This window comes from Elgaria multicarinata, chromosome 8 (genome assembly GCF_023053635.1).
Source record: "Elgaria multicarinata webbii isolate HBS135686 ecotype San Diego chromosome 8, rElgMul1.1.pri, whole genome shotgun sequence".
NCBI lineage: Eukaryota > Metazoa > Chordata > Lepidosauria > Squamata > Anguidae > Elgaria > Elgaria multicarinata.
The window spans coordinates 7290815-7434993 of NC_086178.1; the positions used below are offsets into that span (position 1 = coordinate 7290815).

General features: G+C 46.7%; 3 protein-coding genes across 3 annotated transcripts in view; all 3 read right to left on the reverse strand.

Annotated features, from left to right (window-relative positions):
- Window positions 1–38740: 38740 nt before the first annotated feature.
- LOC134402381 (cytochrome P450 2K1-like) lies at window positions 38741–62528 on the reverse strand. The gene is made up of 9 exons (XM_063131799.1): window positions 62307–62528; window positions 56993–57158; window positions 54040–54189; window positions 49833–49993; window positions 48321–48524; window positions 45480–45621; window positions 43563–43750; window positions 41112–41253; window positions 38741–38985 (listed from the first exon to the last, which is right to left on the reverse strand). Exons 1-9 carry the CDS (start codon window positions 62475–62477, stop codon window positions 38807–38809), a joined length of 1503 nt encoding a protein of 500 aa, XP_062987869.1. The 5' UTR covers window positions 62478–62528; the 3' UTR covers window positions 38741–38806.
- Window positions 62529–82956: 20428 nt separating this feature from the next.
- On the reverse strand, window positions 82957–116459 carry LOC134402388 (cytochrome P450 2J4-like). Its single transcript, XM_063131815.1, has 9 exons — window positions 116176–116459; window positions 105783–105945; window positions 99764–99913; window positions 97951–98111; window positions 96374–96550; window positions 93229–93370; window positions 87867–88054; window positions 84914–85055; window positions 82957–83153 (listed from the first exon to the last, which is right to left on the reverse strand). The coding sequence occupies exons 1-9, from the start codon at window positions 116344–116346 to the stop codon at window positions 82957–82959; spliced, it is 1491 nt and encodes a 496-aa protein (XP_062987885.1). The 5' UTR covers window positions 116347–116459.
- Window positions 116460–135021: 18562 nt separating this feature from the next.
- Window positions 135022–144179, reverse strand: part of LOC134402378 (cytochrome P450 2J5-like) — a 20366-nt gene continuing 11208 nt past the window's right edge. The window contains exons 5-9 of the mRNA XM_063131796.1: window positions 143997–144173; window positions 139556–139697; window positions 137651–137838; window positions 135792–135933; window positions 135022–135227 (exon numbers count right to left, since the gene is read on the reverse strand). Coding sequence (XP_062987866.1) covers window positions 135022–135227; window positions 135792–135933; window positions 137651–137838; window positions 139556–139697; window positions 143997–144173 — 855 coding nt within the window. The remainder of the gene's footprint in view (window positions 135228–135791; window positions 135934–137650; window positions 137839–139555; window positions 139698–143996; window positions 144174–144179) is intronic.

Here is a 144179-nt window from a genome sequence, read left to right on the forward strand (position 1 = left end):
AAAATACGGTATAAAAAGCACAACAAGGATAAAAACTACGCAGCAAAATTGATATAAGATTAAAATACAGAGTTAGAACAGTAAAATTTAAATTTAAGTTAAATTTAAGTGTTAAAATACTGAGAGAATAAAAAGGTCTTCAGCTGGCGATGAAAGGAGTACAGTGTAGGCGCCAGGCGGACCTCTCTGGACCTCATTCCACAGCTGGGGTGCCTCAGTGGAGAAGGCCCTGCTCCTAGTAGCCACCTGCCTCACTTCCTTTGGCAGGGGCTCACGGAGAAGGGCCCCTGTAGATGATCTTAAGGTCCGGGCAGGTACATATGGGAGGAGGCGTTCCTTCAAATAACCTGGCCCCAAACCATTTAGGGCTTTGAATGTCAATACCAGCACTTTGAATCGGGCCCGGACCTGGACTGGCAGCCAATGAAGTTGTAAAAGGACTGGCGTAATGTGGTCTCGCCAGCCAGTCCCTGTTATTAAACGGGCTGCCCTGTTTTGTACCAGCTGAAGCTTCCGGACAGTTCTGGATCCAAGAGCACCCCCAAACAGGGCAAACATCAACTCGCCGGATAGATGAACCATCCACTAACAGTACCTCCATCTTGTCTGGATTGAGTCTCAGTTTATTAGCCCTCATCCAGTCCATTACCTTGTCCAGGCACTGGTTCAGAACAGCCACTGTGAATGTAAACAGTAAATGTCAAGGGTAATTGAATAGCAGGCTGGTGGAGGAAAAACAAACTGAAGCTGAATGTAGACAAGACGGAGGTGCTTACTGTCAAGGGCCCTAACCTGGGTTTGGAGGTGTGTCAACCAGTTCTGGATGGGGCTACACTCCCCCTGAAAGACTGCATTTGCAGCTTGGGGGGTGCTTCTGGAGCCGTCGCTCCAAATGGCAGCTCAGATAGATATGATGGCCAGGAGTGCCTACTATCAGCTTCAGCTGATATGCTAGCTGCGCCCTTTCCTAGAGTTGGAAGACTGGCCATGGCTAGACCAGGCCTATATCCTGGGATCGTCCTGGGATCATTCCTGTAGGGCTGTGCTCCGCTTCAGTTTGGTTCATACAAGCAATAGCGGAGTGGTCTGATTCGGCTCCAACAAAGGCGGAGACGGGTCAGGTCGGAGGAGCTGCGGATCGAGACGAAGCGGATCAAGACAAAGCGGATCCTTTGCCTCGATCTGGAGCTCCAAAAAAATAGTAAGTGGGGGGGAGGGGGACTTACCTGGCACTGCCATAGTCCGTGCGGCGATGGTTGTGGAGCCAGGTAAGGGGGCAGGGGGGAGGGGGTTTACCTGCCTCCACTGCCGGACTGCAACAGAGGCAGGTAAGTGGAGGGGAGGGGGGCCTTACCTGGCTCTGCGGCCCGCCACCACTGTGGTCCGTGTGGTGGAGGATGGTGGTGCCAGGTAAGGGGGAAGGGGGACTTATTCACCCCCCATTTTGTCCCCCCTTCCCCACTTACCTGCCGTCTGCTGTGGAGGCAAGTAAGTGGGAAAGGGGGAGGCAAAATGGCCGGCGAATCACAATCCAACCCTTCGGATCTCGCTCCGGGATCCGATCTGGAGCGGGTCGGGGGAAAGTTGGATCGGCGTGAACCGGTTTGGGCCCGATCCAAAAGTTCCAGAACAGGCCTTGAAGCAGTTTGGGGGGGGGGGGCTGGTGCACAGCCCTACATCCCTGTGCATCCAAATGACACACAGGGGATCCCGGGAGCAGGCAGGACGACTCCTCCATTTGCCTGGGATAATCCTTAGATCTAGCTAAGGCCCTAAAGACAGTAATGCACGCACTGGTAACTTCGAGCCTCAACTTCTGCAATGCGCTGTACATAGGGACATCTTTGTACCTAGTTTGGAAATTTCAACTAGTTCAAAATATGGCAGCCAGGTTGATCACCGGTACACCTTGGGGTGAGCCTATTACACCAACTTTAAAATCTCTTCATTGGCTGCCAATTAGTTTCTGGGTGAAGTATAAAGTGCTGGCTATTACCTTTAAGCCCTACATGGTTTGGGTCCAGGTTACCTATGGGTACACTCAGGTCCTCTGGGAAGAATTTACTCCAGTCAGCCAGAAGTAGGCTGACAACTGTTACCCATACAACCTTTTCTTCTGCCGCCCACAGACTGTGGAATGACCTGCCAGAGGCGATTCGTCAACTTAACTCTCTCTCCAAGTTTAAGAAACCTTTAAAAGACTTACCTCTTCTGGCAGGTCTACCCAGATGAATTTTAAACCTAAAGAATTCTAAGAGGTTCTGATTGTTATTTTAATATTATATTGCTTTTACATGCTCTTTTAATCAGTTTCATGCATTTGATTTATATTGTATTATTATTTTAATATTGTATTGGTTTTATATTTATTTATTTATTTATTTATTACATTTCTATACAGCCCCATAGCTGAAGCTCTCTGGGCGGTTTACAACATGCTCTTTATATGCTCTTTTGATCAGTTTTATGCATTTGATTTATATTGTATTATTATATTTAATGTTGTTTCCCGCCTCAATCCAGAAGGAGAGGTGGGTAAGAAATAAATAAATTATTATTATTATTATTATTATTATTATTATTATTATTATTATTATTATTGTTATGTGATGGACTGGAATTCAGGAGATCCGAGTTCTAGTCCCCACTCAGCCATGAAGTTCACTGGGTGACTTTGGGCCAGTCACTGACCCTCAACCTAACCAACTTCACAAAGTTGTTGTGAGGATAACACGGAGAGGAGGAGGAGGATCAGCTATACTGCCTTAGGCTCCTTGGAGAAAAGCCGGGATATATTTGTAACAAAGAAATTAATTAAACCATTTTAGCCCCCACCCCAAAATCCAATTGTCTCTCTTTCAAATGAGGTGACAAAAGGGGACAGGGTGGTATTTCAGGTCAGCCCTAAGCGACAATGACCTAGGCCTCAACTAGACCTACCTGTAATTGCACAACGGAGGGGTGAAGATCTCACGAAGTTTTTATCACGAGATCCCCCCTTCTGTCTACATGCGACAGCTTCGGAAGGAGAGGACATCGCGCCCGCCATTTTGGTTTTTTAAAAAAGAAACAGAAGATGCGCATGAGCGCTGGTGCACAAAAGGTAAGTTTTTTTAAAAAAAAATAAATTTCCCCACTTTTCCCACCCCACATCTGCACACACATTCCACGGTCTCAGCCTCAGCCCAAGACCGTGGAAAAAGCATGCCTAAAGTTAGGGCGAGAGCGCCGGGGCAAGGGAGGGATGATCTCTCCCTGATCCCGGGATCCCCTGTGCGTCATGTGTACAATCCCGGGGTTTGCCTCAGGATTTCGCCCCATCTAGCTACGGCCCTAGTTTCATGATAGCTCAGCCTGAAGGACTGATAGCCAGGAGGCATTCTAGGGCAGAGGGAGTCTAAGCAATGAACAAGTTGAGGCAGAATCTCAGACGAAACGGAGGAGTAATGACAGCGAAAGTTTCAGTAATAAAAAAGGCATTGTAATTATTTTTATGTGCTTTACATGGTTTACGACGAATCGTAGTGGGGAATAGCACAGAGTTTAAAAGGGTGGGGATGGAATGCCAGCCCCATGACCGGTTCTTTATTGATTTCTTTTTCGGTCACTCCTTCTGGCAGCTGGAGCCTGAATGTCCTCAGCAGTTTGGTGAAGAAAAAGAAGAGTTCCATCTTCGCCATCTGCTCCCCGAGGCAAACCCGATGTCCTGTAGAAGGATTGAGGGGAAAGTGAGTGTGGCATTACCCCACAGTTCTGTTCCCTTCGGTATGTCTGGATTTGTATGTCTAGTGAGTGCAGAATGTTGGACTGAGTTGGTGTGGGCTGATGATGCTGTGAAAGTGGGAGGAGTATAAATGGGAGGAGTCTAGAGCTTGGGTTGGTTGTTGGTTGGGAGTTGGGAGTGTCAGTTAGGATTGTCAGTGGTGTGGAGAGTGAAAGGAGATAAGATTTTAAGAGACTTAAGATTACCGTTTTTATTAAAACTACCGTATTTATCCTGGTTGTGCTTTTTATACTGTATTTTGTAATTGTGCTTTTAACATGTTGGTTGTATCATAATATTTACAATTAGACGCATTTTACAAGTATCTGTACTAGATATTATAAATTTTTAAGGTACAGATACTTGTAAAATGCCTCTAACTGTAAATATTATTATACAAAGGACTTCTTTGTTTTTTAGAGAAAGCCCTGAGGAAGAACACAACCACGTTCGAAATGCGTAGGCACCTGTCACTTTAATAAAACTTTTACTAATATTATTGTTGAAGATTACTCAGTTTCACCCTTGCCTTTGGCTATTTTTTATTCACACAGTGGCCAACCAGCCATCGGCCAGGGACCAACAAAGCAGGACATGGTGCAACAGCACCCTCCCACCCATGTTCCCCAGCACCTGGTGCACACAGGCTTCTTCCAAAGCCTCCGTAATTACAAGAGTCCACCAGGAAGTGGAGGCATCTTTTATTTGTAAGCCTTTCCCTCTAGTTACAGGACTGAGGACAAGCAAGCATATAGACTTACAACTCAGGGTAAGGAATTACATCGCCTCGCCCCCTGCTCCAATTCCTGGCTTTAAATCACAGAAGTATCCTAGGGAAGCAGCTCTCCAGGCCAAGCGGCAGGTGGGGCTCTACAGGTGCAACAAGGAAAGATGCTGAGCCCAGGCTTTGATGTGCTTGAGGATTTCCTGTGACTGCCAACTGGGAATTTCAAGGTCTCCCAGCAAAGGCAGCCCTGGGTGGTGGTCACAGATGAGGCACACTTCCAGCATCTACCTTGGCATAGAGAGTCTGGCCCCACTCACACATGAGAGGAGGAATGGTGGTTAGGGCAACTACGGGCCCGTTCAGACAACGTGCTAAGCCATGGTTAGGCCACTAACCGTTTTGCTGCAAGTGGTTAGTGAGCATGTTTCAACTATGGTAATGTAGCCACTATGGAAAGAACTGGGCATGTTTAGCCTGGAGAAGAGAAGATTGAGGGGAGACATGATAGCACTCTTCAAATACTTGAAAGGTTGTCACACAGAGGAGGGCCAGGATCTCTTCTCGATCATCCCAGAGTGCAGGACATGGAATAATGGGCTCAAGTTACAGGAAGCCAGATTCCAGCTGGACATCAGGAAAAACTTCCTGACTGTTAGAGCAGTAAGACAATGGAACCAGTTGCCTAGGGAGGTTGTGGGCTCTCCCACACTAGAGTCATTCAAGAGGCAGCTGGACAACCATCTGTCAGGGATGCTTTAGGGTGGATTCCTGCATTGAGCAGGGGGTTGGACTCGATGGCCTTGTAGGCCCCTTCCAACTCTGCTATTCTATGATTCTATGACCTTGGGAGGGGACTCTGAAACCAGATCACTCCTTCCACCCGAGCACAGCCACTGTGGAAAGAACTATGATGCCTACAAAGTGACCTTGGACGGCTTCTGGAAGGTAAAAAGAGGGCATGACAGTGGGTGGGGAGAGACCAGAATCTGAAGTATCCCGTGGCTGCTCCATCATAAGGCACTGCCTCATCACTGGCAAATTATTATTATTATTATTATTATTATTATTATTATTATTATTATTATTATTATTATTATATTACCTAGGCATGTTTTGGGCTCTCCCACACTAGAGGCATTCAAGAGGCAGCTGGACAGCCACCTGTCAGGGATGCTTTAGGGTGGATTCCTGCATTGAGCAGGGGGTTGGACTCGATGGCCTTGTAGGCCCCTTCCAACTCTACTATTCTATGATTCTATGAATTTCACATGACACACCACAATGTTTACCTCAAAACGCTTAACCATCATGGTTTAGCATGTTGTCTGAACAGGGCCTTTGAGTTCCAAATTCTCATCCCAGATCACTACACAAGTTGGCCATTTCTTGACTTTTAGCTTTTGATTTTGGAGATGGGGGAGGGGACTTCTTGCTCTTTGGATCTCGCACTACACACAAGCCGTTCCCATGTAGACGTCTCTTAAATTGCCAGCCTTGGATGCTCTTAGCATACAGGAGTGCAGCTGCAACACTTTTCTATACCTTGGGAATGATGAACCCATGCATGTTCACATCTTTTACACATCGTCTGGGGATCCCAATTGGTAAGGCATATTTTACACGCAGGACCTCATGGATTATAGCATTGGTGTAGGGCAGCCTCTTCCGGCCTTCATAGCAGATTGAATGAGAGGGACCCAAAACGTCTTCCATCTCTTTGTAGACTTTATCTGAAGGAAATGATGGTAAAGGATGCTTTACTATTACTACTGGGGTGTGTTTGTGTGTGTGTGTGTGTGTGTGTGTGTGTTCTGATATCTCAGAAAATCAGGCAATCATTGAAGGACATTTATTCCAACATGAAATTATTCCATGGAGTTACAAAAAAGAAACCCAAATAACCACTGAGCTTTGAATGTAATCACATTAAAATAGTAGCACAAAATGCAAAATGGTGCCCCAAATAAAAATGGTGTGGGGGGTGGCAGGAATGTGGAGAGATTCCACAAAGGAACTGAGCCAAAGGAGTCCAGTGATATGGGACATTGATCACGGTAGATGGCACCGCCTGAAAATGAAGGGTCATAAAGGCCTGCCTAAGCGTAGGGAAAGTTAGATTAACCAAACGAAAGGTTCTATAAGGGTGTAATCCTATAGCCCCAAGACATTCTCTATAGGATACAGTGGGTTTTGCCTTCTGGGAGTGCAGACAGAGCTACTACCTCAAGAGGTGAAAATCCTCGCTCAGATTTTCAATCCCAGCCACCCCTCCCAAAGACCATGGAAAGGTCCACAGCAGTTCCTCTTCTGAGGTTGGTATCATGATCTCAGATGAGGAGGAGGGAAGGGGAGGCCAGGGTACCATGTTTACCCCCACCAGCACAACTCCACTATAGAATCATAGAATAGTAGAGTTGGAAGGGGCCTCTAAGGCCATTAAGTCCAAACCCCTGCTCAATGCAGGAATCCACTTTAAAGCATCCCTGACAGGTGGCTGTCCTGCTGCCTCTTGAAGGCCTCTAGGGTGGGAGAGCCCACCACCTCATTGGTTCTATTGCCGTGCTGCTCTAACAGTCAGGAAGTTTTTCCTGATGTCCAGCTGGAATCAGTCCTCTCTAGTGGGAAAAAAATTAAAAGGGGGATGGAAATGCAAAAATCACCTCCATCACTCCTCCTGCTCTGCTGGCAGCAAGGTGCCAGGACACAGATACAGGATTGTGCCCTACTTATAAGAACATAAGAAGAGCTACGCTGGATCAAACCAAGGGTCCATCTACTTCAGCACTCTGTTCCCACAGTGGCCAACCAGCTGTTGACCAGGGACCAACCAAGCAGGAGACGGGTGCAACAGCACCCTCCCACCCATGTTCCCCAGCAACTGGTATATATAGGCTTACTGCCTCTAATACTGGAGGTAGCACATAGCCATCAGGACTAGTAGCCATTGAGCCACTGCCTCTGATGCTGGAGGTAAAAATAGCCATCAGGAGTAGTATTTATTTATTTATTTATTTATTTATTACATTTCTATACTGCCCAATAGCCGGAGCTCTCTGGGCGGTTCACAAAAATTTAAACCATTCAAAGTATAAAACAACAGTATAAAACCATAATATAAAATACAATATAAAAGCTCAACCACATAAAAACAGCAGCAATGCAAAATTACAAATTTAAAACACCAAGTTAAAATTTATTTATAGACCGTTAAAATGCTGGGAGAATAAAAAAGGTCTTCAACTGGTGTCTAAAAGCATATAATGTAGGTGCCAAGCGAACCTCCTTAGGGAGCTCATTCCACAGCCGGGGTGCCACAGCAGAGAAGGCCCTTCTCCTGGTAGCCACCTGCCTCACTTCCTTTGGCAGGGGCTCACGGAGAAGGACCCCTGAGGATGATCTTAGGGTCTGGGCAGGTACATATGGGAGGAGGCGTTCCTCCAGATAGCCTGGCCCCAAGCCGTTTAGGGCTTTAAATGTTAATACCAGCACTTTGAATCGGGCCCGGACCAAGACTGGCAGCCAATGAAGCTGGAAATGGACTGGCGTGATGTGGTCTCGTCGGCCAGTCCCTGTTAGTAACCGTGCTGCCCTGTTTTGTACCAGTTGAAGCTTCCGGACCGTTTTCAAAGGCAGCCCCACGTAGAACGCATTGCAGTAATCCAAATGAGAGGTTATCAGAGCATGGATAACTGTAGCTAGGCTATCTCCGTCCAGATAAGGGCGCAGTTGGTATATCAGCCTAAGGCAATTATCCTTTCTATACTATCAAAAAACACCTGGAAAATATTGAGCTGCTGAATTTTTTTTAAATGTTATTTAATTGTCGGATTATGGACTCAAGCTTGAAGGAAATCCAACTGCAACACAAATCAGAACCAATGAAGACACAGCGGGCAGATCTAGAATTCGAAACAACAATACTATTCTGGAAAGATTCAACTTTCTGACTGAAAGAGATGTAATAGTAACTTCCAAAATTTTAAACCAACAGAACAAAAGAAGCATGAGAAGCAAGTTTTTACACGTGCAGGAACTAGAGGGCATAATTTCCTGTTTGATCAAGGAGCCTCATGGCCACTGGCCAGCAAGAATGAGCCAGAATCAAAGAACTGGGTTACAGACAGTGAATGTACTAGCCGCAGTGCATTTTCCAGTGAATTTTTTGGATGAGCTTCATGAAAGTAATTATGGAAAAGACCAAACCGCAAATGGGCAAACCATGAAAGTTCAAGGCACAGGGAGTGGAGCATTGCAATGCCAATAACCAGATAAAAATTTTGCAACTATATACCAATATGTCTTGTTCATTCCTGACTTCAAATGCAACAGGTTTGGTGCGTCTGCCTGCAATAGTCAAAAGAGTTTTTGCAATACCCTTTGAAGACAAGAAGTGCTCAGCAACCAAAACCCGTGTTTTATATGCACAAGCATTTGAAATTGGAGAAGTCTGTGAGTCTATGAGTTCGGTTCAGGTCAGCAAGCCAACGTGGCCCAACTGCATGGAGATGAAAGCAGCCGCTGCCGCCTCTGGCACAGAAGACTCGGGCACCATGATACAATGGCAATCTTGGAGCTACGGAACAGAAACCTTGAAACGGGTAACAACGAAACGCAAAGTAATAAAGATAATCCATCCAGGTGCCACTACTGTGTAAAGGCAAAGGGAACTCGAACGGAACACAGACGCACCAAAAGGCTAGGTCTTGTACATGGTCATCACTGCGGTCCAATCATAGAATCACAGAATCATAGAAGTTGGAAGGGGCCTATAAGGCCATCACGTCCAACCCCCTGCTCAATGCAGGAATCCATCTTAAAGCGCACCTGACAGATGGTTGTCCAGCTGCCTCTTGAGTGCCTCCAGTGTGGGAGAGCCCACAACCTCCCTAGATAACTGGTTTATTTATTTATTATTTATTTATCATATTTATACCCCGCTCCTCAGCCAAAAAAGGCTCTCGGAGCAGCTTACACTTAGCAAAAGAGACAGCCCCTGCCCTCAGGCTTACAGTCTAATAAAGACATGACACACAAGGAAAAGGAGTTCAGGAGGGAAGAGGTAAAGAGAGAGAGAAATTAAGTGGACTGGGGAAAGGGCTGATGGGATTGTCCTGCTCTCGAAGGAGGGGAGTCCAACTGGAGCAGGCCCCGATGTTTCCTCAGCCTGCTCCTGTCCCCTCGGTCCTTCTTCTTCCCCACAGGGCCAAGATGGCAGTTTGCCCTGTGGGGGTGGGGGAAGAGTCCTGCAGGAGCAGGCCCCGATGTTACTTCTGCCTGCTCCTGTCCCCTCGGTCTTTCTTCTTCCCCACAGGGCCAAGATGGCAGTTTGTCCTGTGGGGGGGGAAGAGTCCTGCAGGAGCAGGCCCCGATGTTACTTCTGCCTGCTCCTGTCCCCTCGGTCTTTCTTCTTCCCCACAGGGCCAAGATGGCAGTTTGTCCTGTGGCGGGGGGAAGAGTCCAGCAGGAGAAGGCCCCGATGTTACTTCTGCATGCTCCTGTCCCCTCGGTCTTTCTTCTTCCCCACAGGGCCAAGATGGCAGTTTGTCCTGTGGGGGGGGGAAGAGTCCTGCAGGAGCAGGCCCCGATGTTACTTCTGCCTGCTCCTGTCCCCTCGGTCTTTCTTCTTCCCCACAGGGCCAAGATGGCAGTTTGCCATGTGGGGGGGGAAGAGTCCAGCAGGAGCAGGCCCCGATGTTACTTCTGCCTGCTCCTGTCCCCTCGGTCCTTCTTCTTCCCCACAGGGCCAAGATGGCAGTTTGTCCTGTGGGGGGGGGAAGAGTCCTGCAGGAGCAGGCCCCGATGTTACTTCTGCCTGCTCCTGTCCCCTCGGTCTTTCTTCTTCCCCACAGGGCCAAGATGGCAGTTTGCCCTGTGGGGGTGGGGGAAGAGTCCAACAAGAGTCCATTGTCGTACTGCCATTTCCGATGCCTCCGGAAGTTGTGCGCCTCCCCTGCCCCCCCCCCGCTGCGTTAATGGCAGCTGCCATTAATGCCAGGGGGACACGGAAGCCAGGGAGGGCAGTTGTCAAGGGTCTGTGAGCCTCATGAGTGCTCAGCAGAGGCTCATGTGTTCCAGCTCACGGGGATTTGGGGGGGTGGGAGCAGCAGTATGGAGAGCACTCACTTGTTTTGTCCTGCCTCCCCCTGAGTCCTCATCGTCAGAAGACGGGGAAGAGCAAGCATGGTATGGAAAATGTGGATAAGGAGACATTTTTATCCCTCTCCAATAATACTAGAACCCAGGGTTGTCCCATGAAGCTGATTGGTGGGAGATCCAGGACAAACAAAAGGAAGGACTTCTTCACACAGCGCAGAGTTAAATTATGGAACTCACTACCACAAGATGCCGTGATGGCCACCCATTAGGATGGCTTTAAAAGGGGGTTGGATGAATTCCTGGAGGCGAAGGCTATCAAGGGCTACACGTCCTGATGGTTGGGTGCTCTCTCCAGTATTCGAGGCAGTAAGCCTGGCTGCATCAGTTGCTGGGGAACATGGGTGGGAGGGTGCTGTTGCACCATGTCCTGCTTGTTCATCCCTAGCCGATGGCTGGCTGGCCCCTGTGTGAACAGAGTGCTGGGCTAGATGGACCCTTGGTCTGATCCAGCATCAGGGCACTTCTGATGTTCTTAAGCTCCAACAGAACCTGGGGAGGGGGCTAGCGTAGGCTGACCCTATGAAAAGGAGGACAGGGCTCCTGTATCTTTGACAGTTGTGTTGAAAAGGAAATTTCAGCAGGTGTCCTTTGTATATATGGAGAACCTGGTGAAATTTCCTCTTCATCACAACAGTTAAAGCTGCAGGAGCTATACTAGAGTGACCAGATTTAAAAGAGGGCAGGGCAACGGCAGCTTTAAGCGTTGTGATGAAGAGGGAATTTCACCAGGTTCCCCGTATATACAAATGACACCTGCCGAAATTTCCTTTTTAATACAACTGTTAAAGATACAGGAGCCCGGTCCTCCTTTTCATATGGTCACCCTATATTATGTGTATATATCAAACGCCTCCATTTTAGTTCACTATCAAATCCATTTACTTTGAAGTAAGTCCATTCATTCAATGAAACTTCTGTGATGGATGATTAAGGCTAAGGAGTGTTTGTGATATTACTGGATGTTCCCATTTTAATTGCTTTTTTGATGTGAATCAAACTACTATGAAACCTTGGAAGAATTACAAAACGAATAATTAAAGGAACACCCACATTCTTCCTCAGGGAAACAAGGGCAGGTCTTGCTTCCATTGCTGAAGTCTTTCTTACCTTGAATATCTGGATTAGCCACCATGAGGAGCAGTGCCCATTGCAGAGTAATAGCGGTTGTCTCTGTGCCTGCCACAAAGAGGTCAAAAATGCATTCAGACAGGTTCTCTTCGTTATAGGTAGAAGTGGGGTCACCATTGCTCTGTTTTTGAGGGTAGAAAAGATGAAATGTCGTTACAATTGCAGGCCACACTTCAACATTTCCTGGGCTTTGTGGGGTGGGGACTCCTATCACAGTATCATATTGTTTGTTTCACAGGTGACCGTGCAGAGAGATCTTTGGAAACATCCATAGCCTGGCGTAGGAATCTAAAATAGCCATTAAAGGCTTTAGGGTGACCCTATGAAAAGGAGGACAGGGCTCCTGTATCTTTAACAGTTGCATAGAAAAGGGAATTTCAGCAGGCGAAAGCAAGGAAAACCCCGTAGGGGAGTAAAAAATAGCCAAAGGCAAGGGTGGAACCGAGTAATCTTCAACAATAATATTAGTAAAAGTTTTATTAAAGTGCCAGGTGCCTACGCGTTTTGAACGCGGTTGCGTTCTTCCTCAGGGCTTTCTCTAAAAAACAAAGAAGTCCTTTGTATCATAATATTTACAATTAGACGCATTTTACAAGTATCTGTACTAGATATTATAAATTTTTAAGGTACAGATACTTGTAAAATAGGGGTGTGATCCGCTCCGATTAGGAGCGTAGAAGCAGTAGCGGATTGGCCTGCTCCGCCTTACCCAGAGGCGGAGTAGGAGCGGACCGCGGACCCCTAGAAGCAAGGCGAAGAGAAGCGGCCATTTTCGGAGCACTTCTCTTTCCACGGAGCGCTCCGATCGCCATCTTGAAAACATTTCGCCATAGGATTGCATTGCGGCAAATAATCGCGGATAACTACGTTCTTTTTGAAGCTATCGTTCTGGAAATTCTTGTGCTCAGAGAGTCATGGATGGGGGTCATTTTGAGACCACTCTCACCTCTCTGCGTCGTGCGGGTCGCGTGCTATATTTTTTTGAAAATCGGGTCAACCGCGCGGCTCAAACGGCGTTTTCGGCTTTTCGCCCATAGGATTGCATTGCGGGAAAGACTCGGGCATAACTGGGTTGGTTTTTAAGCTATCGTTTTGAAAATTCTTGTGCACAGAGAGTCATGGATGGGGGTCATTTTGAGACTACTCTCACCTCTCTGCGTCGTGCGGGTCGCGCGCTAGAATTTTTGGAAAAATTGGCGGGAAAAATACCTTTTTCAAAGGGCCGAGGGGCAGAGTCAGCTCCAGGTCATGATCACATGATCCCAAAGTTAGAGGAGGGCATAGGCAAAACGGGTAACTTGGGATTCTGGGAAACTTCTCTTTCTTCATCTGAACGGACTTTTCCCAGTGTTTTTTAACACAGTAGCCCCACCAAATGCACAAACACAACCTGAAATCATATACTAAGCCAAGAATAAGAGATAGAAACACAGCACTGCTACCCACCCTAACTTTGGGGAACAACTGAAAAGATGTGGTGCAAGGGGATGAGCTCCCCTAGGGCATCTCATCGTGGACGTGCCCCCACTCTCTCCTGCACTGGAAGGCCATTAGAGCCTTCCAAAGAGAGTAAAACGGTGGAGCAATGCCTATCATGAGTCGAAGTGAGCGTTTACTTCTTAGTGGTGGAGCGATGCCTATTATGAGTTGAAGTGAGCGTTTACTTCTTAGTCTCAGAGCTGTTGGTGAAGCAATGGCTGTCTTGAGTTGAACTGGCAGCTGCTTCCCCCTCCCCCGGGCACGTCCCCCTATTGCTGGTAAAAGACAGATATAGCCTTTTTAAAAAAATTCTTCTTGCTGTTTATTGAGCAACACTGCTGCTTTTAATTCCACCCCTCCTTTGTTTATTTATTGATTTATTCCATTTTATATGCATTACTGGCTTATCCTTGGCTCACTTCCTTATGCCCCCAGAAATGCCAGCTGCATGCCTGCCTGCCTTCCCTCCCTCCTCCCCTGCCCACCTCGCAGGGATGTTGTGTGTGTGTAGAGAAGTCCTTCCTGCGCTCACTTGGAGTTTTGGAAGTTCCAAATTTTGCAGGTTTAAGCCCCGCCAAAAAACAGGGGATGATGGGACTGCCTTGAGTCTCGGCATGCGTATGTATCCCTGGATAAGCTGTCATGGTGGTGAGTTTGAGGTTTTTTTTTAACGTGCAAAATTGACGGAGCTATGGAAAGGGGTGTTGGATTTTCATAAATTCCCCAAAAATCAGGGGATGATGGGACTGCCTTGAGTCTTGGCGTGCGTATGTATCCCTGGATAAGCTTTCATGGTGGCGTGTTTGAGGTTTCTAACGTGCAAATTGACGGAGCTATGGAAAGGGGTGTGAATGGGGTGCCCGATTTTCAAAAATTCCCCAAAAATCAGGGGATGATGGGATTGCTTTGAAACTTGGCATGCGTGTGTATACCCCCATGAGGTGTCATGGTGCCAAACGTGAGGTTTCCAACTTGAACAGAAAAAAAGTTGTATAATTTTTTAGCTTTCAATGCAAGCCTATGGGGGGGGGAAACGGAGCTCCGGATCCGGATCCGGAGCTCCGAGCGGAGCGGAGCGGAAGTGGGCGGAGCGGGGGCGGGGCGGGGCGGCCCGATCCGAAAAATGGCGGATCTGCAAGTGAAGCGGAGCGGGGGGTCCGTGCACACCCCTAGTATTTAGCCCCTATGTTTTGAGCGTATCTTCCGAGCCGCCGCTGGGGCGCAGGAGCAGGATTTTAAAGAAATGCTTACATCTGCGTGAGCTTTAAAGATAAAGACACCAAAATTGGCACAGTAATAGATATTAGGGAGAGCTTTAAGCATACCAAATTTGAATTGAATTGGGTCATCCGTTGATTTTTTAATGATTTTTTACATTTCCCCCCTTAAACTCACTTTCTGGTATGTAAAGGATCGCTGTAGCCTGGTAGCAAAAACAACAACAATCGCAAAAGCTAAACGCTACAGGGATAATCCAAGGAAAGCAGGTAAAGCTAAGAGGTGTTGTACAACAACCTTGCTGTGCTGCCCAGTGGTATTATACCCTTATTACAGTTTGAGAGTCAGCTGAGACTGAGAGTGAAGGGGGTCGCAGCGTTAGGGTTTTCACAAGAGCTTGGAGCCCTGGTATTTCTTTCATCAGTTGTTGTGTTCACTAGGACAGGATCAGAGGAAAAAAGGAAATCTCTACAGACATTTTTATAAGTGTGTAAGAAATATTTTAATCGTTTTATAGAGTTTAAATGTATGCATACGCCTTGATTGCAGTGTGCCCTAGTAACTCCTTTATCCAAGGTTGTGTATGAGTATTGTAACTGATTTACACTTTTTAAAGGTATGCACAGGCCATGCTTCCAATGTGCTCTTCTATTATTATTATTATTATTATTATTATTATTATTATTATTATTATTTATAATTTTTTTAAAAAAATTATTTATCATCAACTCATTACCCTACAATAATAATGATAAAAACAAAGAAAAAACCTACTTAATACAATAATCTAATAATAACAACAACAACAACAACAATAATAACCATAATAAAAATGATAATAATAAAAAGTGCAACCCACCCCCTGGGACCATTATTCTCCACTCCAAAATTGTAACACATCTTGTGACGGTTTACCCCCTTTCCCTTTTCCTAATACAAATTTAACAAATGGTTTCCAAATCTCCTCAAAATCATTTCGCTTTAATATTCCTTTCTTAACTTTCATACACCCCATCAGCCTATCATTAATAGCAATATCCCAGACTTCTTTATACCATTCGTCTATTTTATATTCTCTTTGTTCTTTCCAATTCCTAGCAATTATCAGTCTAGCTGCTGTTAGCAAATGAATGATTAATTCTTTACTATTTTGCATACATTGGACCCCTTCATATATTGATAATAATGCTGTCTTTGGGCCTATTTCTACCTTTCATCCCATTTTCATTTATTTCTTTAACTACCATTTGCCAAAACTTCTGAATATTTTTATAATCCCACTACATATGAAAATACGTACCTATTTCCTGACACCCTCTCCAACAATTTACTGAATATTTCTTATCTATCTGGTGTAATCTTACCGGTGTTAAATACTAGGGGTGTGATCCGCTCCGATTAGGAGCGTAGAAGCAGTAGCGGATTGGCCTGCTCCGCCTTACCCAGAGGCGGAGTAGGAGCGGACCGCGGACCCCTAGAAGCAAGGCGAAGAGAAGCGACCATTTTTCGGAGCTCCTAGTTCAGGCGGAGCGCTCCGGTCGCCATCTTGAAAACATTTCGCCATAGGATTGCATTGCGGCAAATAATCGCGCATAACTAGGTTGTTTTTGAAGCTATCGTTCTGGAAATTCTTGTGCTCAGAGAGTCGTGGATGGGGGTCATTTTGAGACCACTCTCACCTCTCTGCGTTGTGTGGGTCGCGTGCTATATTTTTTTGAAAATCGGGTCAACCGCGCGGCTCAAACGGCGTTTTCGGCTTTTCGCCCATAGGATTGCATTGAGGGAAAGAATCGGGCATAACTGGGGGGGGGTTTAAGCTATCGTTCTGAAAATTCTTGTGCACAGAGAGTCGTGGATGGGGGTCATTTTGAGACTACTCTCAACTTTCTGCGTCGTACGGGTCGCGCACTAGAAGTTTTTTAAAAATCGGCGGGAAAAATACCTTTTTCAAAGGGCTGAGGGGCAGAGTCAGCTCCCGGTCATGATGATCCCAAAGTTAGAGGAGGGCATAGGCAAAACAGGTAACTTGGGATTCTGGGAAACTTCTCTTTCTTCATCTGAACGGGCTTTTCCCCATGTTTTTTAACACAGTAGCCCCACCAAATGCACAAACACAACCTGAAATCATATACTAAGCCAAGAATAAGAGATAGAAACACAGCACTGCTACCCACCCTAACTTTGGGGAACAACTGAAAAGATGTGGTGCAAGGGGATGAGCTCCCCTAGGGCATCTCATTGTGGACGTGCCCCCACTCTCTCCTGCACTGGAAGGCCATTAGAGCCTTCCAAAGAGAGTAAAACGGTGGAGCAATGCCTATCATGAGTTGAAGTGAATGCTCACTTTTTAGTGGTGGAGCGATGCCTGTTATGAGTTGAAGTGAGCGTTTACTTCTTAATCTCAGAGCTGTTGGTGGCTGTCTTGAGTTGAACTGGCAGCTGCTTCCCCCTCCCCCGGGCACGTCCCCCTATTGCTGGTAAAAGACAGATATAGCCTTTTTTTAAAAAAATCTTCTTGCTGTTTATTGAGCAACACTGCTGCTTTTAATTCCACCCCTCCTTTGTTTATTTATTGATTTAGTCCATTTTATATGCATTACTGGCTTATCCTTGGCTCACTTCCTTATGCCCCCAGAAATGCCAGCTACCTGCCTGCCTGCCTTCCCTCCCTCCTCCCCTGCCCACCTCGCAGGGATGTTGTGTGTGTGTGGCTTTGACTCAGGGGAGAAGTCCTTCCTGTGCTCACTTGGAGTTTTGGAAGTTCCAAATTTTGCAGGTTTAAGCCCCGCCAAAAAACAGGGGATGATGGGACTGCCTTGAGTCTCGGCGTGCGGCGTATGTATCCCTGGATAAGCTGTCATGGTGGTGAGTTTGAGGGGTTTTTTTAACGTGCAAAATTGACGGAGCTATGGAAAGGGGTGTTGAATTTTCATAAATTCCCCAAAAATCAGGGGATGATGGGACTGCCTTGAGTCTCGGCGTGCGTATGTATCCCTGGATAAGCTTTCATGGTGGCGAATTTGAGGTTTCTAACGTGCAAATTGACGGAGCTATGGAAAGGGGTGTGAATGGGGTGCCCGATTTTCAAAAATTCCCCAAAAATCAGGGGATGATGGGATTGCTTTGAAACTTGGCGTGCGTGTGTATACCCCCATGAGGTGTCATGGTGCCAAACGTGAGGTTTCTAACTTGAACAGAAAAAAAGTTGTATAATTTTTTAGCTTTCAATGCAAGCCTATGAGGGGGGGGAAACGGAGCTCCGGATCCGGATCCGGAGCTCCGAGCGGAGCGGAGCGGAAGTGGGCGGAGCGGGGGCGGGGCGGAGCGGCCCGATCCGGGAAATGGCAGATCTGCAAGTGAAGCGGAGCGGGGGGTCCGTGCACACCCCTATTAAATACCACCTCCATACTAATTTGTAGTAATTTTCTTTTATTCTTGTCGACATACTCTTTAATATACGTTGACTCCGTATCTTCTCCCACTCTTGACCACTTAACTGTCCTGCCATATCTTGGTCCCATATCATTTTAATATGTTCTTGTTGTTTTTCCATGCTCATTAGTATCTTATACATTGCACTCATTATACCCCTACCAACTAACTTTCCATTTTTATTTTCTCTTTGTAAAATCAACCTTTCCGTTTCTGTACACTCGCTACACTCTATATTTTCCTCTTTCCACTTTTTTGTCCATCATTCTAATAGTCTCCATCCAAGCATTTCGCCTCTCTCTTACTAACTCTTTTATTTTGTCTTTATCCATTTCCTTCATCGAATCTTTTAATTTATTTATTCCCTTTTCCCTTAAATCTTTCTCCAATTCTTTCTTCAAATTCTCTGGGAAATTCCCCATCACCACTGGCGTTAGGGGTGATATCTTTGGCATTAATTTTTCTTTATATTTGGCCCAAATCTCTATTATATTTTTCATCAGGGGGTTCTCTATTCCCCCCATTTCTTTTTTTTTTAAACTATAAAAAAAATGTTCTCCAACCTATACTTCTTGTCTTGCGTCTCCCATTCTAACCATTCCAAATCTTTATTTCCTATCATCCCCTCTATCACATATCTTAATTAATTTGCAATGTAATACCACTTTATATTAGGGAGACCCAGTCCTCCCACTTTTGGAGATTCATACCATATCTTCTTATTGATCCTTGCTTTCTTATCCCCATTACTAGGGGTGTGTTCCGCTCCGATTAGGAGCGTAGAAGCAGTAGCGGATTGGCCTGCTCCGCCTTACCCAGAGGCGGAGTAGGAGCGGACCGCGGACCCCTAGAAGCAAGGCGAAGAGAAGCGGCCATTTTTCGGAGCTCCGAGTTCAGGCGGAGCGCTCCGATCGCCATCTTGAAAACATTTCGCCATAGGATTGCATTGCGGCAAATAATCGCGCATAACTACATTGTTTTTGAAGCTATCGTTCTGGAAATTCTTGTGCTCAGAGAGTCGTGGATGGGGGTCATTTTGAGACCACTCTCACCTCTCTGCGTTGTCCGGGTCGCATGCTATATTTTTTTGAAAATCAGGTCAACCGCGCGGCTCAAACGGCGTTTTCGGCTTTTCGCCCATAGGATTGCATTGCGGAAAAGAATCGGGGATAACTGGGGGGGTTTAAGCTATCGTTCTGAAAATTCTTGTGCACAGAGAGTCGTGGATGGGGGTCATTTTGAGACTACTCTCAACTTTCTGCGTGCTGTGGTTCACGTGCAATATTTTGTTAAAAATCGGGGTTTGGGTTTTTTTTTATTTTTTATTTTATTTTTTTGGAAGCGATGACAGGCACATTCAACTCCCAATCCTGATGAGAATTGATCTCCTGAGAAAGCATCCTCCTCCAATCCCAGCGTTGGAGGGGGGACTAAGGCAGACCCACCCTCAGAACTTTCTGTTTTGTGTCTCTTTGTGGGTTAGCGTTCGTGGAGGGAACACTTAGTTAGTTAGTGCTCCTGCTTTGGACTTTGGAGATAGATTAGGATAGGTTTAGTTTGGCGTGTGTGTGTGTTTGTTTGCTTCTTTCTGACTTATAGCTTAGTTTGCCCTGTGTTTCCCCCTTACTTTGATTTAATATAAACTTTATTTTTAAATTTTGGAGTGTGTGTTTGGGTTGGTTGGGTTGGTTGGGTTGGTTGCCCCCCCCTTCCCTGTATTAAAGCCTGACTGTTCTGCTTTTGTGAAAGCTTTCTTTTGAAAGCATACACACACTTCTTGTCCCATTTGGCTACATTTATATTCTTAAACATATTTTATTATATTCTTTTACATAGTCTATTAGTATATATTCTCATACATATTATTAGTAGTATTCATATTTTGTTCTTCTTATAGTAGTGGTTGGTTCTTTTCCCCCCTCCCCTCTCTTAAATCCTGATTGTGTTTCCTTCTATCTTCTATATACCAAAATATACCAAAAAAATTTGATTCTCTTTTTCTTCTCTGTGTAACTTGGACGGAGTGTGCTGCTTTTGTGAAGTTCAACAGGCAGCCACAGATTGAGCATTTTGGGGAAAGCATACACACACTTCTTGTCCCATTTCCCTATTCTTAAACATATTATTATATTCTTTTACATAGTCTTAGTAGTATATTAGTATATATTCTCATACATATTATTAGTAGTATTCATATTTTGTTCTTCTTATAGTAGTGGTTGGTTCTTTTCCCCCCTCCCCTCTCTTAAATCCTGATTGTGTTTCCTTCTATCTTCTATACCAAAAAATACCAAAATATACCAAAAAAATTTTATTCTCTTTTTCTTCTCTGTGTAACTTGGAGGGAGTGTGCTGCTTTTGTGAAGGTCAACAGGCAGCCACAGATTGAGCATTTTGGGGAAAGCATACACACACTTCTTGTCCCATTTCCCTACATTTATTAGTAATATTCTTAAACATATTATTATATTCTTTTAGATATTCTTAGTAGTATATATATATATTAGTATATTCTCATACATATTAGTAGTAGTATAATATTTTATTCTTCTTGTCCCATTTCCCTACATTTAAACATATTATATTCTTCTTATACATATTCTTAGTAGTACCTTATACATAGTATTAGTAGTATTAATATTTTATTAGTCATCATGAAAAGAGGAAGCAGGCGTGCTGAAAGCAGCAAGGCTCAGGCTGGCAGCAGTAAGCAGGCTGCCTCTCCTCCTGTGAAAATCAAACGGGCAACTCCTTGGCTGACTGCTCCAAAACAGAAGCAGGACAAGCAGCAGGCAGAGCCACTCTCTTCTGCAACTTGTGCCCGGCGTTCTCTTTTTGAAGGTAGGAATGGGAAAAGTGCCCGTTTGCAAGAGGCACGTGGCAGCAGTGCCATTAGAGGAGGAGGAGTATCCCCAACTCCTTCATTCTCCTTTCAGCCCACGAGCCCGCTGATGGACCTAGACGAGGTCCTCAGCACAGTGGAGGGGGGGAGGAGGCGGAGGCGGTGGGCCTCCAGGATGTGGGGGCTGAGGAGGAGCAGCAGCAGGCCGAGGCTCTCTCCCCAGTCTCATCCCACCCCTCTTCCGCTGCCACCCCTGTTTCTGTGGCAACACCAGAGAGCTCAGGCGGGCAATTGGTGGTGTCACCACGGAAACGAAAGACAAGCATCGTGTGGGACCACTTTGAGTTGGGAGCGGATCCCCGCTTTGCTGTCTGTCGCCACTGCAAACTCAGCCTAAGCAGGGGTTCATCGACAGGGCATTATGGAACCAGCAGCATGAAGATGCATCTTCACAGGCAGCACCAGTCAGTCTTGATGGGGAAAGAGGCGGGCAAGGCGACTGGTTCCAGGGGAAAGCCGAAGGCGGCTGCTGCTGCTGCTGCTGGCACTTCCAGTCTCAGCTCTCCATCTCCCATCCCCACAAGGGTTAGGCAGGCAACCCTGCCAGAAATGGGGTGGGGGAAGTATGGAACCACAAGATGGCGTTTTCCAACGCCCTCCCAGATCACCACGTCAATCGGTGAGATGGTGGCGTTGGACGACCAGCCATTCAGCCTCGTCGACAACGCAGGCTTCAAGAGGCTGATGGCGCTTGTGGTGCCATACTATAAGCTGCCGTGTCGCACCACCCTGAGCAGGCGGGTGGTGCCTTCCCTGTACCGTTCCTGCAGGGAGTTAGTGCTGGGTCGTCTGTGCCAGGCAGAGGCACGGATGGTGCACTTCACCTCGGACATTTGGTCCAGCGAGGGCAGAGTGCACGCTTACCTGTCCCTGACGGCACACTGGTGGGCAGCCGTGGGGCAGGAAGGATCCAGCACTACAGGGACTGGCAAGGAGGGCTACTGCTGGGCCCTCCTCCACACGCAAGTGATGGACCAGTCCCACACGGCAGCGGAGATTACGGAGGCCATGAACCGCATGGTGGATGGGTGGCTAGCTGGGCAGAAGGTCACCCGCGGTTACATGGTCACGGACGGGGGAGCCAACATGGTGAAGGCGGTGCGCGACGGCGGATTCGAGGGCGTCCGCTGCATCGCACACGTCTTGAACCTGGTGGTGAGGGATGGCCTTGGGATGGGCAGCAGCAAGCCCAACCTCGGTCCCCTGTCCGGGATCCGTAACCTCCTGGAGAGCTGCAGAAAGGTGGCAGGCCATTTCCACCACAGCGTCAAGGGCAGTCGCTTGCTGCGGGAGAAGCAGGAGGAGTTGAATCTCCCGCAGCACAGGCTAGTGCAGGATGTGGTGACACGCTGGAACTCCACCTACCTGATGCTGGAGAGGATGGTGGAGCAACAGCGTGCCATCCACGACTTGTTCAGGGTCAGGGACATGGGCGTCCACCACATGGGCAAGCAGCAGTGGGACGCCATGTCCCAGCTGGTGGTGGTCCTCAAGCCGTTCCTGAACGCCACCGAGACCCTGAGCAAAAGCTCTGCCCTCCTCAGCCAGGTGATCCCTGTATGCAGGCATCTCCAGAAACAGATGGGCGACTTTCTGGAGTACAGGGATCCCGTCACCGGCAGGCGCTTCGAGCCCGAGGTCCGCGAAGCGGTGACTAGGCTGAGGGACGGCCTGACGCGGAGGCTGGAGCCCATCCAAACCGACAGGGTCCACATGTTGGCAGCCATGTGTGACCCTCGTGTGAAGGATGGGCTTTGTGGGCCAAATAGCAGGCAGCACTGGGTGGAAACGCTGGTGGGCGAAGTGCGGGCGGCATGGGCCAAGAGGGTGGGGCAGAGTGAGGCAGAGGAGCAGGCCACCCCTCCCCGCAGCAGCACCAGAAGCACCAGCAGCAGCCTCACGTGCATCCCTCCCAGCAGCAGCACAAGCGAGGGGTATTGGGAAGAGGCTCTGCACACCGTGTTTGGGCAGAGACCCTCCCCAGCCACCCAGGATGACGCTGCAACCACCGTGCAGCGTTACCTGTCAGAGCCCATCGAGGACTCCTCCATGGACCCCCTGGCCTACTGGTCATCCCGTTTTCAGATTTGGCCGGACCTGGCGCGGGTGGCCATGGATCGACTCAGCTGCCCACCCACCAGTGTTCCAAGCGAGAGGGTGTTCTCTATGGTGGGCGACATAGTGACCCCTCACCGCTCTCGCTTGGAGCCGGACTTGGTGGAGCAGCTGGTCTTTCTGAAGGGCAATCTCCCCCTGCTGGGATACCCCACCCTCAAGCCCTCGTGGGAGTGACAGGCAGGCTCCCTTTAATTCCACCCCTCCTTGGGTTGGCAGGCACACTACAGTTCAGGCAGGCTGGTTTTTTCTTTTTATTATTATTTTTATTATATTTTTCTTCTTCTTCTTCTTCTTCTTCTTCTTCTTCTTCTTCTTATTATTATTATTATTATTATTATTATTATTATTATTATTTAGTGGCTGTGTTACAGTTCACAACATCAACTCTGAATCATTCGATTCGTCTCTGTAGGCACTAGGCAGAGTTTGTCACCGTGCGTGTGTGTGACTGACTGTGAGGGCAAAGCACCGCACTTGAGTTCATTTCATTTCTGTGGCATCCGGTACAGCTTAGTCAACTCATCCGGATAGTTTTCCACCCAGTTCCAAAAGACTCCATGATTGACTGCACGTGTTTAGGTGAGGTGCAAGCAGGGGGCAAGGCAATGCCTGGCACCACCACCACTAGCCAGGCTGCCTCTCTCCAGCAGTCCACGGGTCGCCCTTTGGAGTGCCCTTGGCTGGGAGTGGAAGACGTACTCCCTGATCCAGAAGTATGGTTTTGAGAAGTAAGCTGTCACTTGAACTCATGAGCCTCTGTGCAAAAGCTGTCCTTGTGTGTGTGGTTGTGAGTGTTACTGCAGCTGCCTGTCTCGCTGCGAAAATGAAACAGGCGAGTCCTCGCCTTTGAGAAGCAACCTTTCACTTGAACTCATGGAAGTCATTGACTTCAGCACAGCCACTACATAGAGGCTGTGGTCCTCCAGGATCTGGGTGACTCGATCAGTGTGCTGATTTTGAGAAGCAACCTTTCACTTAAACTCATTCAGTTCCCCAATTGAGGGTGAGGGAGGTTACACTCCAGCAGTCCACGGGTCGCCCTTTGGAAAGCTCAGGGATCAGATGCACTATTCGTGATCCAGTCTGGTGATTTTTGGAGAAGCAAGCTGTCACTTCAACTCATGGACTTCCCCAATTGCGGCTGGTACTCCAACAGTCCACCGAACTCCCATAGCACAGCCACTTAGTGCATAGGGACAGTTTAAGTTTCCTGAGAAGTGAGCTCTCACTTCGACTCATGACAGCCAATGACTTCCCCAATTGAGGGAGGTACTCCAGTAGTCCACCGATCTCCCATAGCACAGCCACTTAGTGCGTACGGACAGTTTAAGTTTCCTGAGAAGTGAGCTCTCACTTCGACTCATGACAGCCATTGACTTCACCACAGCCACTACTGTGGATGCTGTGGTCCTCCAGGATGTGGGTGAGGATTAGTAGCAGAAGCTGGTCCAGCTTCTCTCCCCGGTCTCGTCCCACCCCTCTTCCGCTGTAACGCCCTCTTTGAGAAGCAAGCTGTCACTGAAACTCATGAAAGCCATAGACTTCCGAAGCAACCTTTCACTTCAACTCATTGACTTCCCCTTTGAGAAAAAGCTAAGCTCCAGTAATGCACCGTTTGTCCGTGGGACAGCTCTCTTACGAGAAGCTGCACTGCATATGCAGCAGTGCCATGGCTTTGAGAAGCCGAGACCCATCCCAGCCACCGGGAACCGGAGGAAAACTCCAGCAGTCCACGGGTCGCCCTTTGGATAGCTCGGGGATCAAATGGAGTCCTTGATCTGTGTGCTGATTTTGAGAAGCAACCTTTCACTGAAACTCATTCACTTCCCCTATGTGCGGGAGGTACTCCAGCAGTCCACCGATCGCCCGTAGCACAGCCACTAGCAAAGCCACTACAGTGGATGCTCTCTTCTCTCTCTCTCTCTCCTCAGACTCATCCAACCCCTCTTCCTCTTCCCCTTCTGCTGTAACCCCTCTTTGAGAAGCAAGCTTTCACTTAAACTCATCATTCACTTCCCCAATTGAGGGAGGCAAAGTCCAGCAGTCCAAGGGTCGCCCTTTGGAGGGCTCAGCAGCAATGTTAATCCTCCAAGCATGCACACAAATCTTCCATACTCAAAGTAACTGCTTCAATAACTAGTAGCTCCTTTAGCCTGCCTGCCTGCCTGCCTGCCTGCCTGCCTGCCTGCCTGCCCGCCCGCCTGCCTGCCTGCCTGCCCATGCCCGCCTGCCCGGGAGCCGTCCTTGTGAGGTAGCTGGATCTGCTGGGACTCATTCCCCCAGAGATCTATGGCATACCTGTGCAAGGTACCAGCTCCTTTGTGCCTGCCTGCCTGCCCACCTGCCTGCCCGCCTGCCTGCCTGCCTGCCCATGCCCGCCTGCCCGGGAGCCGTCCTTGTGAGGTAGCTGGATCTGCTGGGACTCACTCCTCCAGAGATCTATGGCATACCTGTGCAAGGTACCAGCTCCTTTGTGCCTGCCTGCCTGCCCGCCTGCCTGCCTGCCTGCCTGCCTGCCCGCCTGCCCATGCCCGCCTGCCCGGGAGCCGTCCTTGTGAGGTAGCTGGATCTGCTGGGACTCACTCCCCCAGAGATCTATGGCATACCTGTGCAAGGTACCAGCTCCTTTGTGCCTGCCTGCCTGCCCGCCTGCCTGCCTGCCTGCCCATGCCCGCCTGCCCGGGAGCCGTCCTTGTGGGGTAGCTGGATCTGCTGGGACTCACTCCCCCAGAGATCTATGGCATACCTGTGCAAGGTACCAGCTCCTTTGTGCCTGCCTGCCTGCCCGCCTGCCTGCCTGCCTGCCCATGCCCGCCTGCCCGGGAGCCGTCCTTATGAGGTACCTGGATCTGCTGGGACTCACTCCCCCAGAGATCTATGGCATACCTGTGCAAGGTACCAGCTCCTTTGTGCCTGCCTGCCTGCCTGCCTGCCTGCCCATGCCCGCCTGCCCGGGAGCCGTCCTTGTGAGGTAGCTGGATCTGCTGGGACTCACTCCCCCAGAGATCTATGGCATACCTGTGCAAGGTACCAGCTCCTTTGTGCCTGCCTGCCTGCCCGCCTGCCTGCCTGCCTGCCCATGCCCGCCTGCCCGGGAGCCGTCCTTGTGAGGTAGCTGGATCTGCTGGGACTCACTCCTCCAGAGATCTATGGCATACCTGTGCAAGGTACCAGCTCCTTTGTGCCTGCCTGCCTGCCCGCCTGCCTGCCTGCCTGCCTGCTTGCCTGCCCATGCCCGCCTGCCCGGGAGCCGTCCTTGTGAGGTAGCTGGATCTGCTGGGACTCACTCCCCCAGAGATCTATGGCATACCTGTGCAAGGTACCAGCTCCTTTGTGCCTGCCTGCCTGCCCGCCTGCCTGCCTGCCTGCCCATGCCCGCCTGCCCGGGAGCCGTCCTTGTGAGGTAGCTGGATCTGCTGGGACTCACTCCCCCAGAGATCTATGGCATACCTGTGCAAGGTACCAGCTCCTTTGTGCCTGCCTGCCTGCCCGCCTGCCTGCCTGCCTGCCCATGCCCGCCTGCCCGGGAGCCGTCCTTGTGAGGTAGCTGGATCTGCTGGGACTCACTCCCCCAGAGATCTATGGCATACCTGTGCAAGGTACCAGCTCCTTTGTGCCTGCCTGCCTGCCTGCCTGCCTGCCTGCCTGCCCATGCCCGCCTGCCCGGGAGCCGTCCTTGTGAGGTAGCTGGATCTGCTGGGACTCACTCCCCCAGAGATCTATGGCATACCTGTGCAAGGTACCAGCTCCTTTGTGCCTGCCTGCCTGCCCGCCTGCCTGCCTGCCTGCCCATGCCCGCCTGCCCGGGAGCCGTCCTTGTGAGGTAGCTGGATCTGCTGGGACTCACTCCCCCAGAGATCTATGGCATACCTGTGCAAGGTACCAGCTCCTTTGTGCCTGCCTGCCTGCCTGCCTGCCTGCCTGCCTGCCCGCCCGCCCGCCCGCCCGCCTGCCCGCCTGCCTGCCTGCCTGCCTGCCCATGCCCGCCTGCCCGGGAGCCAGCAGTCCACGGGTCGCCCTTTGGAGAGCTCAGGGATCAGATGCACTATTCGTGATCCAGTCTGGTGATTTTAGGAGAAGCAAGCTGTCACTTCAACTCATGGACTTCCCCAATTGCAGCTGGTACTCCAGGTGTCCACCGAACTCCCGTAGCACAGCCACTTAGTGCATAGGGACAATTTAAGTTTCCTGAGAAGTGAGCTCTCACTTCGACTCATGACAGCCATTGACTTCACCACAGCCACTTCTCGGTGGATGCTTTGTTCCACCAGGATGTGGGTGAGGAGGATTAGTTGCAGCAGCTGGTCGAGCGTCTCTCCCCAGTCTCGCAATTAAAGTTATCTGAGAAGTGAGCTTTCACTTCGACTCATGACAGCCATTGACTTCACCACAGCCACTTCTCGTTTTGTAGTGCGCCGAGTTGAGCACAGCCACTCCGGTGGATGCTCTGGTCCTCCAGGATGAGGGTGAGGAGGATTAGTTGCAGCAGCTGGTTGAGCGTCTCTCCCCAGTCTCGCAATTAAAGGTATCTGAGAAGTGAGCTCTCGCTTCAACTTCAAGTTCAGACACTTGAGCACAGCCCCTACGGTCGAGGCGCAGCTGGCCGTGCCTCTCTCCCCAACCACTGTCTGCATAGGGACAGTTTCAGTTTCCTCCTGAGAAGTGAGCTTTCACTTCGACTCATGAGAGCCGTTGACTTTACCAGCCACTTTGTGTGGGATGCTGTGGTCCTCCAGGATGTGGGGATTAGTAGCAGTCGCAGGTCCAGCTTCTCTCCCCGGTCTTGTCCCACCCCTCTTCCGCTGTAACCCTCTCTTTGAGAAGCAAGCTGTCACTTCAACTCATGGACTTCCCCTCAGAGAAAATGCTAAGCTCCAGCAGTCGACCGATCTCCCGTAGCACAGCCACTACGTTTCCACCACAGCGTCAAGGGCAGTCGCTTGCTGCGGGAGAAGCAGGAGGAGTTGAATCTCCCGCAGCACAGGCTAGTGCAGGATGTGGTGACACGCTGGAACTCCACCTACCTGATGCTGGAGAGGATGGTGGAGCAACAGCGTGCCATCCACGACTTGTTCAGGGTCAGGGACATGGGCGTCCACCACATGGGCAAGCAGCAGTGGGACGCCATGTCCCAGCTGGTGGCGGTCCTCAAGCCGTTCCTGAACGCCACCGAGACCCTGAGCAAAAGCTCTGCCCTCCTCAGCCAGGTGATCCCTGTATGCAGGCATCTCCAGAAACAGATGGGCGACTTTCTGGAGTACAGGGATCCCGTCACCGGCAGGCGCTTCGAGCCCGAGGTCCGCGAAGCGGTGACTAGGCTGAGGGATGGCCTGACGCGGAGGCTGGAGCCCATCCAAACCGACAGGGTCCACATGTTGGCAGCCATGTGCGACCCTCGTGTGAAGGATGGGCTTTGTGGGCCAAATAGCAGGCAGCACTGGGTGGAAACGCTGGTGGGCGAAGTGCGGGCGGCATGGGCCAAGAGGGTGGGGCAGAGTGAGGCAGAGGAGCAGGCCACCCCTCCCCGCAGCAGCACCAGCAGCACCAGCAGCAGCCTCACGTGCATCCCTCCCAGCAGCAGCACAGGCGAGGGGTATTGGGAAGAGGCTCTGCACACCGTGTTTGGGCAGAGACCCTCCCCAGCCACCAGCCAGGATGACGCTGCAACCACCGTGCAGCGTTACCTGTCAGAGCCCATCGAGGACTCCTCCATGGACCCCCTGGCCTACTGGTCATCCCGTTTTCAGATTTGGCCGGACCTGGCGCGGGTGGCCATGGATCGACTCAGCTGCCCACCCACCAGTGTTCCAAGCGAGAGGGTGTTCTCTATGGCGGGCGACATAGTGACCCCTCACCGCTCTCGCTTGGAGCCGGACTTGGTGGAGCAGCTGGTCTTTCTGAAGGGCAATCTCCCCCTGCTGGGATACCCCACCCTCAAGCCCTCGTGGGAGTGACAGGCAGGCTCCCTTTAATTCCACCCCTCCTTGGGTTGGCAGGCACACTACAGTTCAGGCAGGCTGGTTTTTTCTTTTTATTATTATTTTTATTATATTTTTCTTATTCTTATTCTTATTCTTATTCTTATTATTTAGTGGCTGTGTTACAGTTCACAACATCAACTCTGAATCATTACATTCGTCTCTGTAGGCACTAGGCAGAGTTTGTCACCGTGCGTGTGTGTGACTGACTGTGAGGGCAAAGCACCGCACTTGAGTTCATTTCATTTCTGTGGCGTCCGGTACAGCTTAGTCAACTCATCCGGATAGTTTTCCACCCAGTTCCAAAAGACTCCATGATTGACTGCACGTGTTTAGGTGAGGTGCAAGCAGGGGGCAAGGCAATGCCTGGCACCACCACCACTAGCCAGGCTGCCTCTCTCCAGCAGTCCACGGGTCGCCCTTTGGAGTGCCCTTGGCTGGGAGTGGAAGACGTACTCCCTGATCCAGAAGTATGGTTTTGAGAAGTAAGCTGTCACTTGAACTCATGAGCCTCTGTGCAAAAGCTGTCCTTGTGTGTGTGGTTGTGAGTGTTACTGCAGCTGCCTGTCTCGCTGCGAAAATGAAACAGGCAAGTCCTCGCCTTTGAGAAGCAACCTTTCACTTGAACTCATGGAAGTCATTGACTTCAGCACAGCCACTACGTAGAGGCTGTGGTCCTCTGGGTGACTCGATCAGTGTGCTGATTTTGAGAAGCAACCTTTCACTGAAACTCATTCAGTTCCCCAATTGAGGGTGAGGGAGGTTAAACTCCAGCAGTCCACGGGTCGCCCTTTAGATAGCTCGGGGATCAAATGGAGTCCTTGATCTGTGTGCTGATTTTGAGAAGCAACCTTTCACTGAAACTCATTCACTTCCCCTATGTGTGGGAGGTACTCCAGCAGTCCACCGATCGCCCGTAGCACAGCCACTAGCAAAGCCACTACAGTGGATGCTCTCTTCTCTCTCTCTCCTCAGTCTCATCCTCTTCCTCTTCCCCTTCTGCTGTAACCCCTCTTTGAGAAGCAAGCTTTCACTTAAACTCATCATTCACTTCCCCAACTGAGGGAGGTAAAGGCCAGCAGTCCAAGGGTCGCCCTTTGGAGGGCTCAGCAGCAACATTAATCCTCCAAGCATGCACACAAATCTTCCATACTCAAAGTAACTGCTTCAATAACTAGTAGCTCCTTTTTGCCCGCCTGCCTGCCTGCCTGCCTGCCCATGCCCGCCTGCCCGTCACTCCCCAATTGAGGGAGGTTAACTCCAGCAGTCCACGGGTCGCCCTTTGGAGAGCTCAGGGATCAGATGCACTATTCGTGATCCAGTCTGGTGATTTTTTGAGAAGCAAGCTGTCACTTCAACTCATGGACTTCCCCAATTGCGGCTGGTACTCCAGCAGTCCACCGAACTCCCATAGCACAGCCACTTAGTGCGTACGGACAGTTTAAGTTTCCTGAGAAGTGAGCTCTCACTTCGACTCATGACAGCCATTGACTTCCCCAATTGAGGGAGGTACTCCAGTAGTCCACCGATCTCCCATAGCACAGCCACTTAGTGCATAGGGACAGTTTAAGTTTCCTGAGAAGTGAGCTCTCACTTCGACTCATGACAGCCATTGACTTCCCCAATTGAGGGAGGTACTCCAGTAGTCCACCGATCTCCCATAGCACAGCCACTTAGTGCGTACGGACAGTTTAAGTTTCCTGAGAAGTGAGCTCTCACTTCGACTCATGACAGCCATTGACTTCACCACAGCCACTTTGTGTGGGATGCTGTGGTCCTCCAGGATGTGGGTGAGGATTAGTAGCAGAAGCTGGTCCAGCTTCTCTCCCCGGTCTCGTCCCACCCATCTTCCCCTGTAACCCTGTCTTTGAGAAGCAAGCTGTCACTTCAACTCATGGACTTCCCCTCAGAGAAAAAGCTAAGCTCCAGCAGTCGACCGATCTCCCGTAGCACAGCCACTACGTTTCCTGAGAAGTGAGCTCTCACTTCAACTCGTCTTGTAGTGCGCCCGCCGAGTTGAGCACAGCCACTACAGTGGAGGCGCCTGCCCGCCTGCCTGGGAGCCGTCCTTGTGAGGTAGCTGGATCTGCTGGGACTGACTCCCCCGCAGATCTATGGCTTACTTGTGCAAGGTACCAGCTTTTCTGGGCCTGCCAACCCATGCCTGCCTGCCTGTCTGCCCGCCTCCCCCGGGGTGCTGCTGTGGTGGGGCATCTGCCAGGACTGACTCCTCGCCTGCTCTGCCCGCCTGGTGCCTGGGAGATGGGCTTTGCGGTTCGTGCCCAGCACCCTCCGGCACGCTTGCTCCCAGTCGTCCTCCTCTGTGCCCCTCAATGCGTAACTGCTGGCTTAGAAAGAAACAACCAGCCATCTTTGCCTCACTTGCTCCTTGCGCCCGCTTACGGGTTGGTTTGCTATGCGTTAGTGCTCAAGCCATCCTTGCGGCACTACAATGCATGCTGCCTGCCTGCCTGCCTGCCTGCTTTCCCTCCCTTCTCCCCTTCCCGCCTTGCAGGGATGGTGGATGTGTCTTGCTTTGACTCAGGGGAGAAGTCCTTCCTGCGCTCACTTAGACTTTATCAAGTTCAATAATCCCTTTTTCAAATGTGCAAGAAGATTTAGGGTTATCTCGTGGCATGTTGGGATTGCCTTGGAACTGGCCCCATTGAGCTGTCTGCAATTGCAACTTTAAATCCCTGACATACTGGAGTGTCCGAATTTCAAAAGTTCCCCTAACATCAGGGGATGATGGGATTGCCTTGAAACTTGGTGTCCATGGGGACACATGGGTAAGCTGTCATGGGACCAAAGGATAGGTTTCTAACGTGCAAATTGACGTAGTTGTAGAATGGGACTTGATTTGGGGTGAGTTAAAAAGTTTAAGCCGCGCCAAAAATCAGGGGATGATGGGATTGCCTTGAGTGTGGGCGTCCCTGTGGACACATGGATAAGCTATCATGGTGGTGAGTTTGAGGTTTCTAACATGCAAATTGACGGAGCTATCCCAAGGGGTGTGAATGGGGTGCCCGATTTTCAAAAATTCGCCAAAAATCAGGGGATGATGGGATTACCTTGAAACTTGGCGTCCATGTGGACAAGTGGATAAGCTATCCTGGTGCCGACTTTGAGGTTTCTAACATGCAAATTGACGTAGTTGTAGAATGGGACAATTTGGGGTGAGTTAAGCCATGCCAAAAATCAGGGGATGATGGGATTTGCTTGCAACTTGGCGTGCATGTGGACACATGGATAAGCTATCATGGTGGTGAGTTTGAGGTTTCTAACATGCAAATTGACGGAGCTATCCCAAGGGGTGTGAATGGGGTGCCCGATTTTCAAAAATTCGCCAAAAATCAGGGGATGATGGGATTGCCTTGAAACTTGGCGTCCATGTGGACACATGGATAAGCTATCATGGTGCTGAGTTTGAGGTTTCTAACGTGCAAATTGACGGAGCTATCTAAAGGGGTGTGAATTAGGGTTATGGGTGGTGCGTTAGAGGGTAGAGCCGCGCCAAAAATCAGGGGATGATGGGACTGCCTTGAGTCTGGGCGTCCATGTGGACACATGGATAAGCTGCCCTGGTGCCGAGTTTGAGGTTTCTAACATGCAAATTGACGGAGCTATGGAAAGGGGTGTGAATGGGGTGCCCGATTTTCAAAAATTCGCCAAAAATCAGGGGATGATGGGATTGCCTTGAAACTTGGCATGTGTGTGTATACGCCCATGAGGTGTCATGGTGCCAAACGTGAGGTTTCGAACTTCAACGGAAAAAAAGTTGTTTACTTTTTTAGCTTTCAATGCAAGCCTATGGGGGGGGGGAAACGGAGCTCCGGATCCGGATCCGGAGCTCCGAGCGGAGCGGAGCAGAAGTGGGCGGAGCGGGGGCGGAGCGGAGCGACCCGCTCCGGAAAATGGCGGATCTGCAAGTGAAGCGGAGCGGGGGGTCCGTGCACACCCCTACCCATTACCATAATTATTAACTACCGTTTGCCAATATTTCACTTCTGCCTCCGACACTTTAATTGGTAACAGTCTAAACAAAAAATTAATCTTTGGTATGATCTTCATGTTTATAATTGCTGTTCTTCCAAACCATGATAATCTTATTTTCCTAAGATCTTCCATCTTTTTCTTGATCTCCTGTTTCAGCCCTTCAAAAATTTTCTCTCCCAAATCCTTTAAATCCTCAGTTATATGTACTCCCAGATATTTAATAAACCTCTTCACTTTAATCTTTACATTTCTACCTATCCCCTCCTGTATCTGTTCCTTATTATAGTTAAATAACATCATTTCTGATTTAGGCCAATTAATCTGTAGCCCTGTCATTCCTCCAAACTCCTTCAGATGTTGTTTAACTCTTTCCATTCCCTCCAAAGGCTCCTCTATAGTTAATAAAGTATCATCCGCAAACAAATTTATTTTGGTTTTCTCTCTACTTCCTATCCCTTTGATACTTTCATCTTTTCTAATTATTATTGCCAATGTTTCTATTACTAATGCAAATAAAATCGGGGAAAGGGGACATCCTTGCCGTGTACCTCGGGTTAGGAAAATTCGTTCTGTCAACCCATCATTTACCTGTACCCATGCACTATTTTTTTGATATAACTTGTTTATCATACCTTTAAATCTCTCACTAAATCCCAACCTTTCTATTATCATTTTTAGCCCTGGCCATTCCACGCAATCAAAGGCTTTAAAAATATCTAAGGCTGTCAATCCCGCTTTAAATTTATTTCTCCCAATTATATCTATTGTATTAAGTACCCTTCCAATTAAATTAGACATCTGTCTTCCTGCTACAAACCCGCACTGGTCCCTTTCGATATAATTAGCTATAAACTTATTCATCCTTTTAGCCATAATTGCTGTCAATATTTTTGCGTCTTGATTCAATAACGAGATGGGCCTATACGACCCGGCATCTGTCTGGTCTTTCTCTGGTTTTGGAATTAACACTATCAATTATTGTTCCCACGATGGTGGGATCGCTTCCCCTTCTTGTACCCTATTATATAACACTAACTTAGGTATCAACATTCTTTTAAATAATTTATAATATTCTGGTCCCAATCCATCTAATCCTGGTGACTTCCCCCCTTTTAGCCCATCAATAACCTCCTCTATTTCCTTGTCCGTCACTATTCGATCCATCTCCTTTCTATCTTCATCCTGTAGCTTTATCTTCCAGTGTTCCTTTATATATTCCTCAATTTTTTCCCGATATTTTTTCCGATGTATACAATTCCTGATAAAAAATTTGAAAAATTTCTAACTTTTCTTTCATCAAATTACAATTCTTCCCCGCTTTATTGTAATTACTCCAATTAAGTTCCTACTCTTCTTTGATTGCATGGATCTGTGCAATGTGCTCTTCTAATTGCCAAAAATACATTTTATTTATGTGTTGTCTCACTGCTGTGTTCTCTCTCTCTCTTTCTCTCTCTTTCTCCAGCCCTTTGAAGAAGGCCTAGCAATAAAGAAAAAGGCCAAAATTTACAGCATCCTAAGACCATTCTCTTCCTTTGTGTTGTGATCCTCAGCCAAAACTCCCCCATGCAAAACACCCCTGAGGTTGCAGGAGTATGACCTGCAAGTACTTTAAGTACAGGTTGCCACACTCAATTACCCCAGAATCTGCAGGACACGGAAAAATGGGCTCAAGTTACAGGAAGCCAGATTCTGGCTGGACATTATTTATTTATTTTATTACATTTTTATACTGCCCAATAGCCGAAGCTCTCTGGGCGGTTCACAAAAATTAAAACCATAATAAAACAACCAACAGGTTAAAAGCACAAATTCAAAATACAGTATAAAAAGCACAACCAGGATAAAACCACGCAGCAAAATTGATATAAGATTAAAATACAGAGTTAGAACAGTAAAATTTAAATTTAAGTTAAAATTAAGTGTTAAAATACTGAGAGAATAAAAAGGTCTTCAGCTGGCGACGAAAGGAGTACAGTGTAGGCGCCAGGCAGACCTCTCTGGGGAGCTCATTCCACAACCGGGGTGCCACAGCGGAGAAGGCCCTTCTCCTAGTAGCCACCTGCCTCACTTCCTTTGGCAGGGGGGCGCTCGAGGTGGTCTTTTCCGAGAAGCGCCTCTCCAGAAGGTCTTAAAACCCATGGACATTTTTATGGGAGAAGGTAGTTTGGTCCCAAGACATATAGGGGAAGGATCCACACATGTATTAATACCGTTTAAGAAGAGTGCTTTTAACGGTGAATTGAAATGTTTCAAAAGCACCAAAACGCTAATGAACAGACATACCCTGCTTGGTGTGCCCCGCCACGCCGGCTGCAAAACAGAGGTGTTTGCTCTCTTTTCCCTCCCTCCCTCCCTCAGCAAGTCTTCAGTGGGTGCTTCCCATTTAAAGGGGCTGTGTGCAGGGGGCACTGGGCTTGAGTTTGTGGAACCAAGGGGGCGGTTACCTGAAAAGGTTTGGGAACCACTGATTTAGCGTGTCGTGTGAACCATACCTAACTATGATGTCTATATAACCACGGTTGAAACACGCTCAATAACCATTTGCTGCAAAAGGGTTAGCGCGGCCTAACCATTAGGGGTGTGCACGGACCCCCCACTCCGCTTCACTTTAAGATCCGCCATTTTCGGATCGGCCCGCTCCGCCCCCACTCCGCCTGTGCCCACTCCGCTCCGCTCGGAGCTCTGGATCCGGATCGGAGTTCCGGTCCCCCCCATAGGGGGGGTTACCGGGCCCTGCCGCCATCGCCGCCCATGCGGCGACGGCAGCAGAGCCCGGTAAGGAGGAGGGGGGCCTTACCTGCCTCTGTCCGTGGTCCGTCGCCGTCTTCAATTGAGCCCGTGGTTCCACCAGGAAGTCTGGGCCACAAGTGCGGCCCAGACTTCCTGCTGGAACCACGGGCTCAATTGGAGACGCTGACGGACCGCGGACGGAGGCAGGTAAGGGAGAGGAGGGCAGGGGGGTTACCGGGCCCTGCCGCCATCGCCGCCCATGCGGCGACGGCGGCAGAGCCCGGTAAGGGACCAAGGGGGAGGGGGGCCTTACCTGCCTCCGTCCGTGGTCCGTCACCGGAGGGCGGGGGGCGTTACCGGGCCCTGCTGCCGTCGCCGCATGGGCGACAGCGACAGCGGCAGGGCCCGGTAAACCCCACTTACCTTTCTGGCGGAGCTCCGGATCGAGGTGAAGGATCCGCCTTCACCTCGATCCTCTTCGCCACGCTCCGCCGGCCCCCCAATCCTCTTCGCCTCCGCCTTAAGGGCAGGTGAAGCCCCCCGCTCCGCTACTGCTTCTCCGGTCCGATTAGAAGCGGAGCACATCCCTACTAACCATGGCTTAGCATGTTGTCTGAACAAGGCCCTATTCTAAGATCAATGGTTTAATGTGAACAAGATTCCAGGACAGAAGGCAATCAATTCTGAACAAGTATTAGATGTACTCAATCATCCTTTATTTACAAAAGCAGTAGCAGGAGAATCTGTAAATGCTTAGAAAACATTGTAAGCAGGAATAATATCAATCAATCACCCTATGTGATGAATTGACAGGATAACCAGGAGTTTGGGTTATTTAATTGATATGCGCCTTTATCAAACAATTGCTGATAGCTTCCCTTCTTGCAGGATGTGGCTGTGTGATATACACCAGCCTTCTCCAATCTTGTGTGCGCCAGACGGATTGGACTACAATTCCCATCATTGGCCATGAAGGGAGTTGTAGTCCAGCAGAGCTGGAGGACACCAGGCTGGGGAAGGCTTACCTAAACTGTAACTGTTATTTTCAATTAATACGCAGAAAGAAAGCCACTTTGTAGCCTTCCTATTCATGGAACTGTGGGTATTATTATTATTATTATTATTATTATTATTATTATCATCAACATCATCATTTCTAACCTGCCCCATAGCCGAACCTCTCTGGGCGGTGGTGGGACGGATAGGCACAGTTGGGTTTCGGGAATTCTCAGCACCTTCAACAAATTACACTTCACGTTATTCTTTTGGGGAAACTGTGACAGTTTGGGCTCCATCACACCTATTTTTTTCCTCTGGTTTGTCTCTGCGTTTTTTTACCTCCATTTCATAAGTGCGTCAAGGGCTCCATCACACATGGTCCCTTTCAAGTGGGTTTTCGCTTGTTTGCTCTTCCACTCCACCTCGCCCCTTCTCCTTCCTCCTGTCATGCCCCTACTTGAGGAGAAGAGGAGAAGCTAGAGGCTCCAGAAGCCTGGGGTGCCCCAGAAGCTGAAGCCCCAGACCCAAGACCACCATCAGACCCACAGGAGCCTGAGCCCTCAGGGGAGGTAGTTGCAGGACCATCCCTGCCAGGAGAAAGGGACTCTGCCTTTGAGGCAGAGGCTGAGCAGCCCCCTGACCCCCCGGGAGCGACGTCGTCTCAAGCGACAGGCGAGTAAGGCTCCTGTGCGATGGAGTACTCGCCTGCAGAAAAGGTCTCCTCAGGGAGAAAGGGTCTCCTCAGGAGTAAGGCTCTGAAAGGAGAGCTTTGATGACTGCAGCTGAGCTCTGGGTGGGGCCCAACAGGCTTTGGGCTTAAAAGCCTGCATTTGGAATCAGCCAGCCTTGGAACAACTTTGGTCCAATGTCCACCCACCTTGTATAGTGGTTCCTGTACCGTGGCTCCACCTGATATCCTGTTTCTCGACCTTTGGACTACCTACCCACTCTGCCTCCAGACTGTGTAACGTACTGACTGTTTACCTGTGTTTTGACCTTTGCCTGTTTTGTGACTATGCCTGTTATTGCCTGACCCTCTGGAATGATTGACTTCATGTGCTCTGATCTCGGCTTGAATTGGTCATCCCTCTGTTTATACCTGATCTGCAACTTCAAGCATCCTACAGGCTAGGCAGGACACCTCCTCCGGTTCATTGGTTGTGCTACTCTGATAGGTGTGGGCTCTTCTCCCCACCCACCCCTGCTCTGGATTTGTTATCTAGCGATTACTTTTAAGGTTTCATTTGGGCTTCGTTTCTGCAGGCAACAGGGGTGGAGGAGCACTAAAAAGTCCATTCAACTGACTAACAAGTCCCTACGACGACCGTGCTGGAGGAGGAGAACCACCACGCCCTCCCCTTTCATCATCAAGACTCAACACACCCCCAACAAAGGAAAAAGTGAGAGGGGGAAATAATCCAGACTTTCCCAGCACCAAAACAAAATGTATTGTTCAGAGGAGGGCAACCAGGATGATCAGGGGTCTGGAAACAAAGCCCTATGAAGAGAGACTGAAAGAACTGGGCCTGTTTAGCCTGGAGAAGAGAAGATGGAGGGGAGACATGATAGCACTCTTCAAATACTGGAAAGGTTGTTACACAGAGGAGGGCCAGGATCTCTTCTCGATCCTCCCAGAGGGCAGGACACGGAATAACGGGCTCAAGTTAAAGGAAGCCACATTCCAGCTGGACATCAGGAAAAACGTCCTGACTGTTAGAGCAGTACGACAATGGAATCAGTTGCCTGGTGTGGTTGTGGGCTCTCCCACACTAGAGGCCTTCAAGAGGCACCTGGACAACCATCTGTCAGGGATGCTTTAGGGTGGATTCCTGCACTGAGCAGGGGGTTGGACTCGATGGCCTTAGAGGCCCCTTCCAACTCTGCTATTCTATGATTCTATGCAACAAGGGGGTGAAGCAGCGAGATGAGTGCAGGACAGGGACGACGCCATGTGAGTCCCGCTCTGCAAATCCACATACCAGGCACGGCGAGTCCGCAATAAATCGCTGGTGTGATGGAGCTCAAAGTATGGTATAAGGATATGAGTCTGTAGTGTGAGTGTGCCGAAAAACAACACAGTGCTAAGTTAAGTAAACAAACGAACAACAACGGAAGAGATGGCCCTGCCTGGGAGGGACATTCATTCCAGATTCTGAAGCTGCTGGGCGTAATGTGTTCTAGCGAGGAATAGCACAGATCTTGAACGGGTGGGGTTGCAGAACGAACCCCAGAATGGGCTCACAACTGATTTCCTTCACCCCTTCTGGCATCTGGAACCTGAATGCACGCAGGAGGCTGGCGAAGAGGATGAAGAGGGTGGTTCTGGCCAACTTCTCCCCTAAACATACCCGGACTCCTGCAAGATGAAGGTGAGGACTAGGATTATGCGACAGCACACATGGGGAAAAGCCAGAGGCAACTCGAGAAAAACTAGTTTGGGAGAGGACGGCTCTTATTTATGTAAAACATTTTTATCCCTCCCTATATCACTAGAATCTCAGGGCAGTGCATTAGGGGCAGCAAAGATTTTACAATAAATGTTAAATATTAATATTGTGTCCCGATACTGATGGGGGACCCAAGTTAACCCCCCTTCCCCCATTCCTTTGTGCATCACCTTCGGTGCCAGCCCCGGGGCCTGGCAAACTCTTCCCCAGCTCAGTTGGCCTATATGTTTTTAAAGACGTCTTTGTCAGGCACTTGAAAGGGAAAGAAAAGGAACCTCTCGTGCAAGCACTGAGTCATTACTGACTCTTGGAGGGACGCCAGCTTTCGCTGACGTTTTCTTAGCAGGCCTTATAGCGGGGTGGTTTGCCGTTGCCTTCCCCGGCCGTGATTCTCTTTCCCCCAGCTAACTGGGTACTCATTTTACCGACCTCAGGAGGATGGAAGGCTGAGCCGACCCAAGCCGGCTGCCTGAAACCAGTTTCCGCTGGGATCGAACTCAGGCCGTGGGGAGAGTTTCAGCTGCAGAAACTGCTGCTTTACCACTCTGCGCCACACAAGGGTCAGATCCAAGTCACACCACTGCTTTAAAGCAGTATTGAAGTGTACTGATAACTGTTGGGATGCAATCCATGTTCCATATACCATTTTGGTAGTGTAATCTCCTGCTTTTTATGCCACATTTGTAATGGTAAATTATGGAACTCACTACCACAAGATGCAGTGATGGCCACCCATTTGGATGGCTTTAAAAGGGGGTTGGATAAATTCCCGGAGGCGAAGGCTATCCATGGCTACTAGCCCTGATGGCTCTGTCCTATCTCCAGTATTCAAGGCAGTAAGCCTGTGTGCACCAGTTGCTGGGGAACATGGGTGAGAGGGTGCTGTTGCACCATGTCCTGCTTTGTTGGTCCTTGAATGACAGCTGGTTGGCCACTATGTGAACAGAGTGCTGAACTAAATGGACCCTCGGTCTGATCCAGCAAGGTACTTCTTGTGTTCTTATTTATTTATTTATTTATTTATTTATTTATTTATTTATTTATTGCACTTATATACCGCTCCCTTAGCCAGGGCTCTCTGGGCAGTTTACAGAAATTCTAAAATTGAGATAAAAACAAGTATACAAAATTTAAAATTCTAAAACACAGAACATACACACATAAAGCATTAAAAACTGTTAAAAAAACTAAACGTGTGGGTGATTAAGATGCGCCGCCATATGCCTGGGCAAAGAGGAAAGTCTTAACCTGGTGCCGGAAAGATAGCAGCGTTGGTGCCAGGCGAGCCTCGTCAGGGAGATCATTCTTATGGTTTCACACAAGGTGTAGATCTGGCCCTAAATTGCTAGCCCAACAGGATGTTCTGCCTTTCTTCTCCACCCTCCGGCACACACACCCGAAAAAACTCTGCTCTGAAGTGTTTCCCAGCACTCCGGAGCAGATTTTGACAGTGTACAGAGACAGAAGCAGTTCCGTGAGTGGAATGACACCGTTGGATTCAAGCCATGACAACAGGAACAAGACTTGATGATGCTAACTGTTCTGAAATTCCTTTGCCTGTCACCATTAACGTCACTGGGCATCACTTTTCTGTGCCCCCCCTCCCCATTTCTGGTTTTGATGACAATGGGGAAGAGCCAAGGACCTAATCCTGGCACTGAAACCTCATCCCCCTCTCCTGGAAATCACAAATAAACGTTTTCACAAATGGGTGTTTTCAACTGCCACGGGTTACAATATTTCAAATGTCTCTTTGTAGCCCTAAGGCAGGGTTGGGCAACTTGTGGCCCTAGCCAGCACAGCCAATGGTGAGGGAAGGATGCTGAGAGTTGTAGGCCAAGACATCTGGAGGGCCACAAGTTGCCCTGAGGACTAGAAGCATACTTTTTCTTTTTCTTTTTTTTAAAAAAAGAACGTTTCTCAGAGAGCTGTATTCTATACTCAATACTGCATTCAGTGCTTTTTCTGTACTCCTGTAGAATCTGAGGCATGGACCTAGTCCTGAATAGGAAAGAAGTATTAAGCACTGTGTTACCTGCTGAGAAGGGCAAAAAGGCTTGTTTGTTGATGAAATTACCATCCTTGTCGAGGAAGTGCCCTGGGTTGAACTTGCGTGGCGTCTCCCACTCCTCAGGGTCATAATGGACAGAGAAGAGGTTTGGGAAAACGATGGTGCCCTACAAAGAAATGATATTATGTGAAGACTGCCAGACTGGGATCTTTATTACATCATCATCATCATCATCATCATTTCTACATCAACCAATCTCCGAAGCTCTCTGGGCGATTTGCAACAATTCATAACACAATAAAATACAGCATAAAAATTTAAATATCCAAAATGTAAAACAATTTAGACAGCTAAAAACAGTTTCAATAAAATACGAGAGCTGTTTAGATGACTGGCATAAACGCCTGGGAGTAAAGGGCACTTAGGAAAAGGAAAGGAACCTCTTGTGTAAGCCCTGAGTCATTACTGACTCTTGGAGGGACGCCAGCTTTCGTTGACGTTTTCTTGGCAGGCCTTATAGCGGGGTGATTTGCCGTTGCCTTCCCCGGCCGTTATTACCTTTTCCCCAACTAACTGGGTACTCATTTTACCGACCTCGGGAGGATGGAAGGCTGAGTCGACCCGAGCCGGCTGCCTGAAACCAGCTTCCGCTGGGATCGAACTCAGGCCTTGGGGAGAGTTTCAGCTGCAGAAACTGCTGCTTTACTGCTCTGTGCCACACGAGGCTCATAAAGGCGCACTTAACCTTGTGCCAAAAGGATGACAATTTTGGCATCAGGCAGGCCTGCGAGGTGAGTTCATTCCACTGCCGGGAGGCCACTGAGAAGGCCCTCTCCCTTTTTGCCACCTTTTGTGCCTCCCTTGAAGGTGGCAGACGGTGGAGGTGGGGAGGTATTGATTGTAGTCCGGATAGGTTTAGGTCCAGAGAGATAAGCAAGTGATGCCAGCGTCCTCCTTGGCTTATCCTACAGCTGTAATAGGATGACTGATAGATGGTTTGGCATGCAGCAGAACCTACAGGCTTCGCATGCACCTTGCTCGTAGAACTTCCTGGTGCAAATGGGGTCTAACAAGAAGGATCGGTAAATAGAGATCACAGGGCCATATTGAGACCCTGAGAGTAATTGTTCTGTTTCCTGCTTAAAAGGTAGTTGAGATGGGGCATAGGAATCTGCCTTATATCATGGCTTAGTGTGTTGTCTGAACGGGCCCACTGACTGGAAGAGGCGCTTCAGGCAGGAGTTTTTCCATCCCTACCTGGAGATGTCAGGGATTGAACCTGGGGCCTTCTACATGCAGAGCAGGTGAGGTGCTCTGCCATCGAGCGACGGCCCTGCATGTGGACGGACCGATAGAAAGGAGTGCTGCCAGGCAAATTTAGGGCCCCAGGCCTATGGGACGCAAATCTGCACAAAATGTGCCTAGGCTAACATATACCCTATTTCTTCGATTCCAAGACGCACCTTTTTTCCCCATATAAACATCTCTAAAAATGGAGTGCATCTTAGAATCGCGGGTGTGTCTTAGGTATTTTTTTTTTGTGTTGGTGGTACTGAAATTAGTGTGCATCTTACAATCGATGGCGTCTTACAATCGAAGAAATACAGTATCTATGGATGCAAATTTAGAAATAATGACTAGCAACGATTTAAATTTCACAGACAGGAAAGCCACCCAATTAATTTCTCATCGAAGCCACCTCAAATAAAACACATTGTTCAATTAATTGCACCCCACCCCAGGTCATCCGAAATCAACAGTTCCTCTTCAATTATAATCAATTTGCCATCTGTTGCAATCCCTCCATGTATCCCTCCCCCCCCCCCAACCCAATTCTCTCGCTTTGCCTTCTGGATGGAAATAGCCCCACCCCATGCAAATAACCTTAGGCGAAAAGCTTCCGTTGGCATCAGCTGACATATATTCTCTGTTGTATAGAGTTGGACAATTTTGTACCACATTTATATAATAAAGTAAAAAAGAAAGAAAGAAAGAAAGAGCCACCAACTTGCAGTCACGTCGGACTTTTAACCCACCCACCCCCGAAACTGTGCTTTTCCGCGGTATCGTTTTAACAGGATTTTTTGGGTTGCACGTTGTCTGTCAGTGGTGGCCTTGATCCGGGCTAAGTCCATGGGCGTTGCTGGGGGTAGATCCAAGCCCAGGGTAAGCGTGGGAACATAGGGCGGGGGGCAGACTTGATGGGCCAAATGACCGCCAGCGCTGCGATTTTCCTGCCTGGATAGCCTTGCGCTTCCTCCTGCCTTGAAAATGTGTCATTCCTGCCCTGCAGCAGCAATGCTGCGGGGTTTTGAGGGAATCAGCTACAAAGCGCCATCGTATAGACACCGCCCCAGTTGCCGGTCATGGCCCAAGGTGACAAAGAGCAGCCCCCCCACCAGAAGTAGATCTCTGCACCCAACTTTCATCACTTGCATGATAATGAACCTGGCTGGAAGCTCTCGTGAAATGCACCTTGGTAATAGGCAAGCCTTGTAAAGTCGTATTCCGGGAGCACTTATGTATAACTCCCAGTGAGTTCAAGCCGCTGTATCTCTGGGTTTCGTGGAGCACCGCACTGGTGAATGGCAGGATTTTCCGGTCCTCGTAGCGGATGATATGGGATGAGCCCAGGACGGTGTCCAGCTCCTCTTGCACTCGCTCTGCCAGAGAAAAGAACCAGAACTTGGACACTCAAGAGATTCTTTAATGCAAAGCTTGTGTGCTACCTCTTTACTGTTGACATCAGGATTAGTGAAGTTGCTGCAATCTATAAATACCTGGTTCAAAATGACATATTTTTCTAGCTAATACACTTTAGGCCCGCTTTTTCCACGGGAAAAAGGAGCCGGGACCCGCGCACGGGGCACAGAGCTCCTCAAGAGCTCTGCGCCCATCGGGGGTGGGGTGAGCGGGGAATTTTTTGACAACAACAACAACACAAACTTTTGCCCATGAGCACTTGTGCGCATCTTTTGTTTCTTTTTAAAAAACAAAATGGCGGGCGCGACATCCTCTCCTTCCGAGGCCGCCGCACGCCGCGTGTAGACAGAGGGGGAATCTCGCGATAAAAACATGGCGAAATCTTCACCCCTCCGTCACGTAATAACAGGTAGGCTTTAGCTAAGGCCACATTGTGTGGGTTAGAATTCTGTGAGGTGGAGAGAAGTAGAAGATTTTAAAACAATGTAGTGGAACCTTGTAATAAAGAAGTGACTGAAACCAATACGCTTCGAACCTTGTAACCATACGCATTTGAACTGAGGAAACCATTAAGCTTATACACTCATTTACTTGAGTTGATAAATTATAATTATAGTTACTAAACAACTGGTGTGGTCTGCGGAGGAGTGTGAGGAGAAAACAACAAATGGTGGCAGCGGAATGGGAAACTGAGGGCTAGGTTGCCGGGCTCTGGAGCCTGAAGAAGAGGCAAGACAGGAGCAGCAGCAGTAGACCTAAACCCTCAAACACGTCATTAGCACAGGAGGGATTGAAGTGGTCCTGGGTGCGAGTGGCGTGGATAGTCCTGTCAGGTAGCTTGTGGGTGTCTCAGGTGAAGTTGAGATGACACAGGGGGGCAGGGCGTCACTGTGCCTGTTTCCTGGGTCTTGTGGAATATCCCATTCTGGCAGTGCGGCCTCCCCCATCTGAGATTGTGCCACGACTTTCACAGTCCATAATCCGCCCACCCCTACTGGGGAGAATGGTGAGTCAGGGAGCTTAGTGAGAACCTGCAGCAGTTCTAGGGATTCGCTTGAGGCCCTTCGAAACTTCCACTGGGCCTCAGTGGCTGCCTGATCCTACGCTGTGCTGGTGTAGGCTACACTTTGACTTACGATGCCCGGATTTATTGCAGCAATTTTATAACATTAATTAGGGTGACCATATGAAAAGGAAGACAGGGCTCCTGAATCTTTAACAGTTGCATAGAAAGGAGAATTTCAGCAGGGCAGGATCTACACTGCTGCTTATAACGATTTACAATGGTTATGACAACTGTTCAGGCCCAGGACAGTTTTCATACCGTTTTAAAAGTGTTATATCCTGCTTGGTGTAGATTGGCCCCAGGTGTCATTTGTATATAGGGGAAACCTGGTGAAATTCCCTCTTCATCACCACAGTTAAAGCTGCAGGAGCTATACCAGAAGGACCAGATTTAAAAGAGGGCAGGGCACCTGCAGCTTTAACTGTTGTGATGAAGAGGAAATTTCACCAGGTTCCCCCTATATACAAATGACCCCTGCTGAAATTCCCTTTTTAATACAACTGTTAAAGTTACAGGAGCCCAGTCCTCCTTTCCATATGGTCACCCTACATTAATGGAAAGCTATTAACCCAGGAGGGTAGAGAAAGAAACCCCCAAATCACATGAGGGTGCAGCCTTCAAACCTTGTATCTCCGGATACACCACCATGTAGAGGAGTGCCCAGCACAAGGCAACGGTGGACGTGTCTGAGCCTGCGATAAAAAGCTCTGCGATCACTTCGACCATGTTGGCTTCTGTAAATCCTGAGATGGGACCCTCTTTGCTCTGCAGTGAGAAAGTAGAGTGAGAAACTGTCTGGGTTTTACATGTGGTGCTTCATTTTCATAAGGAAGAAACATATGAAAAGTGTCACTGCAGAATACACAGGGATATATTGTAGGGGTGTGCACGGACCCCCCGCTCCGCTTCTCTTCCAGATCCGCGATTTGCGGATCGGGCCGCTTCGCTCCGCCCCCGCTCCGCCCATGCCCGCTCCGCTCCGCTGCGGAGCTCCGGATCCGGATTGGAGCTCCGTTTCCCCCCCCATAGGCTTGCATTAAACTAAAAAAGTATACAACTTTTTTTCTGTGAAAGTTAGAAACCTCATGTTTGGCACCATGACACCTCATGGAGGTATACACACGCACGCCAAGACTCAAGGCAATCCCATCATCCCCTGTATTTTGGGGAATTTATGAAAATCGGGCACCCCATGCACACCCCTTTTGATAGCTCCGTCAATTTGCACGTTAGAAATCTCAAACTCGCCACCATGATAGCTCATCCAGGGATGCACACGCACGCCAAGACTCAAGGCAGTCCCATCATCCCCTGATTTTTGGGGAATTTATGAAAATCCAACACCCCATTCACAGCCCTTTCGATAGCTCCGTCAATTTGCACGTTAGAAACCTCAAACTCACCACCATGATAGCTTATCCAGGGATACACACACACGCCCAGACTCAAGGCAGTTCCATCATCCCCTGATTTTTGGCGGGGCTTAAACCTGCAGACATCTCAATGGGGCCATTTCAAAGGAAATCCCAACATGCCATGAATTGGGGAGTAGAGATAAACCTATGAATCTTCTTCCACACTTGAAAAATGGATTTGGAACTTCCAAAACTCCAAGTGAGCGCAGGAAGGACTTCTCCCCTGAGTCAAAGCCAGACACACACAACATCCCTGCAAGGCGGGCAGGGGAGGAGAGAGGGAAGGCAGGCAGGCAGCAGACATTTCTGGGGGCATAAGGAAGTGAGCCAAGGATAAGCCAGTAATGCATATAAAATGGAATAAATAAATAAATAAACAAAGGAGGGGTGGAATTAAAAGCAGCAGTGTTGCTGAATAAACAACAAGAAGAACTTTTTAAAAAAGGCTATATCTGTCTTTTACCAGCAATAGGGGGACGTGCCCAGGGGAGGGGGAAGCAGCTGCCAATTTGACTGGTCCTAATGACCAGTCTTTTAAGAAGCAACGCTGTCAGTTCAACTCATGAAAGCCATTGCTCCACCATGAGAGCTCTGAGGAGTAGAACTCTCACTTCAACTCATGATAGGCATTGCTCCACCGGGTTACTCTCTTTGGAGGGCTCTGATGGCCCTCCAAGTACAGGCGAGAGTGGGGGCACATCCACATGGGATGCCCTAGGGGAGCTCATCCCCTTGCACCACATCTTTTCAGTTGTTCCCCAAAGTTAGGGTGGGTAGCACTGCTGTGTGTTTCCTATCTGTTAGTATGATTTCAGGTTGTGTTAGTGCATTTGGTAGAGCTACTGTTTTAAAAAAACACTGGGAAAACTCCGTTCAGAGTAGAAAGAGAAGTTTCCCAGAATCCCAAGTTACCCTTTTTGCCTATCCCCTCCTCCAACTTTGGGATCATGTGATCATGACCAGGAGTTGACTCTGCCCCTCAGCCCTTCGGAAAAGGTATTTTTCCCGCCGTATTTTAAAAAATTCTAGCGCGCGAACCGCAGCATGCAGAGAGCTGAGAGTAGGCTCAAAATGACCCCCATCCACGACTCTCCAAGCACAAGAATTTTCAGAAAGATAGCTTCAAAAACAACACAGTTATCCCCCTTTGTTTTCCGCAATGCAATCCTATGGGCGAAATGTTTCAAGATGGCGATCGGATCAGACCGCGGAAACCGGAGCGCTCCGAAAATGGCCGCTTCTCTTCGCCTTGCTTCTAGGGGTCCGCGGTCCGCTTCTACTCCGCCTCTGGGCAAGGTGGAGCAGGCCAATTCGCTCCTGCTTCTACGCTTCTAATCGGAGCGGAGCACATGCCTAATATATTGTATACCTCGCCCATCCGCAACTGGAGCACTGCTTCAAAGGGCCTTAGGCAAGCCACTAGGCCTACCTTATAAAGTTGTTGTAAGACAGGCCTGCATAACGTGTGATAGTACCAGACCTCTGTGGACTCCAGATTTGTTTTTTTGCCTTGGATGGTTTAAATTAGGGGGCCAGTCAAGGACTTGGCAGACCATAGGACATCAGGAAAAACTTCCTGACTTTTAGAGTAGTATGGTAATGGACATCAGGAAAAACTTCCTGACAGTTAGAGCAGTACGACAATGGAACCCATGACCTCGGGAGGTCACGGTCTCTCCCACACTAGAGGTATCCAAGAGGCAGCTGAACAGCCTTCTGTCAGTTATGTTTTAAGGCGGATTCCTGCAATGAGCAGGGGGGTAGACTCGATGGCCTTGTAGGCCCCTTCCAACCTTACTATTCTATGATTCTAGGACATAGCTGGTACACTGCATTCTGCTTGGTGAGTCACAAGTTGTTCAGGCCTGGCCTTGATCGTGCTTTTGACTCTCCGCCAACACAATCCCTTGATATGTTCCTCTAGAAGTTGGAGTTGGAATGACATTGATGATAACCCCAACAGTCCCCTTAAAACATCCATGACCCAAAGCGTTGTTGCCTGTGACCAATTCTTGGTTAGCAAAACACACTACTAATTCAAGGCAGTACCATTTCCTTAGTGCTTTGTTTCTTCAGCTCAGCAAGGTAGGAATCAATGAAGTCCCGAGGCGCTTCGGGCGACCCGCTCCTTTTATGGCACTCGATTTCCTCCTTCACAAGGCTTCTTATGTCGTGCATGTGAATGAATGGCTCCAGCGATTTGTTCATAACAGGTTGCAGGAATTTCATCAGCCTAGGAAAGGCTTCATAGACCTGCATAGAAGCACAAAGACCCAAGGATATTAAAATTTATGGAGGATTTTTTTTGGAGGGGGGGAGCCAAATGTTCATGGATTTGGCTCCCCCCATGCTTGAAAGCATGGAGTGCCCTTGGCTGAACCCAAAGATCCCAGACTGTTATCCCATCCTAACACATGGGTGTTCTCAAATGTGATCTCTTTGTTACGCATGCAAACCTACACATGTTCTCACTAGCACAAGATGTAGTGATAGCCACCAATTTGGATGGCTTTAAAAGGGGGTTGGATAAATTCCTGGAGGCAAAGGCTATCCATGGCTACTAGCCCTGATGGTTGGGTGCTATCTCCAGTATTCGAGGCAGTAAGCCTGTGTGCACCAGTTGCTAGGGAACATGGGTGGGAAGGTGCTGTTGCACCATGTCCTGCTTATTCATCCCTGGCCGATGGCTGGTTGGCCCCTGTGTGAACAGAGTGCTGGACTAGATGGACCCTTGGTCTGATCCAGCATCAGGGCTCTTCTTATGTTCTTATTAGCATGATACTCATTATTTATTTATTTATTTTATCACATTTATATCCCGCCCCACAGCCGAAGCTCTCTGGGCGGTTTACAACAATTAAAAATGGTAAACATTAAAAGTATCCAAAATTTAAAAACCAACAATTCTGGGGTCCATTAAAAACAAACTTAACGTTGTTAAATGCTGTTAAAATGCCTGGGAGAAGAGAAAAGTCTTGACCAGGCGCCGAAAAGATAATGTTGGCGCCAGGCGAGCCTCATCGGGGAGATCATTCCACAGTCGGGGGGCCACCACTGAAAAGGCCCTCTCCCTTGTTGCCAGCTCCCTCTCACAATTGAGCTGTACTGGTGTAGTAACACATATGGGGTGCAGGGCTTCAACATTGCTGATTCACAGTCCTATAGTCACACAATTGTGCAACGTTGTATTAGCGCAATTGTCATAATTTGTATGAGATTTTAACGTTTTAATCCGGATTTTATGGTTTTAGTTGTAAACTGACCAGGGAGCTTAGGCTGTTGGGCAGTATAAATATGTAATTAATAAATAAAATAATTGAGATGTATTTATTTATTACAGCTATATCCCGCCTTTTTTCCTGCGAGGAACACAAGGCGGCATAGGTTATCCTCTGCCTCTCCATTTTTATCTTCACAATAACAACCCTGTGAGGTAGGCTGGGCTGAGAGTCTGTGACTGCCCAAAGTCACCCAGTGGACTTTCATGGCTGAGTGGGGACTAGAACCTGGATCTCCTGACTCCCAGTCCAACAATTTAGCTACAAACAAATAAATACTTACTCGTGGCCAAAGGCTGCCAGTAAAGGCTTCTGTGGCCTTGGAGCCCTTGATCAGACGGTGGAAAGCGTCGTCATCCTCAGAAAAACAATGCCCCAAAAGCATTGCAGAAATCACATTGTTAACAGATAGCAGAATGGGACTGTAGGGATCAACAGGCTTTCCTATGAAGCAAACATAGCTCTTTATTACTTATTTCAAACATTTATATTCTTTCCATTAAAAAGGTTCTCAGGATGGCAAACAAAGCAAACACGCAATTTAAAACGCAAGATATTTTTTTTAACTTTTAAAAAACAACGAAGCAGAGCTAGGGTGGCCAGGTGTCCTACTTTGTATAGGTTAGTCCTCTATTTGAAAGTCTGTCAGAAGACAGTCCTCTATTTTAAGGGATGGCCACTCCAATTTTGTATACTTTTTTAAGCTGCGCCCCTTCCTAGAGCCGGAAGACCTAAAGACGTGAGCTGGTAACTTCGAGGCTCGACTTCTGCAATGCGCTCTACCTTTGTGCCTAGTCCGGAAAATTCATCTAGTTCAAAATGTGGCAGCCAGGCTGGTCACCGCTACACTTAGGGGTGACCACATTACACCAGTCTTAAAATTTCTTCATTGGCTGCCAATTAGTTTCCGGGTGAAGTATAAAGTGTTGGTTATCACCTTTAAAGGCCTACATGGTTTGGGTCCAGGCTACCTGCGGGATCGCCTTCTCCCGTACAATCCGCCGTGCACACTCAGGTCCTCTGGGAAGAATCTATTTCAGTCAGCAAAAACTAGATTGACAAGTGTTACCCAGAGGAAGTTTTCCAGTTTATAATCTGCTTTGACATGATGTGGGAAGTAAAGCCACAAGATTGATCAAGGGAGACCTGGCTGAAATTTATAACAGTTTTCCTGTGGGGAAAGCTTTAGATTTTGCCTCATTTAAAACAGCAGTTTATAAAAGATTTCGCTATGGGCCTGAATATTTCTGGAAGACATTTAGAAGCCTTAATGCTGGGTGACCATATGACCGGATTTGCCCGGATTTTGTCTGGGTTTTTGATGGCAAATACGGGTGGGGGAGGGGAAATCCGGATTTTTTTCCAAAAAGCAGCTCTAATGGGAATTAACAAAAATGCATATAACTCTGTCATTTTTTAAGATAGACATGAAACTTGGCACAATGGTAGCTCTTAGGAAGGGCTTTAGTCATACCGAATTTGAAACAGATCCATTCATCCATTGATTTTTTAGGAATTTTTTAAAAATTGAGGTTTTAAAATTATTATTTTTAAAATCATCATTTTTAAAGATAAAGAGATGAAACTTTGCACCATGAAAGGATTTAGGTAGAGCTTTAGCCACACCAAATTTGAAACAGATCCGTTCATCCATTGATTTTTAAAGAATTTTTTAAACATTGAGGTTTTAAAATTATTATTTTTAAAATCGTCATTTTTAAAGTTAAAGAGATGAAACTTTGTACCATGATAGGATTTAGGTATCGCTTTAGCCACACCAAATTTGAAACAGACCTGTTCATCCATTGATTTTTTAGGATTTTTTTAAAAAATGAGGTTTTAACATTATTATTTTTAAGCTGTCATTTTTAAAGATAAAGAGCTGAAAGTTGGCACCATGATAGCTTTTAGGTAGCACTTTAGCCATACCAAATTTGAAACAGATCTGGGGCCAGTAGCAAACCCTGTTAACAACAACACCAGCTTGCAATGAGTGAAGATACAGTCAGAAAAGATATTTGAGGGAAGGGGAGAATGTAACACACAGAGTATAGCAAAAGCTTCAAAGTACAGCAAAACCTACAAAAGTAGGAGTGAGTGAAGTTAATTTCAGATACATTGAATCTCTCACTTGTTCTTTATTTCAGTGATTTTAACATTAAGATGTTATGTAGAACAAATTCATCTTAAATGTGTGCTGTAAAATCAGACATGTGACCAAGGCTATGTTCGGGTGGGCACGCCCCCTTGGTACTGGACACGCCCCCTTGGGAGGCGACCATGTTGTCCTCCTTTTTGGTTTCCAAAATATGGTCACCCTAGTGTCATCCAAATCTTTTGTGGAGTTGCGACACAAGTTAGATCATTTTGAGAAATGGATCACCTGCGCTGAGGTGAAAACCAAACAAGATTTAGTCGATCTGATGATTAAACATCAATTAATTTTTTCAAATCCCTCAGGATGCCATGACACAGTCTCTGAACAACAGGCCCGGCTGCGGACACTCCCTGCTCAAGCCAAGCACCACCGCTTGAGGCAAGGGATAAAAACCACCTTCTTCCAAACTATGTGGAGAAAGGGCTTAAATGGAGAAGGATGTCAATATATAAAATAATACACTGAGTTATATGTGCTGAGGGGAATGATTGTCAGAGTGGGTGCTAAATGTGTAAACTTCAGAGGATAAATGCCAAACAGACACGTGGGATTTTTGTGGTAGTTAAAAACAAAATAATTTAAATTTATTTTTAAAAGTTCACAAGCTTTGTTTCAAATAAAACATTTAAAAACCTTTTTGAAACCTTTCATCCAATCCTTTCACTCATTCACATACACGCTTTCCTTTCTCTCACACAATCACTCTTGAGCTTTCTTTATTATCTGTATTACATCAACTATGTGCACACAACACTCCAAGGACACCACTCTCTACCCTTAACCTCAAATTTCCCAGAACTTAAGTACTCGAAACAGAGAGAGCACTAAAGACTCTAAGAGGACCTCAAAAGTCCCCCTCAATCCCCTCCGTCCTTCCCTTATATATCCCTCCTCCCCCTCCCTAGACATTCTAACTCCGCCCACTCAGGCCCACATTCTAAACTCACCATAGACTTACAAACTGTAGACATACATTTGGGAACTGACTTGTAGGGTGTAACGCCACAGTGACCACATTACACCAGTCTTAAAATTTCTTCATTGGCTGCCAATTAGTTTCCGGGCGAAGTATAAACTGTTAGTTATCACTTTTAAAGCCCTACATGGTTTGGGTCCAGGCTACCTGCGGGATCGCCTTCTCCCGTACAATCCGCCGCACACACTCAGGTCCTCTGGGAAGAATCTACTTCAGTCAGCAAAAACTAGATTGACATTTTGCTTGGTGTGCAATGGAGATTTACAGTTCCTGTTAAAAATGGAGGTGGTTATGCTAACATTCCCCCCCCTTTTAAAGCAATTTAAAAACCAAGCTTGCTAACTTCTTTTAGATCATCTGTGGCTAAGGCTTCACAATACAAATACATTTGCTGGTGGATTACAGACTTTGCAAGACTTTTCACAAAAGACAAAACAGAGGGAAGGCAAAAAGCAAGGATAAACAAAAATCATTACAATGGAACAAAATACAATGCAAGAAATCCCTCTTTTAACTACTCCATATTGGATAACTAGTGAGCCATCTAAATAGATCATCAGTGGGTGGTTCAACTGCTTAATGAGGAAGGCAAATTGATAACAGACAACAAAGAAAAGGCTGAAGTGCTTAATTCCTATTTTGCCTCGGTCTTCTCCTAAAAGCGGGTCTATGACCTTCTCCTGGAAAAAGTGAAGCAGAAGTTGAGGAGGCAGGATTGCAGTTTGAGATTGATAAAGAAATGGTCAAAGAACACCTAATTTCCCTGAATGAGTTTAAAAGGGGGGGAATGTTAGCATAACCACCTCCATTTTAACAGGAACTGTAAATCTCCATTGCACACCAAGCAAAATGTCATAATGCCCTGTATGAGAATGTCTCCTTGTGTGCGTCCTTGCATCCTTGATTACTAATATAAACAAGAGTCCTGGCTCCAGCTGTCTGTGTCGAAGTTAACTCTCTGTAACTTACTGTCAGGCCAAAGGTATTGTTTACAGGACTGTTTAGCATAATTAGCTATGCCTCAGTGTTATGTTCTGATTGGTTAATGCTGCTACTGGGCCCTGCCCCTTGAAAGCTTTAATACTGTACCATATTCCCTAAATCTTTTGTCTGATTGCTCACTTTGAAGAGACCAGGCCTTGATTACTAATCAATAAAGAGCTTTTGAACCCTCTGTCGTTGGAATGGTGGAGTCGTGCTTAAGGGCTGTTTGGATCTCGTCCTTGGGTGAAAAGAACATTGATCTAACATTCCCCACAGGGAATTATTATTATTATTATTATTATTATTATTATTATTGACGTGGATTTAATCCAGCTGGCCAGGCCTTGCCAACTACCCGTGACACACATGTACCTTTCTCTTGCATGAAGGCCTGGACCAGACTGCCGGCCTCTTGCCGAATACGGTCCTCCAGAATGCTCTTGCCCAGGCCCAAGTTCCGAAGCAGCATCAGACTGAACCGCCTCTGCTGCTTCCATTCATAGCCATTGGAAAAAAGGATACCTGGAATGGGAGAAATAATAAGAGGCTGCGATGAGGCTTCTCAAGCAACTGTTTTAAGGACGATCCACGCAATGCGGGGAGAGTGGTGGTGGTGGTCGCAGGGGACTTTCCAGAACTATCCATTTCTTTAATTCCAGGTAGAAGGAAAGGAAAGGAACCTCTCGTGCAAGCACTTGAGTCATTGCTGTCTCCTAGAGGGACGCCTGCTTTTGCTGATGTTTTCTTGGCAGACTCTGTAGCGGGGTGGTTTGCCATTGCCTTCCCCAGTCACAACTACCTTTCCCCCAGCTAACTGGGTGCTCATTTTACCGACCTCAGAAGGATGGAAGGCTGAGTCGACCTGAGCCGGCTGCCCGAGAACTAGCTTCTGCTGGGATGGAACTCAGGCCGTGGGGAGAGTTTCGGCTGCAGTAGTTGCCGCTTACCACTCTGCGCCACACGAGGCTCTTTATTTCCAGGTAGCCTGCAATGAATCATTCCTTCCCATCATGGCAGGCAACGTTTTTGGCCTGGAGAGCCACATGAAGTACTGGGGGTTGCAAACACACACACACACACACACACACACACACACACACACACACACACTTTTCCCTCCACCTCTCAGTGCACAGGAATGGGGAGGTTAAACCTTCACCCCCTACCCACCAAAATCGTCCGTATAGTATTTCCTCATGGCTAACAGCCACCTCTGCATTGGGATCATTGGGACAAGGTTAAATCCTCTGCTCTCCCCAGCGTTGTGGATGCGTCCTCCATCCCTTAGCTAATGGCTGATCAGCTGGGCAGTGGGGCGAAATGGCTGGAGCACCCCAGGGCTCTGCGGGCCACACACAGAGCAGCCCAAGGCTCATTCGGACTGCAGGTTGACCATATGTATTTCTTGTCACAGGGCTTCACGTGGGCATTTTTGTCGTTAGCTTGAGGAAGGTAATTGCCGTAGGACAACTTTGTCCTTTAGAGTGAAAAATATTTCACTTCCAGCTACCAGATATTGCAGTTTGAAGCTGTATCCATGTGGCAGCTTGCAAATCCCCCCAGGAGTCACACAGCCGACATGGAATAATGGGATTGATTATGAGTCAACTGGTCTGGCCGTTTTAATGATTGTACCTCTGTTGTGGAAAACTCTTCTCAGGGAAGAGTTACCTAGGGCGGTTGTGGGCTCTCCCACACTAGAGGCCTTCAAGAGGCAGCTGGACCACCATCTGTCAGGGATGGATTCCTGCATTGAGCAGGGGGTTGGACTCGATGGCCTTGTAGGCCCCTTCCAACTCTGCTATTCTATGATTCTATGATTCTATGAAGAATCACTAGGCTACCACTCTGGTTAATTTCGAACATGCTATATTGCAGGAATGGGGAAACTTCAGCTTGTGGGTCCCTGGTCGGCAGCTGGTTGGCCACTGTGTGAACAAAGTGCTGGACTAGATGGACCCTTGGTCTAATCCAGTATGGCTCTTCTTAAGTTCTTATGACTTTGGACTTCTCTGAATTCAACCTGCATGGATTCCACTGACTTTTGGACCATTTTTTTTCCACTTTCCAAAACTGTACGCCAAATAGTCATACAAAAATATGAAAGTGACTAGAAATTACGGCGATCGTTCTTTTCTTTTTTAAAAAAATATTTTATTCATTTCTGATTCCTCTTCAGCCTCCATTGTGTACCACTCTTCTTTTGTGTGCTCTGCTCCTTGATTGTACGCTGAGCTAAGAAAAATTACACAAAACGTTACATGCCAGGGCAGACTTTCTTGCCTACTTTTCCGATTGGGTGAGAAACAAGAATCAGATTCCGTCGATGAGCAGACGCTGGAACGAAAGACGCCAGAGAATCTGCGAAACTCACATGGAATCAGCCATGAGAGATAGCAGCGGGGATTCAGGGCCGATGCCAGACTATTTTGCGCCCTAGGCAAAGTGAGCTACTTTCACCACCACCACCCCCAAAAAAATGCCAACTTTGATTTTTAAGAACAGATGTTTCCTGGAAAAAATAAGAAGCACAAAACTTGAAACTGCTAAATTTATTTTAACGTGCAAGAAATACGTCATGCCAGTTATAGCAAACAAATGGGAAAGGACCGTCTATGGGTCTAAAATGCATTATTTAATAGGAATATCACCTCCAAACCATCCCCCCCCAACTCACACGCACGCACACACACACACACACACACACACTCAGCATCACTCACTCCAAACAAACACACACATGGACACACACATTCACTCAAAAGCCCCATGCACCCCATTCACCCATACATTCTCTCTCTCTCTCTCTCTTCCGGGCGCGTTCCGGAAGTTTGAACATGGACCCGCCCCACCCCCACCCCAGCATCCCTGGCTTCGCTTCGGCTGGGCGGGCACAGGGCGCCATCTCGCCCGCCCAGGCCCAGCTGAATCCTCGGGCCGGGCCGGCTCACAGCCAATGCGCGTGAGTGCTGCGCTGTGCCCAGCACCCCTCTTAGCTTGGCGCTCTAGGCAGCCGCCTGAGTGGCCTCTATGGTAGCACTGGCCCTGCGGGGATTCCCCCTGGACAATTGAGAGGACGTGTGACACACTAGGTGCGTTATGCTCCTTCTGTCTTCCCCAATGGAGAAAGGTGCAGGGCAAATGAAGCCACCTTGACCAAGCTGCTGGCGGCACAAGGGTTTCTCCCAGCAAGAGACGCAGCCAGGGATTGATGGCCGTACCTCATTCCAAGACTTAAATTCTGCCATTATATTTTCCCCAACTGCATTGATTTAAAAAAAAAGGGGGGGAAGGTTCCCTCTCACACATCAATAACGACAAATACCATGTGCATTTTCCACTATATCATTCAGGAACTGTGGGATAAGCCGGTCTGCAAAGTCTTCAGAGTGGTCGATCAGGACCTCTTTCACGGCCTTGAACCCATTCAGCACAATCACAGGGGTGTGTCCTAGCCAGAGGGTGTAGATGTCCCCATACGTCGTGGCCATCTGGAAAACAAGCATGTCTATCATCAGGTGCCTTCACAAAACTCTGGCGTGTGTGTGAACTTCACTTTAATCATAGAAAAGCCAGATCTGGGCATTGTCCTGCACACGCTGTGCATCCCAGATTAGACTACTACAACCCACTCTAGGTGTGACTGCCTTTGGAAAGGTTCAGAAAATACAGCTGATACAAAACACAGCGCTTCGGGGTGAGTCTGAGGCTTGCTTTCCAATCCATATGAAAACGACCGATATTGATCCACCTGTATAGGTTACTGTGCCATGACACAGACTCTTTACCACAGGCCTGTCCTCGGACACTCCCTGCTCAAGCGAAGCGCCACCGCTTTATGAGCCTGAGGCGAGGGACAAACGCCACCTTTCCACAAACTATGTGGAGAAAGAAGGGGTGAAACAGGAATGATTTCAGGAATAAAATAACGCGCTGTGAATTATATGTGCTGATGGTGAATTAATCTCATAACGGGTTGTTATATGTATACAACTGCTGATGATAAATGCCAAGGAGACACGTGGGATTTTTTTGTGGTAGTAAAACAAACTGAATAAAAAATTATTTCAATGTTCACAAACGTTGTTTCATAATAAAACTTTTCAGACCCTTGTCAAAACCTGTCATCCAATCCTTTCTCTCTTCTCATACACGCTTTCCTTTCTCTCACACCTTCACTCTTGAACTTTCGTTATTATCAGGATTGTTTAATATACCTCAACTGACTATCTGCACGCTACATTCAAAAGACAACCCTCTTTACCCCGATCCTCTAATTCTCCCCTCGAACCAAAGTACTTTAAAAAAAAAACTTATCACCCCAATCATTCCCTTATATATCCTCCTCCCCCACTCCTAAGATATTCAATCTCCCCCCACTCAGGTCCACATTCTAAACACAATAGACATACATTAGGGAACTGACTTGTGGGGTGTAACGCCACAGTTACCAATTCATTTCCAAGTAGAATTCAAAGAATTGATATCCCACCCACCCAAATGGTTGGGAATGAAGAGAGTTGAACGACCTCCTTCTCCCACATCTGCCTGCCCAGCCACTACAAAGCATCATGAGATGCTTTGTCTAGCATCCCTTTGGGGTCAGAGGTCAGATGGGTTGGGCAGGGTGGAAAGAGCCATTTCAGAATGGGAGGCTTAATATCATAGAATCATAGAATAGGAGAGTTGGAAGGGGCCTATAAGGCCATCGAGTCCAACTCCCTGCTCAATGCAGGAATCCACCCTAAAGCATCCCTGACAGATGGTTGTCCAGCTGCCTCTTGAAGGCCTCTAGTGTTTGAGAGCCTGTCTTATATTAGCAGTCTCAGTACGTGCCAACACCTTTGTGCTGTGCAAGGCCGTTCGTTGAGCCTTCTCTTCCCATACATATGCTTCTATGAGTTTAATTTCTGGATTCTAGCTCAGTTTATTGTTTAGTCTGTATTGTTTTACAGAGAGCATATTGTTTTAACTCATTTAAGGTGCAATCCCTATTCGTATTTAAAAAGAAGAAAGTCCAAACTCCCAGCATTCTCCGGAAGGGAGAGATGGGTAACAAATTATTATTATTATTATTATTATTATTATTATTATTATTATTATCATTATTATTATTATTATTATTATTCTGGCTGGGAGGTATAGTACTTCCCCCCATCCCGTCTAAACATGCATAGGGTTATGCCTTTAATGGATTTTGTGAGCCCCTTCATGGGTTTAAAGCTGGGTTATAATACATAGAAAACATCTATCGCAGGGGTGGACAACGTGCCCCTCCAGATGTTTTAGCCTACAACTCCCATGATCCTTCACTATTGGCTATTTTGGTTACAGCTGATAGGAGTTGGAGGTCAAAGCATCTGGAGGCCCACAAGTTGCTTACCCCTGATCTAATGGGAGTGAATAGGCTGATAATACACATCTCACCAACAGTACCATTCCAACAGAGAATTTCCAAAATCCATCCATGAAAAGAACCATCTCCCCATTCGTGACATAGCCCTAGGACAGAAGCTCCAGGAGATGGAGAGTCTTTGGGAGCCCTCTATCCCTTGGAGACCTCCCTCTGTCTGTCATTTAAGGACATAAGAACAGCCATACTAGATCAGACCAAGGGTCCACTAAGTCTAGCATTCTGTTCACCCAGTGGCTGACCCGCTGCTCAGCCCTGCACGGAAACTGGGCAAACCTCCATTAATCAGTCATCTGTGAGAATCGAGATGTGGAAATGGACTTCTGGTTGGGGCAAAGGCAAAGAATCTGTTCAACAGGCTGCTAACCTGGGTATTGACACTGATCCTATTTTGTAAAATGCCCTAGAGTTCATTGAACTTTCCCCAATTGCAAAACAGAAGAAAAACAAATGAGTACTATTGATAATCTCTTAACGACTGTACAGTTCAAGTTCAACACATATTTTTAAAATCCACACAGGCCTAGTTCATACTGAGGCCATCGAAGCATGTTAAGAGTATACTAATTCATACTGAGGTTAGAAAACTACTCAGCAAGATGGTTAAGCTAGCATAGGGTGACCATATGGAAAGGAGGACAGGGCTTTTTAGACAGTAATCTAAAAAAACAGGAATTTCAGCAGGTGTCATTTGTATGCATGCAGCACCTGGTGAGATTCCCACTTCATCACAACACTTAAAGCTGCAGGAGCCCTGCCCACATTTGTATCTGGTCACTCTAGTATAGCTCCTGCAGCTTTAACTGTTGTGATGAAGTGGGAATTTCACCAGGTGCTGCATGCATACAAACAACACCTGCTGAAATTCCCATTTCTATACAACTGTTAAATAGGGTGACCATATGACCGGATTTGCCCGGATTTGCCCGGGTTTTTTATGACAAATCCGGGAGGGGGAGGGGAAATCTGGATTTTCTCCAAAGAGCAGCTCTAATGGGAATTAACAAAAATGCTTATAACTCTATCATTTTTTAAGATAAAGACATGAAACTTGGCATGATGGTAGCTCTTAGAAATCTTGATAGGCTGGAGTGCTGGACTGAAAACAACAGGATGAAATTTAATAGGGATAAATGCCAAGTTCTACATTTAGGAAATAGAAACAAAAGGCACAGTTACAAGATGGGGGATACTTGGCTCAGCAATACTGCAAACGAGAAGGATCTTGGAATTGTAGATTGCAAGCTGAATAGGAGCCAACAGTGCGATATGGCTGCAAGAAAGACCAATGCTATTTTGGGCTGCATTAATAGAAGTATAGCTTCCAAATCATGTGAGGTCCTGGTTCCTCTCTATTCGGCCCTGGTTAGGCCTCATCTAGAGTATTGCGTCAGTTCTGGGCTCCACAATTCAAGAAGGACGCAGACAAGCTGGAGCGTGTTCAGAGGAGGGCAACCAGGATGATCAGGGGTCTGGAAACAAAGCCCTATGAAGAGAGACTGAAAGAACTGGGCATGTTTAGTCTGGAGAAGAGAAGATTGAGGGGAGACATGAGAGCACTCTTCAAATACTTGAAAGGTTGTCATACAGAGGAGGGCCAGGATCTCTTCTCAATCCTCCCAGAGTGCAGGACACAGAATAACGGGCTCAAGTTAAAGGAAGCCAGATTCCAGCTGGACATCAGGAAAAACTTCCTGACTGTTAGAGCAGTGCGACAATGGAATCAGTTACCTAGGGAGGTGGTGGGCTCTCCCACACTAGAAGCCTTCAAGAGGCAGCTGGACAACCATCTGTCAGGGATGCCTTAGGGTGGATTCCTGCATTGAGCAGGGGGTTGGACTAGATGGCCTTGTGGCCCCTTCCAACTCTGCTATTCTGTGAACTGCGAAAAACATTTTTTTTCCCCTGGCAGCTTTGCGCAACTTTGTAAGTCTGTTGCAGCGCAACTACGCTGCTGCAGTTCATTGAATTTATGCGATATTCAACATAATTCCCTAGACTTTACTGTCGCCATGGTGGCCATTACTGGCCTTGTTGACCCCGCTGCCCTGCCTGGCATTCTTGCACCTGCCATGCACTGGAATCTGCCCCTAACTACGCCCACTCCCTTAATCTGAACAGAAGCCACCACTGATAGACAACAAACAACCATGATGACATCGGAGCAATGTAAAAAGTTCCAGTAAAGTAAATCCGTGTATAATATGGATCTCATTTCAAAATACCGCATTTTTTCGATTCTAAGACACACTTTTTCCCCCATATAAACATCTCTAAAAACGGGCTGCGTCTTACAATCATAGAATCATAGACTAGCAGAGTTGGAAGGGGCCTACAAGGCCATCGAGTCCAACCCCCTGCTCAATGCAGGAATCCACCCTAAAGCATCCCATCTGCCTCTTGAAGGCCTCTAGTGTGGGAGAGCCCACAACCTCCCTAGGTAACTGATTCCATTGTCGTACTGCTCTAACAGTCAGGACGTTTTTCCTGATGTCCAGCTGGAATCTGGCTTCCTGTAACTTGAACCCATTATTCCGTCTCCTGCACTCTGGGAGGATCGAGAAGAGATCCTGGACCTCCTCTGTGTGGCAACCTTTCAAGTCCTTGAAGAGTGCGGTTCAATCAGTCCCTCTGGCAGTTGGCTTCATGGAACCACCTGCAGAAAAAGTTGGGATAGTATAGTTGTGAGTCTGGGAGGATCGAGAAGAGATCCTGGCCCTCCTCTGTGTGACAACCTTTTAAGTATAATCGCGGGTGCGTTTATTATTTCTTAGAATCAAAGCTCTTTTTTTCTGTTGGTGGTACTGAAATTAGTGTGCGTCTTACAATCGATGGCGTCTTACAATCGAAGAAATATGGTAAGTGTTCTTCAGCTTTTCTGACAGTCCAATCCAGAACAGACAACCCATGCTGGGTATTAGCAAGGTCTTCTCCTTCCTCCTGCAGCCATGCAAGTGTTTCTACTACTGCTTCAGTGTTGTATTCAGGCACGGTGAAGCAATCTGTGCTTCCTCGTTAAGGGAAACCCAGCTGACACCCAAATTAAGAGAAGCCAAGCGTCACACCCATCTTTAGCACCTTGCCCGGGAGATGTGTGTCACCCTGTTTAAACAACCTTCTGCGTTACCCACAGCAGTGTGGATCCTGAATCAGTTCAAAAGACAGCACAGCTTCCAATCCAGCAGGCAGCTGTTTGGGGCAGTGTCGTGCAAGGGAGGCAACGTACCTTTAGCAAAGTTTCGTGGTGGAGTTGAAAACCGACCATTCCCAAGTTTCCAATGATAGGAAGTGGCACCGGTCCGGCAGGAAGTTTCTGTCGGGCCTGTTGTATATTCAGGAGATGCCGGAGGAAGAAAAAGACTAAGAGCCCCACACAAATTGGAATTACAGGGAACATCGTCCTCCCAAAAGCCTTCTGCCTGAGCTCCGTTTCCTGTGGCTCATCTGCTTCTTTCCGTTTGGCTTTAAATGAGAGGCATCCCTTGAATGTGCAATCTTGTCCCACCCCTTTTGAGGGATTTTCAAATATTAACTAGCTGTGTGCTGAATATAAGCCTTGGTCTTGTACTTCCTGGGGAATCCTGTGAAGAACATGCAAAGCTAAAAGGGCAGGGTGAGAGGGAATGGAAAAATTACAACTGAGCTAAAATAACAGCAACAAGAATAAAACCGGTTTAAAGGAGTCATGAGATCTCACAACACGAACAAGCTGTTGGTTCAGAGCAACTCAAAACAGAAACAAATGCACGTCCTGGCTAAACTGCCTATACTTCCTGCAGGGCTTCCTGCATTGGCCATAGGAATGCACCCCTGGGGCCCAGGAAAAGCAAGAGTTTCAGATCACTAACTCATTCTTATCCTTATGGTGGGAAGACTGGCTCACCAACCCCAGAGCAACATACTCTCTGCCCTCCCCTCTCCCTCTGGGACGGAGAAGATTCTCACACTTCAGCTGAAACCCATGTTCTCATGACTGATGGCCTGTTAATTGTGGCCTGGGAGTTCTGGCTGCTTCAAACAAGTTTGATAACAGAGCCAGGTGGCAGTTTTACTGAGTAATACTCCCTTCAAGAACCATTGGGCAGAGACCCTAGCAACAAGACCCTGCACCTTCCCCAGCGATTTGACTCTTAGGGTGACCAGATGCACCAGGAAAACCCGGAGACCTCTGGAAAAACGGAAGTCTCCAGGGTAACTGAGATTGGGCCCCAATTCACTGGGGAAAAGGCTGGGAGACGCATTGCCAAAGTCTGGAACGCGTCTTCAGGGCCGGTGCTACCATAGAGGCCACTCAGGCGGCCGCCTAGAGCGCCAAGCTAAGAGGGGCGCCGGGAGCCGTGCAGCACTCATGCGCATTGTTGGCTGTGAGCCAGGCCCGCCCAGCCCAAGGATTCAGCTGGGCCTGGGCGGGCGAAGTGGCGCCCCATGCCCGCCCAGCCGAAGCGAAGCCAGGGACACTGGGGTGGGGTGGGGGCTCCACGTTCGGACTTCCGCCTGGAAGCCGCCCTCCCAGAGCTGGGAGGCCGCCACCAGAAGAAGAAGAAAAAGCACATGGCGAGCTCGACCCTGGCCAAAGCCAGCCTTTGCCTTACTCCTGAGGAAAGGGCACCAGGTCGCCTTGCCTCTCTCCTCAAGCAGGCTGCGATGTCCAGGCAGGCGGGCAAGTGGGACTCCCTGTCCCTTCCCCCAGGAAAGCTAGGGACGTATGGACTCCTCGCAAGGCAAACTCTCCTGCTTCCTGATCCTGCGCGCGTGGATCAACGGGATTTGCATCCGAGAAAGCGTTGCACCAGGAGGCACCAGTGTAGCCCGATCTGCCTCTGCCTCCTTACTCGGAAGCCTTATTCCCCCGAGTAAATGTGCAGGGGCATCGGGACGTCAGGCTGCATAGTGGGGTGCGTTCGCACAGAAATAAATCCCGGGGAATTCCAGACGGCTCGGTCCCAAATCGAAGTGAGCCAGTCCCAGCTCTCCACTCGGCGCACATGTTCGGACTTCAGCGCAATTTGGGTGTGTGTGTGCAAGTAGCTCACCTTGCCTAGGGCGCAAAATAGTCTGGCACCAGCCCTACGCGTCTTCCAGCTCGCAGGAGAAGGCCTGCATCGGCATTGGGAGGAGGAGCTGGAAGATGCATTCCAGACTTCCGGGAACATGTCTCCCAGCCCCTGCCCCCAACGCTGAACTAGGCAGCTCAGTTTTTGCTGCCTGGCCCAGCTGCCCAGAACGGAGAGCGAAAACGGAGCCCTGCCCTTTGCCTCTCGTTGGCCTGATGCTTGCCGGTGTCAGGGTGATGGAAGGCAAGGGGCGGGGCTCAGTTTGCTCCCTGTCCCGGGTGGCTGGGCCTGGGTGGCTGGGGGCCGCCAGCACAGATCAGAAGAAACAGAAGAAGAAGAAAGTAGCAGGTAAGATTAAGGTGTGTGGGGGGGTGCGTGTGTGTGTGTGTGCTGGTAGTGTGTGTATTGCTGTCTGAATGGGGTGCATGGGGTGTCTGACTATGAATGAATGTGCGTGTTTGCAGTGTGTGGTGGGGGAGGGCTGCAGTTTTCTGTGTGTGAGTTGGGGGGGATGATTTAGAGGTGATATTCCTATTAAATAATGCATTTTGACCCATAGACCTTCCTCTCCAATTTGTTTGCTATAATTGGCATGATGTATGTTTTGTAACAATTAGGGGTGTGCACGGACCCCCCGATCCGCTTCTCTTCCAGATTCTCAACTTCCAGATCGGGTCCGCTCCGCTCCACCTATAGTCCGCTCCGGTTCGCTGCGAAGCTCTGGATCCGGATCGGAGCTCCACTTTCCCCCATAGGCTTGCATTGAAATCCAAAAAATCCTACAACTTTTTTTCTGTTAAAGTTAGAAACCTCAAATTTGGCACCATGACACCTCATGCACATATACACACGCATGCCAAGACTCAAGCCAATCCAAGCCTCCCCTGATTTCTGGGGATTTTTTGAAAATCGGACACCCCATTTTCAGACATGGACTGTTCTCCGACATTTTGACAGATAAAAACTTGGAAGCAGGCACATCCGCATTCATGGCAAGTTTCAAGCAGATTCCATCATCCCCTGATTTGGGGGGGCTTTAACCTCCAACGCAGCACCCCTAACCCCAATTCAAACACCCCTTTCTATATCTCCGTCAATTTTCACGTTAGAAACCTCAAGTTAGGCACCATGACACCTCATGCACGTATACACACAAATGCCAAGACTCAAGCCAATCCAAGCCTCCCCTGATTTTTGGGGAATTTTTGAAAATCGGACACCCCAGTATCTCAGGGATTTAAAGCTGCAGACAGCTCAATGGGGCCATTTCAAAGGAAATTCCAACAAGCCATGAATTGGGGAGTAGATAAACCTAAATATGAATCTTCTTCCACACTTGAAAAAATGATTTGGAACTTCAAAAAGTCTAAGTGAGCTCAGGAATGATTTATCCCCTGAGTCAAAGCAAGACACAAACCATCCCTGTGAGGTGAGCAGGGGAGGAGGGAGGGAAGGCAGGCAGGCAGCAGACATTTCTGGGGGCACAAGGAAGTGAGCCAAGGATAGTTTCAAAGCCAGTAATGCAAACCATCCCTGTGAGGTGGGAGCAGCACAGAGAGATGCCTTTTCTTTTGCATCCCATAACTAGGAGGCTAGGAGGATAAGAGTAAAGCTTTGTGATCCTTGCTTCAGAGTTGATTGACTGCACTGTGATCACAGCTATTATTAAACAACAACAACAACAATAGTAACATTAATAATAGCAGTACTAATTAATATTAATAGCAATAATAATAATAACAACAACAATAAGGAGTTGAACCACAATGAAAGCCTGCCTGACTTCACTGAAGAAGAAAAGCCAGGAGAGCTTGGGCTATGGGGTGTAAATATAAAATGGAATGAATAAATAAATAAATAAATAAATAAATAAACAAAGGAGGGGTGGAATTAAAAGCAGCAGTGTTGCTGAATAAACAACAAGAATAATTTTTTAAAAAAGGCTATGTCTGTCTTTTACCAGTAAGAGGAAAGTGGACGTGCCCAGGGGAAGGGGGATATGCCAATTTTTGACTGGCCCTAAGTAAGTACCAGTCTTAAGAAGTAGGGATGTGCTCCGCTCCGATTAGGAGCGTAGAAGCAGTAGCGGATTGGCCTGCTCCGCCTTACCCAGAGGCGGAGTAGGAGCGGACCGTGGACCCCCTAGAAGCAAGGCGAAGAGAAGCGACCATTTTTCGGAGCTCCGAGTTCAGGCGGAGCGCTCCGGTCGCCATCTTGAAAACATTTCGCCATACAATTGCATTGCGGCAAATAATCGCGCATAACTACGTTGTTCTTGAAGCTATCGCTCTGGAAATTCTTGTGCTCAGAGAGTCGTGGATGGGGGTCATTTTGAGACCACTCTCACCTCTCTGCGTTGTCCGTGTCGCGTGCTATATTTTTTTGAAAATCGGGTCAACCGCGCGGCTCAAACTGCGTTTCGGCTTTTCGCCCATAGGATTGCATTGAGGGAAAGAATCGGGGATAACTGGGGGGGGGGGTTTAAGCTATCGTTCTGAAAATTCTTGTGCACAGAGAGTCGTGGATGGGGGTCATTTTGAGACTACTCTCAACTTTCTGCGTGCTGTGGTTCACGTGCAATGTTTTTGTGAAAATCGGGTCAACCGCACGGCTCAAACTGCGTTTTCGGCTTTTCGCCCATAGGATTGCATTGAGGGAAAGAATCGGGGATAACTGGGGGGGTTTTAAGCTATCATTCTGAAAATTCTTGTGCACAGAGAGTCGTGGATGGGGGTCATTTTGAGACCACTCTCAACTTTCTGCATCGTACGGGTCGCGGGCTAGAAGTTTTTAAAAAATCGGCGGGAAAAATACCTTTTTCAAAGGGCTGAGGGGCAGAGTCAGCTCCCGGTCATGATGATCCCAAAGTTGGAGGAGGGCATAGGCAAAACAGGTAACTTGGGATTCTGGGAAACTTCTCTTTCTTCATCTGAACGGGCTTTTCCCCGTGTTTTTTAACACAGTAGCCCCACCAAATGCACAAAAACAACCTGAAATCATATACTAAGCCAAGAATAAGAGATAGAAACACAGCACTGCTCCCCACCCTAACCTTGGTGAACAACTGAATCGATGTGGTGCAAGGGGATGAGCTCCCCTAGGGCATCTCATCATGGACGTGCCCCCACTCTCTCCTGCACTGGAAGGCCATAGAGCCTTCCAAAGAGAGTAAAACGGTGGAGCAATGCCTCTCATGAGTTGAAGTGAATGGTCACTTTTCAGTGGTGGAGCAATGCCTGTTCTGAGTCGAAGTGAGCGTTTTACTTCTTCTCAGAGCTGTGGCTGTCAGTGTCTTGAACTGGCAGCTACTTCCCCCTCCCCCGGGCACGTCCCCCTATTGCTGGTAAAAGACAGATATAGCCTTTTAAAAAAAGTTCTTCTTGTTGTTTATTGAGCAACACTGCTGCTTTTAATTCCACCCCTCCTTTGTTTATTGATTGATTTATTCCATTTTATATGCATTACTGGCTTATCCTTGGCTCACTTCCTTATGCCCCCAGAAATGCCAGCTGCATGCCTGCCTGCCTTCCCTCCCTCCTCCCCTGCCCACCTCGCAGGGATGTTGTGTGTGGGGTGCCCGATTTTCAAAAATTCACCAAAAATCAGGGGATGATGGGATTGCTTTGAAACTTGGCATGCGTGTGTATATCCCCATGAGGTGTCATGGTGCCAAACATGAGGTTTCTAACTTGAACAGAAAAAAAGTTGTATAGTTTTTTAGCTTTCAATGCAAGCCTATGGGGGGGGGAAAACGGAGCTCCGGATCCGGATCCGGAGCTCCGGGCGGAGCGGAGCGGAAGTGGGCGGAGCGGGGGCGGGGCGGAGCGGCCCGATCCGGAAAATGGCAGATCTGCAAGTGAAGCGGAGCGGGGGGTCCGTGCACACCCCTATTAAGAAGCTACCTGTCACTTCAGCTCATGACAGGCATTAGCTTCAGTCTCTCCACTAGGTTACTCTTTGGAGGGCTCTGATGACCCTCCAGGGCGGGAGAGTGTGTGTGCACTGGGCACGTCCACATGCCCTAGGGGACCTCTATCGGGGTAATTGCTTACCCAAAAATATATAGCAGAGTGCTAATAGCAGCAGCGTGGATCTGGAAAAGGTTTAAGCTTGAATTTAGGAACAAAAAAGAAGCACTCACGGTCTTTGGTCAGTAAGAAGCTTTACTGACACTAAATAAATTACTTACAGAATAAATGGTCATATATACAGTCCTTTCACCAACAGTACAGCAACACAACGTAGCAGTGAAGATAATGTCATCAGTTACAGCATCAGCAGTTTCAGCAGTAGCAGTAAGAAGCCATACAACATGGACTTCTTAAATACACTTTTCTCCTTGGCCCAATTAACCAATAGTCTCTTCATCTTGTACATCTCGTACCGCACGTAGGCCAGGGAAGAATCTGCTTCATACTGGACTTCTCCTGGCAGAGACAATCTGGCCAAGGACATCTTTTTAACTCTTTAGAGTCCTTTTCCTTCTGTGGGTAAAAACCTAACCCCAACACCCTTTCATTTTTAACTACAGAAAAAATACAATTTACATTTCATTACATTTCACCTGTAAGAAATCAACTTTTCATGTTTACAACAATCCCAACATTGTGTACATTTCTCTGTGTGTTACATTTCCCAGAGACTTTGTTTATATGTAAGTTTTTCTTTTCTTCTTCTTCCAAGCACTGTTGAAAAACTTAGTGCTTTGGGGCGTTGAACTACTTCGCAATCTTCCAACTTGCAAACTTTCAGCAATTTTTAAAACTTTCTGCTTCTGGCTTTTTAGGTAATTTCCTTTGGAAACTTTTCTACCTCTACACCAAGGTAACACCTAACTTTTCCCAGAGACTTTAGTTTCAACCCTTCCTGCAGCTTTGGGCTGAGTTTTCTTGAATGTGGTCTTGGGAACTCCCTGCCACCAGTAGACGAACCACTAGCTCCACAATCATGTACTCTTTTGCTTGCCCCTTTGCATACAGACACGTGTGTTTGAAAACACCCCCTTTCAGTTTTCGCTGCCTGAAAACACTTTTCTTGCTCTTGTTCAGACAATTTCAACACACCACTGTAACTTTCAGGTTCAGACTTCACACAACAAACACTGAATTCATCTGAAAACCTTAAAGGTGGAATTCCTTTGTTTTTTCTTTGTGAACGACGAGGAATTACCTCCTCCCTTTCATTTCCCTCCTCCCTTCCAGTTTTGGGAGTGGAAACACTCTTCTCAGAGATGTGAGGGCTCTGAGAAGTTAACCCCTGAGTTACTGTTTTCTCCTGGTTGTTCACGGTTTCTAACAGAACTTGGGAACCTTGAATCCTGTCCCAACCTGCCTCCTGAAAAGTAGCAGACCTAGAAACAACCACCTTCCCATGACTTAGGGAAAAACGCCAAGATTTGGACTGCATGCCAGAATAACCCACAAAACGTAATTTCACAGACTTGGTTTCACCTTTGGACCTTTTGGACTTTGGGATATGCACGTATGCCCAAGACCCCCATGTTCTCAAGTGAGACAAATCTGGCTTTGAACCAAAAAGTAAACAGTAAGGCGAACTGCCTGTAACCCTGCTCCAGGTTCTATTACACAGATAGTTTGCGGTTAAAAATGCTTCTCCCCACAAATCTTGCTCAGCGTTTGCATCAGCCATGAGAGAATCTTTCTTCATTTGAAGTACTCCAATTCTTCTCTCAACTGACCCATTTTGAAAAGGGTGTTTGGGGATCTATTAACCAGTGTGTGATTCCTGTTTTCTTAAACCACTCACAGAACCCTCCAGAAACAAACTCACCCCCACGGTCCGACTGCACAGAAATAATGGGCTTGTTAAAGAACTTTTCCGCCCAAGTTTTCCAATCCTTAAAAGTTTCAAAAGCTTCTGATTTTCGCTTCAGTAAATAACACCAACTAAAGCGTGTGTAATCATCCAGAATTACAAGCACGTAACTGGATCCCCCTTGTGTAGGCGTGAATGGCCCTACCAAGTCAATAAACACCAATTCAAAAGGCTTTTGTGACACCCTGTCACTTTTCCTGCAGATGTTCTGCACCCGGGATTTGGTCTGATGACAGATTGAACAATCCAAGAAATTTTTACAGTTTTGCAAGCTTAACCCTGTACACACTTGAGGCATGTGACTTAACACTTTAAAACTTGCATGACCTAAACGCCTGTGCAACTCATGAACACAATTTTTATGGTCTGGCACGTTACCAGTTTGTGCCACCCTTTCTTTACCTGCACCCATGTAGAACAGTCCATTTTTAACATGTCCCAGTGCCACTTTTTGTCCATCCTTAATCACTTGGCACTCATCCTTCTGAAACGTAACAACGTATCCTTCAGACGTTAGAGCACTGACAGAAAGGAGACAAAAATCTAAATCTGGAACATACAGAACCTGTTCACACTCCTTTTGCAGACATGGAACGTAGCAACAGCCAATTCCTTCCACCCTCGCCGTTCGTCCATCTGCAAGCGTGATTGACTTCACCTTGCTTGGTTCCAACTTCCGAAACGCCTCTGGATTATTAGAAATTGTTCTGGACAACGCAGAATCAATCAGCCAAACCTCTTGGGCCTCGTTACACCTCACTGTGGCTGAGACAAATGCATTCGAGCATTCCTTCACCTCTCGAGCCTGTGTAACTCCCTTGTTCTTTTTACAGAAGCGTTTGATATGGCCTGGCTGCTTACAAAAATAACACTTTCTTACTGCAACTGCGGCTCTCTCCACACAGTCGCCTTGGAAACTCTTATCTTTCTGCATTCTTTCTCCGCTGCCAAGGGCTGACTGCTTAACCCTTTCCTGGCAGTTTTCCTCCTTCCTGGAAAGACGCCGTTTCTCTTCTTGAAGCAAACGACCCGTCAAATAATGAAGAGTGAGTTCATCAGTCTTCATACTTTCCAGACTGGTTGTCAGAACGTCCCAGCTTTGAGGCAACGACCCCAAAATCAGGTAGCACTTATGCTCTTCCGTAAAAACGATTCCGACCTCCTGCAACTGGACAAATAGAGATCTCACCTGTTGGAGATGATTTGCCAAACTTCCAGCCTCCTCCAACTTTAACCGATACAGCTCTCTGGTGAGGCTCAGCCGTGTGCTTGCCGACGCACGCAGATAAATCTGTCTCAGCGCATTCCAGCTGTCTCTTGCCGTCTCATCTCTGGTGATATGGACAATTTGCGAGTCCTCCATACTCAAGACAATGTTTGCTTTGGCCCTTTCATTCTGCTCTTCCCACACTTGTGCTTCTTGAGCAGTCTGACCAACCGGCCTCGGGACACTCACGATGTTCCAACATCTGTCCCGCTTCAAAAACATTTCCATCTTGAATGACCACGTTAAGTAATTTCTCTCATTCAGCCGTTCCACCGGAATACTGGATGCCATCTGGACCTGGGCCATCCTCACCGGCTGGGCTGGAGCGCGACTCACACTGGATACAGACCCGTCTGAGCTCGATGAACTGCCTGAGCTAGACTCCGTCTTTCCCTCCAGCGTTCCTTTGCTCTCAAGCTTTCCAGCAACCAAAAAATTATGCCTTCCAGACTTTCTCTGGGCGCATAACCTATCGGGGTAATTGCTTACCCAAAAATATATAGCAGAGTGCTAATAGCAGCAGCGTGGATCTGGAAAAGGTTTCAGCTTGAATTTAGGAACAAAAAAGAAGCACTCACAGTCTTTGGTCAGTAAGAAGCTTTACTGACACTAAATAAATTACTTACAGAATAAATGGTCATATATACAGTCCTTTCACCAACAGTACAGCAACACAACGTAGCAGTGAAGATAATGTCATCAGTTACAGCATCAGCAGTTTCAGCAGTAGCAGTAAGAAGCCATACAACATGGACTTCTTAAATACACTTTTCTCCTTGGCCCAATTAACCAATAGTCTCTTCATCTTGTACATCTCGTACCGCACGTAGGCCAGGGAAGAATCTGCTTCATACTGGACTTCTCCTGGCAGAGACAATCTGGCCAAGGACATCTTTTTAACTCTTTAGAGTCCTTTTCCTTCTGTGGGTAAAAACCTAACCCCAACAACCTCATCCCCTTGCACCACATCTATTCAGTTGTTCACCAAGGTTAGGGTGGGTAGCAGTGCTGTGTTTCCTATCTGTTATTTATTTGCTTAGTATATGATTTCAGGTTGTGTTTGTGCATTTGGTGGGGCTACTGTTTTAAAAAACACTGGGAAAAGTCCGTTCAGACTAAGAAAGAGAAGTTTCCCAGTATCCCAAGTTACTAAGTATCCCGTTTTGCCTATCCCCTCTTCCAACTTTGGGATCATGTGATCATGAGTGGGAGTTGAATCTGCCTCTCAGCACTTCAAAAAGGTACCTCTCCCACTTTTTTTACCCGATTTTAAAAAAAAATATAGCAAGCGAACTGCACCACGCAGAGTGCTGAGAGTAGGCTCAAAATGACTCCCAGCCACAACTCTCTAAGCACAAGAAATTTCAGAAAGATAGCTTTAAAAACAACACAGTTATGCCTTAATCTTTTCCACAATGCAATCCTATGGGCGAAATTATCCAAAATGGCGGGCGGATCGCTCCGCGAAAAGAGAAGCGCTTCTCCTGTGGTCGCTTCTCTTCGCCATGCTTCTAAGGGTCCCCGGTTCGCTTCTACTCCGCCTCTGGGCAAGGCAGAGCAGGCCAATTCGCTTCTGATTCTCCAATTCTAAGCGGAGCAGAGCACATCCCTAGTAACAATGGCTGATAATTGTTCATCCTTCTTTAAAATGTTTTTTATGCTCTTCTTGGTTTTAATTTTTGTGAACCACCCAGAGAACTTCGGCTATTGGGCGGTATAAAAATGTAATAAATAAATAAATAAATAAATAAATACATCTTTTAAAAAAATTACAGGGTAGCCATCATCATCATCATCATCATCATCATCATCATTTATCTCTCTTTTCTTGCTCGTGGTGGTTTTTCTAGATGAACATGATGGGCTTTTCCAAGTCATGCTGGAAAAGCCCATCATACTTTTACTGGTTCAGAAATTTCCTGACTATTGAACATGTTTCAAGTATGACTGCTTTCTGGATGTTGGTGTGCATGTAGTTTTTCTCTAAAATAATTTTTAAAAAATGAAGTGATGCTGGTGACTGATGTGACTAACGGAATAATTGTAAACCATGACGTAGCATGTTGTGCGAACCATTCCTAACCATGGTGGCTACATAACCACAGTTTAAACACGCTCACTAACCATTTGGTTGGAAAAGGTTAGCGGCCTAGCCATGGCTTAATGTGTTGTCTGAACAGGCCAATATAATGACGCATCACCTAATATGCATATAGGCCCTTCTCTAGAGAAGTGTCTGGACAGGGTAAACCTGGCTTCAGTTGTCCATGCTCTGGTAACCTCCAAGTTAGATTACTGCAATGCACTCTACGTAGGGCTGCCTTTGAAGACGGTTCGGAAGCTGCAGCTCGTGCAAAATGCAGTGGCCAGATTGATTTCGGGAACCAGAAGGTTCGACCATGTAACACCTGCTCTGGTCCACTTGCACTGGCTGCCTGTATGTTTCTGAGCCCAATTCAAGGTGCTGGTTTTGACCTATAAAGCCTTACACGGCTTGGGACCACAATACCTGACAGAACGCCTCTCCTGACGTGAATATACCCGGTCACTATGTTCAACATCTAAGGTCCTCCTCCGGGTGCCTACTCCGAGAGAGGCTCAGAGTGTGGCAACGAGGGACAGGGCCTTTTTGGTGGTGGCCCCCAGACTATGGAATGATCTCCCTGATGAGGCTCACCTGGTGCCAATGTTCTGGCACCAGGTTAAGACTTTCCTCTTTGCCCAGGCATATGGCAGGGCTCTGTTAACTTGGAACCCCCCAACCTAGAATCTTTTCCAAACATATGCCAAAGTTTTGTGCTAGTTTTGTGCCGTTTTGTGCTGCAAACCATGAGTTTTGCGCCACCACCAACAGCTGTGTATTGATACTTCAAGCGGGGGTTTGTAGTTAACACACCAAAAAATGAACTTTGTCATAGAACCTCCAAACCGGTGCCAAAATTTTGTGCTAGTTTTGTGCCACAAACCCCGAGTTTTGTGCCGCCCCAAGAAGCCGGGAAACGACATACCCTTAGGTGTGGTCTGGTGGATGAGAAAAATTTCACATTCTCAGATCCACTCCAAACCGGTGCCAAAAATTAGTGCTAGTTTTGTGCCGTTTTGTGCCACAAACACCGAGTTTTGTGCCGTATCCTAAAGTGTGAAAATGACATGCCCTTAGGTGTGGTCTGGTGGATGAGAAAAAATTCACATTCTCCGACAAACTCCAAACCAGTGCCAAAAATTAGTGCTAGTTTTGTGCCATTTTGTGCCACAAACACTGAGTTTTGTGCCGCCACCAACAGCTGTGTATTGATACCTCAAGCGGGGGTTCGTAGTTAACACACCAAAAAAAGAACTTTGTCATAGAACCTCCAAACTGATGGCAACGTTTTGTGCTAGTTTTGTGCCGTTTTGTGCCACAAACCCCGAGTTTTGTGCCGCCCCAAGAAGCTGGGAAACGACATACCCTTAGGTGTGGTCTGGTGGATGAGAAAAATTTCACATTCTCAGACAATTTACAGCACATGAAAAACACCCATAAGAGCAAGAGATTACTGAACCTGGACTATCCTGAAGTTGACATTGCGAGTATCAGTTCACTGAAAAGATAATATTTTGACTTAGTTGTCAATAGTAAAATATGTCAGTTTCTAGAAGTCTTATGTTTACTCACTTTGGAGAATTAAAAAAAATTGCTTTATTCAATGTTAACATAAATATTTATTTTTTGACATGTAATAAAAATGTGTTGTATTGCAAGAATCTTAAGACACCAGAGACATCTTCTTAAACACTCCTTTATTCTCAGCCTAGACTGCAACTGAAACTCTAACAAACACACTCCAATCTTCCTGACTCCACCCCTTTACTTCCTCTTCCTCTCAGCTCCCCTCCATGCCTCTCCTACAACTCCCAACATGCAATTCACCTACCACAATACCACATATCCCCTTTATTTAAACACAATAACTTTTCCCCACCCTAGTACATAACAGACTAGCACATCCCTGCAAACAACATAATACAACTTTTATCCATATTCATTAAAATGAAAAGAGGTTTAGCATGAATATGTTTAATAGATTAATTTGAATATATGATATAAATGCTATTTTATGTTTATGTATTAGGTGTTTTTTTTAATTTGTTAATTGATGTAAAAGTCAATAAAAAGAATTAAAAAAAATATTTATTTTCTATACAGTGATTTTAGGTGATTTTTTTCTCATTCACCAGGCCACACCTAAGGGTATGTCGTTTCCCAGCTTCTTGGGGTGGCACAAAACTCGTGGTTGGAGGTTCTATGACGAAGTTCATTTTTTGGTGCGTTAAGTACGAACCCCCATTTGAAGTATCAATACACAGCTGTTGGTGGCGGCACAAAACTCGGGGTTTGCAGCACAAAACAGCACAAAACTAGCACAAAATTTGGCATATGTTTGGAAAAGATTCTAGGTTGGGGGGTTCCAAGTTAACGGAAGCCATGCGGCGGCACATCTTAATCACCCACATGTTTAGTTTTTTAACGGTTTTTAATGCTTTATGTGTGCATGTTCTGTGTTTTAAAATTTTAAATTTTGTATACTTTTTTTAATCTCAATTTTAGAATTTCTGTAAACCGCCCAGAGAGCTCTGGCTATGGGGGGCGGTATATAAGTGTAATAAATAAATAAATAAATAAATAAATAAATAAATAAATAAATAAATGGTATGGCAGCCAGGTTGGTCAACGGTACACTTAGGGGTGACCACATTACACCATTCTTAAAATCTCTTCACTGGCTGCCAATTAGTTTCCGGGCGAAGTATAAAGTGTTGGTTATCACCTTTAACAGGGAAGGCAACGGCAAACCACCCCACTATATAAGGCCTGGCAAGAAAACGTCTGTGAAAACTGGCGTCCCTTCAAGAGTCAGTAATGACTCAGTGCTTGCACGAGAGGTTCCTTTCCTTTCCTATCACCTTTAAAGCCCTACATGGTTTGGGTCCAGGCTACCTGTGGGATCACCTTCTCCTGTACAATCCGCCCCCCACACTCAGGTCCTTTGGGAAGAATTTACTCCAGCCAACAAAAACCAGGCTGACAACTATTACCCAGAGCTCCTTTTCTTCTGCTGCTCCCAGTTTGTGGAATGGGTTGCCAGGAGAGATTCGTCAACTTAACAGTCTCGTGGATTTTAAGAAAGCTATAAAAACTGATCTCTTCCGGCAGGCCTACCCAGCGGAATTTTAAGATGTCTTTTAATAATGTGCTGCTTTTAATAATGTATTAGTTTTAAATGTTTTAATTATATGTATTTTATAGCATTTGCATTTATGTTGGACCCCACCTCAATCCAGAGGGAGAGGCGGGTAACAAATTATTATTATTATTGTTGTTGTTGTTGTTGTTACTATTATTATGCTATGTTTTTAATTCAGTTTTATGTTGTTATACTTATTGTTGTTCCTCACCTCGATCCAAACGGAGAGGCGGGTAAGAAATAAATTTATTATTGTTGTTATTATTTCCCTCAGATAAAGTCTACAAAGAGATGGACGATGTTTTGGGTTCCTCTCATTCAATCTGCTATCAAGACCGGAAGAGACTACCCCACACCAATGCTGTGATCCATGAGATCCTGCGTGTAAAATACGCCTTACCAATCGGGGTCCCAAGATGATGTGTGAAAGATGTGAACATGCATGGGTTCATCATTCCCAACGTATAGAAATGTATTGCAGCTGCACTCCTGTATCCCAAGAATATCCAAGGCTGGCAATGAGGAGACGTTGACATGGGAATATCTTGTGTTCTGCAACATTCAAAGGGTCAGGAGGCCTGATTTACATCGCTTCTCCGTTTCACTCCTGCCTTCGACTTCAGACTGAACTGACATCACTTCTCCATCCTGCTCCTGCCTCTCTGTGACCCCGGACCGGCTGACCACACTTCCTGGCTTCTGATCCAGTGTGTTATCTTGGACTCGGACTTGACAACCCTTACTAAGCTCCTGTTCCAGATGCTGCTAACCTGAACTCTAACACACCAAGACTCTGAAACCTGACCCTGCTTCTCGCTTATCTCCTTGTTGTACTGGCTGAGAGATTTATTAGCCGGGTAATTGGAATTGCCTAATAAAACACTTAAAAGCAGATAATGCTTGTGGCTGCCTTCCTAACATACGGTCGCCTTAGTGGACGATCTTCACATGAGTATTGAAAGAGAGAGTGTGTCCCTGCTAGTACTTTTGGACCTCTCAGCAGCTTTTGATACCATTGATTGTGGTATCCTTCTGGAACGCCTGAGGGGGTTGGGAATCGGGGGCACTGTGCTCCAATGGTTCCTGTCCTACCTCTTGGGTAGGTTCCAGATGGTGATGCTTGGGGATAGCGGCTCCTCAAAGAAGGAGCTGTCATATGGCATACCACAAGGCACCGTCCTATCCTATCCTATCCCCAATGCTGTATGAAGCCACTGAGAGATCATCCAGGGGTGTAGGGTGGGGTGCTATCAGTATGCTGATGACACCCAAATATATTTCTCTATACCTTCAACAACAGCATCAGCTAATTGTCAGGGCTGGAAAATTTACCCACAGAGGGTTAAGCCCTAGAACAGCCTTCCTCAACCTGGGGCGCTCCAGATGTGTTGGACTGTCCAACACATCTGGAGCGCCCCAGGTTGAGGAACGCTGCCCTAGAAGAAAGAAAAACAGGACTTTGGCACAGATTTACACACAGGTGCTACATATCAGTGCTGGACTGTAAATTTTATTTTTTTATTATTTATTTTTATTTTATTTTATTTATTTATTATATTTTTATACCGCCCAATAGCCGAAGCTCTCTGGGCGGTTCACAAAAATTAAAACCATAATAAAACAACCAACAGGTTAAAAGCACAAATACAAAATACGGTATAAAAATCACAACCAGGATAAAAACCACGCAGCAAAATTGATATAAGATTAAAATACAGAGTTAGAACAGTAAAATTTAAATTTAAGTTAAATTTAAGTGTTAAAATACTGAGAGAATAAAAAGGTCTTCAGCTGGCGACGAAAGCAGTACAGTGTAGGCGCCAGGTGGACCTCTCTGGACCTCATTCCACAGCTGGGGTGCCTCAGTGGAGAAGGCCCTGCTCCTAGTAGCCACCTGCCTCACTTCCTTTGGCAGGGGCTCACGGAGAAGGGCCCCTGTAGATGATCTTAAGGTCCGGGCAGGTACATATGGGAGGAGGCGTTCCTTCAAATAACCTGGCCCCAAACCATTTAGGGCTTTGAATGTCAATACCAGCACTTTGAATCGGGCCCGGACCTGGACTGGCAGCCAATGAAGTTGTTAAAGGACTGGCGTAATGTGGTCTCGTCAGCCAGTCCCTGTTATTAAATGGGCTGCCCTGTTTTGTATCAGCTGAAGCTTCCGGACCGTTTTCAAAGGCAGCCCCACGTAGAACGCATTGCAGTAATCCAAACGAGGGGTTATCAGAGCATGGAGAACTGTAGCTAGGCTATCTCCGTCCAGATAAGGGCGTAGTTGGTATATCAACCTAAGCTGATAAAAGGTGCTCTTTGCCACTGAGTTCACTTGTGCCTCAAGTGACAGTTCTGGATCCAAGAGCACCCCCAAACAGGGCAAACATCACCTCGCCGAATAGATGAACCATCCACTAACAGTACCTCCATCTTGTCTGGATTGAGTCTCAGTTTATTAGCCCTCATCCAGTCCATTACCTTGTCCAGGCACTGGTTCAGAACAGCCACTGTAAATGTAAACAGTAAATGTCAAGGGTAATTGAATAGCAGGCTGGATGAGGAAAAACAAACTGAAGCTGAATCCAGACAAGACGGAGGTGCTTACTGTCAAGGGCCCTAACCTGGGTTTGGAGGTGTGTCAACCAGTTCTGGATGGGGCTACACTCCCCCTGAAAGACTGCATTTGCAGCTTGGGGGGTGCTTCTGGAGCCGTCGCTCCAAATGGCAGCTCAGATAGATATGATGGCCAGGAGTGCCTACTATCAGCTTCAGCTGATATGCTAGCTGCGCCCTTTCCTAGAGTTGGAAGACTGGCCATGGCTAGACCAGGCCTATATCCTGGGATCGTCCCGGGATCATCCCTGTAGGGCTGTGCTCCGCTTCAGTTTGGTTCATAGAAGCGATAGCGGAGTGGCCTGATTCGCCTCCAACAAAGGCGGAGACGGGTCAGGTCGGAGGAGCTGCGGATCGAGACGAAGCGGATCAAGACAAAGCGGATCCTTTGCTTCGATCTGGAGCTCCAACAAAAAGTAAGTGGGGGGGGGAGGGGGACTTACCTGGCACTGCCATAGTCCGTGCGGCTACGGTGGTGGAGCCAGGTAAGGGGGCAGGGGGGGAGGGGGTTTACCTGCCCCCGCCGCCGGACTGCAACAGAGGCAGGTAAGTGGGGGGGAGGGGGGCCTTACCTGGCTCTGCTGCCCGCCACCACTGTGGTCCATGTGGTGGCGGATGGTGGAGCCAGGTAAGGGGGAAGGGGGACTTATTCACCCCCCATTTTGTCCCCCCTTCCCCACTTACCTGCCGTCTGCTGTGGAGGCAAGTAAGTGGGAAGGGGGGCCAAAATGGCAGGCGAATCACAATCCAACCCTTCGGATCTCGCTCCGGGATCCGATCTGGAGCGGGTCGGGGGAAAGTTGGATCGGCGTGAACCAGTTCAGGCCCGATCCAAAAGTTCCAGAACGGGCCTTGAAGCAGTTTGGGGGGTGGGGCTGGTGCACAGCCCTACATCCCTGTGCATCCAAATGACACACAGGATCCCAGGAGCAGGCAGGACGACCCCTCCATTTGCCTGGGATAATCCTTAGGTCTAGCTAAGGCCCTAAAGACAGTAATGCACGCACTGGTAACTTCGAGCCTCAACTTCTGCAATGCGCTGTACATAGGGACATCTTTGTACCTAGTTTGGAAATTTCAACTAGTTCAAAATATGGCAGCCAGGTTGATCACCGGTACACCTTGGGGTGAGCCTATTACACCAACTTTAAAATCTCTTCATTGGCTGCCAATTAGTTTCTGGGTGAAGTATAAAGTGCTGGCTATTACCTTTAAGCCCTACATGGTTTGGGTCCAGGTTACCTATGGGTACACTCAGGTCCTCTGGGAAGAATTTACTCCGGTCAGCCAGAAGTAGGCTGACAACTGTTACCCATACAACCTTTTCTTCTGCCGCCCACAGACTGTGGAATGACCTGCCAGAGGCAATTCGTCAACTTAACTCTCTCTCCAAGTTTAAGAAACTTTTAAAAGACTTACCTCTTCTGGCAGGTCTACCCAGATGAATTTTAAACCTAAAGAATTTTAAGAGGTTCTGATTGTTATTTTAATATTATATTGCTTTTACATGCTCTTTTAATCAGTTTCATGCATTTGATTTATATTGTATTATTATTTTAATATTGTATTGGTTTTTTATTTATTTATTTATTTATTTATTTATTTATTTATTTATTACATTTCTATACAGCCCCATAGCCGAAGCTCTCTGGGCGGTTTACAACATGCTCTTTATATGCTCTTTTGATCAGTTTTATGCATTTGATTTATATTGTATTATTATATTTAATGTTGTTTCCCGCCTCAATCCAGAAGGAGAGGTGGGTAAGAAATAAATAAATTATTATTATTATTATTATTATTATTATTATTATTATTATTATTATTATGTGATGGACTGGAATTCAGGAGATCCAAGTTCTAATCCCCACTCAGCCATGAAGTTCACTGGGTGACTTTGGGCCAGTCACTGACCCTCAACCTAACCAACCTCACAAAGTTGTTGTGAGGATAACACGGAGAGGAGGAGGAGGATCAGCTATACTGCCTTAGGCTCCTTGGAGAAAAGCCGGGATATATTTGTAACAAAGAAATTAATTAAACCATTTTAGCCCCCACCCCAAAATCCAATTGTCTCTCTTTCAAATGAGGTGACAAAAGGGGGCAGGGTGGTATTTCAGGTCAGCCCTAAGCGACAATGACCTAGGCCTCAACTAGACCTACCTGCAATTGCACAACAGAGGGGTGAAGATCTCACAAAGTTTTTATCACGAGATCCCCCCTTCTGTCTACATGCGACAGCTTCGGAAGGAGAGGACATCGCACCCGCCATTTTGGTTTTTTAAAAAAGAAACAGAAGATGCGCATGAGTGCTGGTGCACAAAAGGTAAGTTTTTTTAAAAAAAAAAAAATTCCCCCACTTTCCCCACCCCACATCCACACACACATTCCACGGTCTCAGCTTCAGCCCAAGACCGTGGAAAAAGCATGCCTAAAGTTAGGGCGAGATCGCCGGAGCAAGGGAGGGATGATCCCTTCCTAATCCCGGAATCCCCTGTGCATCATGTGTACGCACAGGGACAATCCCGGGGTTTGCCTCAGGATTTCGCCCTGTCTAGCTAAGGCCCTAGTTTCATGATAGGAGGGAGGAAGCAGCAGCCAGGCACCTCTCCATTGTGCCTGGGTCCAGCTCCATCTGAGAGCCTGCTCCCTCCTGCTGTCAACTGTCTCTGGAGAGGCCACCAGTGAGGGAGGAAGCAGCAGCCAGGCACCTCTCCACCGTGCCTGGGTCCAGCTCCAGCTGAGAGCCCCCTCCCTCCTGCTGTCAACTGTCTCTGCAGAGGCCACCAGTGAGGGAGGAAGCAGCAGCCAGGCACCTCTCCACCGTGCCTGGGTCCAGCTCCAGCTGAGAGCCCCCTCCCTCCTGCTGTCAACTGTCTCTGCAGAGGCCACCAGCGAGGGAGGAAGCAGCAGCCAGGCACCTCTCCACCGTGCCTGGGTCCAGCTCCAGCTGAGAGCCCCCTCCCTCCTGCTGTCAACTGTCTCTGGAGAGGCCACCAGCGAGGGAGGAAGCAGCAGCCAGGCACCTCTCCACCGTGCCTGGGTCCAGCTCCAGCTGAGAGCCCCCTCCCTCCTGTTGTCAACTGTCTCTGGAGAGGCCACCAGCGAGGGAGGAAGCAGCAGCCAGGCACCTCTCCACCGTGCCTGGGTCCAGCTCCAGCTCAGAGCCCCCTCCCTCCTGCTACCAACTGTCTCTGCAGAGGCCACCAGTGAGGGAGGAAGCAGCAGCCAGGCACCTCTCCACCGTGCCTGGGTCCAGCTGAGAGCCCCCTCCCTCCTGCTACCAACTGTCTCTGCAGAGGCCACCAGTGAGGGAGGAAGCAGCAGCCAGGCACCTCTCCACTGTGCCTGGGTCCAGCTCCAGCTCAGAGCCCCCTCCCTCCTGCTACCAACTGTCTCTGCAGAGGCCACCAGTGAGGGAGGAAGCAGCAGCCAGGCACCTCTCCACCGTGCCTGGGTCCAGCTCCAGCTCAGAGCCCCCTCCCTCCTGCTGTCACCTGTAACTGCTGAACTTTCCAACTAAGATTGTAGTGCCTGAATTTGCTTTCCTTTTCCCCCTCCTCCTCCTCCCTCCCAATCCCCTTTCCTTTTGTGTCATGTCTTTTAGATTGTAAGCCTGTGGGCAGGGACTGTCAAGAAATACTTTTGTAAGCCGCCGTGAGAGCCTTTTTTGGCTGAATGGCGGCATAAAAATCCTTAAATAAATAAATAAATAAATAAATGATAGATCAGCCTGAAGGACTGATAGTCTGGAGGCATTCTAGGGCAGAGGGAGTCTAAGCAATGAACAAGTTGAGGCAGAATCTCAGACGAAACGGAGGAGTAATGACAGCGAAAGTTTCAGTAATAAAAAAGGCATTGTAATTATTTTTATGTGCTTTACATGGTTTACGACGAATCGTAGTGGGGAATAGCACAGAGTTTAAAAGGGTGGGGATGGAATGCCAGCCCCATGACCGGTTCTTTATTGATTTCTTTTTCAGTCACGCCTTCTGGCAGCTGGAGCCTGAATGTCCTCAGCAGTTTGGTAAAGAAAAAGAAGAGTTCCATCTTCGCCATCTGCTCCCCGAGGCAAACCCGATGTCCTGTAGAAGGATTGAGGGGAAAGTGAGTGTGGCATTACCCCACAGTTCTGTTCCCTTCGGTATGTCTGGATTTGTATGTCTAGTGAGTGCAGAATGTTGGACTGAGTTGGTGTGGGCTGATGATGCTGTGAAAGTGGGAGGAGTATAAATGGGAGGAGTCTAGAGCTTGGGTTGGTTGTTGGTTGGGAGTTGGGAGTGTCAGTTAGGATTGTCAGTGGTGTGGAGAGTGAAAGGAGATAAGATTTTAAGAGACTTAAGATTACCGTTTTTATTAAAACTACCGTATTTATCCTGGTTGTGCTTTTTATACTGTATTTTGTAATTGTGCTTTTAACATGTTGGTTGTTTTATTATGGTTTTAATTTCTGTGAACCGCCCAGAGAGCTTCGGCTATTGGGCGGTATAGAAATGTAATAAATAAATAAATAAATAAATATTTCTTCGATTCTAAGATGCCATCGATTGTAAGACGCACACTAATTTCAGTGCCACCAACAGAAAAAAAGCTTTGATTCTAAGTAATAATAAACGCACCTGCGATTCTAAGATGCACCCCATTTTTAGAGGTGTTTATATGGGGAGGGGGGAGTGCGTCTTAGAATCGAAGAAATACGGTAGTAGATTAAGCAGGTTAACTTGAATTTGAAGTAACTAAGATCTGTCAGACAAAAATAAACATTTTATTTTGTTTTGTCACCTCAAACCATGTGTCTGCTTGGCTTCATCACCTGCTCTACAGTTACTATTGTAAACACCTTATATACACATAACCTTCAGCTTATTACATACACAGTAAAACCTTTTCAGATTCTAGCCTTTACCCTCTCCTATGAGGGAAAGGTTGTGTTTTACCCTACCCTCAGGTGGTTCAAGTGGTGGCGCTTGGTTTGAGGAGGGTTTGTGTGCGACAAGGCCTGGTGTGTGAGGCCTGTGTCATGACAGTGAGTCATAACCTACTCCACCTATTATCTAGTTGGTCAGCAACTAGATTTGAATATAAGAGCTTCTCTACATCAGTGATTTATTGCACGGTCGTGACTGGCCACTCACGGAGGCTTGTGGATCCTTTACATGACACCGTGAACCTCCAGCACGCCTCCTACACTCATCCCCAGGAATCTCACTTTAAAAAAACCCAAAACCCAGAGATAATGCAGTATTTAAATTATCGTGGGATTTCCCAGCATGTAAAGCTGGTGCAACGCTATGGTTCCACCACCAGATGATGGTGTTTCATTTAACAGAGAATAGCATTTTCAATTCAAAACCACATGGTTGCCATCTAAACTAGCTAGTTGCAAAAGTGGAAAGACTCCAGAAGAAGAAACCCTGGTAAGCATGCTGGTTTCCCCGCCCCCGCCCCCCTCCATTAAAGTAGAAAACACCCTAGGAAAAGAATCTGGATTGGTAAAGCAAGGCACCACCTCCCCAAATCCCACCACCCTCAAATCCCAGTGTAATCATCATGGTTTCTTCCGTACCTCCCTTTAAACCTCCAGGTCCACACTGTTAGGAGCCTGACTTCACTCCAGGGGGAGGTATGTGTCCCTGAACGTGTCAAAAGGAAGGCGATGCTCACAAGTTAGGAGAGTGGGGTGAGGAAGAGGTTAAACCTCATCCACCCCAGCGCTAGAATATTCTTTAATTATTTAAAAATTACAGGAGATTCGATCTCGGATGCCCACCATTAAATCTACATTGTCCCTCAATCTCTTTGAAACAAACCATGCAACGCAACAGGACGTTATTCCCACATTTACCTGCTCCAAATGGCAAAAAATCCTCTCTAGGCATAAAATTTCCATCCTGGTCCAAAAAATTTTGGGGGTTGAACTCTCTGGGTTTTCTCCATTGCTTAGGATCAAGAAGTACAGAGCGCAGATCTGGAATAACGAAGGTCCCCTGAAAGGAACAAAAGTTGACTCAGAATACACCTGGACCGGTACACACCTCTACGCCAAAAGTAGCGATCTAAACTCACCCCCTTCTCTCTCACACACATAGACACACACATATATATGTGTGTGTGTTATACATATATATGTTTGTGTTATACATATATAACACATGTCCCCTCATAGACACATATAAACAGTTTGCATGAAAGAAAGAAAGTAACGGCAGGTGAGGTACCGGGGGTTGTGTGTTGTAGGGAGACAGATTGAGGCCGTAGCTAGACCTAAGGTTTATCCCAGGATTGTCCTGGGGTCAAACCTGTTCACCTAAGAGCCACACAGGGCATCCAGCGCTCAGGCAGGGACGAACCCGGGATGATCCTGGGATAAACCTTAGGTCTAGCTACCGCCTGAGATGAGGGTAGAAAAGGGCTATTTGTCATGAGCATATTTTTGTATCGTTTGTATCTTGTCTGCCATTTTGAGAGGGTTCTATTCTTAAAGGCCGATGTGTACAGATCCTCTGGAAAGGGTACGTTAAACCCATCTTAAGAACATCAGAAGTGCCTTGATGCTGGATCACACCAAGGGTCCATCTAGTCCAGCACTCTGTTCACACAGTGGCCAAGTGCGAAAGCAAGGAAAACCCCGTAGGGGAGTAAAAAATAGCCAAAGGCAAGGGTGGAACCGAGTAATCTTCAACAATAATATTAGTAAAAGTTTTATTAAAGTGCCAGGTGCCTACGCGTTTTGAACGCGGTTGCGTTCTTCCTCAGGGCTTTCTCTAAAAAACAAAGAAGTCCTTTGTATCATAATATTTACAATTAGACGCATTTTACAAGTATCTGTACTAGATATTATAAATTTTTAAGGTACAGATACTTGTAAAATGCCTCTAACTGTAAATATTATTATACAAAGGACTTCTTTGTTTTTTAGAGAAAGCCCTGAGGAAGTACGCAACCGCGTTCGAAACGCATAGGCACCTGTCACTTTAATAAAACTTTTACTAATATTATTGTTGAAGATTACTCAGTTCCACCATTGCCTTTGGCTATTTTTTACTCACACAGTGGCCAACCAGCCATCGGCCAGGGACCAACAAAGCAGGACATGGTGCAACAGCACCCTCCCACCCATGTTCCCCAGCACCTGGTGCACACAGGCTTCTTCCAAAGCCTCCGTAATTACAAGAGTCCACCAGGAAGTGGAGGCATCTTTTATTTGTAAGCCTTTCCCTCTAGTTACAGGACTGAGGACAAGCAAGCATATAGACTTACAACTCAAGGTAAGGAATTACATTGCCTCGCCCCCTGCTCCAATTCCTGGCTTTAAATCACAGAAGTATCCTAGGGAAGCAGCTCTCCAGTCCAAGCGGCAGGTGGGGCTCTACAGGTGCAACAGGAAAGATGCTGAGCCCAGGCTTTGATGTGCTTGAGGATTTCCTGTGACTGCCAACTGGGATTTCAAGGTCTCCCAGCAAAGGCAGCCCTGGGTGGTGGTCACAGATGAGGCACACTTCCAGCATCTACCTTGGCATAGAGAGTCTGGCCCCATTCACACATGAGAGGAGGAATGGTGGTTAGGGCAACTACGGGCCCGTTCAGACAACGTGCTAAGCCATGGTTAGGCCACTAACCATTTTGCTGCAAGTGGTTAGTGAGCATGTTTCAACTATGGTAATGTAGCCACTATGGAAAGAACTGGGCATGTTTAGCCTGGAGAAGAGAAGATTGAGGGGAGACATGATAGCACTCTTCAAATACTTGAAAGGTTGTCACACAGAGGAGGGCCAGGATCTCTTTTCGATCATCCCAGAGTGCAGGACATGGAATAATGGGCTCAAGTTACAGGAAGCCAGATTCCAGCTGGACATCAGGAAAAACTTCCTGACTGTTAGAGCAGTACGACAATGGAACCAGTTAGGGAGGTTGTGGGCTCTCCCACACTAAAGTCATTCAAGAGGCAGCTGGACAACCATCTGTCAGGGATGCTTTAGGGTGGATTCCTGCATTGAGCAGGCGGTTGGACTCGATGGCCTTGTAGGCCCCTTCCAACTCTGCTATTCTATGATTCTATGACCTTGGGAGGGGACTCTGAAACCAGATCCCTCCTTCTACCCGAGCACAGCCACTGTGGAAAGAACTATGATGCCTACAAAGTGACCTTGGACGGCTTCTGGAAGGTAAAAAGAGGGCATGACAGTGGGTGGGGAGAGACCAGGATCTGAAGTATCCCGTGGCTGCTCCATCATAAGGCACTGCCTCATCACTGGCAAATTATTATTATTATTATTATTATTATTATTATTATTATTATTATATAATAAATTATTATTATTATTATTATTATTATTATTATTATTATTATTATATTACCTAGGCATGTTTTGGGCTCTCCCACACTAGAGGCATTCAAGAGGCAGCTGGACAGCCACCTGTCAGGGATGCTTTAGGGTGGATTCCTGCATTGAGCAAGGGGTTGGACTCGATGGCCTTGTAGGCCCCTTCCAACTCTACTATTCTATGATTCTATGAATTTCACACGACACACCATAATGTTTACCTCAAAACGCTTAACCATCATGGTTTAGCATGTTGTCTGAACAGGGCCTTTGAGTTCCAAATTCTCATCCCAGATCACTACACAAGTTGGCCGTTTCTTGACTTTTAGCTTTTGATTTTGGAGATGGGGGAGGGGGCTTCTTGCTCTTTGGATCTCGCACTACACACAAGCCGTTCCCATGTAGACATCTCTTAAATTGCCAGCCTTGGATGCTCTTGGCATACAGGAGTGCAGCTGCAACACTTTTCTATACCTTGGGAATGATGAACCCATGCATGTTCACATCTTTTACACATCGTCTGGGGATCCCAATTGGTAAGGCATATTTTACACGCAGGACCTCATGGATTACAGCATTGGTGTAGGGCAGCCTCTTCCGGTCTTCATAGCAGATTGAATGAGAGGGACCCAAAACGTCTTCCATCTCTTTGTAGACTTTATCTGAAGGAAATGATGGAAAAGGATGCTTTACTATTGCTACTGGTGTGTGTGTGTGTGTGTGTGTGTGTGTGTGTGTGTGTGTGTTCTGATATCTCAGAAAATCAGGCGATCATTAAAGGACATTTATTCCAACATGAAATTATTCCATGGAGTTACAAAAAAGAAACCCAAATAACCACTGAGCTTTGAATGTAATCACATTAAAATAGTAGCACAAAATGCAAAATGGTGCCCCAAATAAAAATGATGTGGGGGTGGCGGGAATGTGGAGAGATTCCACAAAGAAACTGAGCCAAAGGAGTCCAGTGATATGGGACATTGATCACGGTAGATGGCACTGCCTGAAAATGAAGGGTCATAAAGGCCTGCCTAAGCGTAGGGAAAGTTAGATTAACCAAACGAAAGGTTCTATAAGGGTGTAATCCTATAGCCCCAAGACATTCTCTATAGGATACAGTGGGTTTTGCCTTCTGGGAGTGCAGACAGAGCTACTACCTCAAGAGGTGAAAATCCTCGCTCAGATTTTCAATCCCAGCCACCCCTCCCAAAGACCATGGAAAGGTCCACAGCAGTTCCTCTTCTGAGGTTGGTATCATGATCTCAGATGAGGAGGAGGGAAGGGGAGGCCAGGGTACCATGTTTGCCTCCACCAGCACAACTCCACTATAGAATCATAGAATAGTAGAGTTGGAAGTAGAGTTGGAAGGGGCCTCTAAGGCCATTAAGTCCAAACCCCTGCTCAATGCAGGAAAACACCTTAAAGCATCCCTGACAGGTGGCTGTCCTGCTGCCTCTTGAAGGCCTCTAGGGTGGGAGAGCCCACCACCTCCCTGGGTCATTGGTTCCATTGCCGTGCTGCTCTAACAGTCAGGAAGTTTTTCCTGATGTCCAGCTGGAATCAGGCCTCTCTAGTGGGAAAAAAATTAAAAGGGGGATGGAAATGCAAAAATCACCTCCATCACTCCTCCTGCTCTGCTGGCAGCAAGGTGCCAGGACACAGATACTCGGAAGCCTCCAAGACTGGAGACTTCCATGTAGCGCAGGCAGCAACCCAACAGGATTGTGCTCTACTTATAAGAACATAAGAAGAGCTACGCTGGATCAAACCAAGGGTCCATCTACTTCAACACTCTGTTCCCACAGTGGCCGACCAGCTGTTGACCAGGGACCAACCAAGCAGGAGACGGGTGCAACAGCACCCTCCCACCCATGTTCCCCAGCAACTGGTGCATATAGGCTTACTGCCTCTAATACTGGAGGTAGCACATAGCCATCAGGACTAGTAGCCATTGAGCCACTGCCTCTGATGCTGGAGGTAAAAATAGCCATCAGGAGTAGTATTTATTTATTTATTTATTTATTTATTACCTTTCTATACCGCCCAATAGCCGAAGCTCTCTGGGCGGTTCACAAAAATTTAAACCATTCAAAGTATAAAACAACAGTATAAAACCATAATATAAAATACAATATAAAAGCTCAACCACATAAAAACAGCAGCAATGCAAAATTACAAATTTAAAACACCAAGTTAAAATTTATTTATAGACCGTTAAAATGCTGGGAGAATAAAAAAGGTCTTCAACTGGTGTCTAAAAGCATATAATGTAAGTGCCAAGCGAACCTCCTTAGGGAGCTCATTCCACAGCCGGGGTGCCACAGCAGAGAAGGCCCTCCTCCTGGTAGCCACCTGCCTCACTTCCTTTGGCAGGGGCTCACGGAGAAGGACCCCTGAGGATGATCTTAGGGTCTGGGCAGGTACATATGGGAGGAGGCGTTCCTTCAGATAGCCTGGCCCCAAGCCGTTTAGGGCTTTAAATGTTAATACCAGCACTTTGAATCGGGCCCGGACCAAGACTGGCAGCCAATGAAGCTGGAAATGGACTGGCGTGATGTGGTCTCGTCGGCCAGTCCTTGTTAGTAACCGTGCTGCCCTGTTTTGTACCAGTTGAAGTTTCCGGACCATTTTCAAAGGCAGCCCCACATACAACGCATTGCAGTAATCCAAATGAGAGGTTATCAGAACATGGATAACTGTAGCTAGGCTATTTCCGTCCAGATAAGGGCGCAGTTGGTATATCAGCCTAAGTCAATTATCCTTTCTATACTATCAAAAAACACCTGGAAAATATTGAGCTGCTGAATTTTTTTTTTAATGTTATTTAATTGTCGGATTATGGACTCAAGCTTGAAGGAAATCCAACTGCAACACAAATCAGAACCAATGAAGACACAGCGGGCAGATCTAGAATTCGAAACAACAATACTATTCTGGAAAGATTCAACTTTCTGGCTGAAAGAGATGTAATAGTAACTTCCAAAATTTTAAACCAACAGAACAAAAGAAGCATGAGAAGCAAGTTTTTACACATGCAGGAACTAGAGGGCATAATTTCCTGTTTGATCAAGGAGCCTCATGGCAACTGGCCAGCAAGAATGAGCCAGAATCAAAGAACTGGGTTACAGACAGTGAATGTACTAGCCGCAGTGCATTTTCCAGTGAATTTTTTGGATGAGCTTCATGAAAGTAATTATGGAAAAGACCAAACCGCAAATGGGCAAACTATGAAAGTTCAAGGCACAGGGAGTGGAGCATTGCAATGCCAATAACCAGATAAAAATTTTGCAACTATATACCAATATGTCTTGTTCATTCCTGACTTCAAATGCAACAGGTTTGGTGCGTCTGTCTGCAATAGTCAAAAGAGTTTTTGCAATACCCTTTGAAGACAAGAAGTGCTCAGCAACCAAAACCTGTGTTTTATATGCACAAGCATTTGAAAATGGAGGAGTCTGTGAGTCTATGAGTTCGGTTCAGGTCAGCAAGCCAACGTGGCCCAACTGCGTGGAGATGAAAGCAGCTGCCCCTGCCTCTGGCACAGAAGACTCGGGCACCGTGATACAATGGCAATCTTGGAGCTACGGAACAGAAACCATGAAACGGGTAACAACGAAACGCAAAGTAATAAAGATAATCCATCCAGGTGCCACTACTGTGTAAAGGCAAAGGGAACTCAAACGGAACACAGACGCACCAAAAGGCTAGGTCTTGTACATGGTCATCACTGCGGTCCAATCATAGAATCACAGAATCATAGAAGTTGGAAGGGGCCTATAAGGCCATCACGTCCAACCCCCTGCTCAATGCAGGAATCCATCTTAAAGCGCACCTGACAGATGGTTGTCCAGCTGCCTCTTGAGTGCCTCCAGTGTGGAAGAGCCCACAACCTCCCTAGATAACTGGTTTATTTATTTATTATTTATTTATCATATTTATACCCCGCTCCTCAGCCAAAAAAGGCTCTCGGAGCAGCTTACACTTAGCAAAAGAGACAGCCCCTGCCCTCAGGCTTACAGTCTAATAAAGACATGACACACAAGGAAAAGGAGTTCAGGAGGGAAGAGGTAAAGAGAGAGAGAAATTAAGTGGACTGGGGAAAGGGCTGATGGGATTGTCCTGCTCTCGAAGGAGGGGAGTCCAACTGGAGCAGGCCCCGATGTTACTTCTGCCTGCTCCTGTCCCCTCGGTCCTTCTTCTTCCCCACAGGGCCAAGATGGCAGTTTGCCCTGTGGGTGGGGGGAAGAGTCCAGCAGGAGCAGGCCCCGATGTTACTTCTGCCTGCTCCTGTCCCCTCGGTCCTTCTTCTTCCCCACAGGGCCAAGATGGCAGTTTGCCCTGTGGGGGGGGTGGAGAGTCCAGCAGGAGCAGGCCCCGATGTTACTTCTGCCTGCTCCTGTCCCCTCGGTCCTTCTTCTTCCCCACAGGGCCAAGATGGCAGTTTGCCCTGGGGGGGGGGGAAGAGTCCAACAAGAGTCCATTGTCGTACTGCCATTTCCGATGCCTCCGGAAGTTGCGCGTCTCCCCTGCCCCCCCCCCGCTGCGTTAATGGCAGCTGCCATTAATGCCAGGGGGACACGGAAGCCAGGGAGGGCAGTTGTCAAGGGTCTGTGAGCCTCATGAGTGCTCAGCAGAGGCTCATGTGTTCCAGCTCACGGGGATTAGGGGGGGGAGCAGCAGTAGGGTGAGCACTCACCCGTTTTGTCCTGCATCCCCTTGAGTCCTCATCGTCAGAAGACGGGGAAGAGCAAGCATGGTATGGAAAATGTGGATAAGGAGACATTTTTATCCCTCTCCAATAATACTAGAACCCAGGGTCGTCCCATGAAGCTGATTGGTGGGAGATCCAGGACAAACAAAAGGAAGGACTTCTTCACACAGCGCAGAGTTAAATTATGGAACTCACTACCACAAGATGTCGTGATGGCTACCCATTAGGATGGCTTTAAAAGGGGGTTGGATGAATTCCTGGAGGCGAAGGCTATCAAGGGCTACACGTCCTGATGGTTGGGTGCTCTCTCCAGTATTCGAGGCAGTAAGCCTGGGTGCATCAGTTGCTGGGGAACATGGGTGGGAGGGTGCTGTTGCACCATGTCCTGCTTGTTCATCCCTAGCCGATGGCTGGCTGGCCCCTGTGTGAACAGAGTGCTGGGCTAGATGGACCCTTGGTCTGATCCAGCATCAGGGCACTTCTGATGTTCTTAAGCTCCAACAGAACCTGGGGAGGGGGCTAGCGTAGGCTGACCCTATGAAAAGGAGGACAGGGCTCCTGTATCTTTGACAGTTGTGTTGAAAAGGAAATTTCAGCAGGTGTCATTTGTATATATGGAGAACCTGGTGAAATTTCCTTTTCATCACAACAGTTAAAGCTGCAGGAGCTATACTAGAGTGACCAGATTTAAAAGAGGGCAGGGCAACGGCAGCTTTAAGCGTTGTGATGAAGAGGGAATTTCACCAGGTTCCCCGTATATACAAATGACACCTGCCGAAATTTCCTTTTTAATACAACTGTTAAAGATACAGGAGCCCGGTCCTCCTTTTCATATGGTCACCCTATATTATGTGTATATATCAAACGCCTCCATTTTAGTTCACTATCAGATCCATTTACTTTGAAGTAAGTCCATTCATTCAATGAAACTTCTGTGATGGATGATTAAGGCTAAGGAGTGTTTGTGATATTACTGGATGTTCCCATTTTAATTGTTTTTTTGATGTGAATCAAACTACTATGAAACCTTGGAAGAATTACAAAACGAATAATTAAAGGAACACCCACATTCTTCCTCAGGGAAACAAGGGCAGGTCTTGCTTCCATTGCTGAAGTCTTTCTTACCTTGAATATCTGGATTAGCCACCATGAGGAGCAGTGCCCATTGCAGAGTAATAGCGGTTGTCTCTGTGCCTGCCACAAAGAGGTCGAAAATGCATTCAGACAGGTTCTCTTCGTTATAGGTAGAAGTGGGGTCACCATTGCTCTGTTTTTGAGGATAGAAAAGATGAAATGTCGTTACAATTGCAGGCCACACTTCAACATTTCCTGGGCTTTGTGGGGTGGGGACTCCTATCACAGTATCATATTGTTTGTTTCACAGGTGACCGTGCAGAGAGATCTTTGGAAACATCCATAGCCTGGCGTAGGAATCTAAAATAGCCATTAAAGGCTTTAGGGTGACCCTATGAAAAGGAGGACAGGGCTCCTGTATCTTTAACAGTTGCATAGAAAAAGGAATTTCAGCAGGTGTCATTTGTATATATGGAGAAAGGAAGGAAAGGAAAGGAACCTCTCGTGCAAGCACTGAGTCATTACTGACTCTTGGAGGGGCGCCAGCTTTCACTGACGTTTTCTTGGCAGGCCTTATAGCGGGGTGGTTTGCCGTTGCCTTCCCTGGCTGTTATTACCTTTTCCCCAGCTCACTGGGTACTCATTTTACCGACCTCAGGAGGATGGAAGGCTGAGTCGACCCAAGACAGCTGCCTGAAACCAACTTCCGCTGGGATCGAACTCAGGCCATACTAGAGCGACCAGATTTAAAAGACGGCAGGGCACCTGCAGCTTTAACTGTGGTGATGAAGATGAAATTTCACCAGGTTCTCCATATATACAAATGACACCTGCTGAAATTTCCTTTTCAATACAACTGTTAAAGATACAGGAGCCTTGTCCTCCTTTTCATATGGTCATCCTAATTAAAGGGGGGGATAGAAAAGGAGCTCTCAGATACCCCCCTAAAAACTATGCACAATAAGACACCATAAAAAGCTCTTTCTGAATCCCTTTGGGAGGAGGATGCAAAGGCAATGCACTCACCTATACAAATTTAGTGTCAGTGGGTGAGTTCCCCTGCCATGGATATTTTGTTGGGAATATTGCAACCTTGCCTGCAACTTACAGGAAGGAGACAGTGTTGCAGTCTGTTCCTGGTTGTGCTTCTATATTGTATTTTATATCATGTGTTTATGTAGGGTGACCCTATGAAAAGGAGGATAGGGCTCCTGTATCTTTAACCGTTGTATTTTATCTTCCATAAACAATGTAGGAAAAGTAACAGGAGAAAATATAATTTCATATTATGTAGGGTGACTATATGAAAAGGAGGACAGGGCTCCTGTATCTTTAACAGTTGCATAGAAAAGGGAATTTCAGCAGGTGTCATTTGTATATATGGGGAACCTGGTGAAACACCCTCTTCATCACAACGCTTAAAGCTGCCGTTGCCCTGCCCTCTTTTAAATCTGGTCACTCTAGGTTAAGGCTGCAGGAGCTATACTAGAGTGACCAGATTTAAAAGAGGGCAGGGCACCTGCAGCTTTAAATGTTGTGATGAAGAGGGAATTTCACCAGGTTCTCCATATATACAAATGACACCTGCTGAAATCCCCTTTTCTATACAACTGTTAAAATACAGGAGCCCTGTCCTCCTTTTCATATGGTCACCCTAGTTTATACTGTTTGTTTTATACTTTGAATGGTTTTAATTTTTGTGAACCGCCCAGGGAGCTTCTGCTATTGGGCAGTGTAAAAATGCAATCAATCAATCAATTCATGGGACTTTGGGCATAGCCAGCCTTAGGATCTCTGTAGGCTTCAGTGTGGCTTTCTGCTTCCCCAACCTTCATACCTCCTCAATTGCTGGGAGCACACATGCATTTGCTCTCACTTGTGTAATGGAACACAAGATGGACTAAACAAACGCCTTCTGAAACCCTATTCTGTACCTGCTTTTCTGTGCGAGAATACTTCTGCGGAAAGCTGTTTTCTTTCCTCCACTTAAGAAATGTGCGGTCTCCCATTGTTCTAAGATAGCCGTTGTGTGCATTTAGGACTGCTAATTGCTTGCTTGGTTTGGCCTTTTTGTTTAACTTTGCTAACTGCCTTTTTAGGCAGTTTTAGCAGGAATACTTAGGGTGACCATATGAAAAGGAGGTCAGGGCTCCTATATCTTTAACAGTTGTATTGAAAAGGGAATTTCAGCAGGTGTCATTTGTATATATGGAGAACCTGGTGAAATTCCCTCTTCATTACAACAGTTAAAGCTGCAGGTGCCCTGCCCTCTTTTAAATCTGGTCACAGTATAGCTGCAGTATAGCTCCTGCAGCTTTAACTGTTGTGATGAAGAGGGAATTTTCACCAGGTTCAGTAAAGCAGCAGTTTCTGCAGCCGAAACTCTCCCCACGGTCTGAGTTCAATCCCAGCGGAAGCTGGATTCAGGCAGCCGGCTCAGGTCGACTCAGCCTTCCATTCTCCCGAGGTCGGTAAAATGAGTACCCATTTAGCTGGGGGAAAGGTAATAACGGCCAGGGAAGGCAACGGCAAACCACCCTGCTATAAGGCCTGCCAAGAAAACGTCAGCGAAAGCTGGCGTCCCTCCTAGAGTCAGTAATGACTCAGTGCTTGCACGAGAGGTTCCTTTCCTTTCCTTCCTTTCTCCATATATACAAATGACACCTGCTGAAATTCCCTTTTCTATGCAACTGTTAAAGATACAGGAGCCCTGTCCTCCTTTTCATATGGTCACTCTAGGAATATTAAATGATCCCATCATATTCCACCCATCCAGACCTTGGATGTAGGGGTGCAGGCTTCTACCACTCCGTAGAAATTTGCACTCCCCTCCAGGTGCCACAGACCACCTTCACTTGAAGAGGCTTACGAGCCATCTCCATTGATTGATATATATATATATATATATATATATATATATATATATGGAGTATTTGTGACTGACAGATGCAGCAAGATGGTTTGAAGCAGGGCTGGGATCACGCTTGTAGCCTTCCACGTGTTTCTGGACTGCAACTCCTATCATCCCTCACTATTGGCTGCGCTGGCTAAAGTTGATGGGAATTGCAATCCAACAACATCTGGAAGGCCGCATATCTCTGAGTCTTAGTTTAAAGTGTGGGCCCAAGCAGGGATCAGGTGCTATTCAGGCTCTAATAAGGCAGGAAAATTACTTGAGGTGGAATCAGGTACTTACTTTCTCTATTTGAAGTAGATAGAAATCAATGAAATCCTGTGGCTCATGTAGCGTCTGACATTCCTTATGCTTCGCTACCTCTGTCTTTGCAAAGGACAGCACCAGCTGTGTGAAGGACAAGGCTTTGTGCTGAGGCCCTGGGAGACGCATAATCAACCATGGGAACAGTTCACCAAGCTACAGGGAAGGTGAAAGCAACATGAAAAGTTATTATTATATTCAGCAGTGTACAAATGTCACCAATCAATCATAGAATCATAGAATAGCAGATTTGGAAGGGGCCTACAAGGCCATCGAGTCCAACACCATGCTCTATGCCGGAATCCACCCTAAACCATCCCTGACAGATGGTTGTCCAGCTGCCTCTTGAAGGCCTCTAGTGGAGGAGAGCCCACAGCCTCCCTAGGTAACTGATTCCATTGTCGAACTGCTCTAACAGTCAGGAAGTTTTTCCTGATGTCCAGCTGGAATCTGGGTTCCTTTAACTTGAGCCCATTATTCCGTGTCCTGCACTCTGGACACGAAACCAATCAACCCCCTGTCACTAGCATGTACAGGCTTGGTATCACAGTCCATCAACCAACTCCTTTGAATTACTGCTTTGATACAATGGTCTGGACCATTCTTGAGGCTGCATGTACGCAAGCTGTGGGTGACTGTGACTCATGCTACATGGGCCTGCATTAGAAGAGCTCCATCACGCCAGGCTGATAGTGTGCTTTCATGGCATATTTCATGCAAAAGACTCTCACGATGCTCACCTTTTAGTCTGCTATCGCGGCGAAGGACTCGGATGATGTCGACTATGTCCTACTGTGATTGCGGTTATTCCCCCCCTCTTGGCGATGTATTTTGCCCCTCGGAAAGTGTGATTCTTCTTGAACTGCAAGTGGCCACTGGGGGCGCGGAAGGATGACAAGGAGCAGAGCCGCTTCCCTCAGCAGGCCCCAAGCAAGCGCCGTGGAGCCTGGAGCAGACCCAGCCCTCCTGGGACACACACCAGAGCAGGAAGACAAGGAGCAGGGCCTCCCTTGGCTGCCCCCAAGCAAGCACCGAGGAGCCCGGCCCAACCCTTCTGGGGTGCACACCGGAGCAGGGCAGAGGTTCAGAAGCTGGTGTGATGGAGCTCAACAACAACAACAACTTTCATAAACTATGGGATAATTCGAGGGAAAGCCAGGACAAATGGGTAGGTGTGGTGGACCTCAAAGACACTCCAGTTTAACTAGGATGACCATATGGAAAGGAGGACATAGGTCCCGTAAACTGGAGTGTCTTCTCTATTGCCACCCCCACCTCAGTGTCTGGAAGCACTGTTATCCAACAGCTAGACTACAAATCTCAATAGCTCTGGCCACTGGCCATGCGGGCTGCGGCTGATAGAGTCCAACAACATCTAGTGGGCCACAGGTCCCGTAGAATTTGGGGAATAGAAAATGGTTTTGTTTTGTGGGCAGGGATTTGAAGCAAGGTCTCCCTTGACTACATCTAGCATTCTAACTACAGTAAAATTTCAGTGAAAGCTGATTTCATGTTAGGGACTCTCTGACCCAGGAGGAAATAAATAGACAACTCACAAAATGAACAACGGTGGTGCAATATTTTAGGATAAATTCAACGGCTTCTATAATTTCCCGGAACTTTTCATCTTCAAGAGAAAGTCGGTATCCAAAAGACAACACGCAGATCACTCTGGAGACAGCATTCATGATAGGTAACAGAGGATCAAGTGGCTGTCCTGCAAAGAAGGAATGTACAGTCATATTAATACTATTCAGCCTTGACTGAAAGTGGGATTTCACAACGGAGCTGGGGAGAATGTTGGGATTGACTACAATTTTTTGTTTATATTCAAATACAAGTAAAACTAAAAATTGAGGAATTTCTATTACAAAATATGCATGAACAGAAAAAGGCAACTAAAATATTCAAGAGACTGGCACATCTCCCCTATGAGAGAAAGTTACAACAGTTGGGATTGTTTGGCTTGGAAAAAAAGAGGCTAAGGGGAGACCTGACAGAGGGGTACAAAATTATGCCTGGTGTGGAAAATGCAGATAGGAAGACATTTTTCTCCCTCTCATGAAGCTGATTGGTGGACAGTCAGGACAGCTAAATTAATTAAACTATGGAATTTGCAATGTATGGGATCATCAGATGTGCATTTTATTAGGGCTACGTTTTGGGTCATAGAAGCGGGAGTGGAGTGGCCCAATTCGCCTCCGTCAAAGGCAGATCCGAATCAGGTCGGGGGAGCTGCGGATTGAGGCGAAGCGGTTCGCCTCTATCCAGAGCTCCGAACACAGGTAAGTTGGGGGGAGGGGGCTCACCTGATGATGACGATGCAGTCCATGCAGCAATGGCGGTGGAGCCAGGTAAGGGGGCAGGAGAAGGGCTTACTTGTTTCTGTCGTGGTCCAGCGGCAGCTTCAACTGGCCTCAGTTGAAGCTGCCGCCAGACCGCGACAGAGGCAGGTAAGTGTTGGGGGAGGAGGCAGTCTGTGCGGTGATGGTGGCAGAGCCAGGTAAGGGGGCAGGGGGAGGGGGGCTTATTCAGCCCCCATTTTGTACCCCCTTCCCCACTTACCTGCCTCCGCCATCCACCGCGGAGGAAAGTAAAGAAGGGGGCAAAATCTTGGTCTGCCCCTCCAGATCTCACTTCGTGGAGTGGAGCAGGGGAGGGTTGGATCAACCCGAAGGGGTTTGGTCCCGATCCGGAAGTTTCGGATTGGGCCACGAAGCGGTTTGGGGGGGGTCCGTGCCCAGCCCTACATTTTTTTGCACATTTGTTACTGCTCACCCACGGTTTTTCGCACATCCTTTAGACAACACTGTCCACCTCCCGTGCACCTCCCACTCCTTCCGCTCATTTTTCCATTGCAAAAAAAGACCTGGAAAATATGACTTTTTTAAAAAAAACGAAACTTGCTGCCATGTGCAGGAAAAGCAGCTCAATAAAAATGCCCACTGAATGGGCCACATGGTTGTTGCTTCTTCCTCTTTCTCTCCCTGCGTAAAGAGATCGTCGCTGTTGTGGAACAGCAGCAGGAGGCCAGAGCAACAGTATGGACATGTGAAAATCCCCCCGTCTGATGATGCTCATAGTCATCACTGATTCGAATGACTTCAAAGGGGGGAGATAGCCTCCTCCTCTAGAAACTCGACTATCAGTGGCTACTAGTCCTGATGGCTATGTGGTACCTCCAATATTAGAGGCAGTAAGCCTCACCAGTTGCTGGGGAACATAGGCAGGAGTGTGGTGTTGCACTCATGTCCTGCTTATTGTTTTCTCATTGGCCACTGAGTGAACAGAATGCTGTAGCAGATGGGCCCAGCATAGCTCTTCTGCAACATGGGATATATACCTGCATATTCTCCTAATATGACATACCTTTTGCACGTGCAAAAGTGTCCACGAGCCAGTGGGCTTCCTCTTTTATTTGCTGCTCCATGCCTTTCTTCCCCAGTCCCAGCTTCCGCATAGTCACTACACCAAACTTTCTCTGCTGCTTCCAGGTGTGACCGTTTGAAAGCACAAGACCTGAGGCCATCAAGAATCAATGAGAAAGAGCTGCTTGCCAAAACAGAAGAAACATTTACAACAATTTAGATTTACACCATAGAAAATGGCAAGTGTGGTCCCATTCATCTCTATGCATCCAAGGGCATGTCTAGAGGTAGGGAGGGGAGGGGGAGGAACACGAGATCCTCCCCCTCAGTCCACACACAGCCGCAATGTCCTGGGAGGAAGATGATGTCACGCCTGCCATTTTGTTTTGTTTTTTTATCGAAAAAGAGCGCACGAGCACTCCTGAGATAAAGGTAGGAGATAGATAGATAGATAGATAGATAGATAGATAGATAGATAGATAGATATCCCGCTCCCTCCTCCCATTCCTGATGGGCACCAAGCTCTTGAGGAGGCAGGAAGAAACTGAGACAGCCGCCCACACATCCTGTGGTTTCAGGACGATCCGTGGGAAAAATCGGGATTAAGCCATCCTGGTTATCCAACTTTTATCCCGGTTATCCCGACTCGTCCCTCCCTTCCCCCGGGGTCCCCTGTGCATCATGTGGTCATGCCCCAAGAACTGCTCCCCTCAAACCAAACCACTGGAAGCCTGTTGGAGAATCTGTGTAGTGTTATTTCTCTGAAACTGGCAGGCACTGTCTCTTATAGGTCCTCATTCACTTTTACCGGTGGAACATTTAGCATCCTTTAGCACTGAAACCTTTGTGGCTGTTTCACGCAACACATTTCTCCCCCATGCTTCAGTTTACAGCGTCACACAAAAGTCCCATCACCAGGCAGCTCTGCAGATGCTTAACTGCTGGGGGGAAACTGCTATCACGGTACATTAGCAATTCCTGCAACAAAGACTAAATGTGTACATATCACAAAATACATGAGTATTTCCATATCTTTAAACACCAGTCTATACCTGTCTCAGAACCCTGATTGTGCTATGTCCCAGACAGGTGCATACAATCATACTGAAGATGTGACTACACACCTTTTATGTGATGAACACAAGCTTCATATTTACATAAGTGTAACACGAGAGTTTCCGACATGAAAATTAATGTGTGGAGCTATTCTCAGTGTAGAAGAGCAGAAAACAAAGGCCGTGCTCATCTTCAGTCAGAAGCAAAGGATTGACCCCCCATTCGGAGAACATGCCTCAATCCGTCTTTTGCTCTACCTTCTGCCAGAAAGCAGTCTTTCTTTGCTGCCAGACAGCTCATACAAATAATTACCTTAAGAACACAAGAGCCATGCTGGATCAAACCAAGGGTCCGTCGAGATGAGCATTTTGTTTTGACACAATGGCCAATGTGACCAAAACCGTCTGATATTGGGTGATCAACCCCAATCAGTTGTGGGATGTAAAAGAGCTTATTATTATTGTATTTATATCCTGCCTTTCTTCCTCCAAGGAAACCAAGGTGGCGTACATAATCCTCCTCCTCTCCATTTTATCCTCACAACAACAACCCTGTGAGGTGGGTTGGGCTGAGAGTCCTGTGACTAACCCAAAGTCACCCAGTGGGTTTCCATGGCCGAGTGGGGACTAGAAACCAGATCTCCCAACTCCCAGTCTAACACTTTAGCCACTACACCACACTGGCTCTGGTTGGACACAAGAGCTCTACTAACTTTTTTTTTATTGGTTGATTGCACCAATAGCATATATAGAATTTGCCCATCAAACTAAAGGCACAGTTACAAGATGGGGGATACTTGGCTCAGCAATACTACAAATGAGAAGGATCTTGGAATTGTTGTAGATTGCAACCTGAATATGAGCCAACAGGGCGATATGGCTGCAAGGCAAATGCTATTTTGGGCTGCATTAGTAGAAGTACAGCTTCCAAATCATGTGAGGTACTGGTTCCTCTCTATTCGACCCTATTTAGGCCTCATCTAGAGTATTGCGTCCAGTTCTGGGCTCCACAATTCAAGAAGGACGCAGACAAGCTGGAGCGTGTCCAGAGGAGGGCAACCAGGATGATCAGGGGTCTGGAAACAAAGCCCTATGAAGAGAGACTGAAAGAACTGGGCCTGTTTAGCCTGGAGAAGAGAAGATTGAGGGGAGACATGATAGCACCCTTCAAATACTTAAAAGGTTGTCAAACAGAGGAGGGCCAGAATCTCTTCTCGATCTTCCCAGAGTGCAGGACACGGAATAACGGGCTCAAGTTAAAGGAAGCCAGATTCCAGCTGGACATCAGGAAAAACTTCCTGACTGTTAGAGCAGTACGACAATGGAATCAGTTGCCTGGTGAGGCTGTGGCCTCCCCCACACTAGAGGCCTTCAAGAGGCAGCTGGACAACCATCTGTCAGGGATGCTGTAGGGCGGATTCCTGCATTGAGCAGGGGGTTGGACTCGATGACCTTGTAGGCCCCTTCCAACTCTGCTATTCTATGATTCTATGATTCCATGAAATCACAGATATCAAATAATAGAATTTGGTCCCTATCCAGTCATACTCAATACTCACTATATTGGGAGGCCAACTCTACTCAGGGGGAGTTTGAGTCAGAGACTATGGGTCTCAAGCTACACACCTGCCTGATGTTGTGACAACTCTGAATTGGGCTGATTTCAACTTCATTTTTATATCTATTAGTCCACAGTCACCACACGGCCATTGATGCTTAGGCCACTGTCCTGCATGCTGTAACTGCTAACACGACACTCGCTGATTTCAGACTGTGAGGGCCTCTTCACCCTATTATCAGAAGTGCTTGTGGTATGGTTTCTAATACATTTTTAAATGCCCTTATACAAATTTATGATGTGACCACACTTGGAGCACAGTCACCAGACCTAAGAACAGATAGTGTAGAGTTGGAAAAGGTGCAGAAAAAGACTAACAAAATGATCAAGGGACTGGAGTGAGTGCCCTTTTTAGCTTAGAAAAAAAAATGGTGAATGAAGGAAGGACATAATAGAAGTGAATAAAACCAAATTGATTGGGATATCTCATGATACTAGAATCTGGAATCATCCAACAAAGTTGTGTGGTAGAAGATTCAGGACTGATAAAAGAAGTATGACTTGACATAGTGCATAGTTAAGCTACGAAATTTGCATCAACAAGATGTGGTGATAGCAATTAACTTCGATAGCTTTAAAGAGGGATTAGACAAATTCATGGATAATAGGGCTCTCAATGGCTGCAGGCTCCATCACACCAGTTTTTTATCACACTTTCATCCTGTCTTGTTTACTGTTTAATGTTCTGCCCTGTGACACTCACATCCTGCAGTCATCTTGTTGGATCCTGGAATGGATCCTGGATATGTTTCCAGGGATTTACTAATTGCTGAAGAGTTGGAGGAATCAGAAGACTCAGCAGAAAACTTAAAGGTCAACGTTGCACCTGGACATTGATGTCATGATTGAATAATTGGTGACTTGATTGTTTCAATTAAGGGATTGCAAGCAGTTGCATCATTGTACAGTTAGCCTATAAAAAGGATTGTATTCCCATGTACATGTATAACTCACTCACTCCATCTATGTATCAGAGCTGTATTGACTGACCGTATGTAAGTATTTGTGGTTGCCATAACTAAATTATATTTTTATATGCCAGTAAAGGTTTCTTTAAACCTACTGAAAGTCTCAGTCTTAATCTGTGTCTGTGCTGAGTTTGCTGGAAACCGCTGCAAAACTCTGTTATAAGGTTATTGGCCAGAAGCCCAGTCTGGCAATAACTAAAATAAGGTTGTAAATATTAGACCAACATATTCCAATATATCTCACCTCTTCCCCTCCGTTCCCATGTTTTTCTGGGGTGGGGAAAGTGTGGTATTTTTTCTCCATGTGGAATAAAACTGCCCTTCTGACCCCCTGTATTGCCGTTCTTACATTATGTCACAGAATGTCCCTTTTTGAGGGCATGTTGTGTTGAAGGGCGGTCTTGCTAATGAAAGAGGAGGGCGGGGGCGGTTCTTCTCCATCTGCTGTGGACGTCATATATCTTGACTTCAGCAAAGCTTTTGACAAAGTACCACATGACATTCTGATTAACAAACTAGCTAAAAGTGGGCTAGATGGAACAACTATTAGGTGGATTCACAGTTGGCTACAGAATCGGACTCAAAGAGTACTTATCAATGGAACCTTCTCAAACTGGGGAGAGGCAACGAGTGGGGTACCGCAGGGCTCAGTCCTGGGCCCAGTGCTCTTCAACATTTTTATTAATGATTTGGACGAGGAGGTGCAGGGAACGCTTATCAAATTTGCAGATGACACAAAATTGGGAGGGATAGCTAATACCCTGGAAGATAGAAACAAACTTCAAAGTGATCTTGATAGGCTGGAGTGCTGGGCTGAAAACAACAGAATGACATTTAATAGGGATAAATGCTAAGTTCTACGTCTAGGAAATAGAAATAAAATGTACAGTTACAAGATGGGGGATACTTGGCTCAGCAATACTACAAACGAGAAGGATCTTGGAATTGTTGTACATCACAAGCTGAATATGAGCCAACAGTGCGATATGGCTGCAAGAAAGGCAAATGCTATTTTGGGCTGCATTAATAGAAGTATAGCATCCAAATCACGTGAGCTACTGGTTCCTCTCTATTCGCCCCTGGTTAGGCCTCATCTAGAGTATTGTGTCCAGTTCTGGGCTCCACAATTCAAGAAGGACGCAGACAAGCTGGAGCATGTTCAAAGGAGGGCAACCAGGAGGATCAGGGGTCTGGAAACAAAGCCCTATGAAGAGAGACTGAAAGAACTGGGCATGTTTAGCCTGGAGAAGAGAAGATTGAGGGGAGACATGATAGCACTCTTCCAATACTTGAAAGCTTGTCACACAGAGGAGGGCCAGGATCTCTTCTCGATCCCCCCAGAGTGCAGGATACGGAATAACGGGCTCAAGTTAAAGGAAGCCAGATTCCAGCTGGACACCAGGAAAAACTTCCTGACTGTTAGAGCAGTACGACAATGGAATCAGTTACCTAGGGAGGTTGTGGGCTCTCCCACCCTAGAGGCCTTCAAGAGGCAGCTGGACAACCATCTGTCAGGGATGCTTTAGGGTGGATTCCTGCATTGAGCAGGGCGTTGGACTCGATGGCCTTGTAGCCCCCTTCCAACTCTGCTATTCTATGATTCTATGATTCCAGTGCGCTAAGTCAGTTGAACAGAGTTTTGCTGCTCCAACCCCACTCTCATTGCTCTATCGTCCACCCATTTCAACTTCCCTCTCTTTCTTTTTGTCCGCTGTATGAGGTGCCCAGCCAATGAAACACTAAATTGCTAAACATTAGACAACCAAAACAGAGTGAGGGGGGGGAAGGCACTCACGTCCATCAGAATGTCCATCAACCACAAGAACCAATGAACTGGAGGGGGAAGGAGAAGGGGTGGGGCGGCGATACCAGGAAGCGCGAGCCACCGCCGGCGAAAAGGTAAATAAGGCGAAATAGCGCAACAATGCACACACGTGAAAATGACCAGCACTTGACGTGCTAATGAAATGGAGGTGGAAATCGTGGAAGCATACCTGATAGTTCAGTGTCAGGGATGGTACGTATTGTGGTATCAGTCGCTTGGAAACATGAGCAGCAGGGTGCTATTGCATTCTTGTCCTGCTTGCGGGCTTCCCACAGGTACCTGGTTGACCACTGTGAGAACAGAATTCTAGACCGTATATGCCTTTAGCATGAACCAGCATGGCTCTTGTTAACTTCTTATCTCAATGCCTCATGGCAAATTTCACAAATGCAGTGCGTTGGTGAGTTTGAGAATTCACCCGCTGGAGCAAACTCCAGATGACTGATAAAGCAGACGTTTCCTTATTCCCTTTAGGATGTTTCTGCATTACATCAACACCATGGAGGGCGGGGGCGGGGGGGGCAGTATAACCCCACACTATTCCCACAACTTACCTTTTCTTTTTAATGTCTGTTTAAAGAAATTGGTCACTGGTCGTCCAGAGAATTCTTCTGAATATTTGATCAGACCTTCTTTTACGGCTTGGTATCCAGACAGTATCACTATAGGATAATGTCCTATCCATATCGTGTAAATGTTTCCATATTGCTTAGCCAACTAACAATTGGATCAAAAGAGAGACAAGAAATTTTGCATTCAAATTAAGCACATTGTACCAAGGTAATGTCTGAACTTCAGCCTTCCTCAGCTCTGCAGCATCTAGCGAGGTGTAATTCTCCTCTCTGCCTGGTCTCCCTCCTGCTCTTCTCTTCCATTACAGGTTCCTGCTTTTTATTTATTTATTTAGGTTTTTAAAATGCTTTTTAGGGTACACTGTCCTTACAAAGCAGCTTAGAAAGATTCTAAGACCCTGTTCAGATGACATGCTAAGCTACGGTGGTTAAACATTTTGAGCTAAACATTATGGCTTAGCATGTCATGTGAACCATTCCTAACCATGGTGGCTACATAACTATGGTTGAAACATGCTCACTAACCATTTACTACAAAAGGGTTAGCGGTTTAACCGTGGCTTAACATGTTGCCTGAACAGGCCCTAAAAGACTTAAGAATAAAAGGAAAATTTCAAAATATAGCAAACCAAAAGAAACAACAGCATCAAAGGAGTTAATTTTCCACCAAATACAGCACAATTAAACCAAATGCAGACAAAACAGGGCACTGTTGGGTAGTAGCAACATTAGGGTGACCCTATGGAAAGGAGGACAGGGCTTCTGTATCTTTAACAGTTGTATGGAAATGGGATTTTCTGCAGGTGTCAGGTATAGGTCCTGTGGTGTTGTTTATTCATTCAGTCGCTTCCGTCTCTTCGTGACTTCATGGACCAGCCCACACCAGAGCTTTCTGTCGGCCGTCGCCACCTCCAGCTCCCCCAAGGTCAAGTCTGTCACCTCCAGAATATCATCCATCCATCTTGCCCTTGGTCGGCCCCTCTTCCTTTTGCCTTCCACTTTCCCTAGCATCAGCCTCTTCTCCAGGGTGTCCTGTCTTCTCATTATGTGGCCAAAGTACTTCAGTTTTGCCTTTAGTATCATTCCATCAAGTGAGCAGTCTGGCTTTATTTCTTGGAGTATGGACTGGTTTGATCTTCTTGCAGTCCAAGGCACTCTCAGAATTCTCCTCCAACACCACAGTTCAAAAGCATTTATCTTCCCTCGCTCAGCTTTCCTTATACCTAGGGAGGTTGTGAACTCTCCTACACTAGAGGCCTTCAAGAGGCAGCTGGACAACCATCTGTCAGGGATGCTTTAGGGTTAGGCCATATGAAAAGGAGGACAGGGCTCCTGTATCTTGAACAGTTGCATAGAAAAGGAATTTCAGCAGGTGTCATTTGTATATATGGAGAACCTGGTGAAATTCCCTCTTCATCACAACACTTAAGGCTGCAGGAGCTATGCTAGAGTGACCAGATTTGAAAGAGGGCAGGGCACCTGCAACTTTAACTGTTGTGATGAAGAGGAAATTTCACCAGGTTCCCCATATATACAAATGATACCTGCTAAAATTTCCTTGTCAATGCAACTGTTAAAGATACAGTAGCCCTGTCCTCCTTTTCATATGGTCACCCTACTTTAGGGTGGATTCCTGCATTGAGCAGGGGGTTGGACTCGATGGCCTTGTAGGCCCCTTCCAACTCTGCTATTCTATGATTCTATGATTCTATGGTCCAGCTCTCGCAGCCATAGGTTACTACGGGGAATACCATTGCTTTAACTATGCGGACCTTTGTTGTCAGTGTGGTGTCTCTGCTCTGAACTGTTTTATCAAGATTTGTCATTGCTCTCCTCCCAAGAAGTCAACGTCTTCTGATTTCCTGGCTGCAGTCAGCGTCTGCAGTAATCTTTGCGCCCAGAAATACAAAGTCTGCCACTGCCTCCACGTTTTCTCCCTCTATTTGCCAGTTATCAATCAAGCTGGTTGCCATAATCTTGGTTTTTTTGAGGTTTAACTGCAACCCGGCTTTTGCACTTTCTTCTTTCCCCTTCGTCATAAGGCTCCTCAGCTCCTCCTCACTTTCAGCCATCAAAGTGGTGTCATCTGCATATCTGAGATTGTTACTGTTTCTTCAATTTATTAGGAAATGGTTTGAGAATGCCAGATGTCTCTTGCAAGCTTATCTCTGTAAGCAGTTCCCATGGGAGTAGCTGGTTCACTCCTTTGCCTCAGCCTTGAAGCAGTTGGTTCCCTGGGAATTTCAGAGTTTTCTGGAAAAAGTGGGGTCCGCTCTTCGAAGAGGATTGTGACATCCTGCTCTCTTGGCACGTGGGCATGGTTTACAGGTCAGAGGACCTGTCTGTCAAGTGTCTTTGAATAGGCCTTAAAGGCTGGTGCAAAGCTGAAAAAGCGTTGCTAGGTTTTATCTCTTGATGCAACGCCTGACCTCCCTCCTGCTTTGGTTTCCATCTCCGCTTGGGACTTTGAAAGCACTCTGCACGTGGACGCTTTGCTATTTGGACTTTGGATATCTAAGAACTGTGCCATGAAAAGTAGTGAGGCTTTGACTTGCATATGCTGTGGATTCTGTGCTCGTGCCCAGACTCAGGTGGCAAGGAGTCCCCAGTCCTTAGCAGAAGGATAGGACTCCTGGGCCTGAGGCTTAACCTTTCGTGGTAACGGGCTCAGCTCAGTAGTGGTAGGCTGAGACTGACAAGTGTGCGACAGATCTCTCTGCCCGGCTCTGGTGGCTCAGAGCAACCTTTCCTGGGATGTTGTTTGTAGGAGATTGGCCAGGTCCCTTTGAGGAACCAGTGTATGCAGCGTCTGGAAAAGCTCAAAGCTATTATTGGCGTATCCTATTCACACACACCTCTCCGAGTGTTTGACTTAAGGATCGTTTCAGGAAAAAAGAGCCTAAAGCTTCCTAACCATCGTTCAGCTTTAAGTGTGTTTTGGAGACTCTGTAACCATTAAGCTGGTCTACCATGTGATTTCCTCGATAAAAGAAGTCTCAGTGATGTGAGTGTCTTGTGTCAGCTTGCCAGCACATGCGAATGCCAGAGGGAACAGGCATTGAACACGACAGCAGGTGTCATTTGTATGCATGCAGTACCGGGTGAAATTCCCACTTCATCACAATAGTTAACGCTGCAGGAACCCTGCCCTCTTGACCAGCTATAAAAGAGGGCAAGGCTCCTGCAGCTTTAACTGTTGTGAGGGAGAGGGAATTTCACCCGGTACTGCATGCATACAAATGACAACTGCTGAAATTCCCTTTTCTATACAATGGTTAAAGGCACAGGAGCCCTGTCTTCCTTTTCTTATGGTCACCCTAAGCAACACGTTATGCTGCAGCCAGTCGCCTGAATCAGGCAATTGTCATTCATGGACCGGGCTGTCCTCAATTTTGTTGAGATGGGATAACTGCATTCGGAGGCACATGTTGATTCAGAAAATGTGAAATTCAGAAGTTCTTATCAAAATATGAACTGGGGAAAAAAAATTATTTCCCATTGCCAGACACAACCCAGCCCTGGTGATTCTAAAACAGATTTGTGAAAGCAGACGCATGGGTGTAGAGTTACTCAACTGCAATGCTCAAGATGGCATCTTGGTTCTTGGGCAGCCATGCCCCAGACATTAGTTTATATGGGGTGTGTGCAGAAAAAACTGTTGTATCATTTTAGCTGTACACCGCCCTGAGTTTCTAGTGATATAGGGTGGGAGACAAATGTTTTAATAAGTAAATAAATAAAATAAAAACCTGTACAGCTTCTTCTTTTTTTAGTCAACCCAATTCTGTCTATGTATCAGCTGTTTGTCAGACACATGTGAGATTGATAAGATCAATAGCAGTAGGACCCATGAGCCTTTTGAGTCTTTTAACAAAAGGCTGGTCGCTCTATGTTACATTCGGTGGCAGAGGTAGCATTCTTCTGAACAGCAGTCTTGGGGACCACAGGGCGGGGTGTATGTGTGTGTGTGCAATTGTTAATTATTCCAGTTCTTACCAAGCTGTCTGGCAGATGAAAAAGGTTCAGGGTTTCAACTCGGCATTGCCCTTATCAGTCATACCCATCCCACTCATGCCTCAGAAAGAGCTGAAGGCGCTAATACATAGACAGAATTGGCTTGTATACAAAAATAATCAGTACAGGTTTTTCTGGACACACCCAATTTCTCTCTCATTGGGAAATTATCTGCACTTGCTCCAGGGCAGCATAAGACCAACCTGTAATGACAAATTGTTAAAGTTTGTGCCTATAGAGGCAAGGTAATAGAGTCAGGCTCAGAGGCTTGGCAGATTTTGGGGTGTGTGTGGTTTTTTTACTGTTGGGAGGGGATATCCCTGAGATGAGTACTTGCATTTCTCTGGTTAAGATTAATTCCCTGATTAAGTTTCATTTCTCCAGTTAAGTTTCCACTTTTGGTTTTGGGGAAAAGAGGGGATAAAACGGAGAGAGCCAATCAGAGAGGAAGGACCAGAAAAGAGCCAGGGAAAGTCCAGAGCATGAGGCAGGAGCAGAAAGAAGCAGCTGAAAAGGCTAAGTGCAGCTTAGGGTGAAGGACTTGCTCTTTTGAAACTTTTATTTTCTTTTAATGCCTTTGTATCACTCAGCTCTATTGACTAAATACCTTTTTATTGTAATTTGCTTGTTTTGATATATTAGTAAACTGTTGTGTTAACCTCAAGTAAATGGAATGTCAATCACCCTACATCTATAGTTTAAATCACATATTACTGGGAAAGGGAAGGTAAAAATAAGGATAGTGGGGCTCTTAAGGAAGCAGAGATCCTTAAGGAGTTGCTTAGGGGTCCAGATCCGCACACTCAGGTCCTCTGGGAAGAATTTACTTCAGTCAGCGATAACTAAGCTGACAACCATTACCCAGAGGACCTTCTCTTCTGCCACTCCCAGACTGTGGAATGGCCTGCCAGGAGACATTCGCCAACTTAGCAGTCTTTCTGAATTTAATAAAGCTAAAATTTTAAGATGTCCGGCTGTTATTTTAATAATTAATTAGTTAGGGTGACCATATGACAAGGAGGACAGGGCTCCTGTATCTTTGACAGTTGTATTGAAAATGAAATTTCAGCAGATGTCATTCGTATAGATGGAGAACCTGGTGAAATTCCCTCTTCATCACAACAGTTCAAGCTACAGGAGCTATACTAGAGTGACCAGATTCAAAAGAGGGCAGGGCACCTGCAGCTTGAACTGTTGTGATGAAGAGGGCATTTCACCAGGTTCCCCATATATACAAATGACACCTGCTGAAATTCCCTTTTCAATACAACTGTTAAAGGTACAGGAGCCCGGTCCTCCTTTTCATATGGTCACCCTAGTATTATATGTTTTTAATCAGTTTTATGTATTTTATAGTATTTTTGTATTTGATGTTGTTGCCCACCTCGATCCAGAGGGAGAGGCGAGTAAGAAATAAATAAATATATTATTATTATTATTATTATTATTATTATTATTATTATTATTAGAACTCTGACACCAACCATAGGTTAATTAATTAACCTATGATTGTTTGGGGCTGTGCTGGAGTGTGCAAGCACATTGCCTCCTGCCACTCACCACTTCGCCTCTGATTTAGAAAGTAACCCATTCCTGGGTTATTCAGAATAACATGTAAACCCGGAATTCTAGGTTGTGGGGGTGGCAACAATCCAGAGTTTTGTTTATTTATTTACAACATCTACACAGATTCCAGAGCAATAAGCAATAAAAGATACAATATAAAATTAAAAAAATAAAACTCCATGTTAAAAATTAAAATTCTTTTTTTCCAAAAAGAAATAGAATTCAGATAGAACTGTGGCTGGTCAGTCAAACAGTGAATCTACATGGCTGATTCATTTTATTTATTTATTTATTTATTTATTACATTTATATATTGCCACATAGCCGAAGCTCTGTGGGCGATTTACAAAGGATTATTTAATTTGGCATGGAAGCAGTTGGGGGTCATTTGCAACACATAACATTGTCGCCAATTCACAACATCCCTGCAGATTCCCTCAGAAAAAGGTGTATGCTTGCACAGTACTTTTATTTATTAATTAAAACATTTATATCCCGCCCTATATCACAAGGACCTCAGGGCGGTGTACAGAGGAAATTATACATATAAAACAGGACAAGAAATATACACTTCTAAAACAAATTAAACCATTAATATGTTAAAACCAATATGAAATTTTAAAACGGTAAAATCCAATTAAAACAAGACAGTGTGCAGGCTGGTGGATTTAGCCATCAAAGGCTCTGTTAAAAAGCCATGTCTTAACCTGGTGCCGAAATGAAGCCAGTGCCGACGCCAGTCGGGCCTCCAGGGGGAGGGCATTCCACAGCCGGGGTGCCACAACAGAGAAGGCCCTCCCCCATGTCCCACCATAGCGTATTTTTGTGAACTACCCAGAGAGCTTCGGCTATTGGGTGGTATAAAAATGTAATAAATAAATAAATAAATAAATATCTCACATTGGTGGGGCATGTTGAAGGGCTCCTCTGACAGATCTCAGGCTGTTTTTAGTCTGATTTCCCCCTTGATGCAGCTCCCATGTGGTTCAGCTGCTATGTGCCTCATTCCTCCAGATTAAATCCACCATAATGGCATGCCCCGGGGTGTGCCTTTCACCTGGCTATGACCTTGGTCAAGGTGTGCAGGAGCCTCTCCTTGTTTTCCCCCATCATTGTCCTTTTCTGCCATTTTACAGTAGCCTGCACAGATACAGCTCAAGTTTTTTTTTTTTTTTTTTTTTTTTTTGCCACACACTGTCATTTATTCTCCCTTCCTTTTCCACCCCTCCAAAGTAAATGCTCTGGCTGCCTAATTTTATAGAATGGCTAGTTCTCTAAGTTTCTAAATCGCTAAACTGCCCAAATGGCTAAATCACTAAATGCTTTGAAGATGGCCCCAAGGAAGGCTTCCTGAAGGAAAGATGATTCAGGAGGCACCAGAAACAGCATAGTGTTGGTGTCTGTCTGACTTTTAGAGGTAGGGAGTTCCATAGAAATGGGGACACCACATTGAGGTCTCTTCTCCAGGTGGACACCGATCAGGTCATAGTTCCATGCAGAACAACTAGGGGGTATCTTAATGGAAAAGCATTGAGGATCACTTTCAGCTCTTCTCCACTTTCCCCTGAAATCAGCTTCCGTCCGTCAGTGGTACACTAAGCTTAAAGAAGTGGACTAGACCCTTCCCAAACCAGCCTCTTTCACAGGTCACACTCCTCTCTTATCTGCCTTTCTTTGGGGTGGGGTTAACGGAGCCCTGCCTATTGAAATGAACATCGTCAACTCTGCCCACCTCTTTCCTCTTCTCAGGATAAGGAATTATATTGTAAGGGATATCAGGCATTCATAGAAAAGGAGCCGAGCCTTTTATCTGGAAGTTTCCCAACAAGTGTGCTTGCCAGTCTTTTCCACAGAAATGACACTCCCGAGTCCCTAGATGGGACTATATGGCAACAAGAGAGAGGGCCTTTTCTGTGGTGGCCCCACAATTGTGGCACAATCTCCCTGACGAGGCCCGCCTGGCGCCAACATTGTTATCTTTTTGGCGTCGGGTCAAGACTTTTCTCTTCTCCCAGGCATTTAGCAATATGTAATGGGCCTGGGTTTGTTTTTGTATGTTTTTGTGGTTTTAAATTGTATGTTTTTGTGATTTTAAATTTGTGTATATTGTTTTTAAGTGTTTTTATCCTATGTAAACCACCCTGAGAGCCTCAGCTATGGGGCGGTATAGAAATGTAAATAATAATAATAATAATAATAATAATAATAATAATAATAATAATAATAATAGAATAATATAATATCACACATAGAGAGCCATGGTATATCACCAAAGCACTAAAGCACTATAGAAAATTTTGCAATTTAGAGACCAGAGGCATGTCTACATCATGCATATATCCCAGGATCATCTCCAGGTCATCCCTGTACATCCAGATGATCCCAGGGGCAAACTGGGATGACCAGGGACTTTCCCTGGGATATCTGGGACTGCGGATTTCCTGATTTTTCCGCAGTCCTGGGACCATCCCAAAGAGCTCAGGCCATTCGTCGCCGCTCCCGGGTCATCTCTACTTTTCTTCTGGTAGCGGTTCCGGGTACGGAGCTGGACGGGGTGGCTCTGTGCCCATGGGCATGGGGTGGAAGCAATTTTGGTATCCCTAGGATGGCGTGGGGAGGTTTGGACAGAGTTTGGCAGTGGGGGTTACTCACTTTTTTTACCATGCACGCACGCAGCTCCTCTTTTTAAAAAATGGTGGCTGTGACGTCCCTCTTACCTTCCAGGACATTGCACAGTCATCAAGACACTGGGGAAGGATCGCAGAAGCAGGTAATTCCACAATCCTCCCCCTCCGTCCCTCTACACCCTTAGGTGTAGACAAGCCCTTAGAGATCTAGTGATTCTAGAAAATTAGGCAGCTAAACACAGACCATCTATTTCAGAGGGGTGGAGAAGGAAAGTACAGGAACCTGGCCTCTGTGCAGGCTACTGCGGAATGACAGAAAAGCACGACAATGGGAGAAAACAGGAAGCCCCCACTGACCGAGGACACATCTAGGTGAAAGACCCCCATGGCACACCCACCATGCCAGACTTAATCTGGAAGAATAAGGCACACAGCAGTGGAACCGCATAGGAACTGCATGAAAGGAATGTGCCTTTTCCCGAGAGAATCTGCAAGGTTGCTACAGATTAGCAACAACGTCATATATTGCAAATGATCTCAAAGTGCTCCCCCTCTGCACTAAATCGCCCCTGAAGGTTGGCCCCAGGAGCGTGCCAACACAGGCCACTTTAAGCCAACAAACGCAACTTAGGTCCACCACTCTACCACTCACAGCCATCCAGCTTCAGGTAAAGACGGATGAGAATTTTTTTTCCAGTTCACAAATCACTTGAAAATGCCCCGTTCGCAACCCCAAACTTGAATGTGAACAGGAGTGCATGTTCTCCGAAAATGTTCACAAATTCGTGAACATGCGTTCATGTTCGCAAAATGTGCGCTTTAAAAATGCACATTTTTAAAGTGCATAATTTTTAAAATGCACAAATAAAAATGCACATTTTTACACTTTAGAAGAACAGTGTGCACTTTTGAAAAATGCACGACTTTCCTGTTTGAAATTAGCACTTTCCCTGTGCAAACAAAACAAAAACAGGCTAAAAGTGAGAACAGGAGAGACTCAAACCATGTTTTGAAGTGAAGTTTGGATTCAGGATGCTGCTGAAGCTGGAATTAACCATAGCATAGCATAGCATAGCATAGCATATGCATTTTGCCTAAAGGGATTTCTCAACAGAGTTGCAATAGCACAAACCAAGAAAAAAAATCACCTGTTCCCAGAAATGACTACTTTTACTTTCACTGCAATGGGGTTGAAGCTCCTATATATTTCTTCCAAAATGTATATCACTGAGCATCATTCACTGTTATGGTAAATTATTATTATTATTATTATTATTATTATTATTATTATTATCATTATTATTATTATTTATATTTCTATACCGCCCAATAGCTGAAGCTCTCTGGGCGGTTCACAAAAATTAAAACCATAATAAAACAACCAACAAGTTAAAAACACAAATACAAAATACAGTATAAAAAGCACAACCAGGATAAATGTAAACAGTTATAAGGCCAACCCAATTGCCATATAACTGGTTGCATTTATTTACTAATAAATTTACTAATAAATTTACTAATAAATTTATTTACTAATAAAACAAATTGTTATTGCTGAAAAAAAATAGGAGAGGAGTCTTCACATATTGGATGAAATGATGAGAAAATTTAAATCCATACTGGAACTGTTAATATTTATTTATTACATTCATATCCTGCCTTCTTTCCTCCAAGGAACCCAAGGCGGCATGCATAATCCTCCTCCTCTGTATTTTTATCCTCACAACAACAACCCTGTGAGGTGGGTCGGGCTGAGAGTCTGTGACTGGCCCAAAGTCACCCAGTGGGTTTCCATGGCCAAGTGGGGACTAGAACCCGGATCTCCCAATTCCCAGTCCAACACTTTAGCCACTACACCACACGGTGTACAATTAAATTTACTGTAAGATACAAAATACCTGTGAAATGACAGGCGTTTTTGCAGAACAGACGATCAAATGTATTACTAAACCTCCCTGCTAAAAAAGTTCCCAAACCCATTGCATTTCACCCATGGCAGTTTTACCAACAAAGCACAGTTGCCACAGTAAGAAAACCATTCACCATTCTCTTCAAGAAGGCTCTTACTCAGCTGATTACTTATCTGGAAAGATTTAGAAAGAAAGACAACCATTCATTCTCTTCAGGAAGTTTCTTATTCAGCTGAGTACTTATTTGGAAAGATGTACCTTAATGAGAATATCTTCACCGAGTCCGGTCCCAGTTCGCCATATGCTTCCAATGATGGGAAGTGGAAGAGGCCCAGGGGGGAAGTGCCTGCGTGACCAGAGCTGTTTCAGGAACCACAGAATCAGAAGAACCGCTAGTAGAATCAGTGAGAGTTCCCAGGTCAACATCATTCTCCTGCCTTTCTGTTCTCCGTCTTTGTCTGTTTCTAGATCATCTAAGTGGAACGTCTGATTCCTCCACTGGGTTTTTACCTTTTTCAGACACACAGACGCCTGCTATATAGGGATTCAAGATGGGGGGGGGGGGGACACAACCCGTGAGATTTCTTGCACTGTGTTAAATTAGGAACCTGTCCCTGCTTGCATGAACATTGCAATCTCCCATTATATGGTTACATAACACTTGTGTCAATTAAATAGTTGAAAGGAAGTGAATTTGGCTGAGCAGTTCTACATACAAATTACAGAGGTGGTGGAGAAGAAGCAAGAACTGGCTAATTCTACACTCACGCAGCCTAGAAAGGGACAGAGGGCTTTCTCCGTTGTGGCACCCGGCTGTGGAAAACCCTCCCCATGGAAACCTGATTGGCGCCGCCGCTGGCTTAATTTCGGCGCCAGATTAAGACATGGCTTTCTAACAAAGCCTTTGAGGGCTAAACCCACCAGCTTGCACACAGTCTTAATTACTGTTTTAAACTTTAATATTGGTTTTAATATATTAATGGCTTAATTAACGCAAGCACTTTTCAGCACCTCTCCCTCACCCATTGGGACCCACCACAAGTGACTGGAGACTCCCTTGAAGAAGGCTGGATCGCTGTGGGTGCTCATGGTGGGAAAAAGTGAGGCAGAAAGTGCAAGTGAAATGATCAGTTTCCCAAAGCAGATAAATCATGTGGACAGGTTTGGTTGGGGCGGGGAAGATATGAAAATAAATTAATTCCAGAAATATCCCCATTGTTTCCATTCTTGTTGCATCCAAATTTTGATTCTGTAGATGAACAAGAGCAATATGCAACATAGAAACAAAGGAGGGGTATAAAATGAGAGATTTCTATGAAAATAAAATCCCCCTTACTGTAGCAAGATTAGAAGAAAAGCTTCAAGGTATGTAAATGATAGGGGTGTGATCCACTTCGCTTAGAATCGGAGAAGCAACAGTGAACCGGGGTGATCCGCCTCTCCCTGAGGCAGAGGAGAAGCGAATTGGGGGGCTGGAGAAGCATGGTGAACGGAAGCGACCATAAGTGAATTGCTTCTCTTTTCGCGGAGCGTTCCACCCGCCATTTTGGATTTTTTTCGCCCGTAGGATTGCGTTGCAGAAAAGATTAGTGGATATTTTTTTTGTTTTTCAAGCTATCTATTTGAAACTTGCTGTGCTTAGAGAGTCGAGGGTGGGGGTCATTTTGAGCCTATTTTCAGCACTTTGCATGCTGCGATTTGCTTGCTATAATTTTTTAAAAAATAGGATAAAAAAGCGGGAGAGGTACCATTTTGAAGTGCTGAGAGGCAGATTCAACTCCCAATCATGATCACCTAATGAAGCATCCTCCAATCCCAAAGTTGGAGGGGGGGGTAAGCAAAACGGGATACTTAGTAACTTGGGATACTGGGAAACTTTTCTTTCTTAGTCTTTGAACGGACTTTTCCCAGTGTTTTTTTAAACAGTAGCCCCACCAAACGCACAAACACAACCTGAAATCATATACAAAGCAAATAAATAACAGATAGGAAACACAGCACTGCTACCCACCCTAACCTTGGTGAACAACTGAATAGATGTGGTGCAAGGGGATGAGGTCCCCTAGGGCATGTGGACGTGCCCGGTGCACACACTCCTGCCAATGGAGGGTCATCAGAGCCCTCCAAAGATTAACCAGTGGAGACTGGAGAAGCTATGCCTGTCATGAGTTGAAGTGTCAGGTAGTTCTTAAAGACTGGTACTTAATTAGGGCCAGTCAAATTGGCATAATTCCCCCTCCCCCTGGGCACGTCCACTTTCCTCTTACTGGTAAAAGACAGACATAGCCTTTAAAAAAAAATCTTCTTGTTGTTTATTCAGCAACAGTGCTGCTTTTAATTCCACCCCTCCTTTGTTTATTTATTTATTTATTACATTTTATATTTATACACCCCATAGCCCAAGCTCTCCTGGCTTTTCCTCTTCAGTGAAGTCAGGCAGGCTTTCATTGTGGTTCAATTCCTTATTGTTGTTGTTGTTGTTGTTATTGCTATTAATATTAATTAGTACTGCTATTATTAATGTTATTATTTTGTTGTTGTTTAATTATGGCTGTTCCCCTTCTCCCATCCTTTTGCAGATTACAGCCCCTCCAGAGGGGAAAAGGAGGCGGGACAGAGAGAGGGGGTGGTTGGACAAAGAAGAATACGGAATTTAGGTTCCTCTAACAGGGCCTACAAGGCCATCAAGTCCAACCCCACTGCTCATTGCAGGAATCCACCTTAAAGCATCCCTGGCAGATGGCTGTCCAGCTGCCTCTTGAAGGCCTCTCGTGTGGGAGAGCCCACCACCTCCCTAGGTCATTGGTTCCATTGTCGTACTGTTCTAACAGTCAGGAAGTTTTTTCTGATGTCCAGCTGGAATCTGTCTTCCTGTAATTTGAGCCCGTTCTTCTGTGTCCTGCACTCTGGGAGGATCAAGAAAAGATCCTGGCCCTCAAATACCCTTTCAAGTATTTGAAGAGCGCTATCATGTCTCCCCTCAATCTTCCCTTCTCCAGGCTAAACATGCCCAGTTCTTTCAGTCTCTCCTCTTGGGGCTTTGTTTCCAGACCCCTGATCATCCTCGTTGCCCTCCTCTGAATCCCCTCCAGCTTGTCTTCATCCTTCTTGAAGTGTGGTGCCCAGAACTGCACACAGTACTCAAGATGAGGCCTAACCCAGGCCGAATAGAGGGGAACCAGTACCTCATGTGATTTTGAAGCTATATGGTTAATACAAAAGGACTGGTTTCGAAAAATTTATTCACAAATTATCAAAATAGATACGAATATGTCAGATGGGCTGAAAATGATATGAGAAGATGATATTGGGATACCAATAGAGCAAAAGGTATTGGATAAAGTATGGGTGACATAGCCAAGGAATATTGTACCAATAACTCTCAGGGCGAATACACTGAAATGGCTACACAGATGGTATATCACACCAGTACATTTGGCAAGAATAGCCAACACAAACAATACAAAACAATGGAGAAATTGCAACCAGCAAGGGTTATATATTCTTATGGGGTGGACATAGAATCATAGAATCATAGAATAGCAGAGTTGGAAGGGGCCTACAAGGCCATCGAGTTCAACCCCCTGCCCAATGCAGGAATCCACCCTAAAGCATCCCTGACAAATGGTTGTCCAGCTGCCTCTTGAAGGCCTCTAGTGTGGGAGAGCCCACCACCTTCCTAGGTAGCTGATTCCATTGTCGCACTGCTCTAACAGTCAGGAAGTTTTTCCTGATGTCCAGCCGGAATCTGGCTTCCTTTAACTTGAGCCCGTTATTCCGTGTCCTGCACTCTGGGAGGATCGAGAAGAGATCCTGGCCCTCCTCTGTGTGACAACCTTTTAAGTATTTGAAGAGTGCTATCATGTCTCCCCTCCATCTTCTCTTCTCCAGGCTAAACATGCCCAGTTCTTTCAGTCTCTCTTCATAGGGCTTTGTTTCTATTGTGTCACATGTCCTATTGTGTCACAGTTTTGGAACATTTTGATATAAGGAGCCCATGGAATCCTCATATTTTCTGAAATGGCAAATATTACACACGAAAACATATGAGACATGAGTGTTGGCTAGCTTTATCACACCAGCGTTATACTGTGCAATCCGTGCGAATTGCATGCAAAGGACTCTGAAGTTTTCCAGTTTATAATCTGCTTTTATTGTGAAATACTCTGAAGTTTTCCACTTTATAATCTGCCCCCTACACTCACTTACCTGCGTTCGGAGCTCTGGATGGAGGCGAACTGCTTCGCCTCCATCCACAGCTCCCCCGAACAGATTCAGATCCACCTTTGGCGGAGGCGGATCGGGTCGCTCCGGATTCGCGATCTGAATCGGAGCAGAGCACAGCCCTAATTGACATCCTTTTATCGGATCTCGAACAACTCCATAGGGACAGACCCGAAAGCCAACTCACAACACTGGAAAAGACAGTAGAGAGTGCTAGGAAAGCAATATCTTTAGGGACAGCTTGTCTGCTGTTACTGATCTGAGCCCCTGATTAGTGTCTGAGAGACACATCCTTATAACACAATTCACCTTTAAAAAAGTGACAGCAAGAAAACCTGCAGATATAGCATAATAGAGAACTGCAAATAGCAGGAGCCCTGACGCTAGCGCTGTCAATCACTACTACAACCTTCCAAATTGGATGCATACAATTAAAGCATCTCTGAGCTTCTGGGATCGCTTCCAAAATATACCTTTAGCTGCCAACTTTTAATTTATTGTAATATTGCACTGAAACATCGCAATGGAAAATAAATAGCTACATCATCCATAAACTCTGAGCTTATGCCAAGCAAGAGCCTGTGCCTAAACACAAAACGCTTTCCAACACCATCGGTCCCTGGAATAGGTCTATGTTGCAAATACTGCAGATGAAAGGAATTTGCATCACAATCTCCTGAAAACGGGAACTCTTTAAAGGCAGAGCTTTTGCCCTTGGGAAGTTGGCAGTTAGTTAGATTCTTCCCCTCCCCCTTTTTTTGTCACTCCCCAAAATCCCAATAATAATAATAATATTTATTATTATTATTATTTATTTATAGAGCACCATCAATGTACATGGTGCTGTACAGATTATACACAGTAAATAGCAAGACCCTGCCGCATAGGCTTACAATCTAATAAAGTTGCAGTAAACAATAAGGAGGGAAAGAGAATGCAAACAGGCACAGGGAAGTGTAAACAGGCACCGGGTAGGGTGAAGCTAACAGTATAGAGTCAGAACAAACTCAATATTTAAAAGCTATAGGGAAAAGAAAAGTTTTTAGCTGAGTTTTAAAAGCTGTGATTGAGTTGGTAGTTCTCAAGTGTTCTGGAAGAGCGTTCCAGGCGTAAGGGGCAGCAGAAGAAAAAGGACGAAGCCGAGTAAGGGAAGTGGAGGTCCTTGGGCAGGTGAGAAGCATGGCATCAGAGGAGCGGAGAGCACGAGCGGGGCAATAGTGTGAGATGAGAGAGGAGAGATAGGCAGGAGCTAGACCGTGAAAAGCTTTGAAGGTCAACAGGAGAAGTTTATAATGGATTCTGGAGTGAATTGGGAGCCAATGAAGAGATTTCAGAAGTGGAGTGACATGGTCAGAGCAGCGGGCCAAGAAGATGATCTTAGCGGCAGAGTGGTGGACAGAGACCAGCGGACTGATGTGAGATGAAGGAAGGCCAGAGAGAAGAAGGTTGCAGTAGTCCAACCGAGAGATAACCAGTGCGTGAACGAGAGTCTTGGCAGAAGAGACAGACAAAAATGGTCGAATCCTGGCAATATTATACAGGAAGAAACGACAGGATTTAGCTACTGCCTCGATATGAGGAATAAAGGAGAGCGAGGAATCAAATATAAAGCCAAGACTATGAGCTTTCTTGACCGGAGTAAGCGTGACATCGTTGACAGTAAGAGAGAATGAGAGGTGAGGAGAAGGTTTAGGAGGAAAAACAAGCATTTCAGTTTTTGCCATATTAAGTTTCAGACGACGATGAAGCAGCCAGGCTGAGATATCTGAAAGACATGCCGAGATACGATCGTGAACATCAGGAGAGAGTTCCAGACATGAGAGATATAATTGTGTATCATCGGCATACAGGTGATATTGGAGGCCATGAGATTGAATAAGCTTACCCAAGGGCAGCATGTATAAAGAAAACAACAACGGGCCAAGCACCGAGCCTTGCGGAACCCCTACTGAAAGGGGAAAAGAGGAGGACGAGCTGCCGTTAGCCGACACGCTGAAAGAGCGACCCTCTAGATAGGAGGCGAACCAGTTATATACAGAGCCACAGAGTCCAAGGTCATGGAGGGAATCTAAGAGAAGATCGTGATCAACCGTGTCAAAGGCTGCAGTTAGATCAAGAAGAATAAGAACGGAATAATGGCCTTTAGACTTGGCAGTAAGAAGATCATTGGTGATCTTGGTAAGGGCTGTTTCAGTGGAATGCAAAGGATGGAATCCAGATTGAAAGGGATCCAGAGCAGAGTTACTAGAGAGAAAGTCAAGACAACGAGAGTAGACCACACGTTCCAGAATCTTTGAGACAAGGGGCAACAGAGAGACAGGTCGGTAGTTAGACAGAGATAGTCGATCAAGAGTGGGTTTTTTGAGAATGGGAGAGACTGTAGCATGTTTAAAAGCAGAAGGAAATGAACCAGAGGACAGAGAAGAATTGATGTGAAGCAAGGAAGAATTAATGATGTGAAGCAAGGACGGGAGGATAGCGGGGATAAGATTAATAAAGACGCGAGAGGGAATCGGATCACAGGAACAAGTGATCCTTACCCACCTCTCCGTTTGGATCAAGGTATTATGTATTTTATACTTATTGGAACAATAGTAAGTATAAAATACATAAAACTAAATTAAAAACATAGTATACATTATTAAAACATCCTAAAAACATCCTAAAATTCCACTGGATAGGCCTGCCAGAAGAGAGCAGTCTTTATAGCTTTCTTAAATGCTAAAAGACAATTACGTTGATGAGTCTCCTCTGGCAGGCCATTCCACAGTCCAGGAGCAGCAGAAGCAAAGGTCCTCTGGGTAATACTTGTCAGCCTAATTTTGGCAGACTGAAGTAGATTCATCCCAGAGGACCTGAGTGTGTGGGGCGGATTGTATGGGAGAAGGTAGCCTGGACCCAAACCATGTCTTGTAAAGCAACATTCTTTGAAGATCAGGTTTTTCTGACGCTATTCTACACTGTAACTGTTGAGACTTGAGTCAGCAGACAGATTTCACAGTGACTCCTACTTCATTCCAGCCCAGGATTGCTGATGTTGAACTGTTTGAACCACAGAGGGTTGGTTTCTTTTTCCTGCTCCTCAGAACACTGGAAGCAAGCAGAATACTTTGAGTTTGTTTTCCACTCTCAGCCAGTTGATTTTATTGCATGTAACCTTGGGTTCTTACAGTTTTCCAAGAACAAAAAAGAGATACAGCCACAGGAAAAGAAAGAAAGGAAGAACCACTCAAATCTTCAGCAACAGTTTGCTCTAATCCTTTTAGTAGCCACTGTGAATAAGAGCTTTATCACACCAGGGTTATACTGTGCAATTACTGTGAATTGCATGCAAAGGACTCCGAAATTTTCCATCTTATAATCTGCTTTTATTGTGAAGTACTCCCGTGCATCCTGCTTTAATTGTGATATAAAGGGAAAAGAATCAAGCTATTTTGCTAGTAGTTTTTGAGCGAATTATTTGTTGTTTTCTGAGCGGCCACTGGGGGCGCAGGAGCAGGCTTTGATATGTTTAAAGAAAAATTAAACAAATGCTTATATCTGCGTAAGTTTTAAAGATAAGGACATCAAAATTGGCACAGTAATAGATATTAAGGAGAGTTTTAAGCATACCAAATTTGAATCAGATTGGGTCATCCATTGATTTATTATTATTATTATTATTATTATTATTATTATTATTATTATTTATTTATTTATATAGCACCATCAATGTACATGGTGCTGTACAGATAACACAGTAAATAGCCAGACCCTGCCGCATAGGCTTACAATCTAATAAGTTGTAGTAAACAATAAAGAGGGAAGGAGAATGCAAACAGGCACAGGGAAGTGTAAACAGGCACCGGGTAGGGTGAAGCTAACAGTATAGAGTCAGAACAAACTCAATATTTGAAGGCTATAGGGAAAAGAAAAGTTTTTAGCTGAGTTTTAAAAGCAGTGATTGAGTTTGTAGTTCTCGAGTGTTCTGGAAGAGCGTTCCAGGCGTAAGGGGCAGCAGAAGAAAAAGGACGAAGCCGAGTAAGGGAAGTGGAGGTCCTTGGGCAGGCGAGAAGCATGGCATCAGAGGAGCGGAGAGCCCGAGCGGGGCGATAGTGTGAGATGAGAGAGGAGAGATAGGCAGGAGCTAGACCGTGAAGAGCTTTGAAGGTCAGCAGGAGAAGTTTATATTGGATTCTGGAGTGAATTGGAAGCCAATGAAGAGATTTCAGAAGTGGAGTGACATGGTCAGAGCGGCGGGCCAGGAAGATGATCTTAGCGGCAGAGTGGTGGACAGAGACCAGCGGACTGAAGTGAGACGAAGGAAGGCCAGAGAGAAGAAGGTTGCAGTAGTCCAGCCGAGAGATAACCAGTGCGTGAACGAGAGTCTTGGCAGAAGAGACAGACAAAAATGGTCGAATATTATTATTATTATTATTATTATTATTATTATTATTATCATTTCTCCCTTAAACCCATTTCCTGGTATGCAAAGGATCTTAGGAGCACTGCCTCCCAGGGTGTGATTTAGCTAGCAACAACTACAATGACAGCTAAATGCTGTAGGGGATAATTCGAGGGAATCAGGTACATGGGATGAAGCTAAATATTGGTAGAACAAATCACAAAAGTGACTTCTAAGGACTTGATTGTGTTCATGCAGATGGTTGTCTGGAGAGTCATAGCTGAAAATTGGAAAACGTCAAACACTGAAATCAGGGCATATGGAATTACAGCAAATAGCCATGGCAGAAAAATAGCTAAACTAGCTAAAGGCAAAATCAAAACATCTGACCTTTATAAAATACAGCAGGATTTTATTCTATATACTGATCAAGGACATACACAGCACTATTTGTGAAAGCCTTTCCTCAGATTATGGGGGAAAGACTAAATATAAACTTGATATAAGTAGCCCACGGATTCCACATAAATCTTGGTCTGTAAAGGAAAGTGGGAAAATATGAATAGAGGTTACACGTACTGCCCTCTGTCAATAATTAGATCCATGTAATTATTTTTATTTAGTTACGTTGTTTTGATTCTTTATTTTGTTTTCTGGTGGGTTTGGTTGATTTTGATTTGGAATCCTAATTATATATATGCTATGGTGGGACGGGAAAGGGCTTTCTCTGTGGTGGCACCCTGACTGTGGAATGCCCTCCCCTGGGAGGCCTGACTGGCGCCAACGCTGAGTCTATTCCGGTGCCAAGTAAAAACGTGGCTTTTTAACAAAGCCTTTAATGCTTAAATTCACTGGCACATTGTTTTAACTAATTGTTTGTACTGCTTTTAAATTATATATTGGTTTTAACTTGATTAATAGTTTAATTTGTTTTTAGCTGTGTATATTTATTGTTTTATATTGTATGATTTTATCTGTACACCGCCCTGAGATCCTAATGATACAAATGCTTTCAATAAATAAGTAAATTGGCACATGGGAGGGAAAGTTTCTCAGCTTTTCAGTGGGATGGAGCAAAACATCCTTATTTTGGAGGTTGAGGCAATGGCCAGAAACCTGCAGGATTATGGACTGGTGAAGCTGCAAATTGTTTTGTGTAAAAGGCCAACTAAGAGGCCTACTTCAGTTAACCAAAATAGGGTTTTACGGATGCTTCCCACATCCACCCCATAAGTGCTCACTCTGCACCCACCCACCTGTGTGGTCTGCCCTGACAAGCCGGGCAACAAGGCCTCAGCAAGCCACTGCACTTTTCCCACCTCCACGCTAATGGTAGCCACCATTGGCGGGAAAGGAGGAAATGCGTTATTTCCAGAGCATGCTTTCTTACCCTCACCTGCTCCAACTGGGGCCTTAAAGGCCCTCTTAATGCAAGGAAGCCTTGCATTAAGAGGGCCTTTCAGTCCCCAATTGGAGGAGAAGAGGGGAAAGCGTTCCGGAGGCTCTAAAAAGTGTGTAATTGCCCCAGGCACACTAATGGCAGCTGCCATTGACGTACCCAGGAGAATTGGACACTTTCTGGAAAGTGCGCTTTCCCAGGGTGGACCAGCGCTCAAATGCTTGTGGGCAGTCATCAGCACAGATAGAATCGTAGAGTTGGAAGGGGCCTATAAGGACATCGAGTCCAACCCCCTGCTCAATGCAGGAATCCACATTAGAGCATCCCTGACTCGGAGGTGGGCCCGCCCTCGTGCCAGGGGTATCCGGTTAAGTCCACGAGGGCTGGAGACGAGGGGGTCACTGCCCTCGCAGACCCAGCCAGACATCACAACAACCCTAAACTAAAATCTGCCCACTATGTTGAGCTATACAGGTCTCTTCTATACACTAAACAGCATGCAGGACACTGTGCAAGTTCAAACCTGACCACTTGCCATTTCTTCTAGGGTCAAACTCAATACATTCCACTTGTTGAACTTTCACAAATGTCTCTAACTGTTCTACTAAGCGATTCAAGTAAATGCAATATTATGTAGGTTGCTAAACTTGCATAATAACTCCAATGCACAAAGTCAAAGTAAGAAAATAATGCAATAATTGGATGAATTATAGTGCTTTAGATTCCACTTCAAATATTTTTCTCATGTTCAAATATATCTTACTAATTGCTTTCAATAAACGTTTGACTTGCTTCGACCATTTTAAAATCCCCTTTTCACCTTGCCATCAGTACTCTAGCACATGCAGCACCTCTCACTAAACTTTAAGTTTAGCTTGCATTTTTTTCCATTTAAAAATAACTCTTGCAGGTAAATATTGAAAGTTGGGTCTAATCTGCAATGCATAGTCAAACACATTAGCCAATATATAATACATAGTAAAGTGACTGAATATATATTGTCACCTACAATGCATATTCAATAAAAAAAAAAAACACCTACAGTTTACAAAACAACGTTAAAGGCTCTACAGTTTTCAACCAAGCACCAAAAAGCAGGGAAATTGGGAGTTAAGGCTCACCAGCCTTAACACCACATCCTTCCTAAGGAGGCAGAAAGAACCAGTGAAATTCTCATTCTCCCAAAGCAGATAAACCATGAGGACAGGATGGAGAGTAGGATATGCAGAAGTGACTGTGGGGTTGTGGAAAACTGATGACGAACAACTTAGAGCCACCTACTTCTCTTTTTTTGTTTAGAGCAGCCCTTCCCCAACCTGGTGCCCTCCAAAGGTGTTGGACTACAACTCCCATCATTGCAAGTCAGTATGTCACAATGGCCTAATCTACACCAAGCAGGATAACGCACTATGAAAGCGTTATGGAAGTGTTATATAAAAGAAAGGAGCCACACTACTGCTTTGTAGCAGTATTGGAATGCACTGACAACTGTTGGGGCCCATTGACACATACCATAGACCGCTTTCATAGTGCTCTATGAAACAGGCGCGCACCAGTGCTCCAGCACAAAGGTAAGTCTTCTTTAATAATAATTTTTAAAGCCCCACCCCACTCCCCACCCCACCCCCGATGGGCACAGAGCGCTTAGAGATCTCCGTGCCTGGTTCCCAGCTCCTCACATTTACTAGAAAGGAGCAGGGATGAAAACGGCATGCCTGGCCACACGTCCCGCGGTCTCGGGATCATCCCGGGACCAAGGGAAAAGTCAGGATAGAAGGGTATGGCGATATCCCAGGGAAAGGGAGGGATCATTCCTCCCTGCTCCCAGGATCCCCTGTGCGTCATGTGGATGCACAGGGACAATCCCTGGGATATTGCCCCCTCTGGCCATGCCCTAGGCCTCAGTCTCTTTATCAGGATTAGCCAAAAGAGGAGAGAACGAGCAACATCAGATGGGGGAATTTTCACATTTGCCTAACATCGCTACAGCCTCCTGCTGCTGTCCCACAACAGCGACAGCCTCTTTACATGGGGGAAGAAAGAGGCAGCACCAACGACCAAGTGACCCATTCAGTGGGTGTTTTTTATTGCACTGCTTTTCATGCACACAGCACGAAATGACATCAACTTCCATTTTTAAAAAAATAAGTTGGATTTCCCAGGACTTTTTTTTTTTTTTTTTTTTTGCAATGGAAAAACAAGCGGAAAGAGCAGGAGGTGTGTGGGAGGCAGACGGCGTCATTTATTCATTCATTACATTTTAATACTGCCTGTGGCGTTACACCCCCACAAGTCAGTTCCCAAATGTATGTCTGGAGTTTGTAAGTCTGTGGTTTTTAGAATGTTGGCCTGAATGGGCGGAGTTAGAATGTCTGGGGAGGGGGAGGAGGGATATATAAGGGAAGGACTGGGGGATTGAGGGGGACATTTGAGGTCCTCTTAGAGTCTTTAGCACTCTCTCTGTGTTAGCTCTTGGTGTTTAGAGTACTTGGGTCTGGAGAATTTGAGGTTCAGTGTAGAGAGTGGTGTCTTTGGAGCGTGGTGTGCTCATAGTTGATGTATATTAATCAATACTGATAATAAAAAAAGTTCAAGAGTGATTGTGTGAGAGAAAGGAAAGCGCGTATGTGAATGAGTGAAAGGATTGGATGAAAGGTTTCAAAAAGGTTTTGAAATGTTTTAATTTGAAGCAAAGCTTGTTATCTTTTAAAATAAATTTTAATTATTTTGTTTTTAACTACCACAAAAATCCCACGTGTCTGTTTGGCATTTATCATCTGAAGTTTACACATTTAGCACCTACTCTAATTATTCACCTCAGCACATATAACTCACAGTGTATTATTTTATTATTGAGATCCTTCTCTATTTAACTCCTTTCTCCACATAGTTTGAAGGAAGGCGGTTTTTATCCCTTGCCTCAGGCATATCAAGCGGTGATGCTTGGCTTGAGCAGGGAGTAGCTGCGGCCAGGCCTGGTGTTCAAAGCCTGTGTCGTGGCACTGCCCAATAGCCGAAGCTCTCTGGGCGGTTCATGTAAAGGAGGACTTGTAAAAAACCATGAGTGAGCAGTAACTAACATGCAATGAAACGCTCATCTGATGATCTCCAAAGGGAGTCACACACATACCTTCATGATTCAGTAAGAAAGGGGAAGCCATGTACATAGCAAACACATACCAGTTCCTGGTTAGGGTGCAAAATGGGAAAAGGGCCAGCTGTTAATTGAGTGGAAAATACTTGGGCCATTTCCAATAAGCTGACTGTCTTAAAGAGATAGCTAGAAGGCACCAGGCATAGAAAAACAGCCTCATACCACAGCTTTATTGGCTCTTGGACAGCACCAGGACTCTGTACCAGCACTAATCTCAGTATAACTTGATAGAATACGTTATGTACAGGGCTAAAGCAAAAGGGAAGGTTGAATCAAGTCCAGAATTTAAATAGGCCTACAACTTTCAAATAGAGTGACCATATGAAAAGGAGGACAGGGCTCCTATATCTCTGTATAGAAAAAGGGGATTTCAGCAGGTGTCATTTATATGCATGCATCACCTGGTGAAATCCCCTCTTCATCACAACAGTTAAAGCTGCAGGAGCTAAACTAGAGTGACCAGATCCAAAAGAGGGCAGGGCTCCTGCATCTTTACCTGTTGTGATGAAGAGGGAATTTCACCAGGTGATGCATGCATACAAATGACACCTGCTGAAATTCCCCTTTTCTATACAACTGTTAGAGATATAGGAGCCCTGTCCTCCTCCTGGAATCAGTTACCTAGGGAGGTTGTGGTGTCTCCCATACTAGAGGCCTTCAAGAGGCAGCTGGACAACCACCTGTCAGGGATGCTTTAGGGTGGATTCCTGCGTTAAGCAAGGGGCTGGAGTCCATGGCCTTGTAGGCCCCTTCCAACTCTACTATTCTATAATTCTATGAACCTCACTGACAGTAAGATGTCTCCTACAATTTTTTCAGTTCACCATATCCTCATGAGCCAGGAGTGAGTGTAGTCTGAGGCTGCCCCCTGGTGACAGAATCACATTCTTCATCATCATGAGCTTTGCGGGATCCAGAGGACTTATGGATGTGAGGCCATCAAGCTGCCTTCTAAGGTTTACTTCTTCTGCCTGTTTGTACCTCAAAACTGAATTGGAGCAGGGGAGCTTGGGAAAGATCTGGCTGTTTCTGAATTCAGGGCACCAGGAAGGGGGATGTGTAAGCCCAAAACTAAGTATGGTGTGGAATAAAAAGCTGGCTCTGAAGATACACAAGGTGATAAATGTAGGCTGCTTAAGCAGTTTTTTGGACTGGAGAACACAGCTCTCTACGAAGAGTCTCCACAATAAAAGCGTCAACCACTGCTACTGACAAAGGATCTCATGGGCCACAGCTAGACCTCAGGTTTATCCCTGGATCATCCAGAGGTCAAACCTGTTCATCTAGGTGACACACAGGGGATCCAGTGCTCAGGCAGGGGCGAACCCTGGATGATCCCAGGATAAACCTTAGGTCTAGCTGTGGCCATGATCTCACGATCCGAAACGTTGAGCCTCCTTGAATTTTTAAATAAAAACAATTTCTTTTGATATTGTTTAGCACCAGAGCCAGCCTCTTATTCCACACCTTCCAGTGGTGCTCCTTTCTCCTTTTTTCCTTCATCTCCAAAACTAAGGGCCTTGCTAGACCTGCCGGCTTACGCGGCAGGGAGGCGGGGCTGAGGTGCGCTACCGTTAGCGCGCCTCCCCCAGGCTTACAGATGGCGGAGACGCAGGGAGGACGGAAGCCCTGCGTCGTCTGCCATTTTTTTTTATTTTAAAGGGGCCGGGTGCAGCCCGAAGACAACGGACAAGGTAAGGGGTTTTATTTATTTATTTTTACGGGGGGGGGCGAAGGCTGGGAGGGTGGGTGGCAGGGTGGGTGGCACGGGGGGCGGGCGGGTGTGATTGCGCCGTGCGCCACCCGGGCCCGGGCAATGCCTGGCATGGGGCAGCATTGCCCGGGCTCGGGCAGCGCGCGGCGCGATCGCACCCGCCCTCCCCCCGTGCCACCCACCCTGCCACCCACCCACCCTGCCACCCACCCTCCCAGCCTTCGCCCCCCCCGCCAATGGGCACAACGCTCCTATGAGCGCTGTGCCAGGTCCGCGGCTTTTCGCGGCTCCTCGCGAGTAAGCGAGGAGCCGCGAAAAGCTGCGGAAGTCCCTAGACGTTCCCCAGCTCCGGCCTGAGGCGAATTCGCTTATGGCGCGTTGGAGGAGGCCTCAGCGCGGCCTGTCTCCGGATTCCCCTGTGCGTCATCTGGACACACAGCAGGGAAGCCGGGACAGAAGGCGCGCTAAGGCCTCATCTAGGAAGGCCCTAAGTAAGGCGATAGCTAGATGGGGCGATATCCCGAGGTGATCTCCGTGGATCATCCCTGTGCGTCCACATGATGCACACGGGATCCCGGGAGCAGGGAGGGATGATCCCTGCATTTCCCCAGGATCTCGCCCTACCCTTTGAGCCCGCTTTTTCCATGGTCTCAGGCTGACCCCCAAATGTGTGTGCGGGTGTCGCGGTTTGTCCTGGCTCCTTGCGGTTTAAATAATTTAAAGCTAAGATCCAGTTCTCTTTTCAGGAATTGGGAATGGAGCTACACTCTCTGCATGATAATAAAGACTGGTCTATTTCCCTATCCAGTGGAATTTTAGAATGTTTTAAGGATGTTTTAATCATGTATACTATGTTTTTAATCAGTTTTTATGTGTTTTATATTCAATGTTGTTCCCTGCCTTGATCCAAGTGGAGAGGCAGATAAGAAATAAATGATGATGATGATGATGATGATGATGATGATGATGATGATGATGATGGGCAGATGCTGGTGAAGGTTGGACTGCCAGATTTCCTCTTCCTCTTCCTTTCCAACCCTGCCATACACAAAGGTTAGATAGATACAAATTTTCTATCATCCATTATTTCCCTTCACAGCTGACTCAGACTCATGTCAGTATCAAGCACTCCCACCTTCAATAGAAATAGATGGAGACGTTGAGGTCCAAGGTGTTCTGGACTCCTAGGTACAGAGGAGGGACGCCAGTATCTAGTTGGTTGGAAAGGTTACAGACTAGAAGAATGCTCCTGTGAGCTTCCATACATGTCTAGGCATATCAACTCATCCAGAAATTTCATGAGCAACACCCGTCAAAGACTGGACCACATCAACAGAGAATGAGGTTTAGCTAGAGAGGGGGATGGTGTCTTGTCCCCTAGTTTTGGGGGTACACAGTTCCCTGCAGATGACTCAGGTTAAGATTGACCACAAATAATTCCATTCAGGGGGAGCCCTCACCATGCCCTACTATGTTTGCATCTTCCCTGTTCCTCAGCCATCAAGAGCATGAGATTACAAAAACTGACAAAGAACTGCAATTAGTACGCAACACAGTTGGAGGTACTGAAAGACCACACTTGGCCAGCTTTCTTAAGGCCTAACTTGATTGCAGACTGTTGCCTGAACTGTAGGGCTGTGCACGGACCCCCCGATCCTCTTCGCAGCCTGATCCGGAAATTGTGGATCAGGCCAATCCTCCCTGCTACAATCCGCCTGTGGCCTTGTCCGCTTCATTACAGAGCTCCGAATCGGAGCTCAATTTCCCCCCCACCCATAGACTTACCTGGCTGTGCCACCGTCACCACATGAACTGCGGCAGCGGCAGGGCCAGGTAAGCTCCCCCTCGCGCACACCACTTACCTGCTCCGTCGTGGCCCGTCGCCAGCTTCAAGTGTAGGCCCCTGCTTGAGGCCTACACTTCCGGGTTGAGCCACAAGCTCAAGTGAAGCCGGCGACGGGCCGCGACAGAGCAGGTAAGACCCCCCTCCCCCTTACCTGGCTCTGCTGCCATCGCCGCGCAAGCGGTGGAAGTGGCGGCAGGGCCAGGTAAATCCAGGCCCCACTTGGGGCCTACACTTCCAGGTTGAGCTGCGAGCTCAAGTGAAGCCAGCGATGGGCTGCGACGGACCAGGTAAGATCCACCCTCCCCCCTGCCCCCTTACCTGGCTCTGCCGCCGTCACTACACGGACAGCGGCAGCACCAGGTAAGGCCCCCTTACCTTTTTTTCGGAGCTCCAGATCGAGGCGAAGGATCCGCCTTCATCACAATCCGCTCTGTGGCGCTCCGCTGCCACCCCGATCCTCTTCACCTCCACCTTAAGGGGAGGTGAAGCACCCCGATCCGCTACTGCTTCTCCCACCCGAAGAGAAGCAGAGCACAGCCCTACTGAACTGCTCCTTACAGGAGAAGCTTCTGGTCAGCACAGCATGCATGGTGCTCTCCAAGGTCCTGTAGGACAGAGCAACAGTCAAAGGATAAGGTCTAGGACACAAGGCAGCAGCTCTTGGATTATTTCTCACCCTGTCCCAAGAACTCCTAGTATCAAAAGTCCTGCCCTGGATGGAGAGTTTACTGATGGGATCATGTGACCCTTCTACGATCTCCTCATGCTATTGTGGCTGAATAGGTAGAGGTGGCATGATGAGTTTACAGACAGGTCACATGAGCACATCAGGTGATTCACTTCCAGTCCCCTCCCACATGTATAGCAGGGTCCTATTCCCTTATCCTATTGGTCCATGGGGGTATGATAAGTTCATTGAGGAGTCACATGACTCCCATCTGGGGCAAGACCCCGGAAGTGGGATTTATGAGGATGTGGTTGGACTTTCAGCAGAGGCAGAGTTAAACTGCGAGGGGAGGGAAAGAGGCAGTTGTGCGAGTCACCCGTAACATGGAAGGGTTTGTCTCGCAACAATAGTGATGTTTTCAAGACACTCCGCCTCTCCGTGAACAGATAATAAGCGGAATGCAGCAAGATAAACACAGCCAGTGTACAGAGCCCATGCTTGAACAGGAAGCACAGTGTGGTACAGCGGTGGGACAAACCAGACATGTGGAGAAGCCCCTAGTCACTGCAAGAGCTCAGATGGAAGACGTAGGCCTGTATTAAGGCAGATGATGTCAGGGGGCAAAAGATTTGGACGCATCTCAGAAGATTCAGGGCACATAAGAACATAAGAAGTGTTCACACCAAGGGTCCATCTAGTCCAGCACTCAGTTCACACAGTGGCCAACCAGCCATTGGCCAGGGACCAACAAAGCAGGACATTGTGCCACAGCACCCTCCCACCCATGTTCCCCAGCAGCTGATGCGCACCGGCTCTTTTCTACAATAGCTTCGGGTGAGCCCAAGACCACAGAAAAGCTGGGCCTAAAGTGGAGGGCAAGATCCCGGAGCAAAGGAGGGATCATCCCTCCCTGATCACAGGATCCCCTGTACATCATGTGGATGCAGAGGGACGATCCTAGGATAAAGCCCCATCTAGCTAAGGCCTGAGCCCAGATGAAACCTTTAATCGCTAGATAACAAAGCCAAAGCAAGGGGGAAGAACCCACACCCATCAGAGTAGCACAACCAATGAACTGGAGCTGGAAGGAGAAAGGGCAGGGTGGAATGGAAGAGCAAACAAGCAAAAACCCACGTGAAAGGGACCGTGTGCGAGGAAGCCCTTGACGCGCTCATGAAACGGAGCTAAAAAAGGCAGAGACAAACCAGAGGGGAAAAAAATAGGTGTGATGGAGCCCTTACTGATGCACTGGAACTTGAGAGATCCGGGTTCTAGTCCCCACTCAGCCATGAAGCTCACTGGGTGACTTTGGGCGAGTCCCTGACCTAACCAACCTTACAGGGTTGTTGTGACGCTAACATGGAGAGGAGGAGGATCATATATGCAGCTACAGGCTCCTTGGAGGAAAGGCGGGACATAAATGTCACAAACAAATAAATATAACTTTGTGTTCCCCAACTCCAAAACCAAACTGACTCTCCTAAATTCACCACCTGCAAATGAGATGGCGGATTGGGGAGGGGACAGGATTTCGGGTCAGCCCTAAACGGCGCTGACTTCGTTTCACGATAGATCTGCCTGAAGGACGGATGAAGTGGAGAAGTTCTGGAGCCGAGGGAGTCTGAGCAGTGAGCAAGTCAAGGCTGAACCTCAGACAGAAAGGAAAGGGGACGACAGGAAAAGTTACAGTCCTGAAAGAAGGCCCTGTGGTTGTTTTCAGGTGCTTGATGAGGTACCACAGCGGGGAACAGCACAGAGTTTGAAAGGATAGGGATGGAACGACAGCCCCATGACCGGTTCTATTTTGAGTTCTTTTTCGGTCACTCCTTCTGGCAGCTGGAGCCTGAATGCTCTCAGCAGTTTGGTAAAGAAAAAGAAGAGCTCCATTTTCGCCATCTGCTCCCCGAGACAAACCCGATGTCCTGTAGAGGGATTAAGGGGAAAGCAGTGAGTGAGTCAGAACCTATTTTTCCTGTTCTCTAGTGTATCTCATTTGGTCAACACCTAGATTTCACCTTAAGAATTTGAGGGGTAACATCCAATGTTAGTCCTACTTAGAGTAGACCCATTGAAATGAATGAGATGTACATCGGTCAGTACTAACCTCCGTCCCATTCGTTCAATGGGCCTACTCTACGTAGGACTAACATTGAATGTACTGGTAAACCGATTGGTAAACCAAGGCACCACCTCTCCAAGTGGCCCATCCTCAAATCTCATTATTATTATTATTATTATTATTATTATTATTATCATCATCATCATTATTATTATCACACCTTTTCCCCAGTACTGGGCCTCAAGACAGTTTACAAGATTAAAACATGTACAATTAAAACACATAAATATAAATTACAAAAGTTAAAATAGAATTAAACCTACAGTAAAATTAAAAACACGTGTTTTTTTGTTTTGTTTTTAAACTGTAACAGATTAAATCTACTTTGATCTCTTTGAAACATGCCTCTAAACCTTTCAACAATTACCTGCTCCAAATGGGAGAAATTCCTCTCTAGCCATAAAATTTCCATCCTTGTCCAAAAAGTTTTGGGGGTTGAACTCTTTGGGGTTTTCCCATTGCTTGGGATCATGAAGTACAGAGCACAGATCTGTAACAATAATTGTGTTCTGAAAGGAAGAAAAAGATGACTCAGAATACATTTGGACCAACGCACAGTGGTCATCTAATATCACCCCTCTCACACACATACACATAGGCATGTTAACATATGCATAACACATGCACACTCACATACACATACGAATAGTTTGCAAAAATGGAAAAGAAACTCAAGGTGTGGAACCCATAGGTGTGTGCAGCACATTACATTAGTATGTGCACATAGGGATTTTTTAAAAAATTATTTATTTATTTATTTATTTATTTATTTATTTATTATTGCATTTCTATACTGCCCTATAGCTGGAGCTCTCTGGGCAGTTCACAAAAATTAAAACCATTCAAAGTATAAAACAACCACAATATAAAATACAATATAAAAGCTCAACCAGATAAAAACAGCAGCAATGCAAAATTACAAATTTAAAACACCAAGTTAAAATTTATTTATAGACTGTTAAAATGCTGGGAGAATAAAAAGGTCTTCACCTGGCGTCTAAAGGCATATAATGTAGGTGCCAAGCGAACCTCCTTAGGGAGCTCATTCCACAGACGGGGTGCCACAGCAGAGAAGGCCCTCCTCCTGGTAGGCACCTGCCTCACTTCCTTTGGCAGGGGCTCACGGAGAAGGACCCCTGAGGATGACCTTAGGGTCCGGGCTGGTACATATGGGAGGAGGCGTTCCTTCATATAGCCTGGCCCCAAGCCGTTTAGGGCTTTAAATGTTAATACCAGCACTTTGAATCTGGCCTGGACCTGGACTGGCAGCCAATGAAAAGGACTGGCGTGATGTGGTCTCATCAGCCAGTCCCTGTTAGTAACCGTGCTGCCCTGTTTTGTGCCAGATGAAGTTTCCGGATCATTTTCAAAGGCAGCCCCACATGAACATTTATTGAATACTCAGTCATAAAATACATTTTAATCCATTTTTTTATTAAACGCTGTAGACACTGACGCCCTACTACGCATTCAGCTTGTCTGACTGTGGGAGGGCCATTGCAGATGAGGGGGGAATTGAAGAAATGCTTATCGCTTGAGACATTAGGGTGTGCCTGGGCACACCTGGCACACTCCTTGCACACAACTATGGTGGCACCAAGGGGATTGTGCATTGTAGGGAAAGAGATTGTGACGAGGGTAGACAAAGAGCTATTTCATCATGTGCCTATTTTTGTATCATTGGTAACTTATCTGCCATCTTGAGAGGGCTCTGTTCTTAAAGATGGCCTAAACATGTCTTTATTTATCTAAAATGGTAAGGATGGTTTCTGTACTCCTGTGACACTGCCTTAACAATAATTCCTTCTTCAAGAGAGAAAAACTAAGATCTCACTGCACACACATTTCAATTCATTCTTGACTCTGGTATATAACCTATATTCCTGAAACCAAAATAGAAGGGGTCAATGTCAGTAGCTGTTTGTCATGTGATGTTTCTGGTTTATTATTGGAATACATGTGGTTACCCTAAATGAGATAATTGTCACGGGTGCTGCAGTGTGTCGACACCAGAAATACATCTAGTCAGGGCCTTTTAGGTAGCTGCACCCATGTTCTGGGACAGTTGGGTCATTCTTGACTTTCAGGTTGTTGTTTAATTTGGGGGGGGGCTTCTGACCCTTTGAATGTTGCAGTACACCAGATATTCCCATGTCAACACCACTGAAAGTGTCTATTTTGGATGTTCTTGTGATACAGGAGTGCAGCTGCAATACATTTCTATACCTTGGGAATGATGAACCCATGCATGTTCACATCTTTCACAGATCGTCTGGGGATCCCGATTGGTAAGGCGTATTTTACACGCAGGACCTCATGAATCACAGCATTGGTGTAGGGCAGCCTCTTCCGGTCTTGAAAGCAGATTGAATGAGGGGAACCTAAAACATCGTCTATCTCTTTGTGGACTTTATCTGAGGGAAATGATGGGAAAGGATGCTTTACTATTGCTACTGTGTGTTTTTTACCTCAGAAAACCAGGCAAACGTTGGGCCTGTTCAGACATGATGCTAAACCATGGTTAGGCTGCTAACCCCTTTTCAGCAAATGGTTTGTGAGCATGTTTAAACCATGGTTATGTAGCCAACAAGGTTAGGAATGGTTCACACAACACGCTAAGCCATAATGTTTAGCTCAAAATGCTTAACCACCATGGCTTATTTTATATATTTTAGTTATTAAATTATTTGTATAGCACCACCTCACCATTTTCGGCATCGTGGCACTGTACAATAAAAATAAATAAAACAGTTTAAACAGTTTAGCAGTTTGAAACCAAGGAAGCTGATCATTTAAAGCACTCAGAATCCACATTAAAATTCAAGTCACCACTCCCCCAAAACTTAACGAGGTCATTGAGGGACATTTATTCCACATGAAATTACTCCATGTAGTTCCATAAATAACCATTGAATGTAATCACATTTAAATAGTATCTAGAAATGCAAAATGGTGTCCCAAATTTAAAAACTGTGGAGGGATGTGGAAGATGTCCTTTTCTGACTGAAAGAAATTTAATAATATTTTTAGGGCACGATCCTATGCATGTTTAGACAAAAATAAATCATAGGACTTATTTCTGTCTAAACATGTATAGGATTGGGCCCTCAATCTCAGATATGGACCAAGGAAGCAGTTTTACAGCACCCAAAGAGAAAATCTGAAGACCCAAATAGGGTCTTCAAAACCCAATAGGTTTTACCATAACGAACAAACCCATCACTGGCAAATATAGCTACGTTAGGCCACAGCTAGACCTAAGGTTTATTCTGGGATCATCCAGGGTTCGCCCCTGCCTGAGCACTGGATCCCCTGTGTGTCACCTAGATGAACAGGTTTGATCCCTGGACGATCCAGGGATAAACCTTAGGTCTAGCTATGGGCTTAGTTTGTAATCTAACAATATACTCAGCAGCTAGTTTGAACATAAATGCCTGAATCACAACCCACTAAAATCCTATTCCATTTTATGGCTTTTGCTAATTTAGTTACATATTATAAATATCTGGTGTTAATTTGTCCAAGCTTTTGAATTTGATCAGGCAACATTTATCTTCCATAAAGCAATCAGGAGATAATACAATTTCGTATTACATATATTTCAAATGCCTTCATTTTAGTTCACTAATTTACTTTGAAGCAAGTCCATTCATTCAATGAAACATCTGTGGTCTTAGTTAGACCTAAGGATTATCCCAGGCAAATGGAGGGGTCGTCCCTGCCTGCTCCTGGGATCCCCTGTGTGTCATTTGGATGCACAGGGATAATCCCAGGATGTTCCCGGGATATAGGCCTGGTCTAGCCATGGCCTAAGATGGATGATTAAGTCTGGGGCGGGTTTGGTGGTATTTACAGGATGTCCTCATTCCAGTTGCTTGTCAGATATGAATGAGTATTTATCATCCACCCACTATGAAATCTTTGAAGAATTACAAACAGTGGAGGCTGGCATCTCTGATTTCAGTAGGACTGTAGGTCCATTCTGGGTGACTGAAACTCAGAGAGGATTCACCATCCCAGTGATATTGGAACCACCAGACTCCACTGATTACAAACCATTAGTATGAAAACAAATGCTTCTCTACAGGGACCGAGGGGGGATCTTGGTTCCATTACACAAGACTTTCTTACCTTGGATATCTGGATAAGCCACCATGAGAAGAAGTGCCCATTGCAGTGCCGTAGCGGTTGTTTCTGTCCCAGCAACAAAGAGGTCAAAAATGCATTCAGACAGGTTCTCTTCATTATAGGTAGAAGTGGGGTCACCCTTGCTCTGTTGTTGAGGATAGAAAAGATGAAACATCGTTTCAAACCAATTATAGGACACACTTCAACGTTTACTGGGCTTTGTGGGGTGGGGACTCCTATCATGGTATCATATTGTTTGGTTCACAGGTGAGAATGCAGAAAGGTCTTTGGAAACAGCCATGGCCTGGAGTAGGACTCTAAGGACTCATCTACACCAAGCAGGATATTCCACTATGAAAGTGGTATATAAAAGGCAGGAGCCACATGACTGCTTTATAGCGGTATTGAAGTGCCGTGACAACTGTTGGGGCCCATTGACACATATACCATATACCGCTTTCATGGTGTTATATTCTGCTTGGCGTAGATGTGTCCTGGGCCCCAACAGTTATTTTATTTATTTATTTATTTATTTATTACATTTCTATACCGCCCAATAGCCGGAGCTCTCTGGGCGGTTCACGAAAATTAAAAACATTCAAAGTGTAAAACAACAGTATAAAACCATAATATAAAATACAATATAAAAGCTCAACCAGATAAAAACAGCAGCAATGCAAAATTACAAATTTAAAACACCAAGTTAAAATTTATTTATAGACTGTTAAAATGCTGGGAGAATAAAAAAGGTCTTCACCTGGCGTCTAAAAGCATATAATGTAGGTGCCAAGCGAACCTCCTTAGGGAGCTCATTCCACAGTCGGGGTGCCACAGCAGAGAAGGCCCTCCTCCTGGTAGGCACCTGCCTCACTTCCTTTGGCAGGGGCTCGTGGAGAAGGACCCCTGAGGATGACCTTAGGGTTCGGGCAGGCACATATGGGTGGAGGCGTTCCTTCAGATAGCCTGACCCCAAGCCATTTAGGGCTTTAAATGTTAATACCAGCACTTTGAATCGGGCCTGGACCTGGACTGGGGGCCTTGCTAGACCTACCTGAAAATCTGGCGGGGAGTTGGGGCGACGGCGCACTACAGCTAGCGTGTGCCATCGCCCTTTTCCACACGTAAGACGCAATGATGCAAGGGGAAGCCCCGTCGCGTCCGCCATTTTTTTTAACAGTTAAAGGACCATGTGCGCAGGAGTGCACCGCCAGAGCAGGTAAGATTTTTTTTTACAAAAATTAAGGCCCCCCCGCTCCCCCTGCCCCTGATTCCCCCAATGCCTGATGCCCCCCCGCTCGCTCGCCCGTCCTCCCCCCATGCCCGATGCCTTGTCCCCCGTCCTCCCTCCATACCCGATGCCTTGTCCCCCGTCCTCCCCCATGCCCGATGCCTTGTCCCCCGTCCTCCCCCCATGCCCAATGCCTTGTACCCCGTCCTCCCTCCATACCCGATGCCTTGTCCCCCGTCCTCCCCCCATGCCCGATGCCTTGTCCCCCGTCCTTCTTTCCCCCCCATGCCTGATGCCTTTTCCCCGTCCTCCCCCCATGCCTGTGCCCATGCCCATCCTTCTTCCCCCGACCCCATCCCCCGTCCGCCATGCCCATGCCTGTGCCCATTCTTCTTCCCCCGCGCTCTCCTGCTGGGTCGGCCTTTCCCCCGGCCCCTATCTCCCCCCCTGTGATTCCCCCCCCGCCCGATGGGCGCTGTGCCCAGTCCGTGGCTTCTCCCAGCTACTCGCAAATAAGCTAGCAGCCGGAAAAAGCCACGGACCCTGATAGACCTTCCGCAGCCCCAGCCTGAGGCCAGGGCTGCAGAAAAACAGGGCCATAAGCGAATCTGCTTATGCCAGGTTAAGGGAGGCTTTAGCCCGGCCTGACCCCGGAATCCCTTGTGCATCATCTGGATGCACAGGAGGGAGACCGGGCCTCACACCCAGCTAACACCAGGTCTAGCAATGGCCTGGCAGCCAATGAAGCTGGAAAAGGACTGGCGTGATGTGGTCTCATCAGCCAGTCCCCGTTTGTAACCATGCTGCCCTGTTTTGTACCGGTTGAAGTTTCCGGACCATTTCCAAAAGGCAGCCCCACGTATAACGCATTGCAGTAATCCAAACGAGAGGTTATCAGAGTGTGGATAACTGTAGCTAGGCTATCTCTGTCAGTACTACTATGAAGCAGTAGTGTGGCTCCTGCCTTTTATATACCGCTTTCATACAGCTTTCATAGTGGAATATCCTGCTTGGTGTAGATGAGACCCAAAATAGCCATTAAGGGGGGGGGGGATAAAAAAAGATATCTCTGATACCACCCCCTAAAAACTATGCACAGTAAGACACCATAAAAAGCTCTTTCTGAGTCAGCTCCTTCCCAAATCACTTTGGGAGGAGGATGCAAAGGCAATGCACTCACCTACACAAATTTAGTGTCGGTGGATGAGTTTCCCTGCCATGAATATTTAACCCCTCCAGATCTTGGCTGTGTAGTGTGGGGTGAAGGATTCTATTACACCCTAGAAATTTGCACTCATTTCCAGATCTTTGCTTTAAACACCAATTGCCTAGGGAGGTTGTGGCCTCTCCCACACTAGAGGCCTTCAAGAGGCAGCTGGACAACCATCTGTCAGGGATGCTTTAGGGTGGATTCCTGCATTGAGCAGGTAGTTGGACTCGATGGGCTTGTAGGCCCCTTCCAACTCTGCTATTCTATGAGTCTATGAAATAAAGAAAATGGCGTGACAAGCAATTCCACCTAGTTAGATCATTTGTTTTCTCTTCCCACTGCAACTCTTTTTTCCTGGTGCTTTGAGTAGCCTTTCCTCCTTAGAGGAATCTCCTTCCTCCTCCTCGTCGTTGTTGTTGTTTTTGAGGGGGGGGACCTATACTTTATGTCAGGCCCTGCCATGCAGCGAGATGAAGCCACCTTCTTCAGGTGGCATCATGAATAGGGTGTGTGCAGGGCCAGTGCCAGGCTTTTTTGCGCCCTAAGCAAGGTGAGCTGCTTTCACCCCCCACCCACCACCCCACCGTACCCACCACCACCCCAGGTAGGCGGAGACAGGCGGTGATGAGGTCACATTACCTATTCCTCACCCAAAGTCCTCCTGGCTTGGCGGGACGCTGCGGTGGGGGGGGTGGGCAGCTCCATGTTCTGACTTCCGGCGTGCCCGTAAGTCAGAACGTGGAGCCATCCGTTCCCCCACCACCACCGTCCAGGCTTGCCTTTGGCTGAGAGGGCCCAGCTGAAGCCAAGCTGGGATGGTGTGGGGGAGCGAACATGGAGCCATCCGTTTCTTCCCCCCCCCCCCCAGCGTCCCGGCTTTGCTTTGGCTGGGTGGGCCCAGCCGAAGCCAAGCCGGGAAGCTGAGGGAGGGCGGTCAGACGGCTCCATGTTCTGACGTCCAGCGCGCGCCAGAAGTCAGAACATGGAGCCATCCGTTTGCCCACCCTCCCATCCCAGCTTGGCTTCAGCTGGGAAGGCCCAGCTGAAGCCAAGCCGGGATGGGGGGGGATGAACGTGGAGCCGTCCATTCCCCCCCCCCCAGCGTCCTGGCTTGCCTTTGGCTGAGAGGGCCCAGCTGAAGCCAAGCCGGGATGGTGGGGGTGTGAACATGGAGCCGTCCATTTCCCCCCCCCCCCGCGTCCTGGCTTGGCTTTGGCAGGGAGGGCCCAGCCGAAGCCAAGCCAGGATGGGGGGGGATGAACGTGGAGCCGTCCATTCCCCTCCCCCCAGCGTCCTGGCTTGGCTTTGGCTGGGAGGGCCAAGCTGAAGCCAAGCTGGGATGGTGGGGGAGGCGAACGTGGAATGTGGAGAGCTTCAGCTGTGGGGCGGTATATAAATGTAATAAAAAATAAATAAATAAAGCCGGGAAGCTAGGGGAAGGCAGTCAGACGGCTCCATGTTCTGACGTCCGGCGTGCGCCGGAAGTCAGAACGTGGAGCCGTCTGCCCACCCCCGCTCCCCAGTGTCCCGGGTTGGCTTTGGCTGCTGGGCGGGCACCCAGCTGAAGCCAAGCCAGGGACACTGGGGGAGGCCGGGGGCAGAAGGCTTCAGAACGGCGCGCCCAGAAGCTGCCCTCACTTGGCCAGAGCGGCTCTGGGAGAGGGAGGGCGACTTCCGGGCACGCCGTTCAGCGCCCCCTTACCTTGGTGCTCTAGGTGGCTGCCTAGCTGGCCTCTATGGCAGCGCTGGCCCTGGGTGTGTGGAATATATAACGGGAGTGATTTGTGACTGTTTGAAGCAGGGCTGAGACTACACTTGCATCCCTCCACATGTTTCTGAACTCCAATTCCTGTCCTTCCTCATTATCGGCCATTCTGGCTAAAGTTGATGGGAATTGTAGTCCAACAGCATCTGGAAGGTCACATGCCCCTGAGCCCTAGTTTAAAGTGTGGGGCCGAGCAGGGCTGAGGTGCTATTCGGGCTGGAAAATTGCACTCAATACTTACTTTCTCTATTTGAAGTAGATAGAAATCAGTGAAATCTTGTGGCTCGTGTATCGTCAGACATTCCTTATGCTTCTCTATCTCCGTCTTTGCAAAGGACAGCACCAGCTGCGTGGAGGACAAGGCCTTCTGGTGAGGCCCTGGGAGATGCAGCATCAGCCATGGGAACAGTTCAAGCAGCTACAG

Coding starts and splice junctions, on each gene's coding strand:
- LOC134402381 (XM_063131799.1), bottom strand. CDS start 62,477: ATGTTCCCTGTAATTCCAATTTGTGTGGGGCTCTTAGTCTTTTTCTTC. Junction 45,622..48,320: donor AACAAAGCACTAAGGAAATG/GTACTGCCTTGA, acceptor TTCTCACTGCAG/AGCAAAGAGGGTCCCATCTC. Junction 41,254..43,562: donor AAGGCTTGCCTATTACCAAG/GTGCATTTCACG, acceptor ATTTCTTTGTAG/GGCACCATCGTTTTCCCAAA.
- LOC134402388 (XM_063131815.1), bottom strand. CDS start 116,346: ATGATGTTGACCTGGGAACTCTCACTGATTCTACTAGCGGTTCTTCTG. Junction 93,371..96,373: donor ATCTACTTCAAATAGAGAAA/GTAAGTACCTGA, acceptor CCTCAAAAACAG/AGCAATGGTGACCCCACTTC. Junction 88,055..93,228: donor GGCTAATCCAGATATTCAAG/GTAAGAAAGACT, acceptor CATTTCCTTCAG/ATAAAGTCTACAAAGAGATG.